The sequence below is a fragment of the Cupressus sempervirens genome, chromosome 11 (genome assembly GCF_028749045.1).
Source record: "Cupressus sempervirens isolate cs-2001-9-10 chromosome 11, ASM2874904v1, whole genome shotgun sequence".
Lineage (NCBI taxonomy): Eukaryota > Viridiplantae > Streptophyta > Pinopsida > Cupressales > Cupressaceae > Cupressus > Cupressus sempervirens.
In genome coordinates this window covers 61,519,127-61,663,305 of record NC_143128.1, presented here as the reverse complement: position 1 = coordinate 61,663,305, position 144,179 = coordinate 61,519,127, and the positions used below count along the sequence as shown (strand labels likewise).

General features: G+C 34.4%; 1 protein-coding gene across 2 annotated transcripts; it reads right to left on the bottom strand.

The window, feature by feature from the left end:
* Window positions 1-55,064: 55,064 nt before the first annotated feature.
* On the bottom strand, window positions 55,065-101,709 carry LOC149528257 (uncharacterized). 2 transcript variants are annotated; one of them, XR_016358640.1, is made up of 6 exons: window positions 101,222-101,708; window positions 87,527-87,731; window positions 56,862-56,930; window positions 56,495-56,642; window positions 55,519-56,373; window positions 55,065-55,449 (listed from the first exon to the last, which is right to left on the bottom strand). XR_016358640.1 is itself a non-coding variant. In XM_089809550.1 (5 exons), the coding sequence occupies exons 1-5, from the start codon at window positions 101,472-101,474 to the stop codon at window positions 55,621-55,623; spliced, it is 1,428 nt and encodes a 475-aa protein (XP_089665676.1). In that variant the 5' UTR covers window positions 101,475-101,709; the 3' UTR covers window positions 55,065-55,620. The 2 variants fall into 2 exon arrangements, 1 of the variants encoding a protein (XP_089665676.1); XM_089809550.1 differs by having other exon boundaries at window positions 55,065-56,373; window positions 101,222-101,709.
* Between the last annotated feature and the right edge of the window lie 42,470 nt (window positions 101,710-144,179).

Genomic DNA, 144,179 nt, shown 5'->3' with positions numbered 1-144,179 from the left:
ATGGTTCTTGAACAAAGTATAGATGATCTGGTTGATTTAACAAAACAAATTGCTATTTACCAAAAGATGGAAGATCGGTTGGAAGATGTAGATGAGAAGATCTTGCTTGAGGAAGGAAAAATCTTGGTTGAATCTGGAATCCAACCTAAGGAGGGAGATTTACATGGCTCCCTATCTAGGCAGATTCAGGTGTTTGACCCATTAAGTTATCAGGATGATTTTGATACTTCTAGAGATGATCCTCTAATCCTAGAACTTTCAAAGGAAAAGGGAGTAAACTCAAAGCTTAAAACAAATCAAAGGAAAAAGGCTAAAAAAAGAGCAATATAGTTGTGAAGGGAGTAGAGACTAGAAGCAGTAAAATAGATCAGCAAACCAAAGAAAAACCACAGACATCTACCCTAAAAAAAATCTAGAAAAAGAGTGAATCAGCAACTCAAGGTAAAACTAGATGTTGGTACCTCGAGCCATCTTGGAAGAACCACTAAGAAAACTAGAGAGTTAGAGAGTATGTAGAATATTGTCGATGGTAGGCAAGCAACTATTCTAGATTTTACCCCTAAAAGATAGAAATGAAAATTATTTCCAATAATATTAGGGGGTTGAATAGTGTCCGTAAACTAGATGTAGTTAGGAATTTTGTTAGAGAACAGAAGCCAAATTTCCTTCTTTTTCAAGAAAGAAAGATGGATAAAGAGAAAGTTGTGCAGACTAAAGCCTTTAAAAATTATTCAATTAATGCTAGTATTTCAGAGGGTGCTTTAGGGGGAACATTGATGTTATGGAAGAAGAATTTTTATTTTGGAACAATTCTGTTTGCCAGTAAATATCTAATGACATCCAATATTACTAGTGTTGACCAAAAGGAGGGTTTCTATATTGTTAATATGTATGCTCCCAACATTAAGAACCTAAGGAAAAAGGTTTGGGATGCTATCTCCAATATTAAAAGTAATGATTATTCTGGACGATGTATAATTAAGGGAGATTTTAATGTTCCTCTCTATGATCATGAAAAAATGGGAGGTAATGCTACCTAGTTGGAGGGGAGATTGGACCTTATGGAGTTTATAAACAAAGAGGGTTTGATAGATATGGATTTTCAAGGAATCCAGTTTACTTGGAGTAATAAGAGAGTGGGTAATGATTATATCTAGGTGAGGTTAGACCGTGCTCTTATTTCTTCTGACTGGACTAAAGACTTTATTTGCAAGCTAGAAGCTTGTCAAAGAATTTGTTTGGATCATTTTCCTCTCATTTTCATTGTTGCAAAGATTAATTTTAAGAAGAATTTTCCTTTTAGATTTGAAAAGATGTGGATGCTGCACCTATTGTTTGAAAGTAAGATGGAAGAATGGTGGAGTATTGATATTGAAGGTACAGCTCTCTTTAGAGTTGCCTCTAAGCTTAAAAATATCAAAAAGGAAGTTAAAATTTGGAATAAAAACTGTTTTGGGAATATTTTTTAGAATAAAACTACTATGAAGGAGGAAATCCAAAAAATTTAGGACAAAATTCAGAAAGAAGGATATACTCCTGACCTTCTTTTAGAAGAAAATGAAAAGTTGGTCCAATATCATGACATCATTGCTAAAGAAGAACTCTATTGGAGACAAAGGTCTAGATTGATATGGTTGAGCGAAGGGGATAAAAATACCAAAAAAAATCATCTTTCCACCCTTAAACATATAGCAAAAACTCACATTTCACATCTAAAAAAGGGAGACTTAAATATTACTGAGGATAAGGACATTATGATTGAAATGGTGAGTTTCATCTCTTCTCTAATTACTGCTGACCCTAATATTAATTTGGATAATCAAGATGATTTCCTAAGAGTGATTCCTCCATTGGTTATGAAGGAACAAAATAAATTGTTAAGCTCAATTCCAAAGGATGAAGAAATATTTAAAGTTGTTTGCTCTCTTGGAGGAGACAAAGCCCCTGGTCCAGATGAGTTTCCTATGTTTTTCTTATAGAAACCTTGGAAACTTGTTGGAAAAGATGTTTGTGATGCTGTGAAGGAACTCTATGGATCAAAACAAATGTGAAAGGAAATAAATTCCACCTTCCTTTGCTTGATTCCTGAGAAAACTGGTGCCGACTCTCGTAATCAATTCAGACTGATCAGCCTTTGTAACTCTTTCTATTAAATTATCTCTAAAGTGCTCACTTCCAGATTGCTCCTGGTGACTCCTTCGATCATTGTTGATCAACAAAATGGCTTCATCCTAGGTACAAAAATTCTTAATTTTGTTATCTCTACTCATGAGAATATCCATTCCTTGTCATGTTCTAATAATCAAGGCTTTATTATGAAAGTTGACATAGCCAAGGCCTCTGATTGAGTTGATTGGGCTTTCCTCTCAAAAAAATTATATGCTTTTGGCTTTGACCAAAAGGTTGTTAGTGTCATTCTTTAGTTGATTTCAACTTCCTCTATTGCCATTTTGGTTAATGGTAGCTCTTCTCAATTTTTTTAATCCCTCCCGGGGTTTGAGACAAGGAGATCCTTTATCCCCCATTCTTTTTGTTATTATGGCTGACTATTTGGGGAGATATATTGGGGATTTGGTCCAAAAAGGAGTCATTAAGGGTTTGCAACCCTCTTCCCACCCTCTTATTTGTTCGCATGGTCAGTTTGTTGATGATACTATTTTTATGGGTAAATCTGAATTTAAGGAAGCTAGAAGTCTTAAGCAAGCCATTAATTTATATTCTTCAGCCTCAGGTCAATTGATTAATTGGGATAAAAGTGTTGTTTTCTTTTTCAATACCCCTATTCCTAGACAAAATAAAATTGCTAAGATCCTTGATTTTTCTATAAGGTCTCTCCCTTCAACCTATTTGGGTCTTCCTCTAGGCTTGAAAGTCCCTGATTCCTTTTAGGTTGATCTCATTAATAAAGTTAACAAGAAATTGGCAGGTTGAAAAGTAATCTTCTAAGTCAGGTAAGTAAATTAATTCTTCTCAAAGCTTGTCTCCAAAGCATACCTACTTATGCCTTGACCCTTTTCAGAATTCCTTTAAAATTTGCAGAGGCTATTGAAAAAATTCAAAGAAATTTTTATGGTCTAGCACTGAGGAAAAAAAGAAAATGCATTTAATTGCTTGGGATCAAGTTTGTAAGCCCTTCAGTGAAGGAGGATTAGGAATTAGGAAAATTAGAAATATGAATAAAGCTCTCTTGGCTAAACAAGGATGGAGAACTTATCATGATAACAAGGAATGGAGTACCATTTGGAAACATAAGTACATTTTCAATGTTAATTCTCTAGCTAATTTCTTGGTCAAACCCCTCACCATATGCAGTTTTGATTTTATATTCCAACTTCGAGAGGCCATATCTCAATCATCTGAACTCTAAATCAGATGCAATTTTTTTATTTTGGCTAGAATTTCCTAAAAAACATAGTGCTTCTATTATTTTCTAGTTTTGGTGCACAGATTTATCAAACATTTCAATTTTTTGTGACTAGACCTGTCCAATCCTACATTTTGTAACTTCAAATCCTCTATACAGGCTCATCTGGACACATTTATAGGTTCCATTTTTTTTGAAAGTGTATAATTTTTCATCTACTTTTCATATCTACAATTAGATTATAAGCTTGTGTAGATAGAAATACCACTTTTAGAAATAGGTCCTTTGCATTATATTGCTTCAAAATATTTGTATATATGAGCTACATTACAAAGTTTTAGATTTGTACTTCAAAAGGAAATTTTAAAAAGAAAAATTAGAAGTCCACTATAGCCCTAAATTGGCAAGAGGCTATTTTCATCACACTCAATATAAAATGCCAAATCATACATTAGGGGGGCTCATTGATTATTTTCACATTTTAAGGGGTGCATACATACATTAATCTCATTAAGTTATGTTTCACATGTCAGTTTGGTATAAGACCAAGGTTGACAAAGAGAAACTATCACAAATGGAGTGCTTTAATAATTGATCATCTAAGGAGAGAGCATAAGGAAGTATTTCTTTTTCTATGTTATAAAGAACTACCCTCTAATGATTTGAAATATTAAAATAATTATGTCAATCATTTTTTCAGTGTCAATGTTGAATTCTTTAAAGTCATTGGAAAGATCACTAAACCTTATGACATTTGGATGACTCTTGGAAAGCATATGGAGATCACATAGTTCCTCCATTTCCAGAGGACATTCTACCTCTAGTCACTCCAGTTATGGTCCCTACAACTCCAGTTGAGATCACACCTCCTAATACTCCTATTTATTCTACTAATCTAGCTCTAGCCATAGATGCTTCTGATTTAGTGTAGCAGGGAACACCATGTCTTCCTATTTTACCTTCATGGGATGACTTCCTTCCAGACATTGCAATGTTGTTTGTGGAATCTTACATTGAAGATGTGGGAGACATCATTGATGAAATCCATCTTCTCTCTATTGAGGAAACCTCTTCTTCACTTTTTGTGAGGGAACACTCTAACCCTCAACCACTTGATCTTTATTTCGAGACTGACCTGATTGTGGCTTCTTTACAACAATTGGAGGACTCTTTTACTTCAAAGGAGACACATCAATCTTTGGAGATTGCATTCCATATTAGTCTTCGGATATTGTATTCTAGATTCCTCAGACATCATATCTTCTGAGGATTATTCCTACTAGTTGGGGAGCATTCTCTACTACACCTATGGCACCACTTCTTCCCACAAGGAGGAACATCCTTCAACTTTCATGGTGCAGCTTCTTTAGTCATCAAGGAGCTTATTTCATGGGTGTGCATTCATCATTAAAGAGAGGCTACATTGCTTCTCTTCCTACATCTTCCTATTAGGATGCTTCATTACCTTTGGAGGTTGATTCAGTTTCTTACATGGACATGCTACCTTGTTTGCCAACTTCTGTTGGGCATCCACTAGATTGGCTTGTGGCATCTTCATTAATCAAGGACTTATCAAGATATGAGTAGACTTTAGAGGCAACATCCACATCATATTACATATGGATCCATCTTCCATATTCTTATCCATAGTGGGAAGCATACTTGCACCTATACTTGGTGTATCTTCTTCCTAAAGGGAGAAATATTATTTGTAGGCATTGGATCATCTTTTGTCTTCAACCACTCATCATCAAGTGATCTGTCACTAAGGGGGGCATTTCATGGAGGGATTCTCTATTGTATATGCATAATGTATGTACTAATGGGGGTTCTTGATTACTCCATCCATTCATGCATCTTCTTTTATTGTATTTATCTCTCTTTTTGGGGGAGGCTTTTTCACATGAGGTTTTCCCTCTTTCTCCATTATCAGAGAAATTGAATTTGTATATGGTACCTAACATGGCCTCGTAGTTGTCATGCCCAAACTACAAGGCAAAAACACACAATTTTTTTTTTAAAATAATAATTAAATTGCTCTAAGTTCGATATGGTTGTAATCACAGTTAGAGTAGAGGTTCTCTACCTCTCATCTTAAGTTTAAAATCTAGAGAAGGAATACATCGTTAAAATTTTGATGCTTTCGTTATTAGATTGATATCGATCATTAGCCACATTATTTTATTAACTTCTCAACAAGATATGAAAGTTATTTAAATAACATTCTAAAGAAGTTCGGGTTTTTAGATTAATTTGAAAATCTCTAATCAAATAAAATCTACATTTAAACTTATTTTAAATAGCCCATTAACCTTTAAGATTAAAACTACTTAATACTCAAAATTTAAATTAACATTAATACTAAAACTAACTAAATTTACATTTACAAAGTTAAACAAAACTATATTAAAATAACAACTAACTAAAATTATTAACAAATAAAAAAACATATACTAAAACTTAAAACTTTAATAAATTAAACTAACTTTAATGAAAAACTCTATAAAATGTAAAAAGAAATAAAACATACTAAAACTTTAATTAAAAACTATTACTAAACTATAAACTAACTTAAATTTAAAACTAACAACTAAAACATTTAACAAATAACAATTAAAAACTAACATAACATTAACACTAACCTACTTACTAACCACACCCCCCATACTAACACCTAACACTACCCCCTACACTCTACTCCCCTTGCGCTTCCCAAAGTCTAGCGTGCTGACCAACCAACTGACCCTGCGTCAGTCATGTCCCCCCCCCCTCCCCCCCTACCTATCTTGTCATGGTGAGGGCAAGTTGACGCCCAAGGAGAAAGGCAATTTTAATATAAACATATCAAATTTCTTAAAGCCTTCCCTAAATGCATAAGATGATGCGCACCAAACAAGATGATGGGGATGGGGTGATGTCACCCCATCATCATTACATTTTCTTTTAAAAAGATTTTTCCAAGTTATATAGGAGCTACGCCCAACAAGGGGATTGGGGAAAGCATTTAATACATAAAGTTTTATAGGTAGATATAAGATATCTAGGATATTAGATTATAAATATTTTATATTATGATTATATTATGTATTCTTTTTTTTTTAATGGTATTAATTCTCTTATGATATTCAAAATATAAAAGAATCTTAAAAGATTCTCTGTCACCAAAAAAAAGAATAAATTGGTTCCCATACAAAAATCAGAGAGTTTTTACTCTCTTGAGACACTTTTTTTTTGAAAATTTTTCTAAGCATAGATTTACAAAGCAATGTATTTTATTTTTAACGGTGTATATTTTTCAATGGATTTAAAACATAGAGTTAATAATTGTGTCACAATAATACATGATTAATTGATCTCCTAAACAAACTGGAATTTAAATATATCAACCATATCCATTTTTCTTTCCTTCACATAATTTTCATTTTTTTTAACATATAAAGAAACTTGAAAATTTTGCTTAAACTAAACCGTCACCATTCATCCTATTTTTGATGTGCATCCATATAATTGAAAATTAAGATTAAATCTCATGATAAGCAATATTACTCAATCACCATTTTATTGGCAAATCTGATTCAAAGGCTCAGCCAAGAAAGAACCAGAAAGAAAACTCGGCATCGTTGCCATTACAACAAAGTTTTGAAATACAAATTACATAGGATTCCAATTCCAAAATTTCAACAATTTAATTTAATTTCCTTCATGACCCTCATCAAGGGTTCCATATCAATTTTTGCAACACATTTCTAAGAACCGTGGAGGGAACAGAATATGATCAGGTGACAACAAGCATGACCAAGAGACAATCAAACATGCATATTCATACAAGGTTTTCACAATAGGATTCCCAATGAATAAAAACTAGGGAAAGGTGGATTCTTCCAATAGGAGAAGTCGGGCACAAAACCAAAATAGATGCCCAATCGGGGCTATAAATCAAGAACTTCTATTCTTCCATTTTAACATGTCATACTCATACAAGGTTTGTGTTGACAGGTAGGGGCCCATAACACCCTACCCTCTCTCCCTCTTCTCATCTTGAGAAGAGACTCTACACTGGTTGGAGTCCAACTAAAAAGACCTTTCCCAAAATTGGTCACTTCTACCCTATCCAAGGGTGAGTAATACCAAAACACCCATACAAAAAAACCTCAAAATTCAAACATAAACATGAAAAGAAAACATTCAAAAAACATGGTTTTCAAATCTTCCCAACATACCCAATATACATACAAGCATTCAAACAACAACAAAGTAGCATAAGCATGAAACAGGCATGAAAATTTAAACAAGGGATATAGAGAACTCCTACCTTCACAAAGAGGTAATGGCAAAAGAAAAATTTGAGTAGAGTTTTTCCCTTTCTTCCTTCAATCGTCTAAGTCTCCTCTCTAAAAGTAGAAATTGGGTAACAACCTAAACTACTCCAAGAAGGGCCTCTAAATAAGCCTCAAACTCAACCACCAAAAAGAGCAATAACTTATCTAGAAGTTCCTAACTCAACCCATACTATGGTTAACCACTAAGTGGAGGTGAGGTGAAGCAACTCATGGTAGCCATAGTCAATTTTAGCACAAAGGCAAAAAGAAACTTTTTGAGTGATCTCAAAAGTCAATAAAAGGGGCTTAGGGGTTAGAGAAGACCCCCAACCCATACCCTTTGGGCATAAATATTTCATCTTTTAAAGCCTTAGGAATAGGTTTGGGACCAAACAAAAGCTAGGAAATAATTAGGACCATCTAACAACTCTAAGAATGCAGATTAAGCACTAATTTGGATTAAGGGTGACTAAACTTGATTAAGAACCAAATTAGCAAATAGACACTAACTTAATCTGACTTAGGTCCAAAGGTTACACGGTTAACCCTAATCAGCACACTAAAGAGCATAAATAATTCACGAGTGTCAAGTGACACTACAAGAACACAATTTACGAACATTAACATTTACTGATCACAAAAAGACACATTCACACATCTCACAATAAAATACTTGAATTATGAACAACAAGGTTTCCATAATTAGCACAAGGGGATCAGTTTTGTTCCTCCATCAGATTTCTTGGCTAAAATATCCTACACACTCATTGCACATATCAGTAGTCCCATAAAATCACATGCACATATGTATATACGTATCAAAATTTCACATAAATTGAAACATACATCAATCAGGGTTTCTTTCATCCTACTTATATCCTTAATTATAAAAATTCCATAATCAAGATGTTAATCCTGCATTTACTTAATTCATCAACATATATATATATAAAATATTAAATGACAAACATCAATATATCTAAAGGTAAACATCACACAACATGAAATAATATAATATGTTCTAAGTATTAGATAATGTCTCGACATCTTGAGTCGTGAGTATCAAAATAATAATACTGTATCACTATGCTACGATGGGTTGGGGCGAGGCCTCACAGTAGCCATGACCCATCATAGCTTTTGTGAACTCAAGTGCATTCCCCTAAGTTGCACTTAAGGTGGGGTGATAGTGTAAATAAGTAATTACTATTTACACTTTACTTAAGTTTACTTAGGTTAATGCATTATCTAGACACCTAGGATTAGGTGTACTCATATGAGTTGTCTTGTTAACAACACAGAAATTAGCAACTCATTTATGCACATGGTGTCTACAACATAGAACTTAGAAACTAATTTAAGCACATCCTTTCTACAACATCTCTACACGAGATACACCTTGCCATACTTATCCTCCCATTAATGCATGTACATTCATGCACAATGGAGGATAATCCACTTCTAGTGGATGTGTACTTAGTTTTTGAGCTTATATTTTCACTAACACCTAGTCATTCTAGAAGATTTCTAGAGGCCTTTATATACAGGCAATATGTACAAGAGATACATGAGGAAATCATCTATCATTGAATAATCTGATATCCAAATAATTAGTTATTCATTTTCATGTTATTATGATCATACATCATTTGGTCCATATTGTGCTTTGACTTGTGCTTCTTGATCTTGGCATTATTTTTGTTGGCATTAAGTTATTATTTCCATTAGTGATAACACTTATCTATATCAGTATAGCTACTGAGCTCATCACTCAATCTATAATGTATGCTGAGTATTTAGTGGTTACCTTGTGCACTCATCACTGAAGCAGTTTACACCAAGCTGAGTATAGCTACTGAGTGATGCCTACCGAGTGATGGAAGCACAGTGCCTACCGAGTGATGAAACCAAAGTGCCTATTGAGTGATGAAAGCATAGTGCCTACAGAGTGATGAAAGCACAATTCTAGCAAGTGATGAAAAGCAAAGTGCCTTCCGAGTAATGCAAGCACAGTGTTTACTAACTGAAAGCAAGGTAAACAAAGGATTCAATTCTTACCGAGTGATACTATATCTATCAAGTCTCCAATGGTTACTGTGTTCAAAACTATGTCAGGTGATTAGTATGGACTGAGCCTTCACTCCTACCGAGTGCATGATGATACCGAGTAATGCAGTGGATGCCGAGTATCAGAAGGTTACCAAGTCAGTTCAATGAACCCAAGTTATTTACTATTTGGCCGACTTAGTAATATTTTGTTCACTTGTGTTTTAGCCAACCTTGCAATTGTAATTATTAAAATGGTATATATGTAATGTATTATATCATTTGCAATGTATGTGATGTGAAGAGTATCAAGAGAGACATGTAATGTTTTGAGAAGAATGAAATCGAATCAGTAGAAGAGTAGAGTATTCAGCAAGGTCTACAAGGAGCAGTAAAGACTTATCAATCACAAAAGGTGATCAATACATCAAGGATCTAATCAGAAAATCAAATTTTTAAGTAGAACCACTATTTCATCCTAATAGGTGAATCAATTTTGTAAATCCTTTAAAAGGGTAGACTTAACAGTATGTGTATAAATCTCCTAACAGAGTGCATACTTAACTGTATGTTTGTAAATCCTCTAACAAGGTGGACCTAGCAGCCCTTTATGCTCCTAACAGGGCAGATCACAAAAAGTGGTCAATGTAAGCCTTAACTAGCCAACTTCATACTGCAGTAATGAAGTTTTGTGGGTATCATCCCCACCCCAGTTTTACTTTCTATTTGGAAGGTTTTTGGGTTACCAAATCACTGTGTACATGTGTTATGGATGTTTGATTTCTCATTTATGTAGTAGATTAGATGAATGGTTAAAGTGTTGAATTGTTTAAAGTTTTGAAGTTACTAATTCACCCCTCCCCTCTTAGTAACCTATAATATCTTGAATATTTCCAACAATTGGTATCAGAGCATTTTGGTTCTCAGGACAAAGCTTGACAGCTTGAGCAAAAATCAAGGACAATGGAGATATTCAGACTTGACAAAGCTATTGAAAATGAAAAGCTAGATCTAGAATTGGCCATGGCTCAACTCAAAGAAGCTAAGGAGAATCTTTCTCAATCCTTGAAAAGAAGAAAGGAACTTGCAAGACAAATGAATGATCATCAGTATGTTGAAGAAAAGATTGAAGACCTTTTACCATTGAGCAGCTCAAATGAAGCTAATGAGGCAATTAAGGAACTCCTAGCAAAGAATGGTTCTCTACAGGAAGAAGTAAGAAAGCTTAAAAGAGAACAAGAAATTCAATCAATCAAGTTTGTGAAGTTTTGGAACAGAGAGACAAGGAAAATGAAGACTTAGAGGTAATAAATAGTCAATCCCTCTAGCATCAAGATCTTGTAAATCAACTATCTAATGCAAATGAAGAAATTATGAATCTGAGATCTAAAAATGAAAACCTAAGGAATGACTTGATCATTGAAAGACAAATCAATGAAAGCTTAAAAAGTGACTTGAGATCTGAAAGACAAATCAATGAAAGTTTAGAAAATGACTTGATCACTGAAAATAAAATCAATGAGAGAATGATGAAATCTCAAGCAGACATGACATAATTAAATCATAAAAGTGAGCAAAATCTTCATAGACAAAAAGGTAAAGCTGGACTCGGTTACAAGGAAGAAGGTGAAACCTCCAAACAAGGTGCCCAAAGGAATCAAAGACCTACTTGCAATCACTGTGGTAAGCTAGGTCACACATCAAACAAGTGTTGGAGCAATGGAAGAGGTAAATTCAATGGTAAATGCTACAATTGTAGTCAGCATGGTCATAAAGCTAATGAATGCAAAGAAAAACCAAAATTTGAAGGCAATTGTCACAAGTGCAATAAGCATGGTCACAAGGCATCCCAATGCAGATCCAAATCATTCAATCTAGCTGAACAACTTGTCAAGGCAATCTTTGGATGCAATTATAATACCTGGTGTAGATGTCATTATTGTGGAGAATATGGACACATTGGTAAAGATTTCTCGAGGCATCACTTGAGGAAAAGAGACACAACAATAAGATGTTATACATGCACTGAACTCGGTCATATAGTTAAAAATTGCATGAATATAGGAAGAGTTGAAGATGAAAAGAAAGCTAAAGGTGAAAACATTTGGAAGCAAATGAGGCAACAGTAGATTCCAAAATCTACCGAGCAAGATAGTTCAAGTGATTGCAATGTCACTCAAGAAGTGGGTGACTCCATCATTTCTAATTAAAGTCATAAAGGATCTTGAACTGTATCATCAAGCCATATCTAGAGCAGTTCCAAATGCAAGAAAGTGGAATGATCAAATTAGTATTCTAGATACACGAAGATCAAAGAAAACATATCTTTTATCGAGTTACATCTACCGAGGGAAGTCAATTGAAGACCTTATCGAACTAGGTCGGTAACAACTAAAAGCTTTTTGTTCGATCATCGAGTTGCAAGCTTCTACCAAGAAAATAAATGACAACCTGTCAAACACTATGTCATCTCAGCTACCTTCATACCAAGCATTTATGGCAAAAAATTTCTCAAAAGGGCATAATTCGATTTCATTCTTCATCATGATTTTAGAGTTAAGAAATTTCCAGTGATTCCCAAGCGAATTCCAAGCAACTTCAAGTGATTTCAAGTGATTTTAAAGCGGAAAAACTGTTCAAAATTTTCTTACACTTACCAAATAGCAATGGCATCTGGGAGTAACAGCAACACCAAGGCGAAAAGAGGTTCAAAAATGCTGGTAAAGGGTATAGAATGGAAAGCGCCCAACTTCAAAATTGTTTTGGCCATTGCAGAATCACTCGACCCAAATGGAGCTCAATCGCAAATTCTACCTAAGGTACTTCTTATCAATGATATTTGCACTCATTTCAAATTTTCTATTCAAGAAATTGGAAACCTAGAGCTGGGCAATGCCCTAAGAGAAATGTGTATAGATGGCTCTCTGAAACCCGAATTCAAGCATCTTGAAACCAAAGGCTTGACACATATCTTGCATATGCCTAGAAGCTTCCAAACCAAATGGATTAGGTATATTTTGAGTTGGGTGCACAATGGATTAGGTATATTTTGAGTTGGGTGCACAATGGGAAACTGTGGTTAGAGCAGCCATTGTTAATCACAAAGAAGATGATTCACAAAATCACGGGTCACCCTATGCTCAGCAACGCAAAAACTACCAAAACCCTAGGTCGAGAGGAGTTACAGAAGCAAACCCTAGCCAAGTGGGATGGTAGAGGTTTAAAGGTTAACATTGTATCTGATGTTGAACTAAGATTTGACATTCATGTCATTGCCCACAAAATCTATAGCTCTAGTTGACTGAACAGTGTACCTTGTGAAGTTGTGGATTTGGCCTTCAAAATTGTGAAGAAAAACCTTTAATTTGATCTGTCAGAATTATTGTTGAGACAATTGAATAAAAATATGGATAGCATAAGGACCTCAAAGAATAATCCTTGTAAATTTGGCTCTCTATTGATCTATTTATTTTTCTATGTTCAAAAATTCTTTCCATCAAAAGGAATAGTTGTGTGGAGAAAAGGCATTCCCATTCTTTATCAGATTAATGAGTTTGTAGCAGAAATGGGTGAAAATTTTGATAGCATCATGGACAATAATTTTGAGGATTTCAAGGAGAGAATGAATAATAGGTTTTAGATTCCACCAAAATTAGTTGAAGACTACAAAGATGATGTATGTTTTATGGTTGACTTTGATAAGGTATATATTCAAGTAGTCAGACCCCGAGTTGCATGGGTAAAACCTCTTCCTTATGAGGTAAATATTGATGAGACCAGGGATATCATTGAAGCACTAGTCAATGAGCCAGTAGACCCAAGGCAACCAATATTTAGAGCATATGATGAGGCAAAGGCCAGAATTGAGCTTGAAATCAAGCTACCCCAGGCCATAAGCAAAGGCAAGAGGAAGATAGCAAAATTAAAAACTGCTACTGGTCCTCTTATGCTTACCAAGGGAAAAGGTGAAGATGAAGAAGATGATGAAGAAGAAGAAGGAGAAGAAGAAAAAGAAGAACAATAATTTGAAGAGGAACAGCCAAAGAAGAAAGTTACGGTAACTATTACCAAACCTAAGAAAAAGACCACTATAGTATTCACCAGAAAAGGCGAGCAGGAACCTATACTGGTTAGGCCTCCATCCACATTCGAGGAAAGGCTTAAAAAATTGGAAGAAGGAGTTGGCATCACAAATTTCAAAGCATTGAAATTTGAAACAAGAACTGATGCTGAGAAAATGCAGATTGAGGAACTAGTACTCAATAAGATGGGTAAATGGAAATACTCCCGAGACCAGCTTGCCTCTCAAATCTCCAAAGAGTTGTTGGAGAGATTGCAACTGAGATGGGAGTCAACCACCCAAATGGTTAAAAACATATATGAGCAATCTCTAAAAAATCTTCTACTGAGTCTCATTGAAGCTGAAATAAAGGCAGCAATGAAAAACCATGAAGGTAAAATGATGATAAGATTTCACACATGTTTGATCTTAATTAAAGACATTGAGCATGTTGTAAATGATGCAAAAAACATGTGGAAAAATATCCATCATCTGCAAAAGCCTAGTGAAGATCCAGTGGAGATCAAGGATGATGATAGTAGCGATTATGATGATTTTGAGAGCACTCCATCCATCACAGTTACTCCAGGAGAGTTGCATGCACTTATGGAAGAAAAAGGGGAAGAAGACAAGGAGGAAGAAACAAATGAGGAAGAAGAAGATCTAGTCAAAATTGTAGTAGAACTGATTGCATCCCTTCCTCACTCTCCACCAAAGACCATTGCATCCACTATGGAGACAGCTTCTGCAAGTGAGATTGTGAGCACAATAGTCACATCAATTGCTCAATCTTCACCGGCCACCTCCTAGCTCCAGGTATTTGAAATAGAGGTGCCAAGCACTTCATCTACCGAATTGTCTATCACTTCTTTAGCTACTGAGCTAGCCTCCTCAACTCCTTCATCAACAATTAGTGCACTAGTAAGTTCCACAATTTTTTTTTCATCAGTTCCAGCTAGTTGTACAGTTTTGTTTCCATTAGCATCAACTATATCCATTTCCACTCCAATTAGTTCAGATACTGATATACCGAGTGCATCATCATTTTTGGGAAGTATTCCAATTTTTGATCCGGTTAATACTTCTATTGGCATTCAATCCTCAAGTCATATCCCAATTTTTACTACTAGTCCTTCCATCTCCACTATTGTGTCTATTCCTAAAGTCAAACCAGTCATTACAGAAGTAAAACAAAAGCATCCATTAAGAGTTCTGATCACTGCAAAGGAAATTCTAGAAGATATTGACTTAGAAACAGAGATAGTAATTCCAAAGATTGACTATGAAAATGCTACCATTGAAGAGATGAGGTTTGCTAGTCAACTAATAGAGATGAAAGCTACGCAGAAGTAGTTAAGGTCTGAAAGGGATAAGGAATATAGAATAATTGAGAATGCCAAGAATATAATTACAGATGCTATAGGTGTTGAAGTAGATTCTACTCAACACATTTTGATTGAGTTAAAAGAGGTTGTACAGAAATTCAGTGAGGATTCTTTTTTCTGAGGATTCTTTCGGACAAGAAAAACTTATTGAGAAAGCAAAAAAGAAATTTGATAATAAGGTGCTAGAGCACATTACTCAAAAGATAGCAATAAAGCAAGTTGAATTGTCAACATTTTTGGGAAATTTTGAAAATTCTTTTAATAATGTAGCATCAGTTTTTGTTAAACTTTGTGATGTTTCTAGCTTCACCAAAGAAATAAAAGATAAATTAAATAAGATTGACATTGATATGCAATCAAGTGCCTCCAAGCTAAAGGTGGACTCCTCCTCCACAACCTCCCATCGCACCAAGATCAGATATTTGGCAGATGTTCAGGTAGAACTATTAAGAGAGGAAGCAAGGATCCGGTCTACACTCATAGACATCTAGAACATGATCCTTCCTATTATGGAAACAATGCAAAAACATCTTGTACATTGCAAAACATTGGTCCAAGATCATAACTTCTCAGTGGTTGATCACTTGATCCAATTATCAGTAGAAGTTCAAACTTCCCTCTCCACCTGTCAAATTTTGCAACAAACATAGGATAGTACTTTTGCAACCATTCTTAAGGCACATCAAGAATTTCTATCTCATTTTGGTGTAGCCATATAAATTGTATATATGCACTCCTTAGGCATTATTGTCAAAAAGGGGGAGAGATTCCAAGGAAAGTCATCACTATAAGTCATGGGGGGAGTTAGCACACAATAAAATTTGCATGTGTACATAAGTATATTTGTATATGCAGCAGTTTTACAAAGATCAATTTTGAAAAAAAAAAATTCATTCAGTCAGGTTGTTTACATATGTTTTGGCCTATAAGTGTTTTGTCACTAATGCCAAAGGGCGAGATTGTTGGCATTAAGTTATTATTGCCATTAGTGACAACACTTATATGTATCAGTATAGCTACTGAGCTCATCACTCAGTATACAATGTATACCGATTATTCATTGGTTACCTTGTGCACTCATCACTGAAGAAGTTTACACTAAGCTTTGCAGTTCACACTGAGCATTCAAGTGTTAACCGAGCTAAGTATAGCTACCGAGTGAATATGAAAACCAGCAGTGTCTACTGAGTGATGGAAGCCCAATGCCTACCGAGTAATGGAAGTGCAGTGCCTACCGAGTGATGAAAGCACAGTGCCTACCGAATGAAGAAAGGATAGTGTCTACCAAGTGATGAAAAGCACAGTGTCTACCGAGTAATCAAAGCACAGTGTTTACCGACTGAAAGCAAGGTAAACGAAGGATTCAGTTCTTACCAAGTGATACTATATCTACCGAGTCTCCAATGGTTACCAAGTTCAGAACTACATCAGGTGATTAGTATTGACCAAGCCTTCACTTCTACTGAGTGCATGATGATGCCGAGTAATGCAGTGGATGTCGAGTATCAGAAGGTCATCGAGTCAGTTCAGTGAACCTGAGTTATTTACTGTTTGGCCAACTCAGTAATATTTTGTTCACTTGTGTTTTAGCCAACCTTATTGTAATTATTGAAATGGTATATATGTAATGTATTATATCATTTGCAATGTATGTGATGTGAAGAGTATCAATAGAAACATGTAATGTTTTAAGAGGAATGAAAGTGAATCAGCAAAAGAGAAGAGTATTTAGCAAGGTCTACAAGGAGTAGTAAAGACTTATCAGTCACAAAAGGTGATCAATACATCAAGGATCTAATCAGCAAATCAATTTTTTAAGTAGATCCACAGTTTCATCCTAATAGGTGAATCAGTTTTGTAAATCCTTTAACAGGGTAGACTTAACAGCCTTTGCATAAAAATCCTAATAGAGTGCATACTTAAGTGTATGTTTGTAAATCCCCTAACAAGGTGGACCTAGAAATATTTTATGCTCTTAATAGGGAAGATCACCAAAGTGGTCAATGTAAGCCTTAACTGGCCAACTTCATACTGCAGTAACGAAGTTTTGTGGGTATCATCCCCACCCCAGTTTTACTTTCTATTTGGAAGGTTTCTGGGTTACCAAATCATTGTGTACATGTGTTATGGACGTTTGATTTCTCATTTATGCAGTAGATTAGATGAATGGTTAAAGTGTTGAATTGTTTAAAGTTTTGAAGTTACTGATTCACCCCTCCCCTCTCAGTAACCTATCATATCTTGAATATTTCCAACATTTTTTTCCCTAAGGAAAAGTCTTCATGGTATCATAGCTATACCAAATTCTTAAAAATCCTAATATTGAATTTTAAAAAATTGAACTATTGTGTTAACGTTGACTTTACATTATTATGGTGAGAGGAGGGTCTACATAGATTTGGTCAGATTGATAAAACTACCAAGGATGGGTATTGTGAATAATTGGTTCCAAGTATTGTATGATTACCACTTTTCTATTTTAAACCATTTTTGGAACCAAGACTTGATTTCCTTCCCGCACCTTATTTTGCATTCAATGGAGGATAATGCTTTTAAGTTTAGGAGAAAGAGGGAGGAAGGAAGAACCTTTTATATCCTACACTATGCCTTCATGTTTGAACACTATAAGTTTTAACTCACCCTCAACCCTCCTCTTCTTGTTAACCCCCTTATCACTATCACTCCATGAGTCTTCATGAACCCTAGCCTTGGTTTTGCCTTGAAGAAGGTGTACAAAAGGCCTCTGAGTGTTAGGAAAAACATCAATACTATTGACTCTAATATTGATACTTCCTAGAGTAATAAAGTTGCAAAGATGTCCAAATAAAAGGCTTAAAATGGTAAAATTTAAGACACCCCCTAAATGAAAGGTGAAATCTGAGTCCACAGAGAGTAAAAGGAGATTCAACAAGAGGAAGAGGATGGTTATTAACCCTAGCTTTAGGAGTAAGGATGTTCCAAGCCCTTCCCACATTTTAGACACCTTGGAAGCCAACTTGTCCTCAAAAAAAAAAAGCTAGGGTGAAATTATCACCTTCCCTGTGAAGGATGCTACTAAGGATGGGAGAAATAATAGGTTTCATAGCCATGGGGAGTACCAAAGTAAAGCCTAATTCAATAGGATAAATCAATACATGAGCTAGCCAACAATCAAGGTTGAAAACATTGTTGAGTTCTCTCCAAAAGTCATGCATTCACTGACCACCACATTGTACTTTCTATAGGTGAACAAGGAAAAGGATGTGAGAAAAGAGAGTGAGACCACCTTATCCCTCTACATATTCTAGGTGGACCATTAGCTTAAGACCTTTCTAGAGAAACTTGTTAAGGAGGAGGTGGAGAAACTGACTGTGGAAAATTCTGATGAAAAGGAGGGGAAGACCTAGAGGAGAAGGATAGGAACTAGCCCTCATGATTGTATTTATTTTTCTTATTATTATTTTATGTTTAATTGTGAATGATATGCCCTATGTGGCACTTTTGGTTAATGCAGATAATAATCATTGTAATAGTGGCACTTGTGATCTATGCCACTGGGTTTTTTTTTTGCAATGTATGTATGTTAGGGTAGCATGGTTGATAGATGTGAAATAGTTTTCTATAGTAAATTAAAGCCCCAATATCTATAGAGTTTATATATAAATACACACACACACACACACACACACACATATATATAATTTGTGTGTGTGTGTGTGTGTGTGTGTGTGTGTGTGTGTGTGTGTGTGTGTGTACACACACATATATAGCTAGTAGCATCCACATGGATGAGTCCCAAGAAACTAATTTATAATTTATAATTTATTATATAAGATAATTTATTTTCATGTTATGATAAGACTTGGTTTATAGTAATGGTACAAAAAATACTTTTTAATATTACCCTAGGGTTGATGGTTAGGTATTGATTATAATTTATCTTAATATTCAATTGTGAAAAGGGGTACATTTAAATTTTCATGTTCTTGTTTTGATAAGATTTGGTTTACCGTTAGGATACAATAGTATTTTTTTAATGCTATATAGATATATTATATGAACTAGCTATCTATGTACTATATGTTACATTATATATATATAGAAAGTCAAGCAATATCAATCCTTTTATTTTCAAATGTGAAACATTTAAAAATTAAAGGGACATATATATGATGAGACAATATGATAGCTACTATGGTTGGCTTATTCAATCCATGCATTCAATTCAAAGACAATGCTAACCTTAATAGGGAAAATACATAAGATAACCAAAGCTTAATCTAGACCATATCTTTGAAATAGATTAAACTCAAATAACTCTTAAGAAAAAATTCAATTACTCTTAAGTACTAAATTGGAATGTTTCTCTAGACTTAACTAATAATTAAATACAACCCAAAACTAAACTCCATTGAATGAAAACCCTAAAAAATATCACAACACTAAACAAAATTTAACTTTATACATAAACATATAAAGCTTAAATCTCAAAATAAAATATTAGCCTTAACATTAAAGCTAGACTAAATCCATCAAGACAACCTAATATTAAATAGATATGAAATTTAGCCCTAAACCCAATCCTACCTTAATTTTGAACTTAATTCAACATAGTCCTACATATATTTGACTTAAATTATAATTTTAAATGAAAATGAATTCCAATCCTTTCATAATTGAATAATTATCAAAATTGTAACCTAAACTTAATTATCAAATAGAACCCACAATAGTGGGTTACACCTTTTTTCCTAGACTGATACTGAACTATGAATTTTAAAGAAAACTTTCACTTTCAGATGCAAATTGCCTTTTAATAGTTAGGAATTTGAAGATGAAGTAAATTAGAGTCTTTTAGGATTTTTTGTGTAGAATCCAAATAATTTTTATTTATTTTTAATCTATTTGATTGAATGAATTTTTTTGTTTAAAAAATTGATATGTTATCAAAAACCTTATTTTTTTAAAGTGACATTATTTTTGACACACGTAACTTTTTTTCTACAATAGATATCAATGCAATTCTTTTGAATATAGTTTGTTAATATCCATACCAAAACCATGGAGGTAATATGATATCTTTATCCTTAGTATTTCATATTTTATCAGAGTTTAAAGTTGATCTAACATGAATTTGGACATACATGGCTTTTGACACATGTAACTTATTATATATTTACCCGATTTCAAAATTTCTTTTTGTGATTGAAAGAGGGCTCAAATATAGAGATCCTAGTTATTTTTCAAATAAAATAGTTTCTTAGCTACTATTTTCCCCTAAGTTTCCAATAAATAGGTTTTTTTTAGAAAAAAACCTCTATTCAATTCACATGCAAAAATATATACATAAAAAATTCAAAGTGTAGAAAATTTAGTCATTAGAAAGCTCATTTAGATTACTTCTATCATGCTAAATGAAATGACTTTAGTGCTCCATCTAAACCTAGTAATTGAGCCTGAAAGCCATGAAAATGATGCAGGGACATTCGAGATTCAAGGCTATTGACTCAAATGTGAGTTTTGGTTGAGATTTACTTCCAAGGGTCATAAATTTTGACTCAGATGTAGGTGGTTGTTTCAACATGTTTTTCAGAATCCTAAAATCTCATCTTGAACTCAAAATTTGGCCTTTTGTGTTTTTTCCAATTTTCTTATAAAGTTATTTTGTAATAAATCTGAAATCATATTTTAATTTTGTTGATTAGTTGGAAATTCATCTTGCCTTAGGTTGTGGCTTTTCTTGGGAAAAATCAAGATTCATAGGATGGGTTTTGAAAATTACTAAAATGAAAAAACCTATTTTTCCCAAAAATATGTCAAATATGGTAATTTTTAGAATTGTAATAAGTAGTTGTTTTCATTCATTGTAGAAGTAGAGTAGAGTTGTGAAAGGTTAATGAAAAATTATGGTATTTTGAAACTTCTATGTTGTGTCATTTTTTCATTTATTCTTTGAATGGTTTGAGTTACATCAGAAAGTAATGGAAATCTTCTACACTTGGGAAAGACCTGTAATTACCTAGTTTCAATAGAAACTAAGTTTTATTGAAACTAAAAGCATTAGTTTTGGTCGAAAAAAAATCTTGTGTGGTTAAATGGGTCGGCCTTACTTTTAATTGAAACTACATTGGGTAGTTTCAAATGAAATTGTGTATGTAGCTTTGATTGAAAGTAAGGTCAGCCTTTAGGAGAATTTTTTAAAAATAAAAATTTTCATATAAATAATTTTCTTTTCTTTTTACAATTATAATAGTCAAATCCAATCAGATAATTCACACTTCAATCTATGTCATTGAGGAATCTAGAAAGTTCAAATGTATGCTAAAGTACTTCAATTCTACAAATATTGCAATCATTCCAAAAACCAAGGAGCCTAAAACTTTTGCAAACTTTTGCCCAATCTCACTTTGCAACTTGACATACAAAATCATTACTAAAGCTATTTATTTGTGACTTCAAAAAATCCTTCCATTTATAATTTTTGTCGAACAAGGTGGTTTTGTTCCTAGTAAAGAAACAATGAAGGGTGCAATCGTAGCTCATGAAGTCCTACACTCCATCAATAGTAATCAGTCCTCCAACTTTGTTATCAAGTTACACATGCAAAAGGCATATGATAGATTCTACTGGCAATTCCTTTTTCAAGTTCTTTGAAAAATGGGTTTCGAAAGCATTTGTGTAAGTGGATTAAAGCATGCATTTTGGAGGCTTGATTCTCAATTATTATTAATGGAATAGCATCAAGCTTCTTTCCTTCCATGCAAGGCCTCCAACAAGGTGATCCTCTTTCACTAGCTTTATTTATCATCATGGCTAAAGCCCTTAGCAAGACCATCAAGCACCATCATTTATCTGACAAGTGGAAAGGAGAAAAAATTGAGGCTACATTAATCTTTGTTAGGCATTCTCTATTTGCTAATGACACATTACTGTTTGGTACTTCACTAGTTTCATAGGCTAAGTAGATAAAGAAAATTTTAATGCAATATTCTGAAGTTTTAGGGCAGAAAATAAATCCCCAAAAGTCAAAAAAATTCTTATTCAACACAAACAAAATCACTTCAGACAAGATAGTGCATATTTTGGGGTTTTCTAAGGATTTCTTACCCTCGACTTATCTTGGGATCCCTTTTTTTATGGGATCCAATAAGAAAATTTTTAGGGATGGCATCTACCAATGAATTCAGAGCAAAAATGCTTCCTCAAAAGTTAGATGGCTATCATTATCAGGCAAAATATTGCTTATCAAGTTAATTCTTTCTGCATTACAAAACTACTATATGGTTGTCATGCAAGCACCGTCTTCTATCATTTCAAAAATATAAAAACTTATTAGGGGCTTTTTGTGGTCTGGAAATTTGACAAATGAAAAAAAAAATCCACTTATTTCCCTCCAAGATATGGCACATACTCCTTCTTTAGGAAGAGCTAGAATTCATGATTTGATAACAAGGAATAAAGCATTTGGTGGTAAGCTAGCTTAGCACATGTATACTAAATCACAATCAGTATGGTGTCAAATAATGCAACAAAAGTACCTAGAAATAATGATCCACATAGAATATTCTTTATGTTGGACCCTCCTAATGGATCTATTATTTGGGATTTCATGATTGCATCTAGGGACATTGTTCTTAAGTACATTTCTTGGGAATTAAATTCTAGGGATTAAATCAACTTTTGGGGTGACTCATGGAATGGACAACCTCCCCTAATTGCAATGCCAAATATACAAAAAATTGTATCAGTTACAGAAGTAGAGTGGGGTAATCTTTTTATTCACTTTATGGATGCAATATGCATCTTTTCAAAGAAAGTAATATGGAAAGATCTAGACCAACTCCCGCTTGATCCTCAATGTAAATAGCAGCTTCAATCTATTTTCTCAGAAAGGCAGGCTTTTGTGTCAAAGGTTGAGGATCGATTACTATGGATTCTGGCTAAGAATGGAAATTATTTAATTAAGGAAGGATACGAACTTCTCCAATAAGTTGAGTCAGCAAAATCCCCTTCTTGAGCCTTTATGTTTTGTTGGAATAAGGTAGTGTTACCTAAGGCTGGATGCTTTGCATGGCTAGCAATTAAGCATAAGATTCTAGCAAGTGATCAATTGGTTAGGCTGAGTATTGCTCCTCCTTTTAAATGTGTTTTATGTGAAGAAGAATATGACTCAATTGACCATCCTTTTTTAATTTTTCATTTTACATACTAGTGTTGGGCATTTATCTTAAACAAATTAAACTATTCCACTCCACTACAAAATAACATCTGGGACATCTTTCAGTCATGGCTAGTTCTTTACCCCAATGCCCTTTTTGTAGGAGTCTAGATATGTGCACTTGCATTAGTAATTTGGGCAATATGGTGGGAAAGAAATAAGAGGATTTTTAGAAAAGAAGTATCATCTATAGAGAGAGTGTTCCAAAACATTGAAAAATTGATCTCAAAAGTTACCAATGCAAGTGTTAATAGATGTAAATCCAATCTAATTATCACTTCCTAGGATGGCAATATCATTCGGGAATGGAAATTAATATTCATGCCATTAGGATCTAGTACATCTACAAAATCACAAACACCTATAGATAGATCTACAGTTAGATGTCAACCCCATATGCCTGGATTATTCATGCTCAACTTTGATGGAGCATCTAGAGGTAACCTAGGACAATCGAGCTTGGGAACATGCATTAGAGATTGCATTGATAAAGTGTTGGCAATTACAATGGCACCCTTACCTATAGGAACTAATAATATGGCTGAGGCTCGGTCATTTCTTTTAGGATTAATTATTGCCAAAAAAAGGGAATTTTTATCCTGTGCAGATTGAAGGTGACTCTCAAGTTATAATCTCAGCTTGTATCAAGAGACAATCGTCATCTTGGAAACTCAAATGTGTGCTTCAGCAAATTTGGAATATAATTGATCAGTTTCAGGAGGCTACAGTATCACACACATTCAAAGAGGGAAATAGAATTGTTGATTATCTCTCCAACTTAGTTTGTAATGGGATTACAAATTTTACATTACAACCTTCTGCATTCATGGAGAATTACAAAGACCTATAGAAATTGACTATTATTGAGTTTGTGGACTGCCAATAGTAGTTGGTTAATTTTCACATTTGTATTAATGGTGAATGCCTAGTCTTTGTTGAGCTCCAATATTAATGCCAAGTTTTCAACAATTGTTGAGATCCAATACTTTTCGAGCTGCAGTACGTGTTGAGCTAGGTAGGGTGAAGCATTTTCCGAGCTACATGAGCATAGTGTTTACCGAGTAAGCTCAGGTGTAGTGTTGACCAAGTTGATCAAGTCTTAGCAAGTAACTCAATTCAGTGACTATTGAGCATCTACTGAGTGTTTGTCAGGATTCAAGTGATAGGGTGTTGATTGAGCTCTAGTTGGGTGTTTATTGAGTAAATTAGGGTGATACTCATGCCGAGCTACTTGGACATAGTGCTTACCGAGTGCTCTCGGGCCTACTACTGACCAAGTTGTTTGATCTTTCCGAGTGATTCGGGCCAGTAATAATTGAGTGTCTATAAGGCACCAGATGGTGGTATGGTGACCAAGATTTTGATGGTCATCATGCAAAAGCATGGTGGCATTGAGCTACATTGATGATCGAGGGGGTAAGGTTTGTCGAATGACTAGTTGTCACCGAGCTATAATCAAATTGGCAATTTTAGTTTGTGCCAGAACTAAGAACCAAGTACTGATCATTAATTAGTTCCTTTTATAACTCAAGCTTGCATGTGCGAGATTTTGGTAAATTCATGCTAAATCCTTCCTCACTGCTCAAAATCATGTTTTTTGTCATCACTTGAAGTATGATTTCACTGCATTTTGGATGTGGTTCTTTACACATGGAAAAATCAAATCAACATTTAAGCTAAAATTGATTCTTAATAAAAATATAAAATCTCAAAGTATTGATCAAGGCCGACATTAATAGATGTTAATAAAAAAATTATAACATTCTAGTACATATGACAGCAAAACATTTGCTCCTTCATCAATTTTGGGGGTGTCAGTCTTGTACTTTGCCCATCACAGTTGCAATTGGGCTCTGATTTAATGGCATTTCCTTTATTACTCACATGGGAGTAGGTACTTCATATCTTTTGAGTGTATGATGGGGGATTTACTTATATGTGAAAAATGGTTTTCTTTTCATGACTTCATCTTCCTTGCTCTCTCTACCTACCTACTCAATTGTTTCCAGGATGTCACTCCCATATGATGCCTTTGTGAAATGTGATTCCTTTCATCAGTATTATTGAAGCATGCTCCCCAAAAACTTTAGAATTAAGATTCAATTGGAATTGGATGAAGATGCACTCTCTCATCCCTTAGATGATGTGGCATTGGACATCATGTTCATTGTGCATTCCTTCTCCACTTATCACGCAATTTGAATCATCATTGTAGAGGACTTATTTTCTGAAACCTCAAAACATGTGTTATTTCCTTCAAATTTCATCTTCATATTCCTATCTAATGCTATGGACCTTCTCCATTCAACATCACAATTGGAAATTATTGCAATCAAGGTGGTTTGGCTAGAATTTTGGGCTGAAAATAAGTTGAAATGGGCAATGCAGAACTATGATCTATGGTCCAAAAATGCCTTGGTGGGTGGACTGTTTCCAAGGTCTATACTCATATAGAAACATGAGGCTATGGTGACATTTGAGGGATTATAGAAGTCCTATGAAAAGCATAATCCATGGATCCTGACCAAGACCTTGCAAGTCACAGCACGAGTTCTAGGCTATCAGCTATCTAAGGGTGTGAAGAAAATAGGATTTGTATTGCTTGACATTTTGGGTTTACCAATTTCTGAAGCACAATCAATATCAGCTCACATGATGATGCCTTTGGCTCTCCCAACTCAGTCAATTTGTGAACTAGGTGACTCGTCAGTTCTGACTCTTAGTGCTTTGGGCTCAAGACACCCTATCACACAAGAAACCAATTGGCCTCTTCACTCAATTTACAAAAAATCAATAGTTTGGGGTGTGCCTCCTTCAATTGGTATTTCAGATGTCGTTGTTGAAGACTTGAGTTTGGGATTGGTGGTTGCTCCTCAACCATGTATAGATTTTGGATGGGATTACTCTATACAACTTGTTTTGTCTTCCACTTCTGATGAGGGTGCATCATTCGAGGACATGGAAGAAAGATAGTACAAAGGATTCTCTCTATTTTTTGGGTTTAATTCTTCCAACTTTAGGCATGTTTTGTAACACGTATGACAATTTTGGTTGAATTTGAGTCCTCCATGTCTATTGTTTTGCTTTGCTCAAAAAATATAAAATTTGATAAATTTCAAATTTTTGGCAGAATTATTTTTCTTCATCGCTATAATATGATTGTAAATATCAATGCTTGTAACTTGTACATATTGTGATGATGTTGGGTTTTCTTTTCTAGTTCTTTCCCAGTTGAGCTCTTGAACTAGTTTTAAATTATATATATATATATATATATATATATATATATATATATATCTAGTGGCTCATCCACATTTTTCAAAAAAAAAAAAAAATCACACTTCAATTGGGAGGGAGGAAATATTTCTCAACTTGTCTATTTTCGAATTTTGGAAGAAAAATTTGTGACATGGGCAATAAAGGCAAAAGAGCAAGTGAATATTCACAAAGAAGAACTAACGAACAAGAAGATTGTCAAAATACTTTATCAAGATACTAGATAGGAGGCAAGGCACACATGTGAAATATTTTCTCCAATGTATATTTAGTTCATATAGTGTACAATTGTATTGTAGTCTTTTTGTATGTATATAATTAAGATTAGGGTTTATTACATTATGGTTTATAAATTATGAATATTTAGAATTAGGGTTTATTAAATTATGGTTTTTAAATGAATATTTAGAATTAGGGTACATTTTTTAAATTATGAATTTATTTAGGACGTAGTGAAACAAGACAACCTACTAAGGTTGGAGAAGGTTCATCCCAAGTTCAAACATGTATATATGCACACATCTCTCACAAGTATAATCTCTGTCTAGATTTCTACCTACCTAGAGGTAAACTTTATATCTTTGATTTTTAATTTTAGAGACAAATCCCCTTACAAAATTTCTTGATGTTATTTGTTATATCATGCATGTGCAGTAGTAGATGATGAAAATGTTGGACATGAGGAAATTGAAGATGAAGCAATGGATATAGAAGAAGGATATTCTGAAGGTTAGATAAATTTATATTTAATAGTACATTAGTTATGTATATACACATATGTGGACCCTAAAGAGAAGTTGTATCCTAAATTTTAATTTTAATTTTTCTTGTGGCTTGACATCAAACAAAAAATGAGAATGTTAATCTAGCTCAAAGTTTGAAGAGAAAAAAAATCATTAAATTGGAATTGATGTGGAAAAATTAAGAGAATATGATAGTGAACATACACATACTAGGAAGAGGAAATTTAATAAAAAAATCTAAAGAAATAATTGCACAATCTGAGAATCTTGATACAGTGGAGAAAACTCAACTATTATCAATTTCACTTCTTAAAAATGAATTAAAAGAGCCTTTGAAACTATTGGGTATAGATACAAGTGTAAAATAGAGGAAGGCTTCTAAACTATAAAAAGATGTTGTAAAAAGTGTTAAGGAAGGGTTACATTCCATTGGGGAAAAAATTAGATTTGCAAATAAATTCATTGCACAAAGAGTGATACTCACATCTATTTTAAATAAGAAATTATGGAAAAAAAGAGAGACCTCTTCACTATCATCTCATATTGGGAATATTCAAAAGATTATACTACATTATCTAAAAAGGAGAAAAAAATTTGGATGATAGTACATTACAAAGAAACTAGGTGCTAATGTGCAGGGTTCCTTGATCAGATAGGATTGTGGAAACAGTTAAGAACTTGGTCATTCAATTTTGAATTGATAATACTCGTCCTTCATGAAAGAGAAGAGATATCATCAAGTAGAGGATTGGGCCTAAGGAGTATCTTCAAAATGGAAAACATTGGTTTGATGTCACACAGCATGAATTGTATCTCTCATTTTGTAAGTTATCCTAACACAAAGATTGAACAAATAATGTTTAGAAGAATGAGCACTATTTGTGAAGATGAATAGATCTTTTGAAACATGTTGTTGTCAATATCATGTTGAATTTGATTCATATATCAAGGGTTTAGAAAGATGATAGAAGAAAGTGGTGGTTCTCAAAATTCTTTTCATAAACGATTGAGCCAATTCATAACATCAAAGTTATGTCACAAACCAAATGATCATGTAATAGGTGAAATAGGTTGCATAACATGAACTTGTGAAACATGTGGTAACCTGACCAAATTTCCTTTAAGAGATGAAGATATTGATATGACAAGGATGGTAAAATTTAAGAGATATAAGTACATAATGTCAAAAACAAAAGCTGGAAAAGAATCAAAAAATGTTGGAATATGTAGAGGATGACATACCTACTGGAGAATTTATGTCAAATTTTCATAAATTGGTTCAACGATATAAATGTCATTCTTTTTTTGCTAAGTGGCAAGAAGAATAGTTTTGAACACTAAAAGAAACTTTCCCACTTGGGACAATTTTATCTATTATTGACTTTGCAGAGAATTACTGCTTCATTTCTCAAAAACAACTTCAAGTAGAATACTACTATATAGAGTAGGTTATTATTATGGTTCAAGTGTCTTATCGACATACACAAATTGATTTGGATGGTGTGGAAAGTACAGATCAAGAATGAGTCATTAAAAAGGAGTATCACTTTTATATTAGTGATGACAAAGAACATGACACACATTTTGTGGAACATTGTTTTAAGGCATAAGCCAAAAAAAAAAACTAAAATAAATAATTTAAATTAAATAAAATAATAATAATAATATAAATATAAAGATAAACACAAAGAAATGAATATCTACAATAAATATGACGAGTCCATTACTACTATCTGTGTGTGTGTGTGTGTGTGTGTGTGTGTGTGTGTGTGTGTGTGTGTGTGTGTGTGTGTGTGTGTGTGTGTGTGTGTGTGTGTGTGTGTGCATATATATGTACATATATGTATATAGATATATATGTACATATATGTACATCTATATATATGTACATATATGTACATCTATATATATGTACATATATGTATATGTACACACACACACACACACACACATATATATATATATGAATAAAAACACTTAACAAGTGTAAATCTATACATATGAGTAAACACATATACATAAACACATACATATGAAAGTAGATTAAAATAGCTCGCAATAGTAGTAATAAGGCAGGAAAAATAAATAAATAATTTAAATTGAATTAAATTAAAATAAATAAATAAATAATAATTTAAAAAAGAAAGAATTAGTAATATAATATAAAGATAAAGATAAACACGAAGAAATGAATATTTGCAATAAAATGAAGATTGTGGTATTAAAAGAGAGAAGAAAACTTTGTATTCTCCACAACAGAATGTAGTTGCAGATTGAATAGATAGGACCTTAATGGAGAAGGTTAGGAGTATGCTTAGTGGAGTTGGACTGGAACAAAATTTTTGGGTTGAAGTTGTAGCCACTGCCTACTACCTGATATACAGGTGTCCTACATCATCTCTTGTTGATAAGACACTAATGGAAGCATGGTTAGGTCACAAGCCTTCACTTAGACATCTGAGAGTTTTTGGTTGTTAGGCATATTCTCATGTGCCAAAGAAGTAGACAAAATTGGACAACAAAGTTGTTAAATGTATCTTCATCCAATATGGTTATGGTGTGAAAGGATACAACCTTTGGGATCCCATTGCACAAAAGATATTTTACTCTAGAAGTGTTATTTTTAGGGAAACTGAGCCTTCTTCTATTACAGTGTAGCCAGAACAGATAAAAGAACAGAAAGATGTGATTTAACTTCCTGCTACATCTGAGAAAGTTGAATTGAGGCCCTTGGAAAGACAAGTTGTTGAAGAGAGTTCTACAAGTTCTAAATCATCAGAGGAAGAGGGAGAACCTGATCATGAACATGAACCTGAACTTGAATCAGATCTTGTTCAAAGGTCTAGTAGACAAAGGAAAGCACCAGAAAGGTATGGATATTCTCCTGATGATTGGAGGTGTATATTTTCTTTGAATGCTAATATTGATGAACCAAATATGTAGAAGTGGCTCTTGGTATGAATGATTCAGAGTCCTAGAAGATAGCCATGGAAGAAGAGATGGCGGCTCTTGAGAGGAATGACACATGGGACCTTGTACCATTGCCTAAAGGAAGGAAGTTTGTTGGTTGTAAATGGGTGTTCAAAAGAAAGATGGGTTCAGATGGAAGCATTGAGAACTATAAGGCAAGTTTGGTTGCAAATGGTTACTCCCAAGTTGCAGGAATTGATTATGGTGAAATTTTTTCTCCTGTAGCAAAAATGACATCCATTCAATTTTTACTTTCTATTACAATAGCTTATGATCTAGAAGTTGAGTAAATGGATGTGAAGACAGCTTTCCTTCATGGAGATTTAGAGGAAGAAATTTATATGACATAGCCAAAGCACTTTGTGGTGGAAGGTGAAAGTCATTTGGTTTGTAAATTGAAGAAATCCTTGTATGGTCTAAAATAAAGTCTTAGGATGTGGTACCAAAATTTTGATACATATGTATCGAGTTTGGGATTTGTGCAATCCAAATCTAATCATTGTATATATTACAAGTCTGATAGTGATTATTTCCTACTCATTGCCTTAGATTTTGATGACATGTTGTTTATTGGCAAAGGAAAAGGTGTGATTGAAAAATCAAAATCTCAGCTCTCAACAAACTTTGAAATGAAAGATTTGGTACAATATGGTACATTCTAGGAATGGAGATTATAAGAAGTAGACAAAACATAAATATTTGGCTAGGTTAGAGTAAGTATGTTCGTAATATTCTAAGAAGATTTAATGCATAGGATTCCAAACCATTGAGTGTTCCTATCGCTATGGGAACAAATATTTCTAGCTCACAGTGTCCTTCATCACCATTGGAGCTGGAAGAGACAAGTCGAGTACCGTGTCAGAGTGCTATTGGAAGTTTGATATATGTTATAGTCTATACAAGACCAGACATTGCCCAAGTAGTGGAAGGACTTTTCCTTTATATGTCTAATCCAAGAAGAGCACATTGGGATGTAGTAAAAAGTATTTTCAAATACTTTTGGGTTACCTCTGAGTACTCAATATATTTTTATGGAACAAAAAATGAGCATTCCCTAGATATTCGAGGCTATGTGGATTCAAACTAGGCTGATGATGTTGATAGTAGAAGATCCACCGGTGCATATGTATTTACATTATTTGGTCATGTAATCAATTGGATGAACGAGTGACATGTTGTGGTCACTCTATCCACTACAGAGGTAGAGTATTTGGTAGCTACTCATTCCTACAAGGAAGCTATTTGGATAAAGAGACTGTGTTCAGATATAGAGTTTAAACGAGGTGTAGGGACAACTTATAGTGACAATCAAAGTGCAATCTTCCTAGCGAAGAACCCAACATTTCATGCTAGGACCAAGCACATTGATGTACAATATCATTTTGTGAGAGATGTGGTCAAGGATAGCAAGGTGAAGCTAGAGAAGGTAGAGACTTTGGTGAATGTTGCTGATGCATTAACTAAGTCTGTGAGCATAGAGAAGTTTAGATGGTGTTTAGAGTCTATAGGCCTCTCAGCCCCTAGCAATGTGTCTAGTCTCTAAAACAATGTAGAAGGGCTATTTTTAGAGTGTAAACAACTCATTATATGACTTTTATGGGGGTCTAAAGTAGAGGATAAAATTATCAATGAAAATGGTATTCTTGGAGTTATAAATTACAAGTGGGTAACATGTGGCATGGTTATTTTGCCCATGGCTTTGGCCCATAGTTTTGTAAAACCACAAATGGTTTCCAAGTGGAAAATCACTATAAAAGGAGGGCTTGAGGAGGTGTTTGAATCATCGAGTTCATTTTACAAGACTGGGTGCTAGAGGGAGTATCTCTTTGAGTCTAAGTCTGACTTTGAGTTGTGGTGATGTGCTCCTATAAGAACTTGCATTGCAAGAGTATTGTAATCTTTTCGATTTGAGAATACATTGTCCAAATTTTGGAGTGTGGGGTTTTTCTCCTAGAAGGGTTTCCCCATGACAATCATTGTGTTATGAGTTCATTGTTATTTTGATTAAGTTATTATGCATTTCTTGATATCTTTGCAATAGTTAGTTGAATTTTCATAATCGTCCTCTCAAAGATTGGTGTAGGAAGCGATTTTGCACAACTTTACTTTCTTACATTATGCATATCCCTTGAGAGTGGAATGATGTGGCTGATTGCTAAGCTAAATGGGCCTCTGAACATGCATCAAATTGGAACATTATTGATCATAGGATGCTTTCCTGGACTTGTCTTATAAGTTGGCTCAACTTGTTGACCAAGATAGTGCTCTTTAGTGTTTTTGTTTCCTCTGTTGTCCTATTCTCTTTGGTATTCAATAAAAAAATTACCCCTCTTTTAGTTTTGAAAAAAAAAACATTAAGATCACATTATGAAATTTTGAAATATAAAGTTTCTACATTCAAATAAATCTTTTTGTTATGTAATTTAAATAAAAAATCATAAAGCTTTATAATGTGATTATTATTTTTATATTGCATTTAAGAAATGTTGATGTGATGTTCTCAAATTTTGGAGGTGTGAGGATAAGGATTTACACTTTAGGGATTGCATTTAATTATTTGATAACTACAAAAAAATGTTTTCTATAATTTTCTATATGAAATTTCTAGATTGAGTAGGTTCATATTTTAGGAGGTAATGAACCAAATTGATAAATTTAGTTAATAAATTCATCTTAATTTTTATAAATGAGTGAATATTAAAATGTGTCATATAAGGTTATAAAATGAACCTTGCAATATAATTTTAATTTTCTTGATTGTTTAGTACTACTTAACCTATGAAATAGCACATAATTGTGATTTAATTTGAATTTATGATTTTACCATATTATTAGATATATTATAATTGTATTTTATGGACCATATATCTCCTTTAAAATAACTAATAGGGAAGAAGCATGATTTTTATAACTCCAACATTTATCTTCATTCACTCCCTTTGAAAACCCAAAACTGAAATTTACTAATTGCATCCTCCTTGACAAAGACAAGGATATAATGCAATAGACCTTGCTTGCAGAAAATGTGTGAGAGCATGATTTGTTAAAAAATTATCAAATCATTTATCAATGTCACACTGCAATTCAGTGAACAAAGCAACTTCTTAAATAAATACTTAAGACTGTTTAGTAGTTCTATGTCACTGTCTAACATTTTCTTAATTTTATTGTCTCATATAAACATATTTAATGAAATATACCATGCTCAGTTGTTATGTCTCCACTCTTGTGAGAGGATGGTTTTCAACTCATGTTTTTACAATTATTTTGATGGAATTACATGGGCATAACTTACCCAAGGACTCTAGTGTATGTATCTAATGCATTGGTTTGTAACTAGTTCACACATATTGAACCTTCTATGACAGTACAGTTTTGCTAACATTTTTATTTTTACCAAAAGAGGGGTAAAAATTTTATTGAATATCAAAGAGAGTTGAACAACACAAGAAACAAAGAGAACTACATAGCTTTATCCTGGTCCACAAGTTGATACAGCATCTAAGATAAATCAAGGGGAAGCATCCTAGGATCAAGAATGTTCCAAGCCGACCCCTGCTCAGAGGCCCATTTAGCTAGACAATCAGCCACACCATTCCATTCATGAAGGATATGCATAAAGGACACAAAATCCAAAGAATTGCATAACTGAATGATCTATTGAATAACCAGAGCCAAATGCCAATCCACATGCACAAGGTTCCTATTATGCAATAAGTTCACAACCACCTACGAGTCAGTCTCACAGATGATTCTTTTTCAGCCACGTAGACAACACTGTTCCACTGCAACCAAAATAGCCAAGGCTTCCATGAGGTTATTAGTATGGTAACCCTTGTATATAGAAAATAGAAACTAGATATCACCAGAACTATCATGCCCAACTCCCCCAATACTAGCTGGACCAGGATTTCCCCGAGAAGAACCATCAGTGTTCATTTTAAGAGTGCCCACCTCAGGAGGAGACCAACGTCCCTAACAATTAACTCGTTGAGGGTGTTGCTTAGCTCTATTCCCAGAGAGGGTGTGGGGGATCGAGGGAGAGCAACCCTAAAGAGGAAAGGAGAGGCGAGAGTAAATACTAGCATCAATAGGATCCAAACCCCCACCAATGTCACATTTAGCAAGGAGTATTTCTTGAAGAGAATTAACAATTCTCCCCCACAAGTGCTTGATCTCAAACTGCAAATCATGAAAGATCCTTCTATTCCTCTCAAGCCAAACATGCCATAAAATAAGGGAAGGGTTGATAGTCCAAGCAACTTGAAGAAAGGAAGTCTTGGAAGGGGAATGGCCCAAACAGTCCCAGAATTCAAACAAAGAGGACGCATGCCAGCACGTGCATCCCCACACACTACACTAGCGGTGCCAAATCTGTTTGGCAAAGGGGCACTAGAAAAAAAGGTGAGATACAGTCTCTTCACTATTGTGGCAGAGAACACAGATGGAAGGCCCCTAGAAGCCTCGCTTGCAGAGATTATCCCAAGTGAGACAATGATTGTAAACCAAAATCCAGAGGAAAAAGTTACACTTAGGCCATGAAAAACTATTCCAAACTTTCTTCCACCAAGAGACCTCCACCTCACCAAAAAGTTGCTTTGTCAGCGCAAGGTACCCAGAAGAAACAAAATACTTTCCAGAAGAAGCACCTCCCCAAGCCAAAACATAAAGTTCTTGCAATGAGCTGCACTCCCTAGAAGCCAATATCTGAGATAGTTCTAGCCTATCTCCCAGTGAGCCACCCAGAGGCCAATCAAAAGAAGTCTTACATCTATAACCCACAGCAAGACCCAGGTTAAAAGCCTCCTTATAATGAGCCACCTTATTCCATCCAGTAGAAAGGAAAGAATCACAAAGAGCCTGCAAGTGAGGATGAGAGGAAAGGAGAGGAGGATGCCCATTCCAAGAATCACTCCAAAATATAGCCTCAGTGCCTCTGTTGCAGATCCAAAATAAACTTCTCTTCACCAAGCGAGCACCAATCTTGAGGGTATGCCACACCATAGAGCCTCTTCCCTCAAGAGAAAACTTGGAAACTTCTGAAGGTTCAACACTAGGTAAATACTTGTGTGACGGGATATGGGCCCAAAGCTGAGACTGACTAGTACACCAACGCCAATAGAGCTTAGCAGCAAGAGCTTGACTGCACAAGATAGTAGACCGAAGGCCAAGGCCTCCTTCCTTTTTAGGCCTACAAATAGTATCCCAATTGATGAGGCTCCATTTGGTATGTTGCAAATTTCCACTCCAAAGAAATTGGTGAGAGAGGGCATCAAATTCTTTAAGAAAATACACCGGGGAGCCTAAACCATGCTTCTGTATATGGGAAGTGTGAGGCCTTGCCCCGACCCTTCGTAGCCTTAGTTATTACTTTATCATTTTGATACTCACGACTTGAGATGTTGAGACATTATCTGATGTTTAGAACATACTTTATTATTTCATGTTGTGTGATGTTACTTTCAGATATATTTGATGATTGTCATTTAATGTTTCATATATATGTATGTTGACGAAATCAGAAATGTAGGATTAACACATTGATTTTTGGAATCTTTATGATTAAGAATTAAGTAGGATGAAGAAACCTTTATTGATGTATGTTTTAATTTATGTGAATTTTTGATACGTATACATTTATGAACATGTGATTTTACGAGACTACTAATGTGTGCAATGAGTGTGCAGATATTTAGCCGAGAAACCCTACAGAGGAACAGAATTGATCTCTATGTGCTAATTTTGGAAACCTTGTTTTTTGTAATTCATGTATTGTATTGTGAGATGTATGTATGTATCTCTTTGTGATCAGTAAATGTTAATGTTCGTAACTATGTTCGGTTAGTTTCGCTTGACACTCGTGAATTGTTTGTGCTCCTCAGCATGCTGATTAGGGTTAGCTATGTACCCTTTGGACCTAAGTCGGTTTAAGTTAGTGTCAGTTTGCTAATTGGTTCTTAATCGAGGTTAGTCATCCTTAATTTGGCTTAGTGCTTAATCTGCTTTTTAAGAGTTGTTAGTGGGTCCTAATTATTTCCTAGCCTTTGTGTGGCTCTAAACCTATTCCTAAGGCTTTAAAACATGAAATAATTATACCCAAGGGGTATGGGTATGGGTTGGGGGTCTTTTCCAACCCCTAAGCCCCTTTTGTTGACTTTGGAGATCACTCAAAAAGTCTCATTTTACCTTTGTGCGAAATTGCAAGTGGTTACCATGAGATTGCCTTACCTCACCTTCTTCTTAGTGTTTAACCATGGTATGGGTTGAGTTAGGAGTTTCTAGAATTGTAAGTGGGTGGGAGAAGTTATTGATCCTTTTGGGTGTTTAAGTTTGAGGCTTATTTAGAGGCCTTTCTTGGACTAGTAGAGGGGGTTTACCCAATCTCTACATTTGGAGAGGAGTTCTTGAAAGTTGAAGCAAGGAAAGGGAAACTCTACTCAAACTTGTTCATTGCCATTACCTTCCTTGTGAAGGTTGGAATTCTCACCTCCCTTGTTCAGATTTCATTCTTGGTTCATGCTTATGCTACCTTGTTGTTGTTTGAATGTTTGTATGTTTGTGGGTATGTTGGGAAGATTTGAGAACCATGTTATTTTGGATGTTTTCTTTTCATGTTTATGTTTGAAATTTTTTTGAGATGTTTCTTGTATGGGTGTTTTGGTATTACTCACCCTTGGAGAGGGTAGAAGTGACCAATTTTGGGAAAGGTCTATTTAGTCAGACTCCAACCAGTGTAGAGTCTCTTCTCAGGATGAGAAGAGGGAGAAAGGGTAGGGTGTTATGGGCCCCTACCTGTCAGCTCAAACCTTGTACAATTATGGTATGTTGAAATGGAAGAACGGAAGTTCTTGGTATGTAGCCCCGATTGGGCATTTGTTTGGTGTTGTGCTTGACTTCTCCTAGTTGGAAGAATCCACCTTTCCCTAGTTTTGACTCATTGTGAATCCTATTGTGTAATCCATGTATGGTTATGCTTGTTTGATTGTCTCTTGGTTATGCTTGGTTGTCACCCGATCAGATATTTGTTCCCTCCATGGTTCTGGAATGTGTTGCAGAAAACATTATAAATCCCTTGATGAGGGTCATGAAAAAAATTCAATTCAATTGTTGAAATTTGGGATTGATATCCTATTATAAATTGTATTTTAAACTTTGTTGTAAATGGCAACGAAGCCGGGTTTTCTTCCTGGTTCTTTCCCGGCTGAGCCTTTGAATCAGGTTTGCAAATAAATAAATAAAATGGAGATTAAGTATGTTTGTTTATAATGAGATTTATTCGAGAAATCTTCAATTAGATGAATGCACATCAAAAATAAGATGGGAATGTTGTTGATTCAATTAGGCAAAAACTTCACGTTTCTTTATATGTTGAAAACAAGAAAATCATATTTTGAATGAAAAAAAAATTAGTTTCGTGATTATTGAAATTAAATCAATTCTTGCATTGTGGCTCAAATGGATAATTAAATCTATTGGTTTATTAATTTGCAAGTGGTCCTATTAGATTTACTTTTTAAAAACAAAGAATAATTTTCCCCCCTTTGGTTATTAAATCTATTCAAAATATAGACAAAAAAAAATATTCATGCATTGCTTGTAATTCTATACTTAGATAAATTTTCAAAAAAATGAGTTGCAAGAGAGTAAAACTCTCTGCCTTTTGTATGGGAGAGGCAATCAAATAGTTTGGTGCAACAGAAAATATTCTCTGTGATTCTTTATTCTTGTTTTTTAAATTTGAAATTATATATTTAAAAAAAAAAGATTATGCATGACTAAATAAACACTATACAATATCCTAAAATATCTATTGCTATCTATAAAACTTTAGCAATAACTATCCTAAAATATCCTAAACTTACCTAGAATTCTTTTGTCTTAAATGCCTTCTTTCTCTCCCTGGGCATCAGTTTTAGAATGTATTTCTTTTTAATAAGTTTTTTGATTTACTTGTTGTGCAAAGTCAAAATAACATGGGGTGGGTGACATCACCCTGCCCCCATGTCCCATCTCTCCTGTTTTGGCACGCTCCTTTATTCATTTGTTTTGGGTGGACCTAGTTAAAGTTGCAACACTTATTAATTCTACCTTCATTCTATTTGCCCACCTCTGCCATGGGCCTGCGCTTGTCAGTGTGGGGCAGTGCATTGTCCCAAGGACAGCGCTTCCCAAGGAGTAGGGTTAGGGGGAGTAGGGTTAGAGTAGGGGTGTAGGGGTAGCTTAGGGTATGGGGGTAGATTAGTTGTTTATTTTCTTTGTTTAATTTTTTATTTAGTTAAGTTTAGTGTTAATTAGTAGGTAGGTTAGTATTAAGTTAGTTTAGTTATGTTTTAGTATGTTAGTTTAGTTTATTTAATTTATTTTATTTTGGTATTGATTAGTATATTAGTTTATTTTGTGAGATAGTTGAATATATGTTTTAGTTAAATTAAGTTAGTTTAATATATTAAGTGGTTAGTATGGTTTTAGTTCATTTTGTTGTTAGTTTAAAATTTCTAGAATTAGTTGATGATATTCAAATTAGTATTAGTTAGTTTATTATTTATGTTGTTGAAATTGTTATTTTGTTTAAAGGTATTTTGTTGTAAATATTAATATTTATGTATTAGTAGTAGTTCCTAATTTTGTGTTTGGTATGGTTTATTTCTTTTTAAATTTTCATAGAGTTAATTTGAAGTTAGTTTATCATGTAATTAAGTCTAGATTTATGGCTAGATTTTAGTGTAGTAGTTGTTTTGTAATAATATTAGTTTTTTTTTTTTATGTTAGGATATTCGAAAATGTTTAAAGTTAATAAATGTTAGATATTTATATTCAATTTAAACTTTAGTAAATTGAGTGTTTCTTTTAGTGACTTTTTTAGATTGAAAATTGATAAATGTCGAAGAGTTTTATAATTGATCTTGATTAGATATGTTTCAATTAATTTTAACCTGTAATCATGAACATTGTTATTTAAGTAATTTTCGCATATCTTTGTAAGTTAATGTAAGAACATAATTTTGTCAACACCAACCTAATAGCGAGAGCATCAGATTTTAACGATGTATGCCTTCTCAAAATATGTAACTTAAGAGGTAATGATGAGAATCTTTTCTTGAAATGTGATCGCAACTTATCAACGTGAGCATTATAATAAATTTATTTTTAAAAAAAAAAATTTAAAAAAAATTGTGTGTGTTTTTGCCCTCGTAGTTTGGGCATGACAGGAAGAGCTTGAATTCGAGATTGAAGGAGTGTCACCCTACCAGTAGTAGAGAGCCACCTGTGAGTCCAATTATTGACCCTTTGTCGAAGTTTGTCAAGCAAGCTTTGCCAGAAAAGCCTAGGCTGTCTACCCACCACAATAGGGACCCCCAAGTAAGTCAAAGGGAGAGACGCAATCTGAAATCTCAAGATATTAGCAATCTTCCGCTAGATCATCTCAGGAGTGTTGAAGAAAAAAATAGACTTGTGGTCATTAATTTTCTGCCCAAAGACAGCCAAATAAGAATCCAAGGTGAGCCGAAAGGTTTTAGCTTCCCAAATCCGAGCTCTCCCAACAAGGGTAGTATCATCAACAAGCTGAAGGTGAGAAAAAGTAGGCAAATCATTTCCCCATTGCCATCCTTGAATCAAATTTTAGGAAACATGAAACTTGATAAGTCAACCAAGTCCCTCGACCATAATGATAAACAAATAAGGCAAGATGGGATCTCCCTGACGAAGACCTCTAGAAGCCCCAAAAAGCTCTGTCGGTTCACCATTAAGAAGGACCGAGAAGGAAGGAGTAGTAACACAGCTAAGAACCCATCTAACCCAATCTTGACTGAAGCCAAAAGCAAGAAGAACTCTGTCATAAGCCTTAGCCATATCAAGCTTAATAAACATAGCACGTTCCCTGGAAGTACACATAGAGTGAATAGCTTCAGAAGCAATAACCACCCCATCCAAAATTTGTTTTCCTGCCACAAAACCTCCTTGTTCCTCAGAGATAACCATAGGAAGGAAAACTTTAAGCCTCTCTGCTAGGAGCTTAGTGATGATTTTATAGACCACATTACAAAGAACAATGGGCCTAAAAAAGTCCAGCTGATTAGCCTCTTCCTTTTTCAGAATAAGGACTAAGAAAGTAGCATTCAAGGCCCGAAGCATTTCTTTGTTGGAAAAGGACTCCTGAACCACATCCAAAAGGTCATGATTGATAATATCCCAAAATTCTTGAAAGAATTCAACAGGGAAACCATCCGGCCCCTGAAAATATTCTCAACATTATGTAACTAGATTGGGTTATTGTTATGCAAAATGGTCCCTTAAGTACCCTTTTAGACTTTTTTTTACAAGAGGTGCCCATACAATTGAAGGTGATGGTTGTTGGTTTTGTTTAAGGTGGATGAGATTTCCCAACACATTTAAACAACTCATTCCAAAAATTACTATAAAAATTAGGAAACAAGCAATGAAACAAGAGTTCAACAAAAGTCAATCCAACCTTAGTTCAACATCCTATGAAGCTTTATCAATGCATATGAAATCCATGGAAATAAAATGGGCATACTTTATCAATCAACCATTCACTACATGAGCTTTGGTTTTTCTTGCAATGGGGGTCTTACCACAAGAAGTTAATTCTAATCGAGGACAATTTTTGGTTGGGGATGGGCAAGGATTACAAAAAACTTGGATTTCTCACATTTAATGTTTTGTCATTTTGAAAAATTCAAATGCAACCACAACAATTTCTAAATCTTCTGCCAGTCCCTTCCAAACATATTTAGCAATAGTAGTTAAGGAATGGCATTCTCCAATGCCTTTGTTTCAACTATAGAATTGAGTACAAAATATAAGTGGTTATTATAGAGAATTATATCATTTGGAAAGGCATACCTAATGTCTTCCTCTAGTATTTCTTCTAGACATCTTAGCACAAGACCCAACTCTTTCATCACAAATAGTTCTTCCTTTTATCTCAAGCTACATGTAGCTTAGATAGCCTCAATAAGGAATCTACTACAACATTAATTAGTTTTCCCTATCATATTGAATTTCGGAGTCAAAATCTTTTAGTTTTCTTATCCACTTAAATTATTCGTTGACATTTCTTCAAAGTAATAATACATTGAACTTGGATGGCCTACTTTAATGGTTATGTGTTGGCCAAATAAATATGGTTTGTGTACTCTTCAATAGCATGCAAGAAGGAAACCATCTCCAAAATAAATTCTCCTTTGCTCAATTTCTATTTCATTTCCAAAAACAATATGACGTTAATTTTCTATAAGAATAGAGTTGTGCTTTTTGCAAGTACAAAGTTCGAATTCATTACCAGCTACCAAGAATAGGAATATTAGGCTTTATCCTACCAGCAAATGTAATCCTATGATACACAATGACCCATCCCCTGGAAAATCCCTATTATTCATGTTCCCAAGATGTTTCAAGACACAGGGAAATACATGCCCAAGGCCATCCCTATGTGAAAAAATTTGCAAATGTTTCTAGGACATAGAGAAAGGACAAGAGAATGGCAGGGGATAGATGACTACTAAATTGACCTGAATGAAGCCTAAATATGAGAAAAAAAAATTAGAAAAAGATATGGGATAAAGTGTCAGTGGTGGATGAGTGATAATCGATTATATATAAGTAGGCATACATATGCATGGTATTTCTTATATTGTTTAAGCAAATTGAATTCAAGTGGTCTATAATAGCTAGTTTAATAGACTTTTCCTTCGAGATCTAGTGGTGGCAAAGAAAATAAGATAATGTTCCTCACTCCCTAATTTGGACATAACATATGTGCACATTGAAAAAAATCATTTTTCGATTAGTTAGTGTGTCAACTCTCATGTGAATGTCTTACCTAGGAAAAAATTGAACTCTCCTATATTTTTTTTAAAAACTATATTTTTCAATTGTCATACCCATGTATCCTAGAAATGCATAATGTCATTCCCTACCCAAAAGCTTTGTGGAACATAGGTATAATCTCCATGTCACCCTGATTGACTAACCCCCAGCAACTAGTCACTACCTCCTTTGTCAAGAATGATTCTGTAACACCCTTTCTAGAGAATCTCTTCACCATTGAGATTTAGATTCAGACATCCTAATAAGTTTGGATGAGCATGTATGTCATTAGATGCACTACCTAGAATCTAAAATCAAAATATGCATGGTAATAGTATCAATTCTTCTGTTATTACTTGTAAGAAGCCTCATGCCAGCAAAAATCTCAATCTTAAATCACATGCTAGTTGCAAACCACCTTTATCTATGCAATTCCATATCCAAGTACATTGAATCACAACCTGCAAGTATCGTGAACCCCAATCCCAAATCATTTCATATCAAATATCTTGGTGTTATTTGAACTTACATCAGAGCATGCACACATGACTTTGATGGAGATACCTCAGACCTCCAATATAAACTTCCATTTAGTCTAAGAATCCGATATTTTTATTTTTTATTTTTTAAGGAAAATTGTCAATTTTAAAACTTCAAGACTCATGTTTTGGGGAACTTTGGATCTGATCAAAATTATCTAGGAACTTACTAAGATTGAAGTTCTGAGAAGATAAGGTTAACTAGATAATCTCTATAGTTTTATGGACAACAACATGTTATTTCTTATAGACAAGATTTTCAAAAATTACAAAAACAAAATTCAAGATCCCAAAAACAATACAAAAGCCATCAATCTCTTATCTAATATCTTGCTAGGTGATGGTCTATAAATATTGGAAATGAATAAAATGAAAAAATAGTTACAGTGATTTATCAATTTGTTGTTTGGGACAGTAAATGAAAATGAGATTTAGAAATGTTAGGGTTTCAAAAATTGATTTGCAACAATGGCAACATTGCAATGGATCTCTATAGGCTACTTAGCTTGCATGTTGTGGCCTAACTTCTCAAGAAGCAACTCTTTACGAACTCATCTAGAAGAGCTCAATAGAGAGTGATCTAACAAAGTATGGATGGAAGTGAAGGGACATATAAATATTATATTCCCTCAAACTGAGAGGAGATTCAATATCGATTGATTTAGATTTACGAATTGGAGACAATAAATTGCAGTTGCGAATATTCTCCTCCATCAATTGCAAGAAAAAAGAACAAGCTAAAAGCTTCATATTTTTCCCTTTCTGTATCTATGGAAAATTTTATCTCATTCATATTGAATTGAAGATCAAAATATTGATTAGATCATAAAACCATCAAATTGATTTGATATTGAAAGATAAGCAATCTAGGTTGTAGTGCAAAGGTATGCATCCAAGTTGTACTACAAACCACTTATAAATTGATTATGATTTTAGACATGGGATAGGATTAGAATGAAATCTTCACTTGTAATTAACTATCGGCTAAAAATGATAAGGAGCACAAATACATAAAGAATCAGGACTACAAGGACAAAGGGAAGAAGTCATGTTACATTGTTGAGGAAGAGCACATTGAGTCAAACATGGAAGATAAAAAGGAAGAAGTAGAATTGGTATATGTTGTTGTTAAAGAAGATCCCAATAAGGAAAGGTATGTGGAACAAAAGGCCCTTATTTATCATGTTAAGTGACACATGAATTATTTTTGGTGGATGTTCACATCACATGACTAGAGATATAAGTAAGTTTGATAAGTTAGATGAGTATGATGGTGGAACTGTTAGAATTGGAAATGATGTTCCATGTCCTGTGGAAGGTAGAGGTACATTGATGCTAAATGATAAAATCATATGTGATGATGTATATTAGGTTCAAGGACTAAAGTATAATATGTTGAGTGTTGCTCAGTTGAGTAATACTAGTCATAAGTTGGAATGTCATAACATAAAAGTAAAGCTCTATGATGACAATGGAAATCTAATCAGTATTCGAGAACAAACAAGAGCTAATATATTTTACCTTGATCCTAATATTAGTACATGTCTATTTTTAAAAGTTGAGGATGTGTGGTTGTGGCACAAGAGGCTATGTCATGTTAACTTTGAGAATACGGTTAAAGTGAGAAGAAAGAAGAAAGTGAAAGGCTTATTGAATCTGCATAAACTTGATAATACTATGTACAAGCAATGTCAACCAGTAAGATGACTAAGTCTATTTTTTCCAGCAAACAACATATAAGTAGTGATATTCTAGAGCTAGTTCATACTAATTTATGTGGACCAATGAGAGTTGAGAGCTATTATGGATATAGATATTATGTATTTTCTGTTGATTGATTATTCTACAATGATGACAATAATGTTTTTGAAGTTGAAATCTGATGTTTTTCAAATGTTCAAGTGGTATAAAGCTAGAGTTGAAATAGAAAACTGGTAAACAATTGAAATATCTAAGATCTAATAGAGATGATGTGTTTGTATGTAATGAATTCATTGACTTTTGTAGTGAGAATGGAATTAACTAATAGCTATTTGCAGTGAGGACACCACAATAGAATGGGATTGTTGAAAGAAGAAACGAATCATTCATTGATTGCACTAGAACACTATTGATAATAAAATGTGTTCCACAAATGTTCTGAAGAGAAGCCATTAGCATTGCAATATATATTCTCAATCAAGTTTAGCTGAAGAAAGGAGCAAGCAAGACACCATATGAACTCTAGTATAGTCATACACCAAATGTTAGTTATTTCAAAATATTTGGAAGCAGATATTATATCCATAACAATGCAATGAATGGAAAATTTGATTCTAAATGTGATGAAGGCATATTCCTAGGTTATTCTACTAGGAGAAAGGCTTACAAGTGTTTGAATAATGCTACTAACACTATGATTGAAAATGTGAATGTGAGAATTTGATGAGTTTGCATATCACAACAATAAAGAGAGCAGGAAGGAACATGAGGATTACAACATGTTTGTATATGTTTATGAAAATGAACATGATATAGCACCCAAGCAACAGCACAAAGCTACTAAGCATCAACCTGCATTACCCGCGTCATAGATAGAACAACCCAAGTAGAATGTTGAGCCCCAACCGAGCAATGATAATGATGGAGATCAAAGAGCTAAACCTATCCTAGCAAAGCGTGTGAGAAGGAACCATCATGACAAGAAGTGAATTGAAGGATAACACTTGTTTGATTGTTGAGTTTGAGCCAAGAACTATGGAAGTTGCACTTGATAATGAGGATAGGATCAATGCTATGAATCAAAAAATAGATCAGGTTGAGAAAAACAAAATATGGACACTGGTGTCAAGACCTACTAACAAGAATGTAATTGGAACAAAGTGGATTTTCATAAACAAACTGAATGAAAATGGAAAATTTGTAAGAAATAAGACCAAATTAGTTTGTAAAAGTTATGCTCAAGAAATAGGAATTGATTATGGTGAGACCTATGCAACTAAAGCAAGATTGGAAGGAGTCAGAGCTTTTTTGACACATACAACTTACAAGAAATTCAAAGTATATCTAATTGCTGTTTAACTCTGCATTCTTGAATAAAATACTAAATGAAGAGGTATACATTGAACAGTTAGAAAGATTTGTAGAGTCAAATTAGAAGCATCTAGTATGCAAGTTGAACAAAGCACTATATGGACTTAAGCAAGCGCCAAGAGTGTGGTATGAAAAGTTGCATTCATATTTGATTAAGATTGGAATTGTTAGAACAAGTGAGAATAGTAACTTGTACTTGAAGAGTGAAAATGAGAACAAGGTACTCGTTGTTGAAATATATGTGGATGATGTAAAATTTGGTGGTAATGATTTTTTGTGCAAATCATTTGTTGATCAAATGAGCAAGGAGTTTGAGATGTCTATGTTTGGTGAGATCAAATTTTTTATTGATTTGCAAATTAGTCAAACAGAAGGAGGCATATATATGACTCAATCTAGGTACATTAAGGGGATCTTGAAGACATTTGGTATGGATGAGTCAAGGCCATTCAGTACACCTATATGGTGACTGGATGCAAATTATCTAAGGAGGATGCTACTGTTGAAGTGAATGAGACACTATACTAATCAATGATTCGGAAGTTACAATATGTTGTGCATAATAGCCCTAATATTGCACATGCAATTGGTATTGTTGCAAGGTTTTCCTCTAATCCTAAAGAAACACACATGTTTGTTGATAAAAGGATATTTTGATATCTAAAAGGAACATAAGAATATGGATTCTAGCACAAACATGAAGGTGATTTTGAACTTAGAGTTAACACTTATGTTGATTGGGTTATGAATGTTGATGACAAAAAGAGTACTAGTGGTGGAGCTTTCTTTTTAGGAGAACGACTGATTACATGGTTGAGCAAGAAACAAAGTTGCATATCGAAGTCTATAGATGAAGTTGAGTATGTTGTTGATGCAATTAACTGATCAAATATTATTTGGATCAAGCAATTGTTGGAAGGAATGCAACAGGAAGTTATCGAGCCTGTGACATCTATTGTGATAAAGTGCAATAAACATATCTAAGAATCATGTGATGTACATATCTAACCAACCACATATCTATCAAGTGTCATTATTTGAGAGAGCGACTACAAAAGAAGCGAGGCTAAAGTATGTTATGTCAAAGGACCAAATTGTAGACATTCAAAAAGCTACTGCCTAATGATGTTTCTGAGTATCTGAGATAAATTAGTGGTCCTTCCCCTATCCAAGATTCATTAAGAAAAGATGCATGTTCCATCAATTCATGGATAAGCAAATATATATTTCTGCAATTGATGCAAGAGTTCACTCTTTAGGGATTGTTTTCTAAAGTTGTGAAAAAGAGACTGTAATGAAAATGATGCAATAAGTACATGCAAGATACAAGGTATAACTATAAGATTTTATAAGCTTCACATTGGAACTTATAGTTACCTTTGGCATTCTTGTCAAAGGAGGAGTTATAGACTGAAGGGAGAGAATTTGTAAGGAGAGAGAGAGAGAGAGAGAGAGAGAGATTATATCCTAAGGGAAGCTAATATGAAGTAATGTTGCAAAAAAAAAAAGTAAAGTACAACCAAAGGAGAAGAATTTGTCAAAGTGGACATTGAGTTGGAAATGTCGAACTTGTTATAAAGAACCTGAATAAAGTCACGGAGTTGAAGAGTTGTATTGTTATCAATTGAAGAGTTGTATTGTTATCAATACATACATTTGATTATCTTATGATATGAAATTTATGTAAAATCTTATGTTTATGTGATGTCATCAATGCTAAAGGTGAGATTGTTAGCCCCAACTAATAATGTTGATTAATGTATGTGTAAGTGTCATATCACTTGTTATGTTGTCGTTGATGTCAAGCCTTGGTTAGACATTATGCTAGTTCACTAGAGTGCCATATCATTTGATTGATGAAGAGAATTTGATTGATGAAGAGGATTTGAAGAACATATGATAATGTATGAGTTGATAAGCGTAGGGTATTCAATGAGCACTTGAATGAGTTACACTATGACATTTTAGTGTTGGTTTGATTGCTTTACACAATCTTAAGCAAGATGTATATACAAGACAGTATGATTGATGAATAAAGGAATATAGTATTAACCGAACTACTATAGTTGTCATCAAGCACCTAATAGAGAAGTGTTGAAGTTTAGTGTTAATCAAGCAATTTCAATGTTAACGAAGTAAAGTATTGACCAAGTGAGTTGTAATGTTCACCGAGCATGAACGTGAAGAATAAGTTTGTAAAAGATTAATCTAAGGCCAACATTTGGTAAAAATTAAGAATGTTCGAGAAGTCTGAAAGATAAGGACAAAGTTGTATGAGATCAACAGCTACAGTAATTCAAAGAAGATCTAATAGAGACAATTTATTGAAGCACAAAGTTCAAGAAGGAAGCCTATTTCTCAATCATCTAGATTCAGTGAATTCAAATCTGATGGAGATCTACGATTGTAATTAAGCGGTGAAGTCTAGAAGATTTTGGAATGACAAAAGTTATCTATATATAGGGATGAACAAGATGTTTATTCTGGCTAATTGTTGATAAAATTGAAGGTATTAATCAAGTTGTTAATAGAAGGTGAACCAAGCAGAACAATAGTGTGAAGATGAAGAAGAGGAAGTGCTAAGTTGAACTATGAAGTGTGTGAATCAAAAAGAAATGGATCAGAAGAAAAAGACAAAGCGAAGCAGAGATCTGAACAAGCAAGATATAGTGCCAAAATTTAACAGATCATTTCATTGTTACTTTCTTACCTTTGTAGCAAAAAAATCTCTTAACTCAGTTGACCTAACAAGTATTTGAAATCCTATATGATAACATTCTACAGTAATGTTTTTAAGTCCTTTAGAACATGCCACTCTTAAGAAATGTCAAGGAGAGATAAAGTCTAGATATTGAAAACCCTTTAACAAAGTCATACTAAAAATGTGTATGTAACCTTAAACAAGGTTGGCTCCTAATAGAGCTCACTTAAAAATAGTGAAAATATTTGGGATGTCAGTTCACGAGTGGATTTTTCCTTTATAGGGTTCCCACGCTAAATACTTGTGTCAAATGTGTGAATGTTTATTGTGTTGCATGTTTATTTCATGTTATATGTTTAATGTTGCACTTAGTATAAGCTAGATGTTTGCTCTGATACTCTATATATTAAGAAATAGTGAGAACAATTTGATGGCAGTGCTTATAAGTTTGAATTGTAATGTTTGATGTGGTTATCAAGCTTTTGATCTGAAAGTTTATGAAATTGAAGTTGGTACAAAAGTGATTTTTAAGGTTTGTAAGATAACTAGTCATAATTGATTCACACACCCTTCGCCCTCTCAATTATCTAACAAGCAGGTGCCTAGATGACAAGTAGTTTCGTAGGGCATAGTCATCATTTTGTTGTCTCTACACTAAATGAAATGATCATTGCATAAGCTCTCAAATGAGGTACCTTTTTCTTAGATTTGGTGGAAATTAGTCTTGTCATGAGGTGGCAAAGTACAAAATTTAATTTTCTCATACGCCACCCTCGTTAATGAACTAATTAGAGTTTTTCTAAGTATGCATTCATTTCTTAGTCATCTTATTCTATGACCACTGATTTGCAAGCCACACCAACTACAATTTCCCCAATGACGAGATGGGATATAATAATGAAGGATCTCAACCGGTGCTTCAGCTAGACCCTACAGAAGTTGAGATGGAGCAGTTCAATGCTATTTTCGGCATGTTTTCCACCACTTAGGATCCATGAACAACTCTTACCCTATACAAAAGTGATGTCCTTGAGCTGGAAGAAGAGAGAGACAGTGCAGAATTTAGCCTTAACCTGACTGAAGTTAAGGAAAAGAAGTTTCAGACTTTATGGAAGACCTCCTCGACCTATTGCATGTTAACGTAGACAAAGCAATGTGAAAGTGGAGCCAACTGGAGTCTGAAGTCGTCACTCTTCTTGATAACGGAAACTGAATTATTTCTAGGTCCCTTTTGTAACTGTTATCGTGGAAATGGGAATCTGTACTATATTAGAAAAATTTTGTAAACATTGAAAGGATGGGGGGGACGACAAGGCAGGGAGTAAGATGAAAAAGAAATAAATTATTGTAAAGAAAGGCAATTTTTGGATTTGATATATATGATGAAAAAGACTCTGATCTTTCTGTTTTGTATACGAACATAATAGAAATTGTGTTGTTGCTCTTTGTGATCCTGTTTCTATGCGTTGTATGGATTACTTCCAGATAGTATTTCAATTTTGTGCAATGTGTTATCTTCAAACAAGAGGTGCAAGCGTCAAAGTTCCTGCATGTAAAGATATGTGTGTTGTGATTTGTTCAACAATTTTGATGGTTGAATAATGTATAGTTTATGAAAAATATTTTTTTGGATAGAAATAGTCTTCGGAGGTTCGAAATTTGTAACTTTTTTAGCAGTGTAGATATAAAATACATGCATGATAATTTTTTGAAACTTGTATAGAAATTGTGTCATCATAATAGGACATGTTGGAATAATTGCAATAAAGAATATCTATGAAAAAGAAGTGTAGGCTAGAATTATATAAACACAAAAAATATAGAAATATAGAAATATGCAAAATACAGAACTATGATTATAACAAGAAGATGTTAATTGCATTGTGTTTACCTTTAGCTTCATACGAAACAGATCACCCTTCTCTCCAGCCAGCTCTAGTCGAGCGTAGGAAGGCATTAATCTATACGATATATCAGATAAGGTGCAAATTTAGTCCATGATAGCTTGTTCAGCACATGGACAATATTACGTGCTTCTAGTGGATAAAAGGAAACTAATATGAAGAATTGCATCCTAAACATGTTATGAGTAACTGAAATCTTAGGCTAAATCTTACAGAGAAACAGAACGTGAGGACTGTTTGGATAAAGCAAAATACGTTGTAACAGAATTAGACAAGTTCTGAGAGAAGCACCAAATTATCATTGTGACTTCAAGCTTTCTACCTTACATTTTCATTAACTTTTGAGAACATTTATAGCATTTCCAACCTATTTGATAAAATAGTCGCTTGTACTATAGAATCTCTAATTAAATTTATTGAAAATTGTTGAGGCTTTTTTTATGATGGATGCTTCTTACAAAAAAATCACTTGACACTGTATATTACTAACATAACCCATTAAACAATTCTTCATAATTGATGCTTATTTATATTTCTGTATGCTAATGATAGATAAAATTTAATCATAAAGAATAGTTCATGTTTTTTTGTCAAACTGAACTATTAAGAGGGTATTTAATGAGTCGTCGCAGGATGATAAGTTATAGATCTAAAATTTCCATGAATTGGCAAATGAAAGTAAACTGTGAATCATTTTGAATTTGTTTTAATATAATCATATTCAAAGTTGACGATTGTATTTAAATATGAAACCCTGATAAACATTAGCACAATGGCAATCCCAAATTCAGAATAAATGAACACTTTAAAAAGTCAAAAAAGGCTTTTACAGATAACGAACCCAGAATTCTTCGATCGAATCCTCGGCATGCCAGAGCAATTAAAAAATAAAACATTACACAACATTATCGATGTACGCACCCGCGGATTCAAACTCGAGAAAACATTCTCGTCCATCTTCCAAATTCAAATCATCTTTCCGAAAAAAATTAAAAAGGCCTAGGTTTTATCAAGCGCAAAAATTGAAGACCCTAGCAAACAAAGCACAATGAGTTCGTCTTAGGGAGGCATAAACCATTACTGCAATTCACCAAAAATTCAAACTACATTCTCTGAAAGCAAAAATTAAAAAAGTAAATAGATTGTAAAGAAGAAATTCTACAAAAAAATGAAGCAACCCATGATTTTATTTTATTTCAAATAGTCTGGATACAGTGGGCAACCCATTTAAGGTAACCCAAATGAACATTTTACACTGTAGGAATAAACAAATAGATAAATAGATAGATAGCAAAGGATATGAAGTCACCCCTGTTCATGAGTGTTGCATTCACAGGGTGATTACAGAGAATGCTAATGCAGAAGTGTGCAGACAGCACGCAAAACAGAATGCAAGAAAAATTAAGAGTAAACAGGATAAAATATAAATGAACTATGACTCTTTCACTGGCCTTTTACATTAAATTTGAAAGTAAAAAATCAAAGCTTGCGAAGAGTTTTGTCAACTTGCTTTAGAAGGGAATTTTACAAAATGGAAAAGCGAACATATCTCCTGTTTTAACAGTCATTCACACGATTAAAAGAAATTTAAACAAAGACAAATAGTACCTATTAGCTAGAGCAAAATTAACACAAAAAAGTTCAGGGGAAAACATTAATATTCACCCAAGACAATCGCTGCATTTAAAGATCCTCGAACAGGATCGACGAAAACCGCTTTTCTGTTTCCGCTTCTCTGTTTATGCAAAACCACTTTTGCTTTTCTTTAACGTTTCTTCCTAATTCATATTAAAATTTAACGAAATTGAATGACGATTATTTTGGAGAGAATACGAATACAGATCTCCAAAAAAAGCGAGAATATTTTTTCACACGGTGCCTTTGGATGGTGTTTCTGAAAAAATCGGTTTTCCAGATATACTCCAGAAAGCGTGAAACCCCAATTTATTTTGTCGTATGAAAACGGGGCGTGAAAACTTGCATCTAAAATTTATGATACAAACAAAAGAGAAAGGGAAAAAATAGGACTCCGTTTCATAACGACCATGGGAACAAGAAAGAAACGATGAGCGTAGAAGAGGGATGAAAAACATATACTTCTAGCAATGATATATGTTTTGTGAAGCGATTCACAACCTGCTTCCTGTGTTGCTGTCGGTTTCGTGGGTTTGAAGCAAAATTTTCGAAAATACCCACTGAACAAAAATACTGAAAGACCCAAATTCAGATGCGCTCAAACTAAACACTAATATTTCAGATAACCTGCAAATAAGCCCCTCTGTTTAACTGGAAATTGTGATGCTAATGTCGAAAAATAGAGGACAACAGGTTCATTTAATAACATTTGGGAAAGATAAAATTGCTTAGCAACTACATTCTCTGAAAGCAAAACTTAAAAAAGGCATAATCAAAAGTTGAACAACCAAGAACGGGCTTTATGCATTTTAAGGCATACCCAAGATAATTGCTCAAAAAAGCAACCTGCACACTCAAAGCACATGAAAATCAAACCAAAAAATATGCAACAAATTGGGTTGAAGAAAGTGAAACTAAGAGGCAAGAAAGCAGGAATGCGAGTGCTAGCCAACCCCTTTCCTTGTGTGGTCCGAGTGCAGATGTAAAAAGCATTCCAGCGCAAAAATAACTCGTATTCCCACTTTGTCTTCATGACAATTGCCGAAGCTCCGCAAATACACTGCAAGTTTATCCAACTTTAGGTTTAGAATGATGACCTGCCAGACAACAAAATAATCGACACAAACAGAGAGATGCGGTGGACAGAGAAAATGATTAACAAAACTAGATAATTGTCCAGATAAAGCTCTCCATTAATGTCAAGTTTAATGCTTATGGCAGTGGAAGAAAAATGATTTAAAAAATCAAAGAATTTTCTAGAAAAAGTTCTCCATTAATGCAGGATTTAATGCCAAAAGTGGAGGATTTTTGAATTTTTTTTCTAATAAATCAAATTTTATCCCTTACCTTTTCTGCCAGAGAATACTTAAAAGTGACCTTATTGAGATTTTATAAATCTATTAAAATTCATAAACTACAAAGAAAATATCTGTGCAAAAAAATTATGAAAAAAGTGACCTTATTGAGATTTTATAAATCTATTAAAATTCATAAACTATAAAGAAAACATCTATGTGCAAAAAGTTATGAAACCTGATGGGTAGAATTAAATGACAAAATGAAACTAAACGGACCCAATAGTTATCCTGCCCTAGGCAGTAACTAATAATGACTAATTGTGTTACAAGCTTACTTTCAGATGTTCATATTGTGGTTTTATTTTCTATAAGTGAACTATGTGTCATTTATATCATTCTTTTATTTTGCTAATAGTTTGTTTGTTTATTTTATATGCATAATCATATACCTTCACTTTCTAGTTAAAATACAGATTTTTCATTTCTTGTATATCTTACATGAGGGAGCTGTACCTATCAATTTAGAGAAATATTATAATTCAATAAATAATCTATCCGACTACTAGTAATATTTGTTCTTCTTTCTAGGTATTTGGAGTCAATTTAAGTGTTTGTTTAGGAAGGACACATATGTTCACTAATACATCCATAGGTTAGGATCCCCTTTCCACCCTTATCATTTTGGAGAACTTTATGTCTTGTGCTTGCACATTCTAATTTTCTTTGACTAGTAATGGTGTTGAATCTTTGTTGCATGTTCACTTGTTCCCTCCTATAAATTCAAGAGAAATCCTCACTTAATCCAACTCACGTCTTTCCTATTATACTTAATAACCAATCTCCTCATGATGAGGATTATCCTACAATTCAAGTGTTTGACAAATCATTAAAGAAGTTGAACAAAGAATTGAAAAGCGTTCAATATTTCAAGAGTACCAAAAACTTGGCTAGAGAGGTGATCCCTTTAATTGAGAATCTAACTATATCAATACAAGGTTATTCAGATGGTGTAGATAATCTAAATAACATAGATCACATAGTTGATGAACACTGTGTTTGCAGCTAGGTGCACATAATTTCTTGCATACACAACTGAAAACCAAATAGAAACCCCTAGTCTACCTCCGGAAATAACTTGTATCACTGCATACATTTCTTTATCATATCAACTACAACAATAGTGATACAACAACTAATACACAATCAAATTCGTGAATCAAGCAACTCAAAAGTTATGGATTGTAGAAATCCGATATCATTAATTAAGACAACATGAGACAAATCCAATCCCTACCAGTCCCTCTCATTCTGGTAGCCCACTTTTATATACCATGTTGAAGACTCCTATGCGAGAGATATACATTTTGAGAAATATAATGGTGACAATATTACCACTCTGCTCTTAGCGTATAAATCGTTCATTAGTCATTAGAACAGATGTCTTTTGATTAATTTTTCTCTCAAAGTAGCAATTCAATTAACTATCGTTCACAATTTTTTAATGGAATTTTACAACATTTTCAAAACAATTTTGGACCTCGAGAAACACTAATCGATTTGGTACACAGTAAACAAGGTGTGAAAGAAAAAGAGTGACTGATTTTTATTTTTATTTTTTCATTTTTTGGTTAGATATCACCTTTATATTTGCAAATTTCTTATTCCATTCCTTGTGCTAATGTACAAAAAGAGACCGATTCTAGCTAGCATGCCTTCTGTAATATATCCACAATAATATAAAATCTGATTTTCATAAGACATAAACGACAGACGTACACGTCGATATATGCAAGTCTCATTTGAGTCCCTCGCCATGCATCTAGGACTTGAAAAGACCAAATAATTTGGAGTCAAAACCGTGGAAGCTGAAAATTCTTTTTCTTTTATGCCATTTTTTGTGCAGTAGATTTTACTCAGAAATAAGGAAGTAAATGAAGATAAGGACTACAATCAAGGGTACATTTTTCACTTATTTGGATTAAGAAGAAGGAAGAAGGATTTTTTCACTCCATAACTCTTAACAAGTGGGATTCAAGTTCAACAAAACTCGCTGCTGACAGCTTGACTGAGGACTGTATAAGTCTCGCAACTATGATTTAGGGCAACTGGTAAAACCAACTTTAAATGGATGCACCACTCGTATTAAACAGTTAAAAATACAACTCTTAGATGTGGAGAAAAACATCAAAATTTTGGCTGAACTAGATTTTGGTCTACAGCTGCAAAATTCAAAATTCAGAAGCCATCCACAAATCCTGCCAATGGACCATCCATCCAGGTTATAGTATCTCAACATTCACTTCATCCATAACAGCATCCATATCCATATGCAAAGGGAAGCTTCCATCAAAATGCTGGTGCGGAACAAACTCTCCTTCCTCAATTTCTTCATCCCTGAAGGCTAGGTCATCCAGATGTACAAGATCATCAAGTTCATCAAAATTTGAAGGTCTTAAATTTTTCTCAGGAACAGGAATCAGGTTTTCTACAAATGTGTTCTCTCCTTGTTCGGTTCCTTCTTCTCTGATGGGATTACCCCCTAGATGCACGTGATCATGAAATTCATCAACATTTAAAGGATCTACAGTTTTATCAAGGACTGGATTCATATCCTTGATAAATCCAAATTCTCCTTCCATGATTTCTTCATTCCCGAGGAGAATACCCTCTAGATGCATATTAGGTTCATCAATATTTGAACCTTCAAATTCTTTTTCAGGAACTGGATACAGATCTTTGGAAGGTTCAAATTCTCTTGCTTCAATTTCTTCTTCCTTGAAGGGAGTACACTTTTTTTCTTCAATTTCTTCTTCCTTGAAGGGAGTGCACTCTTGATATGGAAGGTGATCAAATTCATCAAGTTTTGAAGGTTTTCTTTCTCGTGGAACTGGATTTACTTCTGAAAGTACAAACTCCGTCAAATTTGATTGCAAAACAACATGAATAACAGGATACTCAACAACAGTTTTCCCCGCAAGTTGAGAGCGCAATGGTTCCCTAATGTTCAGATCAAAATATAGCTTTTTGTCACCCTGCTAAAGACAGACAGAATTATACACACGAGAAGAAACGTAAATCCTGATACTATATGTTGTAAATCCCAATACTAATGCTAACATGAGCGCATAATAAATAACAACAAAATTTTATTACCTCTGTATATTCCTTCTTGAGCAAAAGCTTCAGACTTTCAATGGGGTGGTTGCAGAAATGTCTAAGTTTATGTCGTATGACTGGATTCCCAGGACCAATTGTTAGATGCTTTTCCAGTACACTTTGTAGACTTGCGTGTTCATCCACTCTGAACCAATAAACAGAATCTGATGAGTTATTCTATTTCTTATAGGCATATTCTTGCAAACTCATCATTCATGAGAATCCAACATTTGGAAGGCATTGGCAAACAATGATTCATATTTCCTAAGAGAATGATGAATACCAATATGTATTAATAACAACAGGAGAGATCTCGAGAACTTAACTTTCTCCAGGTACGATCACCAAGGTAAAAGGAACTTACTTGTGGTCAATATGTGTAACATCTGTTGAATGAAACTGCCACTCCACTGTCCAATAAATGCATTTCCGACTGCAAAGTGGTAAAAGGCATTCTTAGGACACTGAGAATCTAACCATTCACAATTTTTCAACACCCAAAAAAATTGTGTAAAAAGATAGATTCTATTTTCTATATTTTTCCAATTTCTGGCACTTGAAACTCATCATATGTAGAGATCTAACATCATCATATTCATAAACTTATCCTTCATTAATTTCTACTTTATACAAAATCATATTTTTACATGACCAACCGTCAAATAAAGGTACAAGTTTTTTTAAACACGTAAGTATATAAAAAGATGCTAATGTGTAATGTCCCTTGATTAGGTTTAGTCCAAATTAACACACATTAGGGATCTTACTATCCATGATCATTATATTCATGCTATCCTTATTATTATTTTAGTTTGAAGAGGACATTTTGGATGTAATCAGGTTGCTTAGACACCAACCCTCAATAGGCTTTCCCTCAAAGTTTACAGATCCAAGCCCTTAAGCCTTTCTTGGGGAGATGCCTGCAAGATGCTCAAGGTCGCTGATCCCCACACCCTATTTGGGGAATAGCCAATTGGCTGGAATTTACAATATCCCTGAATGCATAATTGACTCCCTTCTCGATACTAAATAATAAATAGCCTTTAGCATGTGTATCTTATGGTATATTAACTTCAGTTTTTCTTATTTATTAAACAGGAGTTTGAGGTCTGTATATGGATTTACATATTTATAAATGTATAATTATAAACACAACTAGTGCTGTCTTATACTGCAGATCCCTGATAAAGGAAAATATGTTTATTTTTATATATATTCTTTCATTTACTGAATCACTATACTGTTCTGTGTCCTCAATACTTTCTTACTAATTTCTCCATCCATGATTTATTTTAGAAGATTTGCAACTGATGTGTGTCAAATAGGTAGAGACTATCGAACAGATCAAAATAAGGAATGGAAGGTGTATGCTAGTGTGTGTGTGTGTATTTCTGATTCATTATTATGTATATTTCTGATTTCACTATATATATATATCATTCTTATATTAAACTCATAGATATGTTACAGCACAATTTGCTGTCACACACTTCTTTCAGTATTGTAGATGATTCATTTGTTGTTACCATCTCTTCCTTGAAGAGTATTCATAATAAATAAGTATTCCTGATTATTTTTCTTACTATCTAAAATCCATCCAAGCATATGAAATAAAGTAATCTATCTGATGAGTGTCCAATATATTATCTAATCAAATGTTTTCCATTTTTCCCAACCAAATGGACTTGATTTCCCTTCTATACCTTCAATGCTGAAACTTTGCACTCTTTAAAGATCTAAGGAATATGTTTCTTTCGAACTCATCTAATTCATAATAGAATGGTTTATCACTTCTTTGTCTATTATATTCGTCTTTCTAATGTATTTCCATATTAATTTCATTTATTAATTATAGTATATACTAATGTTGATGGTATTACCATCTTGATGGATAACAACCTAATAATTAAATATTAAACTTTATTATTATCAATTAATATATTTATATGTTATCATTATTATTTATTTATTACATGTCTCCTCGTTACTTGATAATAACAGTTGGTATCTTAAGGTTTCTCTCATTTTTCAGACCTATAATCTTTCACTGTGAGTCATTGTGTCACATTAATCAGTAAATTTATATCTTGAGTTCACTCTAGGTACTCCAAATTAATTGATTATAGAATCATATCCAAATGAAATTATGAAATGAATACATGCAAACACAAAGTACAGACACTAATGCACAAAGACACAAAGCATACACATTGATGCAAGAAGATACAAAGCATACAGAAAGTATACACGTAATATACAAATTGTTAGGTTCCCATCTATTGACTAAAATGATTCATTAATTTATATTTACCCTGCAGCATGGCTGCATCATAGCATTGATACCATTTCTAATGTCCCTTGATTTAGTCCAAATCAACATAGATTAGGGATCTTACTATCTATGATCATTACATTCATGCTAACCTTATTACTATTTAAATTTAAGAAGGATGTTTTGGATGTAATCAGGTTGCTTAGACACCAATCCTCAATAGGCTTTCCCTCAGAGTTTACAGATCCAAGTACTTAAGCCTCTCTCGGGACAATGCCCGCAAGGCACTTAGGCACTGATCCCCACCCTATTTTGGGAATAACCAATTGGCTGGCCGCTGGAATTTACACAAGCCTCTCCCTGAATGCATCATTGACTCCCTTCTCTGTAAATGAACTAAACTTCTATCAGACTATATATTTCTTCTAATTTTAATCACAGGTTACTAACAAGTTTGCACTTTTACTTGCAGGTATAAGAGCAGATGTACCTTATAAATGCTAAGTAATATGTTCAATCTTTAATACCTTCAGTATATGTGATTTGTCCTGTATGTAAGAGCCCAATCTGCTGTGATGTAGATCTCTGGTTCTCAATCTGCAATATGTTAATCTCTGAATCTCTATCTGCAATATATATTATCTCTGAAGACTGAGAATGCACTATAAAAAAGATATAAGTCAGATGGTATAGAAGGATTATGAGCAATATGAAAATGTCGATCTGTTGTTGGAGGTATTGAGCATTTATTAATTTCGATGTCAATACAATAATCATTGGTACACATATATATTGATCCAAATGGACGCCTTCCAAGCTAGGTCACGATCCTTCAATATCAATAGTCACAAGTTTCCAATTTGATAGTTAGTGTTAAGTATTAACTAAGTAATCTGATCTTCTACAGGATCAGATTAGTTAGTTAGCACTAACTAATTTGTGACTGAAATGTTATTCATAAAGAGATATATTGGATCGATCAAGACCATTATATTTTTGGTATCAAATGTAAATATTTATGTACAGGTTTCATCCTAGTTTGATATGAAGTGCTGATCAGATTTTAAGATATATATAATCAAACTGAGATTATATATGTATGTAAGTGTATGTAAAACATCCACACACATACATGTACAATCTAAGTCTCTGACCAACACTATTCAAAAACACTCCCTCTTAGCTAGGGAAGACAACTAAGTATGAACTTTAGATATCACCTTACTCGTGATTATCAAGGAGTATAATGAACATCAAGTCTCATGATATTCATATATCCTTGTTATGGTATGTGCATTGACATCACATCGCATGATGTCTACCACAACACATCATGGTGTCTCACCATGATCATCTCATAAGGAACATAATGATTTGAAAGGCATCACATCTCATGATATCTCATCAACATGTTTCAAGAGATCCTACTATCATGACCTACAAAAGATATCACATCACATGAAATTGATCATGATAGGAAACATTGCAAAGTCATCACTTCACAATGTTAATACAAGTACACATTATCAAAAAGATCGTCATCTTAACGTAATGTATACATGTAGAGGGCCCATAAGTCAAAGTCACACATATGACAAAAGAGTTTACGCATTAAACATCTTTGAATATATATAATTTTTTGCAGCCTCAATTACATTTCAATCATACCAAGTTCCATTCTAAAGTGCTCCACTTAACTTTGGAAAGAGGCTTGGTGAGAATGTCTGCAGTTTGATCACTAGTGTTGGTATATTCTACCTGAATGGCTTCCCTTTCTACCATATCTTGGACATAGTGAAAAGGAATTTCAATATGCTTGGATCGATCATGGAATACTGGATTTTCTAATAGCTTGATACAATTTTGATTATCACATAGAATGGTAGCAGGCAATAGAGGTTTTTCAAATAGTCCCACAATCAGCTTCCTAAGCCATATAGCTTCTCTGGTTCCCAAAGCAGCTACAATATATTCTACTTCAATAGAGCTTTGTGCAATGGAGGATTGATTTTTGCTTGTCCAAGAGATCATAGTGGATCCTAGACTAAAACAATACCCAGATGTACTCTTCCGACCTACCACACAACCAGCCCAATCAGAATCTATGAATCCATGTAAATCAAAACCAGTCTTCTTCTAAGGCTGTATCCAATAGTACCCTGCAGGTATCTCAAAATATGCTTAGCAGCAACAAGATGAATTTCACAAGGTTCACACATGAATTGACTTAAAGCATTTATTGTGTAGCATATGTGAGGCCGAGTGTTAACCAAATACATAAGTGATCCAATAATCTATCTATAGAGTGTAGAATCTGCAAATTTGGATTTTGATGTAGATTCTTTTAATTTGTGCAAGTTTGTCTCCATCAAGGTGGACATAGGTTTGCAGTTCAACATTCCAAATCTTTTAAACATATCAACAATGTATTTTCCTTGATTCAGAAAGATACCATCAGGTTTATACTTATAGTCCTAGAAAATAGTGAAGAATTCCCAAGTCTTTCATTTCAAATTCTGAAGTTAAATCTTTTTTGCATTGTGTAATAAGGTGCTCTTGTCCTGTGAGTAATAGGTCATCAACATAAAGAATTAAAATTATCACATTGACATATTTAAAGTAGAGATTTGGATCAGCAACATTTTTAGATAAGTTTAATCTCATGAGGTATTTGTCAATTCTTTCATACCAGTCTCGAGGAGCTTGTTTGAGTCCATATAGAGCCTTCTTTAGTTTGCATACATGAGATTCTGCATTATGAAATATAAATCCTTCGAGTTGCTCCAAATAGACTTCTTCTTCTATTGTTCCATTTAGAAATGCAGTCTTCACATCCATTTGGTGAACCTTCCAACCTTTGGTTCCTGCAATTGCTAGCACAACTCGAACAGAGGTATATCGAGCTACAGATGCAAAAGTTTCCTTGTAGTCAATACCTTCCTTCTATGAGAATCCTCTGGCAACAAAACGTGCTTTGTGTTTTTCTATGCTACCATCTACAACATGTTTAATTTTGAACAACCATTTGGAAGAAACAAATGATTTTCCCTTAGGTCTAGGAACTATATCCCAAACATCATTTTTTAAAATGGAGTGATAATCTTCTATCATAGCATCCTTCCAAGCTTCTTGTTTGAGGGCTTCATCAACATTTGCTGGTTCAGAATTAAGAATTTCACTCATCAATGCATTATATGTTAGTCTGTGGGGTCTTTTGCTTCTTTTGAATGTTCCATCAGGTGCTACAAAACTTTCAGCTTCCTTCAAAATTTTCTTGGCCCAAAGTGGTTGTTCCCTTTTGTTGGAATTTTGATCTTCATCAAGACACTTGTCCTAATTCTCTGATACTTGTGGAGTTTCATAAGAAGTGTCTTCAAGATGTTCTCACTGAGTTTCAAGAGTAGAACATACATCTTTGTCTATGGTAGGATTGTGATTTTCTAGCTCATCAAAATTCTTTACTCTTTTAAAAGCAATATCTTCCTCAAATATAACATCTCTACTAAGTTCTCTTTGCCTTTGTCCAGGAATGAATATTCTATATGCTTTTGATGTTTCACTATATCCCACAAAGATTCTTTTCTTTCAGAGGATTCTAGTTTAGTTCTTTTCTCTTTGGTTACATGAATGTACACTGGGCAGCGAAATATTCTTAGAGGACTTATGTCAGGTTTCTGTCCGGTAAAGGTCTCTTTAGGAGTCTTATCATCAAAATGGGAATGTGGACATCTATTTTGAATATAAACAGCTGCCCTGGATGCTTCTGCCCAAAAAGAGGAATCTAGATTTTGATCAAACATCATGGATTTTGCTGCCACTACAATAGTTATGTTTTTCCTTTTCGCTATCCCATTTTGTTGAGGATTGTAGGGTACACTGAACTCCCTCTTAATCCCTGAACTAATACAATATTAATAAATTGTTTTCTAGATTTGATTGTATGTGTTTTTTTACCATCAACGTTTCGGATCATACTACATGATCCATCATCAGTATGAGAAAGTGCAAGAGTAGAGATATGAAGACTGAGCCTTTCTCAAGAGATTTAAGAAGAGAAAGGGAGAGCACGTAAATTCATGCAAAGAACCAATATCTCTTGAGAAAGGCTCAGTCTGCATATCTCTACTCCTGCACTTTCTCATTCCAATGATGGATCATGTAGTATGATCCGAAACGTTGAAGGTAAAAAAACACACACAATCAAATCCAGAAAACAATTTATTTACAAATGGATTATGAAAATTTGATAATGTTAATTAATACAATATTCTTTGAACAATTCTGAAGTGTACTCTGTTCCATTGTCAATTCTCAAGGTCTTAATTTTCCTTTCGGAATAATTTTCAGTTAGAGATTTGAACTCTTTGAATCTATTTAGGATTTCCTCAAATTCTTTGTATTTTAAGAAATATATCCACATTTTCCTTAAGAAATCATCTACGAAGATTACATAGTATAGGGCTCCTCTCCTTTAGAAGGTGTTGACATAGGTCCACAAAGATCAGAGTGGATTAGTTCCAATATATTTTTGGTTTTACTAGTGCTAGAGTGGAATGAGCCTTTGGGGTTTTCCCTAGAGCACATCCTTTGCATGTACCACAATGTGAGGAGTTTAATTTGGGAGTCCAATCACCAATTTATCCAAAGAATTTAAGGCTCGAAAGTGTAAGTGCGCTAATCTTTTGTGCCAGATTTCATTTATGTCAGGTGATTCAAGGATGAGAGCTTGTTTAGGTTCAGTGCATAGTTTATATAAATAACCTTGCCTTATTCCTATAAGTTTGGCTTTCTTGAATGTGGTGGATTTATGCCAAGCCAAAACTTTCCCATTCATAAATGTGATTATGTATCCATTATCTTCAAGAGCTGAAATAGATATTAAATTTCTTTTGATTTCAGGTACGTAAAGTACATTCTTTAGTTGAATTTTCATGCCTGATTCTAATTTGATTGTACAGGTCCCTACACCTTTTACAGGATGTGCAGAATCATCTCCGATGGTTACTTCTTCATCAGTTTCTTCTACCATAATTTCCATATTTTCTCGAAATCCTATAATGTGTCTAGCTGATCCACTATCAATTACCCAGGTGCTTGATTTGTTTGATACTTGATTTGATAGTGTTGAATAAAAAAGAAATTTTTCACATTCTTCTTGTGAGTTTACTTTTCCAACATGGGCATAAGAAGCTTGTTTCTTTGTCCTGTCTAGACAGTTTACGGCATAGTGCCCATATTGGTCACATCTAAAACATTGAACTTGTGTAGTATCTTTTCTATATTTTCCTTTCCCATGAAAATTTTTCTTTCTTTTGAAGTTCTTCTTCTTTCCTCTCTTCTTAGTATTTGTATTAAGAACTTGAATGTCTTCATCTAAGGATTTAGTTTGATTCCTTTTGGTAATAGTCTAGCTTCCTCTTGTAGACAATCAGATCTCAATCGGTCTAGTTTAGGGAGTTTTGATTTTGCACTGGTTCCCATGAACTTGGAAGGCCACCTAGTGCTGTTAGAGATAATTACTTACTGTCATATCTCATATCCAACATTAGATAATTGATCTCTTAATTCTATAATTCTCATAAATTAAGCATTTACAGATTCACCTTTGTTCATGCTTATGTGATTCAGTTGTGTTTCTAGTGCAAGATTTATTCCAGTATTATTCATCTTGAATGTGTTTTCTAAGGATTTGAGCATGAGATATGCAGTTGTCTGTTTTGCTAAAATACGCAGAATGTGGCTTCTTACAGGATCCACTATTAATTTCATAGCCCTTTTATTTTCCTCAATCCATTGAGATTTTTCCGGTTCATTCTCAGGCTCAGTACTTTTGTTTTTAACAAATGAATCTACTTTGTTTTCATCTAATACCATCATTACTCTTAGCTTCCATGCTGTGAAATTATTTGCTCCCTCAAGGCGATCTTCGAGTCTTATTGCACTCGTCATTTTTAAAATATGAATATGATATGTTAAAGGTATGCAGTCTGAATACTCAAGTTTAATTTTGGTTTGTTATAACCATGTGCTCTGATACCATGTAAATGAAGTAATCTTCTATCAGACTGTATATTTCTTCTAATTTTAAGCACAGGTTACTAACAGATTTGCACTTTTACTTGCAGGTATAGGAGCAGATGTACCTTATAAATGAAGAGTAATATGTTCAATCTTTAATACCTTCAGTATATGTGATTTGTCCTGTATGTAAGAGCCCAATCTGCTGTGGATGTAGATCTCTAGTTCTTGATCTGCAATATGTTAATCTCTGAATCTCAATCTGCAATATATATATCTCTGAAGACTAAGAATGCACTATAAACAAGATATAAGTCAGATGGTATGGAAGGATTATGAGCAATATGATAATGTCAATCTGTTGTTAACGGTATTGAGCATTTATTAATTTTGATGTCAATACAATAATCATCGGTGCACATATATATATATATATATATATATATATATATATATATATATCGATTCCAATGGATGCCTTCCAAGATAGGTCACGATCCTTCAATATCAATAGTCACAAGTTTCCAATGATTAGTTAGTATTAACTAATTAATCTGATCTTCTACAGGATCAGATTAGTTAGTTAGTACTAACTAGTTTGTGACTGATATGTTATTCATAAAGAGACATATTGGATTGATCAAGACCATCATATTTTGGGTATCGAATGTAAATATATATGCACAGGTTTCATCTTAGTTTGATATGAAGTGCTGATCAGATTTTAAGATATATATAATCAGACTGAGATTATATATGTATGTGAGTGTATGTAAAACATACACGCACATACATGTACAATCTGTAGTCTCTGACCAACACTATTCAATAACATTCTCAGATACTAAATAATAAATAGTCTTTAGCATGTGTATCTTAAGGTATATTAATAAGCTTTTCTTATTTATTTAACAGGAGTTTAAGGTCTGTATATGGATTTATATATATTTATAAACACGTGGCTCCTGCTGTCTTATACTGCAGATGCCTGATAAAGGAAAAAGTATTTACTTTTATATATTTTATTTAGTTTACTGAATTGCTGTATTGTTCTGTGTCAAATAGGCAGATTTATATCAGAAGATTTGCAACTGATGTTTGACAAATAGGTAGAGGCTCTAGCAGAACAAAATACAGAATGGAAGGTGTTTCTTAGAACATATATATATAAGGATCTCTTATCCTATAAGATCATTCTGATATTAAAATCATAGATATATTTATATTAGAAGATTTGCAACTGATGTTTGTCAAATAGGTAGAGGCTCTATCGAGCAGATCAAAATATGGAATGGAAGGTGTTTATTAGCATGTATGTAATGTGTGTGTGTGTGTGTGAGTGAGTGTGTGTATAAGGATCTCTTATCCTATAAGATCATTCTGATATTAAACTCATAGATATGTTTAAGCACAATTTACTGTCACATACTTCTTTCAGTATTCCAGATGATTCATTTCTTTTTCTCGTCTCTTCCTTGAAGAGTATTCATAATAAATAATTATTTATAATTCCTCTTTCTTACTATCCAAAATCCATCGAAGAATCTGAAATAAAGTAATCTATTTGATGAGTATCCAGTATATTATGTAATCTAATATTTTCGATATAAACTGAAAGAATGGACTTGATTCCCCTTCTATATCTATAATGCTTACAGGATATGCCTCTTTTGAACTCATCTATTCATAATAGAATGGTTTCTTCCTTGAAGAGTATTCATAATAAATAATTATTCATAATTCCTCTTTCTTACTATCCAAAATCCATCGAAGTATCTGAAATAAAGTAATCTATTTGATGAGTATCCAATATATTATGTAATCTAATAAATTCCATATAAACTGACTGAATGGACTTGATTCCCCTTCTATATCTATGATGCTTACGGAATATGCCTCTTTTGAACTCATCTATTCATAATAGAATGGTTTATCACTTCTTTGTCTATTTTATCTGTTGTTCTAATGTATTTCCATATTAATTTCATTTATTAATTAAACCAATGTTGATCATATTAGCATCTTGATGGATAACAACCTTGTAACTAAATATTATAATTTATTATTATTTATTTATTTATTTATATTTTATCATTATTATTATTTATTTATTAAATTTTCTTTTTCATTACTGTTTCTTATCTCGGAAAGGGTATATCACATAATGAAGCAAAATGCCCTTACAAAATTCTGAATGAATAAGCAGAAAACTAAGGTAACGGAAATGTAAAGAACTCAATCTTCTATATCTTATATACCATTTAAATATTAATATTAAAATTTGATGAAAGAATGAATAATAGATATGCAATATCAAATAATATTTAAAAAATTGACATAACCAATTTAAAACACAGTTCCTGATCAAGGATAAATAGGAAAAAGCAAGTGTGTCTAAGAAAAAGTTAAGTTGGCAGTCGCTGCATGAGAGTGGGATTGGTGAAATCAAATTTTGATGGGCATCAAAAAGGTAATTTAGGTCAAGCAGGAGTTGGTTATGATTTATGTAATAATAATGGTGACTCTTAGGTCAAGCAGGAGTTGATTATGATTTACGTAATAAAAATGGTGACTCTGTGCTTGGTGATACCAGATTTTCAACAGAACAAAGCAGTCAATTGTGGAATAGGAAACATTGCTAGCCAAACCCAAAGCAACTTAAGGTCAATAAAGGTCAACACTCCAACCAAAGCAATTATTGAAGAAAATGTAATGGTAATCAAAATTTCTTTGTTTCCAGATTCCTCATTATTACAGGTCTCAAAACAACATAACAAAAAAATAATTGGCTACTATGCTTGAAGATTTTTACTGATTGGAAGGAAGAATATGAAAGATCGGGTTAATTTAGTGTCAATAATAGGAAGAATATGAAGCCCAAGATGCCTATTTATTCTTTTTCTCCACTTTCTCCAAAAACTTCTAGAACATTATTTTTATTTTATTAAATAAGTGACTTTATAAGATATTTTTCAAGTCACTTTATTGAATTAATTAAATATAAAGTTACCTTTTTAATATTTATTTATTTGATAACTTAATAGATAATTAACTTAATACCACTTATTTATTTAATTAGAATAATTAATTAGTCATCCTCATAAAATATTCATTATTTTGGACAACTTAATTAATTTAATTAATTAAATCAAATTACCGACAAAATGGGGACATTACAAAACACGCCCACACTTCATATAGTGGTGTACGATCTTATTTGCTGCAGCATAAGTTTACATATATATAAAATTAAAAATTCTCATACGAACAAACCCTAACCCAGCCCAAAAAATTTTGATCAAATTTCAAGCCCGCATCCGAACCAGAATCCAAACCGACAACTTAGGTTTTGGCGTATGTAGTATTCTCTATGTTATTCTCAACAGATATTTCATCGTATTTGTACTAGGTATGTTATTGCCATAGTTGGGTGGGGTCTCCTTTATAGCTCCCAATAATCTATTTGATAAAAGACCAATTTAAGAATATTGATTCCCCTACTATTCCACTTTATAGCTCTTGAAAACTGTTGTGATGTGGAGCCTAATCAGACTCAGAGGTTTATTCAATGCAGTTTCCCTCCAAATTATTTCTACGGGGCCAAGATGGGATCAAGAGGCAACGCCCCAAGTGCGCTCCCTATCGCAGTACAAGGTGGGGTTGAGAAGCAATGCGCCTGCGGGGATTTTCGCCAAAGCCAAAAATGACCTTATATTGTAAAAGGCGTCAGCTACCATTTTTATAATATTCTAGCCCTAATTTTGCAAGCAGCAAAAAGCTTGTATAAAAAGGCTTAGGGTTGGGGATTTTTTCATACGGTGTGATGCGAAAATTGGTTCTTGCAGCAGTATTGAGTTGTAAGGGATTACGGATTGTAATCAGGTTGTAATCACTGGATCATAATAATATTGGACTTGTTGTTGGTGGACGTAGCCCAGAGATTGGGTGAACCACGTTAAATCTTGGTGTCTTGTGTTCTCTTTTATGCGATCTATTATTTTCTGATATTGTTTATATTTGCATATAATTGTTATTTCTGTCCACGGTTAAATCCTAACAAAAGCAACACTCTTCCCAATTATTTTATTATATGAACATTTACAAAATGTCACGAAGGCAAACCAGGCCCCAATTAAAGTGAATGAGGTTTCTCGAGAGATAGCAGCAATAAAACCAGCATTTTAGAATCTCATGGTTGACAGTAGCATATGATGTTGGACCCTCGAATCATCAACCCGTTCAATTTATGTTTTGGACTTTAGTGTTAGCTCTTGTGAGCATGGAGCTGTGTTGATGTGCTATAATGCAAATTCTATTTTGTCGGCCTTTTGTTTTGCTTTCACCTGCCTGTATCAATGTATGAATATGTTTCTTGTTTTGTGAATGAAATGAAGGAGAGCATGATTGACAACAATAAAGCTTTCATAATGATTCGCAATAGTTACTAATGCAGCCTAAAATTACTCCAGACATGCTTGAGGGATCACATTGTAGTCTGTAACAATCAATCTCTTAGCATATGGAAGGCTTATATTCCCTGCCAAGAAAGCACTGACAGATGGTATACTCAACCAGTGTCGGGATAGAGAACAATAGAATATGCTGAAGGTGATCGTTGGCATTTTATATGCTACAATATCTACCATATGAAGATGAATCAGTTTCCTTTTGAAACTTCCTGCAGGAACGAAAAGCTTATTGAATATACAGAACAACCCAACAGCACAATGTAGTCAAGGAAAGAGAAAAGGTGGCAGTTTGTGTTTCTACATACCTAACTGAGTATTTGTAGTATGCCAAACTGAGTATTTGTAGTAGTCTTCCTACTCATAATAAACCATGATGACTAAGAAGATGTGCCATATTGTTAATTACAGTCATCTTCCTTGTGGATGTAAGGTGCCCACTTCAAATGCCAATATTCTTGAATCCCATACCATGTTCATAAATCTCAAACCAAGTTCATAGAAGTGTTTCGTGATTGGTATTCAGAGAGCTCCTCAAGGTAATAGCACTGCAACTAGCAGTCTTACAGTGGAATAGAATTCATGCTTCTCAAAAATTATTATCAAGGAATCAAGGGTTGCCTAGAAACAGACTTCTTTGTATTGGCCAGCATTAGATTTTGAGAACACCCAGAAAGGTTGGTGCATTGAAAACTTGTAATCCTTGTAATTTAGACCAAGACGTCATCTAGATAAAAGAAAACAAATTTTTCATTATGAGTTCAGTAAACATCACTGATGATGCCCATGATGAATGAACTAGGTGCATTGGTGAGGGAAAATGGAAGACTGACCACTCATAGAGTCCAATCTTGATCTTGAAATTTGTCTTCAAAAAATAACAAGCTCACTTCCATACTTGGTGATATCCAAAGTAAAGTCAAGCTTACCAAACCACTAGCAACATAGAGACAGTACACAAGATCAATAATCAACATAAAAGGAGTACTCGTTCTTCATAGTGATTTTGTCAAAATCATCATGGCTAGTCACCACAAATTATGATTCTTCAGTGCTATGAAAGCAAGAGATTTACAAGAAGTGTTGATTTGTCTATTTCTGGTTCCCTGAAGAGAATCTGCTTGAAATAATTGGGTTTTTTGTCTTATCCCCAAAAGTTAGCACCAGGTTTTGTCCTTTCCCAAACCACTGTCTAAAAAACTTCATGTCTCTTTTTCAATAAACTTGGACCCTTGTTTCTATCACTCTCTCACAAAAGCTTAATAATCCAATGGTTCACAAAGCATATCAACCCAACTTAAATATTCATAAAGCTTGCCTCAAGCCTCCAATGCAATCATTTGCCACCCTAAATATTTAGAAAATCAGAAAAGGTTCCAAACTTCAAACACTTGAAATGAAGGGGATTAAAGTAAGTTTCATTGTTACATCAAAACACAACGACTGATTCGATCCAAACTCTAATATTCTGTCAGTCTTTGTAAATGGTATATTCCACTTACAATAGCATATTCCGAGCTCCACTTTCAAGAAGGAATATTCCCGCAGCTATGTTACCCGGGGATACATTTCCAGCCGTAAGCCTTGAGTTTCGGAAATCGTCCCCATTTCAGGGACTTGGGGACAGCCAAAAACGTTTCCAAGCCGTCCCCACCCAAGCAAGAAAATCGGAAACCTGTCCCCGAAACTTTGGAAATGGTCAATGCGTTTCCAGATGGTGTTGACCATCCTGGGGACTCCGTAACCATTTCCCATCCGTCCTAGGGACTATTTGAAGTTTCCAATTTTAAAATAAAATTCAACTTTAAAAAAAAAAACAGTAATAAATGGTGATTTTTTGCCCATTTGCTGGCCCCACATTAAAATAATAAAATATGTTAATATAACCCATGTTGAAAGAATTTTTTTTGGAAGCCATTACAAACTTAGCATCCAACTATGACTGAAAATTAAAACTTCAACTTTTCTTCAACAAACCAGACCTGAAAATGATTGTAAATCAGACTTCTATTTGAAATTCATATTGCAGACTTGGAAATGATTGTTGTTGGGTTGAGGAATACTCAGATTGTTTCCAGCTTTGATAATATTCTGATAACAGCAATAATTGCCCAGAAATAAATTGTTGTAGCTGATTACTGCCCAAACAATATGGCTGCTACCCCTCCAAGAAGATTTGGCACAACAAATTTGGTTTTCCTCCAAAACCCACAAAAAAGGGCTCTAAAGTCTAATCTATGGCAGATTGATTCTCTCATTTGATGCCATCCTATGTTCCAATTCTTAGACAATGATTCAATTTGATGCTATGTTCTATGCTGATTTGATGAATGAAATTGATAATTTTAAACTATGTTGCTATGATGATGAATGTGACAATGTTATGTAATTCTGCAATTCATGAATATATATATATATATAGCCATCCCCTACCATCTCTTATTTCAGCCAAAAAAAACTGTCTTGAAAACCCATTTCCTTGTCCCCCCGTCCCCCCGTCCTGGAAACTCAGGGTAACATAGTCCAGCAGGCAAAGAGCATATTCCAACCTATTTCTAGGCAGCTTGACTTTTTAAGAGCCCAAAATATTCTAAGAATATTCTTTGTGACATTAGCAGTGGTCCCTAGTCCCCTCCTTTGAGCCGAATGAGTTTCTTTTTCTTTTTTCTTGTTTTGGCCATAACTTTTGCATATGGTATCAAAATTGCACAAACAAAATATCATTGGAAACTATATCTGAGCACTTTTCAGTGGTGGTGATTTCATATTCAGATTCTGCTCCAGCTTTTTGCTATACTTAACCAAAGTCGGATCTTTAATTTATGCTTTTGAGCTCATATCTTTTCAACAAAATCTTTGATTTCTGTGATTCTTGTGGCATTGAAAAAATGATTCAGAGGTCTTCAGATCTATACATGCATTTTCTCTAAAATTTGCCTTAGGTACATTTTATTCAGTTTTTTTGTGTTTTCACTTTTTGGTCAATTACTTCAGTTACCAGCTTCGTATCCACAGGCACCAAATTGGGTCCGGGTACATCTATGGGTACATGTTGGGTACTGTAGGTACATGATATGGCTTATTTGAATATTTTTCAACTATCAATTGGCATTTGGCATTGACCAATGATTCAATATCATGCAAAGAAATAATTTAGTTTTAAATTTCTGTATATTTCTCATTTTTTTGTATATATATATATGCACATGTGTACTCATACATACGCAAACCCCTAAAAAACATTCACATAACCACATACCAGGTTCTCATACCCGCACCCATCCTTGAAGCTAAACTAGTGACTTAGTCATTACTTGGACGCTTTGGCACCTATGAAAAAATTGTTTGTAGGATAGGACTTTATTTGATCTGCTTTACATGTACTAGGGATTTTGGGGTCTAATTATTTCATTTGATTGTTAAAAAGAAACATCCACATCTCACAACTTGGGCGGGGGGGGGCAGGGTAAATCAGTTATGAATAGTAAATATGAGATTCAAACTTACAAAACTGATCACCAATTAAGAACATAGCAATGTACAATAACAAGAAACCCAACACCAGAACACAATGATTTTTGTTCTCGAGGAAAAACCTCAGTGAGCGCAATACCTACTAGATCTTGTACCAATGAATAAATATCCATGTTAAAGGATCTGAGCCCCTATTAAAAGGTTCCCAATCCTGTTAGAAGTTGACGTGAACAAAAGGCTCAGTGCCCGAGTACATTGCCCAAAGGGTGAAGGTTAAATCCACCTTCAATAAGACCCACTGTCTCAGAGGTGAAGGTTAAAGTCACCTTCAGGATCTACAAATCCAATAAGCATGAACTGACTGAACAGCAACTCAATTGCCTTTACAGTTCCTTTGGAGTCCATTAGGAATGATAAAGGATTCCACTCATACCTCTCTTAAAGCATCTAACAATCTTTCAGCTCTGCTCTGATATTCCAGCATCAAGGCTTACTTACATAACATGTAAGGAAATAACATTCCTTTATACCAATTACAAACAAGCAATTAGGTTGGCCTGATAAGACTTCCTCAATGCACAATTAAATAAATAGAACCACACTTAGGCATGAATGCCTTCTTAAACAATTATACAACCATTAAATAAATTAACCCACATGCTAGGATCCATAATTAATGTTTGCAAATAAAGATCAACACACTACATCAACCTATCTACTGCTAGGATAATATATCGCACACTACATGTTAGCAACCATTCTAGCATGAACCAAATGATCCACATATCCAAACATACACACAAAACAATGTCTTCCAATCATCTTTTATGCTCGCAAACATTAAGTCCAGCTCACTACCAAGTTATATCTAAATAACTGCAACTGCCTCTGGCATGCTTCCCTATCCACTGGCCTGCAACCAGTGTTCATCAAGTTAATTGAAACTCATTCAATCCAACTCATCAAATTTTCTGATCATAGAATAAGATCTACAATCATCTTGAAACATAAATCCATGCTTGCATACATAGGTCTGTTGAACATTGTTCATACTTAACCACTTAATAGCCTGCAACATACAAAATCTGAGTTTGTCTTCACTCTTTAGAAAACTATAGAACATATGTTGACATCAATGACAAAACCTGTCATCAATACCACATGTCAACCATCTCAACAATCTTTCTTGATTTTCCTGGAGAGTGTAAATATACTAACACTTTGTAATTTTTTTTGTTTTCCAAATTACATTCTCAATGCATATGTATATGACATTTCAGAGGCATGTCTCCATAGAGACATGTCTCTTCAACTCTCATTAGTTACCAATAACATTTGTTTATTAGGAATGTGATAATAACTTGTATGTATGTATGTATAAGTTTTATCCGACAGAAGCTACAAGTTATTTACACTCCCTCTTAGCTAGGGAGGATAAATGCAACACAGATATTACACCATTGGTAATATTAGGAAATGGCAAATTTTAAGGACATTTTTGATAAGAAGATCTCCACTATTTTGATATCATGAGTATTGGTCTTCCAAAATATCAACACATGATATTCACCAAGTACCCAAATAAGGTTTGATGTGTTTTCCAAATTACATTCTCAATGCATATGTATATGACATTTGAGAGGTATGTATCCATAGAGACAAGTCTCTTAAACTCTCATCAGTTGTCAATAACATTTGTTTATTAAGAATGGGATAATAACTTATAAGTTTTATCCAATAGAAGCTACAAAATATTAATACTCCCACTTAGCTAGTGAGGAAAAACACAAGATAGATATTACACCATTGGTAATATTAGGGAATGGCAAATTTTAAAGACATTTTGATAAGATCTCCACTATTTTGATATCACGAGTATTGGTCTTCCAAAATATCAACTCATGATATTCACCAAGTACCCAGATAAGGTTTGATATCACAATTGATATCATGTGTTGGTCTCCCAGAATATTGACATTCAATATTCACCAAGTACTCAAAAGATTTTGATATCACATCTAATATCATGAGTAGTAGTCTCCCAGAATATCAATGATATTCACCAAATAATCTTTGAGTAAAGACCTTCCAGAATGTTTGAGATGTAAGATATTCACTAAGTATTGTGAGTAAATAGCCTTCTAGAACATCAAGTCGCATGATATTCACCAAGTACTCTGTGTAATAGCCCTCCAAAACATCAATTTGCATAACATTTACCATGTACTAAAAAAAATGTTTATAAGGTATGTGCACACACATTCTCATAATGCTTACCATATAAACATCCACCGTGCAAAGAATAATCTATCATAATCTATCATGATCTGTATAGACATCGTAAGATATCTATCATGATAGAAAATTAAGTTATTGTATGATCGTCACCTTTCAATAACTTCTGCAAATACATGTGATAATCATTTGGAAGTCGTCACTTCCTCATGATGTACACAAGGGATAGGCCCATTAAATCATGCAATCACACGCATGGTACCAAAAGTTTACATGAAATCAAAAAACACTCCTCCTCATTCTGATATGATCAAGATCTTCAAAAAATCAAATGAAACATCCTCTATCTTCTCCTTTAGACAGATGTGTTAGACTCCCTCTGAACATCAATCTTATAAGCTCCTTTACCTTTGAAGAAGTGTAAGACATCCTCTGGATCTAATATCAATCCTCCTTTTCCTACAAGAAAATTCTCGAAAAAGATCAAGGCAAATAATTCTTATAGTATGTATTGAAAATAATAATAATTAAGAGACTACAATGAGTAGATAAATATAATATTTAAAAAATACTTATCATTCTTGATGCAATCTTCTATACTTCTTGGTTCGTCCTCTTGATGCTAATACCAATACTCCTTCTAAAACTCAAGTTCTTGTATGCACGTACACTTCTTTATTATTTCATTGATCCATTACCTACCCTTTGAATTCTCTTCGTATGTGCTTTCAATAATTCAAGAAGTTCAAAGCAAATTTATTCTTGAACGAATACAAATTCAGCCTCACTTGTTAGTGGTCCCATATTTCGTCCAATAAGGGACCACTAACAATTGAAGCTGAATTTGTATCTGTATTATTGCTTAATCCCACATTATTATTGCACCATGCGTGTGGTGCGTCCATCTTTTATCTACGTGGCGTGGGAACAGCTCAGGAAGGTCTTTGTTACTCACTCACATTGGATGGCCTCTCTTATAAATTCAATCCTCTCCCCATTAAAATATTTTTCTCTTACTATAAGACCCCTTCTAATAAAAACATGTATGAATATGCCATCTTAAACATAGTTGCTGCATACAAGACAGAAATTTTACTTCGAGTCATAGTTGTTGTGAACAAAGATACGGCTAATTATTGGTCAAGGCATCCTACTTTCTTATTTCCTTTTCAAAAATGTCTATTGCTGTCTCAGTTGTAGAACTGTTGGTATCCGATTGTTATTAGAATATGAGTTTTAGGGTATGATAATAGGGAGTAAACATAGTTGTTGGATACAAGAGAGAAATTTTACTTCGAGCCATAGTTGGTGTGAACAAAAATACCGCTAATTATTGGTCAAGGCACCCTACTTTCTTATTTCCCTTTCAAAAATGTTTATTGTCATCTCAGTTGTAGAACTATTGGTACCCTATTATTATTAGAATATGAGTTTTTGGGCATGATAATAGGGAGCGCATTCCTCATTTGCCAGATGAAGAAATTAAAATAGGTACAATCACCTTGGATATATGATTGGCATATCTTCCATACGGCATGTTATCTTACTTCATGTGTTGGTCATTGTTAAGCACCCCATTTGTTTTTTGATGCCCGATATTTGCATTGTCATACTTATAAACAGTTGTGTTAGCTCATGTATGTATCACAGACATGTATCTACATTCTGGGCAAACTCATTTGAATTTGAAACTTTCAAGTACAATTAACTAGTTCATCATTAGAAGCTTCTATTCACTATACCGTTGAGCTCGATCTCTATACTCTGAGATAATAAAATTTTGCCAGTTGACTACCAAAACAATCTTCAAAGATTTTGTACTCGCATAAGGCAGAGAACATGGCTTTCCAACCTACACATGCATTACAAAGATCCTCGTAGTAACCACTGTACATATGTGCAGTTTCAATCTTCAACTCCTAAACTCTCAAAACATGTCAGTGATGCACAACACTCGGCCTATTAATGTCTTAGATCTACGGCTCCAACCTAATACTCTACCTTATTGGCATCTCTAATACTTTCTAACCACAGCCAGCTTTCCAATAAAAGTGGGCAGTCCCCAATCACATTACCACTTGCACGTACCGTTCTTCTTTTCATAGCACACACCAACATTCAGACAAATGCCTATAGAATCAGGCATACATCATACATCTTGCCCCATCACTCCAAATCGAAATTTGGAATCTTAGTCAACATGAAGGTAGCGCCTGTCAATTTGCTCTCTCTGAGAATGAGATTACTCGATACATGGTTCTTTTACATAGGACTCACTTACTATACCCAATCACAGTCCACTACATATCAGACCTTTCTCTATATCTACTTGCATTTCTCCTATGATGTCGCCATCTTACAAATGCACCAAACCACATTATTAACATTTGGACATACAGCATATTTTTAACATTTTAGCAAACCAAGCAGTCTTTTGTTAGTGAGATTTCCAAGCTGCCGAGTTTGGATCCAAATCTTGGGTTTCCTTCGATCAATAAAAAAATGAAACATGGACAATTCTGTCAGCAATTGCAGCCACAATATGAATGCCAATTCCTCTTTAATATACCAATAACATGCCCAGTTGCTACACTATTGGTCACTACAAAAAATAAAAAATTTGTGACAACTCACACTTGGAAGAAATGATGCATATAACCAAACATCTCACATCTCGCAGGCCCTTAGAAAGAACACTGCTCTGATACCATGTTGATTTTCCTGAGGGATGTAAATGTAGGATTTGAGCAAATAAGCCAATCAAATCCACAAAGCCTTCGAATCCCTGCATGCAAAAACCTGTCACAGAAGAAAAAGATGAGAAGAGGCAAGGGTTTTGCTAAAAAATGAAGATAGAAGAAAAGTTGCTCTCAAATAAAAAATGTATAAGAGATAATGAAATAAGTACAAGTCTCAACCTTATAAAGGTGAGATAGAAACCCTAAACTAAAAAGCTAGGTTGCACATTATTAATTAATAATTAATTAATAATGCACCTACAAGATAGCTTAAGCAAAATAGAGTAATAGGCAACTTAATTAATTAAATCAAAGTGATTTAATTAATAAGTGCAAACAAATAATTACTCTAACACCCCCCCTTAAGCGAAGCTCAGGAGGTAAGCTAACCTAGCACAGCTATGAAAGCAGGAAAATTGGGTCCCGGCAACAAGGCCTGATCAAGTACCCAATCACAACATAATCTCTATAAAGAGGAGAAATAGAGAAAACCACATGGGAAAAACCCTACTCCAAAAAGAGATAGCAAAGAATGTTCCAGAAGAAGGAACAAAGAGATCAGAAGAGAATCACTGAAGCATGAAGAACCGCAAAACTCTGTCAAAATGCTGATCTGTAGAACCTCCATGGAAATAGAAGGCACGAACCGAGCGTGTCTATATGGTAGATGATCCATCTTACCGAAATGCATAGGTAGCCAGCCATTGCAATCGCCTAGTATGTAGGATCAGGTACTAAATACATAGGTCACACCAACGAACCACAACCAAAGAAGCATAGAACAACAATATAACCTCCCCTTAAGGTAGGTGAGGTGACAGGCAGCTGAAAAGGTGGGCCAAAAAAATCTCCTACAACACAGGAACCAGACACATCGAGAGTGAGGTACAGACACCAATAAAGGCACGTGTCATCGACACTGCATGAGGCAAAAGAGAGAGAGGGCTTATAAGCGGCAAACAACTATCCCCCCCATGGCACTTTATAAAATAGTGCGAGTACAACGAATCATAATGAAGAAAAGGATCCCGAAACGCAAGAGTGGCACTTTATCTCAGTGCGTTGCATAAAAATGCTTACAATGAATATCAACAATGATCAGAAAAGACAAAGGCTGAAACAACAGAAGGTAGAGCCCAAAACGAAGCAACTGAAGCAACAAAATCGATCCCCGGACCTGAAACAAATAGGATATCCACCAGAATGCTAAAACGCAAAAGACTGAATAGGATGTGCCTGGAACAGAATCTGGAACAACAACCAGCATCACTGGAAAGAGCACAGAAAGAGCTTTCCAGCGATATAAAGAAGTCCAAAATCGGAGATCGGATGCTCAAGATACGCCTCCCGGAGTGCAAAACAGAACATTCAGCTTTGACTGCCAAAACAAGCAACCAAACTGCATCAAAACTAAAAAAAGCCTGCACTAATATCTCCGTCTCGGAACCAGCTTTCTGACGCATTTTTCGGATCGAAAAAATACGTCCGTATGCTCAAGTTACGGAGAAAAAACCACCAGGCCCTCTGAAATGCATGAAAACACCACCGCAGGCGGAGCGGCGGCCGGGCGGTGGGAGGGTGGAGGGCCGCTGCTGGGCGGAGCCGCTGCGGGCCGCTGGCGGACCGCCAACGGTAACCGTTAGCGGTGGCCATCAGCGGTGACCGCTAGCGGCTCCGCTACGGTTAATTAACTGCCGCGGCCAAAAAACGCCGCAATTGAATTTTTTTGCGATTTTTATAATTTTTCCACCTCGATCCGCGTGCAGGAGGCCGCACGGCCCTGTACGGCAAAAAAATTTGCCCCCCAGATCAACGTTGTCCAAATCGGACAAATTTTATATCAAAGCGGGGGTTTTGACGCCTTCTGAATCCATCCGTGAGGTCTATTTGGCCTCAAACTGCTCTGAAAATCAGTGACCCCCCTGTTTTCTCAGAAAAAGCCCGAAAAAACACCAAATCTGATCCGCCAAACCCTTGTTCTCCCTTTTTCTTGAAACATCGAACAAGCTACAGCAGATCTGGCTCTAATACCATGTAGGATTTGAGCAAATAAGCCAATCAAATCCACAAAGCCTTCGAATCCCTGCATGCAAAAACCTGTCACATAAGAAAAAGACGAGAAGAGGCAAGGGTTTTGCTAAAAAATGAAGATAGAAGAAAAGTTGCTCTCAAATAAAAAATGTATAAGAGATAATGAAATAAGTACAAGTCTCAACCTTATAAAGGTGAGATAGAAACCCTAAACTAAAAAGCTAGGTTGCACATTATTAATTAATAATTAATTAATAATGCACCTACAAGATAGCTTAAGCAAAATAGAGTAATAGGCAACTTAATTAATTAAATCAAAGTGATTTAATTAATAAGTGCAAACAAATAATTACTCTAACAGTAAATGTACTAACACTGTTTGTAATTTCTATGTTTTCCAAATTACATTCCCAATGCATATGTATATGACACTTGAGAGGCATGTCTCCATAGAGACATTTCTCTTCAACTCTCATTAGTTATCAATAACATTTGTTTATAAAGAATGTAATAATAAATATATATATATATATATATATATATATATATATATATATATATATATATATATTTTCTCAATGCATATGTATATGACACTTCGAGAGGCATGTCTCCATAGAGACATGTCTCTTCAACTCTCATTAGTTATCAATAACATTTGTTTATTAAGAACGTAATAATATATATATATATATATATATATATAAGTTTTATCCAACACAAGCTACAAAATATTAAAAATCTCCCCCATTACTAACATTGACGAGGTATCATGGGTTTCTATGTTTGTGCCTTTGTTATCATCCTAGCAAAGGGCAATTATGAGTCTTGGGTAAAAGGGCACCTTGGCACATCTTTGGTGGGTTGATTTTTTGCCTCATTTATATGTACTCATACAAAAACCAGCCACAAGAAGCGGTAAGTATGCTTATAGGATCATTAATGACCATGTTGTAGGAGTTATTTCATCTATTGTTAATCTTGACACTGTGTTCTTTATCGCACAATGATTGTCCCCACAAATTTTCAACTCATCTTTGGGTGATCTATGGAGACATATCTCTCCATTTCCAATAGATTCTGCAAAAAATTGTCTTATTCCCCTTTCACATTCAAATTGCATATCCTATGATCACAGTACTGTTGAAATGATTAACTATTCACAAGTTTTTCATGTGTAGATGGATCAAAGGCTTGTCTCTCAATTCTCACTCATAATGAGACACAATCTCGTCTTCGTCATCTTTTGTTGTTCCTTGTAACCTTGGCACTTGCACATGCATGGCCTCTATTGATTCAAAACACAACTCTTCCAAACTCAATTACTTTGGATTCGTATCTTGCGGAATATATCATCTTTGTTTGTGGAGTCTCATATTGCAGATTTAGAAAATTATTTAAGGACATTCGTCTCTTGATTGACAACCTCATTAATGATATCAACCCATCTTCATTGCACATGAAGCTTGTTGTACATCACTTTTTGTTGAGTCCTAGATGCCACCTTGTACATTGATTGGTGTGTACCAAATTAGTTTGTGGCATCACCATCCTTCATTAACATAGCAACATTTGAGCAATTTCTAGAGGCACTCACTATTTAAATTTGGATTCCTACATCTTCCAATTTATGAGAGTGGCTTCTCAAATCACTTGTGAATTTGTTTCTTTCTAAGGCGAGAAATATTGCTTGCAAAGAGTGGATTGAGTCTTGTCTTTAGGCACAAGAGCTACTTCTTCATTTGGGGGATTCCTGTTCATGCTTGAATTCATGCTTTCATCATTAGGTCTTTAGCTTATCCCTAAGTTAAATATTAGGAGGATGTGCAGAAGTAATTAGGATATTATCTAATTAGGCCCTTTATTACTTATTCACCTACATTAAACTTAGGTTCTTTTATCTTTCATTTGGCCTAGTGGTGGAGAACTTGTACTCTTGAAAGAGAGGTCACAAGTCTAAATCCCTCAAGGGGGTAGAGTATGTACGCCTCCAAATCCCTCAAGGGGGTAGAGTATGTACGCCTCATTTGTAGTGCAGTTAGGTACCTCCCAAAAAGGAGTATGAGGTAGTCCCATATCACTATCACCATATGTCAACCCAAAAACTATGGTTGGTGTTGTGGACCATAAAAGCCCCTTTCTTTATTTCTTTCTTTTTTTGATTTACCTTTATTTAACAAATGTTACTTTCATTTATTATGACGTGGACACTTGTCAAGCTCTCTTTTAATCTTCCTCTTGGTTTGTTTTTTATCTTTTCTATAAGGATTCATTGTATTCATTTGTATCTTTAGTTTTTCATGCATCAATACAATTATCAAGATGTTGAGCAAATCTATCTTGCTTGGTCTCCTCAAACTTGAATTTGATTGCAATAGAGTGATTTGATGAAGAATAATGACAAATCCAGCCAAACAAGCAACGTACTAAAAGTAGATGACCTCTCCAAGATTCTTGGACAGCATTGGAAATAACATCTAAAAAGTCATAACTGACGCAGTGCAAGGCAGGAGAATCCCCAAAGGAGATGTCCAAACCCCCAACAAATAACCACACAGTGGAAACACAACAACAAAGCAACAATAATGCAAGATCTGATAGCAAATCACAACGCTTTGTTCATAGATATAACTGATTACATGCAATATGCCCCACTGTAAGGCCTTCCAGGTTAGGGCCAAATACAACCAATAATTATAAAATCAGTTCTGCAAGATCCAACCAGATCCACTTACAAACTTGATTCCAACTAGTCCAGATCCACAACTAGATAAGAACACCAAGAAAATCCACACTTGTACCCTCAAGTCCACCAAGCAATCTTCTGGTTCCTAAGCCACAGCCCTAGCTCTTCAAAATTTGCATCTATACTTCATTTCCTTCTCCGAGTTAGAATCAATAACTCTACCTAAAGACTCCACAAAACCCCTTACTTATACCCAACTAAGCCACAAGTCAGCCCAGCTCATTACAAACTAAATTAAATCCCTTACATTAAATATAGGTCGAGCCACAAGTTGGCTACAACACTAAATTAAATACCCGTACATAAATTAAATGCCAAAAGTCAGCTCACAGACAACTTGGCACAAACAGAAACAAAACCAATACTGGCATTCGGCACATACAGGAACACTCGGCATCTACTAGAAAACTTGGCACCAACAGGTTCACTCAGCACATGAAGGAACACTTGGTCAACATAAGATTGCTACAGTATCTCGGCATCCACTAGGAGCTACAATAACTTGACATCCATTAGAGCTATAGTAACTCGGCATCTACTAGAGCTATAGTAACTCGACATCCACTAAGAGCTACAGTAACTCGGCATGCACTAAAGCAACAGTAACTCGGCATACACTAACCAACTCGACAGCAACAAAAATTGGAAACCATTAGCACTCGGCTCCAACATCAAACACCCCAGGTTCGAAAAGATGTTCTAGTAACTGGAAGAACATCTTCTGGGATTCAACACATAAATCCCAAACTGGTTTTTCACATACATATCCACCAAATCGTCAACTTGTATACTCTTTCCCTTGTTCTTATTCTGCTTCTTCACACCCATCTCAGATGTGCTACAGGTCTTCTTTCCATACTAATCTCCAACCTTCTCAAAATCTACCAACTCAACTCGGCTACCAATACTCAGGTTCCTTCTACTGAGCTCTTCATTCCACAAAGGAATCAAGAAAAATTTCCTGCCACCTTTCTCAATAGTAAACACATCCTCGACATAATCATGCACAATCCTGCAATCATGCTGCCAAGGTCTACCAAGTAAACACATAACAACTGTTCATGTCCACAATATCACACAACACTTGATCCTTGTACTACCCAATCTAGAAATCAACAAGGCATTGCTCCCTCACTTCCAAAGCATGTTCACCTTGCAACCAGCCCATCCTATAAGGATAAGGATGTCTTACTCTCTTCAAACCAAGTTTCTAAACCATCTCCTCAGCAACAAGGTTATCTGTGCTACCACCATCCACAATCACCTTGCAAACTTTACCACCAGACTTACGAGTCCTAAACAAACTAGTCCTATGACAAGTATCCAATTTCCTCTCACCAACCAATACTCGCCAAGCCAGCAAACTTTCTCCTTGCTCAGGCTGACTGTCTTGAACTACAACATCATTCACAATAGCAGTTGTCCTACCAATCGGACATTCAAAAAATCTATGTCCTTCTTTACCACCCTTGAAACAATTACCTCTGAACTCACCTCTATCTGTCCTCCTTTTATGATCACCAGGCTTTGGTTCACTTTCAACACTGGTTTAGCTTGTGCCAAGCTATCCTGTTTCTCCTTCCCTCTAGCATTACCTTGACTTTTCCTCTTCAACTTATCCTCTGCCTTCAGGGCATACTGATAAGCGTCCTCAACTGAAGAAATATTCAACATACCAACCTCATCTTGAATATTGAATCTCAAACCATTAATGTACTGAGCTACTTTTTTCTTTGACAATTCTCTATGACTAGACCGAATAGTCAACTTGTAGAACTCTTTGGTATAATCTTTCACTAACATATCTTTCTATTTCAGATTCTGCAATCTCTTAAACAACTCAAGTTCATAATCAGCATGAGTGGACTTAGCCTTCAACTTAGTCACCATCAATCTCCATCTAGAGATCTTCATTTCACCTTCCTCTTCTCTATCTCTTTGCAATTATTTCCACCAAAGAGCAGCATGTCCTTTCAACTTAGTTTGTGCCAACCTCACTCTAAGTGGATCCTCAATATCTTCAAGCTCAAAGTAGTCTTCCAATTCACCAATCCAATCAATCAGGTCTTTAGGAGTCAAAGTACCTGAGAAATTAGAAACCTCCATCTTATGTTTTAGCTTCAACTGAGATCCAGGTCTAGCAAACTGACCAGCCCTAGTTCCAATAGGTCTCTCCACACAATCAATTCTATCCTCATCACTTGATCTAGTAACTTCAAAGTCTTCAGCAACTTTGTCATAACTACCTTCAGTATCCACATGCCTAGGTACACCACCTAAAGCACTTACAATTTACGCGATCATGTCACTCTTCATCAAGGAAATCTCAGATCTGAACTCTGCTCTTATCTTCTCTGAGATCCTTTCTTCCACGACATCACTAAGATCATCAATTGCCCTAGGGTCCAATCTTCTTGGAGGCATCTTCCAAAATTTTAGCACACCCTAAGCAACAAATCCACCAATCCAAAAGATCAATTAACCACAAGATCAACCTTATCTGCAAGTCCTGGTGTAAACTGCCACAACTTCAACGATCTGTCCACACACTCAAGAAAACCTTGGCTCTGATACCATCTCATGCAATGCAAAGCAAGAGAATCCCCAAAGGAGATGTCCAAACCCCCAGCAAATAACCACATAGTGGAAACACAACAACAAAGCAACAATAGTGCAAGATTTGATACCAAATCATAATGCTTTATTCATAGATATAACTGATTACATGCAATATGCCCGGCTATAAAGCCTTCTAAAATAGGGCCAAATACAAACAGTAATTACAAAATCAGTTCTGCAAGATCCAACAAGATCCACTTACAAACTCGATTCCAGCTAGTCTAGATCCACAACTAAATAAGAACACCAAGAAAATCCACACTTGTACCCTCAGGTCCACCAAGCAATCTTCTGATTCCTAAGCCACAACCCTAGCTCTTCAAAATTCGCATCTATAGTTCATCCCCTTCTACAAGATGGAATCAATAACTCTACCTAAAAACTCCACAAAACCCCTTACTTGTACCCAACTAAGCCACAAGTCGGCCCAGCTCTTTACAAACTAAATTAAATCTCTTACATTAAATATAGGTCGAGCCACAAGTCGGCTACAACACTAAATTAAATACCCATACATAATTTAAATACCAAAAGTCAACTCACAGACAACTCGGCATGAACAGAAACAAAACCAATACTGGCACTTGGCACATATAGGAACACTCGGCATCCACTAGAAAACTCGGCACCAATAGGTTCACTCGGCACATGAAGGAAAACTTGGTCAACATAAGATTGCTACAATAACTCGGCATCCACTAATGCTACAGTAACTCAACATCCACCACAAGCTACGGTAACTCAGCATGCACTAAAGCTACAGTAACTCGGCATATACTAACCAGCTCGGCAGCAACAGATAATTGGAAACCACTAGCACTCGGCTCCAACATGTAGGATTGCAAAAAAGCCTAGGATGCCCCTGCATCAATAACTCCACTAAACCATCCAAGCTCATTGATAACAACAAATTGTCCCTCTTGACAACCTCATACAAACCCAAAAAGGTTGGCACCAACTTTAATTTTTAAAGCAGGAGAACCCAAAAATGAGGACATTGCATATTGAGAGGGTTTTCTTCTTCTCATTGTGATCTGCCTTGGTTACTATTAACCACCTCTCTCCAATAGTACGTCATAAGACTTCTCTAACGGAATAAATCCAAAATTTAGCAACAATTGTTTAGTCTTGATCATTACCTTCTGCACTATTACAATTCCTAATGGTTTGATTTTGTATTGGTTTGCTCCAACTAGTTAGAAGGTCGATGGACAAAGGTTTGATTTAGCAAGATATCTTTTGGCAATATATTTACTCCCAATCCTCCATTGACAATTGTAACTGTCAAGATTTTCCCCAAAAAATTGCATATGCACAATGGTCAATTGCTTCCTATATTTACTATCAGCAACATCGAGCCAGTGAATTTTCCATGCAATGGTGGTTCTATTATCATATCTGAACTTGTACATTCTTGTTTCTGAATTTGGTCATCACCCATTGTATTGGTGATTGCCTCTCTTTGCTGTGGCATACTTCGTTAGAAGTTTGTTGTTCTTATAGGCATAGAAGTCCATAACACCTATTGTACAATATTTTTTCTAGTTCCAACCATGTGTAAATACTTGTTTCATTGATACTCCACTGTTCCTTTGCCATGGCTTTCTCCACTTCTGATTTTGCTTGTTAAAACCTTTCTTTCTACATTCAAGGTTTTGGGCATGTGGCCTTTTTTGTGCTTAGTTAACAACTAGTACTGCTTCATCTTGTCCCTATACATCTATCATGTTAATGCTGCCTTTATGTTTTAACCAATTTGTGTCTTCATTACCGCCTGGTCCACACCACTTTCATAGCATTCCAACCTTGTTCTGATCACTTTCATTCATCTTAACCACCACTATAGCCCTGATTTTTTTTAAATGAATAGACATCCTGTAATTTCTTAATAGCTTATCTGTAACCCAGCTCTGCAAACAAGATGTTTTTCTTTTTATATATCTTACGTGATCCTAATGTATACCAATGAATGTTACTGACCTTGTTATAATGACTAATTAAACGAGAATGAATATTTGAGAAGAATGGATGTGAAAAGAATTAACATTAAATGATACCAGTTGAGGCAACAGTCCATACACCTCATCTTTTATTTGTATCAAATATACTTCAAATGAAATAGTTAAATCGTGCAATTTGGTAATGATTCAAACATAATAATGTCACAATAAACATACTTGCACTAGTTCAGCAAGACAATGGATGATTCTAGCAGATCCTTAGAGAAACTTGGCAAATTAAAAACATCTTAATGTAAACTATTAAACAAAATTACCAACAAGCAAACAATCACAACGCAGAAAATGCAAGATTCCAGGTTAATTTCAGGCTTTAAAGTACTCAGAACACTAGATTACCTATCATGAAAATTGAAAGAAATTCTGCACTAATGATTTATTATAATAAGATCTAAAGCAGCTCTTCACTTACAATTTATCATAATAAGACCTGTTGATCTTATTCTTAGACATGCCCTTCGGTTGATGTAAGAGGTTTATTTTGCGATTCCTGGCCTGAATGTGAAGTCTGCTCTTGCCTCCTCCAATAAACCAGGCTGCCCTGTTGTCATCTGCACCACCTCGAGTCCGCTTGGCAGCTTCTGTCATTCTCAAAATCTCCTCTAACAAATTGTAATCTAAAACAATAACAAACAACTAATTTAAAAGAAACATATGTAGAAACCAACATAACTATCATATCTATCTTTAGAAAAATATATGTACAAGATGCTAAGAAAAATCATTCTCAAGTTGCTTATTCCATTTAAATCACAAATCAGATCAAAAATAGGTCTCTCAAGAATGATGTCTCTTGTTATCTTGTACAGAGATTCTTCTAAAGATAGGTATGCTATCTAGAAGTCATCAAGAGATATCAATGTTATTTATAAGGTTTTCTAATTGAAATCTTATCACTCGAAGAATATTACAAAAAATCAAGAAAATGATGGCTATTAAACAGTGAGGACAACAAAAAATTTAATCAAGATTCATCAAGTTTCTAATTAATTAAGCAAAGATTACAAAGCAAGTCCATGTTTGCGGTATTTAATATTTGAAAGTATTAGTAGACTATCAAAATATGGACTACTCTCAAATACTTACAAACCACGATTTTTCAACAACAATTATTTAATTTACTTAAGGACTAGAATATTTAACTTGATGTCTGCTTAAAAAGTTACTTTATTAAAAAAGACAATATCATATTTTGATCTTTTTTAAGAATAATTAATAGATTATTTATGTAATTTTTGATACTATTTTATTACTACTTGAGTCTAGAATTTTAACTCACTATTTTATTTAATACCTTTATACTTATTTTTAAAACAAATGAACTAAATTATTAATATATTTATCAAATACAAAAAATTTAAATCATATAGTTGTCTTAAAAGTGCCTGATCTTTTATTTACTAAAGAATATAGCTATTTACAATTTTATTTACTAAGGTTAAATCATTAAAATTATTATACTTTTAAAACTTATTTATGTGGGACATACATTTTATTTGTTATATTTTTATTGTTTTTACGTCTCTGTTATTTTTATGTCTATTGGTCCTGGCTGCTCCTCTTTTTCCACCAAGTCTTCATCATTGTTTGGTTTGTGTTTTGACCGTTCTTCCTCATTCTCATGTGTAGTGGATTGAAACATGGTATCCTGCAATGGAACAGTGTATTCTGCTGTTGTCCCCATCACATTTACAAAAAGAGGGGAAAGTATTTTCTCTTGCATATCTTCAATATTTTCAATAAGAAAAATGTCATAACAAGAAATCACATGATCTATTACGACAGGATCTTTTTTACTCTTTCTTTGCCATGTCTTAAGTGAAATCTTTCTTGTCAGTTCATATTATGGAAAGATGAGAATTGGCTTCAACTTTTCCAACTGATGCATATATTTTTAATAGCTCTCAATAATATATGAAACCAGACATTTATAGTAAATTATAGTTGCAGTATCTTGTCCGCCCTCACCATAAAGATCCATTCCAAGATATCTTTTAAGGAACGCCATGATTCACATGCTAGCAGGATTCCAGCTGCAATGCTGCTGTAAGAACCCTACTATAATTTCACCAAAATCATGTATTCCTCGTCATACACAATTGTCAAACACTTTGAATACTTCTGAGAGGTTCTGTTGCAGATTTGTTTATTCAATTTTGCACAGATTTTATTCAATAAGAAGCATGACATATTCAGTAAAAAAGCTATAATGTTTCTTTCAACTAATGTCAGATTATTCATAACAAAAGAGCTCACATAAAAATAATCTAAAAAAACATTTTATTTGCTTAACAGCTGACAGCACTATTGATTAACAGAGCTAAAAACAGAGATAAATCTGAAATTAATTGTCTGACATTTATGAGCAGAAAGCTACCAATTCTATGTGCTTGATGTCTTACCTTATTCATTTAACATCCCTTAGGTTTCAGATCACTTCATGCACTACCCTTAAGTTTTAATACCAATATTTACAACACAGAAATCAGCCCAGAAACTACATATGATTCAGGTTTGATTTAGCTGATTAATAAAGGAGCACAAATTGGTATTGTAAGTTCAAATTTTCAGTGATCACACTCCTAGCAGACATGATTCCGATCTGACTTAGCCAATTAATGAAGGAGCACAAATTGGTATTGAAATTCAAAATTTCAGTGATCACACTCCTAGCAGTCTCCTGTGCAGAATACGTTTTCGTGCATTACCCCATTGCTAATATGGACCCCAGTTTCTCACTTTAAGGGTTAGATTTTAGTGTTTATACTTCAATCTCCAGTCTTTTGCCAGTGACAGTGTAGAATCTTAAGAGTTTAAGGTTTTGAATTTTAATTTACCCAGTTCACAGGTGTCATCAAAAATCAATAGGCAGAAAGCATGAGCAAATGTGTATTCTGATGCTACGGAAGTATTCAGAGAGGCCAAGGGATGAAGATTGCAATTGCTTGAGGTCGATTCTGACAGCTTTTTCTAGGAAAGGCTGTTTTTTCTGCTTTTTGATTTTTCAAAAAATTCATTTTTGGAACTTACAGGTTGGGGTCTTCTTTTTTCTTGCCTGCCTGCTTGTTGCTTTTAGAAAGCCAAGAATTGCATCTAAACTGAAAAAAGTGGGAAATCGCCCAAGCCTAAAATTATTGTTTTCATCATCAAATTTACCTGGGATTTTATGGAAAAGGCATGGAAAGCTGTGAAAATCCTGAATGTCAAAAGTGTAAAAATCTTCAGTTCTGTGAGAGAAATCCACCCTCCCCATGCTTGGAAATTCCTCAAACGTTATCAAAGTCCGCAATGGAGTGAAATTCAAACAGCAGAGAAAAATTGGTTAAATCAAGGAAATTCCTTGGTCAATGATGAAGTCCGCCCAGTCTAGGATGAAGAAATTCCACAAATCAACATGAAGTCCACCCTATCTATGGAAGAAATTCCTTAATTAATGCAAAGTCCGCTCTAGAAGAGGAAGTTTGAGAGGTATCAAAAGTGGCTAAGTCGTGGTAAAATCCTTAAGTCAGCACCAAGTCCACTTAACCAAGGTAAAATCCTTAACTCATGCCAAAGTCCACCCAGGTCTAGGGGCTATGAAAATCGCAGAAGTGTGGATAAAATCCACAAACACAATTGGAGTCCACCCAATTTGATGTTTTAAAAATCTCGCCTAAGTCATGGAAAATTCTCAAGGCCAAGTAATGTCTGCCCAGTCTAGGACTTTAGAGAGATTTGAAAGTTCGCTATGTGTTAATAAAATCCTCAGTCCTACAAGAAATCCACCTATTTATAGAAAATTCTAGATGAAAGCAAAAGGAGATTGACAGGTTAGGAGTATTCTAGACGAAAGCATAGAGGACCAAGTAGGAAGTTCTAAAAGAGAGCAAAGCCAAGAAGGAAAGAGAAAAATCAAAAGGAAAGAAAAAAGCAACAATTTTTGTCCAAGGAGAAAAATTGACCAAGATTAAATCTCAAGAAAGTGAAAAAGCTAATAATACTTATCCAACATGAAGTCAACCAGCTATTCAAATCGACCAGGTTTTAAAACTCAAAGAAAGGGAAAAATCAAACAAATAAAGAAAATAAAGAGTGTAGGCCGATCTCTTCATTGATGTCCACAATTCCTATAAATGCATAAACTTGGCATTGCTTTATTCACAAATTGAAAATCAAACCTCTGGAGTTCAATTTCTTGGCAATTTCTTTATTCTGATTTCTAAAGAAAGTGAAGGCATTGGATGATTTTCAGAATAAATCTTGGCACAAATCCAAGGTTTCACCAGGATTTTCATGTCTACTGGAAGTTGAAGACAGATTTCAATTCTAAATTCTAAATTCTTGCAAATTTTCAGGCAGTTTTCTTGAGAACTTTCTTAAGATTGACAGGTTCAGAATGATTTTATTCAGACTTGTAAGAAATTTCCAATCCAAATTCGGGGTCTCAGTCTGAAAATTCTCAAAATTGGTGCAGATTCGATGTTTTTTGTTAGTTTATAACAGAATTTTAGCAAGTGTTGAGCACGTTCATTCTTAGCAATATCAGATTTCCACAATCCATATCAATGAATTGTTTCTTCTGGGTATGATTCTATAATAGTTTCCATATTTTCGGTCCTAATTCTTGATGGAAAATTCAAATTTCAAAGGATTGAACATGAATTTCGGATGTAGAAATGCGAAGTCAAATCAGAAATAGATTTAGTTAGACTTAAAATTCCATATTTTGTATTCATTAATATAAGTAAAAAATCATAATTGTTGACCATGATGACCTTTTTGAAATATGGCAAAATGCGTAAATAAAAGATGGCCAAATAAATATGTTGTTTGACAATAAGAATAGGTGATAAGTAAGCCGTAATATATCACATGATATATTTATCACATGGCAATATTTCATCTGCAGTGTTGGCATAGAATAAAGTATCATCGTAGCACTTGCACAGTAATTAAGGTCTGGATGTAAGCAGATATTTACGGTGCACGTCACAGTTTTTGTGACCTTTGTCAGATTTGTATGGCGGACTTCAAAAATGTTTGCAAAAACCTTAAGGTGGTGGGCAGTTTGAAAATTATAGTAACTTCTCTATTCTTCCGTCAGTTTGTATTTTCACAGACGCAGAGGATGCTTTGTCAAGTTTAAAACAAGGTTCAGTTGACTTGCTTCTGGGTTTTTACTATGTGGTTATACATTCACTAAGGTTTATATTGATACCAGTTTTGTCATTTTCTGACCTCTCTTCTGTTGATCTTTTGATGAATTTTGTCGCTGCGAGCTATGTTGCTGTATACAGAGCTTGGCCATTGTACAGATGCCTGAGAAATAAGCAAAGAACAAGAAGGCACGTTATGAAACAATATGCAAGATCAGGCAGAAACATAAAAGGAATATCACAGGTATTTTCATGAGCATGTCAGGTATGTTGTTTCTCAGACATAATCATTTTCTTGAAGAACAGTTGAATTCTTCATTTGAAAAGAATGCACAAAGTTCTTCATTTGAAACTCCAGCAGTAAGGGTTTTTGAAAGAAATTCTTTGACTCAGTTTGATGCACAAATATTTGTCCTAAAACAAATACATAGTCAGTTCAGGTTTAAAATGAAATGGCAATTATTTTAAGGAACGGTTTTTATTTTTTTTATAAAAAGATAGAAAAGTTTCATGAAATATTGAATGAAGTTTTCTCCAAAGTTTGTAACAGCAATGAAGGAATTTGGTCTGAGATAATGGAAACTATTTTCGAGTATCTAAAAAATAAAAATGAAACACTATTGATCAGTTTGGAAGTTTATAATGATTACCAGATTTGAGACAAGAACAAATCCGAAAAGTAAAACTGTTTTGTTAGTCTCTCAAACAGCATTTTTAAAAGGAAGTTTGTGTAACAACCCAAACTGGTTCAGTTGGGCTGATGTAACTGCTTACATTCGAATTTTATCTCTATAAATATAGAGATCATTTGTAATTTAAATGGGATGAGTTAAAAAAAAAAAAAAAAAAAGAAAGAAGACTTATATTTCAGAACAGTTTGTAAAGACTAAAAGTCTTATTATAGACTTGTATGCATGTATAAATGTCTTACATACACATTTATATGTGTGTATAAGCTTGTAATTACAGCACTGATAAAAGGGTTAAATACCCTGAGCAGTAGAAGCTGCTGATTGTAAATGAATTGGAACTCAATAAAGAATACAGGTTCATGGAGTGGTTTTTCTCCCTATGACGAAACCGTGAGGATTTTCGAGGGTTTCCCACTCGGCCCAAAATTGGTGTCTCTTCTTTCTGTGAGTTGATATTATTCAGTATGTTTACATTTCAGTACAGTTTGATTTCTCCACTGCTGTAAATTATGAATTAAAATTACTGAACTCAGATTTTGGGAGAATTTAATAGTGTTCTGATTCACCCCCCCCCTCAGAACCCTGATACTTCCAACAAGTGGTATCAGAGCATAGGATTCCTTTAGGAATTGTTCCAGGAATATTAATTGGATGTCATGGCACAATCTGAAGGAGCTTCTCTTAATAGGGCTCCACTGTTTGATGGAAACGATTATGTTTTCTGGAAAGTTATGATGGAAGCCTTCATACATTCCTTAGATGTAAGGATGTGGGATGTTGTAATAACAAAATATACTGTCCCAACAACAATCGCTACCGATGCAGATGAAAAACTAAAATTTGAGTTGGATAAGAAGGCAAGATATGCCCTTCTTTGTGGTCTCTCCAAAGATGTTTTTGCTAAAGTTGTTTATTGCAAGTCAGCTAATGATATATGGGTCAAACTTGAAACAATATATCAAGGAGATGAAAAAGTAAAAGAGTATAAACTGATAACTCTTAAAACACAGTTTGACAATCTGAAAATGAATGAAGATGAAACCATTGCTGCATACTTCCTAAGAGTTGATGAAGTAGTGAATGCTAGAAAAGGTCTAGGTGAAGAGATAGAAGAATATGATGTAGTTTCAAAAGTTATTAGGTCAGTATTACCTAAATTTGAAACTAAAATATCTACATTAGAAGAAAAGAAAAGCTTCTCAAAAATGACCCTACATCAACTTCAAGGAACACTAACTGCATACGAAATGAGGATTGGCAATCAAGCTAGTTCCTCATCAAAAGAATCAGCCTTTAAGATTGAAAAACATGATGAGAGTGATTCAGATCTAACAGATGCTTTAGAAGCATTACTTGTCAGGAAAATGAGAAAGAAATATAAAGGCAAACCTAAATGCTTCAGCTGTGGTCAATTAGGACACTTTCCTGCAAAATGCCCAAATGTCGAACTTGAAGATTGTGATGAGAAAACTGAGAAGTTTTCAAAAAAGAAGCCTTGGAATCAGAATAAAAGATTCAAGGATTACAAGAAGAAAAGTCTTCTTTCAAAAGAAGATTCAAATGAAGAATCTAGCGATATTGATGAAGAAGGGGAAAGACTATTCATGGCTGAAATAGTCCATACCCCTAAACCTGAACTCAGTGAATCTGAATTGTCATCTGATTCAGATGTAGAAGTAGATCTAGAAGAAGAACTTCTAAAATCTTTGCAAGAACTTAAAAGATTAAAGAAGTTGATTTCTAATCAAGAAGTTGAAAATCAAAAACTTCAAGAAAAGTTAAATGGAGCAAATTTGATTATAGAAAATCAAAAACTCTTGCTTGAGGAAAAGGATAAAAAGTTAAATGTCTTGCAAAGATCATCTGTAGAATCTACTAGTCAGAAAACAAAGTTCTTTTTCAATGGTTATTGTTTTAATTGCAATATGTTTGGGCACAAGGCTATCTTTTGTGAAAATAACACTAATCAAAGAAAAAGGAAAGTTGTTAGGTGCTTTAAATGCTTTCATTATGGTCATTATGCAAATCAATGTAAATTGAATATGAGACCAAAACAAATCTGGAAGCAAGTAAGGGTAACAGAAAAGTCCTTAATTGTTGAAACAGCTCTATTCGCTCAAAAACCTGCAACGTGGGTATTGGATAGCGGTTGTTCACACCATATGACTGGGTGTAAAAGCAAATTTAAAACCTTAGAAAATTTTGATGGAGGTTTTGTTCGATTTGGGGATAACTCAGGAGCCTACATTACTGGAAAAGGTTCAATAATTCTGAATAAAGACACACCAATTCATGATGTGTACTTTGTTGAAGGTTTAAAACATAACCTGCTATAAGTCAGATATGTGACAGTGGATATTCTATTTTCTTTAATGCAAAAGGATGTTATATTAAAAATGGAAAGGATAGAATCATTGCCAGTGGGTTAAGAACAAGCGGTAATCTTTACAACCTAATAGATTCAACTGTCCTAGAAACTTCATTAGTTAATACTTGTCTAATGAGTCAAGTAGAAGAAAATTGGCTATGGCACAAAAGACTGGGACATTTAAACTTCGATAATCTTGCTAGAATCAGCAAGAATAAAAAGGTTAGAGGACTGCCACAGATTACAAAACCAGCAAATATTTGTGAAGAGTGTGTTAAGGGCAAACAAACGAAAGTTTCTTTCAAAACGAAAGAATATTTGTAAATAGACCACTTGAATTAGTGCATACTGATTTGTGTGGTCCTACTAAAACTGCTTCACTAAATGGTGAAAAGTATTTCATGTTGTTCATAGATGACTACTCAAGGATGGTTTGGGTAACATTTCTGAAACATAAATCAGAGGCCTTTGAACGCTTCAAAATTTTCAGAAAGATGGTAGAAAGAGAAACTAAATTAAAACTGAAATGTTTAAGATCAGATAGGGGAGGAGAATTCACCTCTCAAGAATTTATTGAGTATTGTGAGAGACATGGAATAAAAAGACAATACTCTACTGCTAGAACACCACAACAAAATGGTGTTGTAGAAAGAAAGGAAAGAACTGTAAAAGAAATGGCTAGAACCATGTTGAATGAAGCAAAACTAAATGATAAATTTTGGAAAGAAGCTGTTCATACAGTTGTTTATATTCTTAACAAAGCACAAATCAGAGTTAGAACTGCTTACACTCCATATGAATTGTGGAATGGAAAAACAGCAAATGTCAAGAATTTTAAGGTTTTTGGTTGCAAATGTTTTATCAAAAAGAACGATGATTCTCTAGAAAACTTTAATTCAAGATCTGATGAAGGGATCTTTCTTGGGTACTCCACGCACAGCATGGCCTATAAATGCTATAATAAAAGGCTGAACAAAGTTGTAGAAGCTATAAATGTCATATTTGATGAAAATTCTGTGTGTTGTAATGATAAAAAAGATCACGAAGATTCATCTTTTCAAAAATCAGAAACTGCACATGATGAGCATCCTGAAAATGATGAAAATGAACTTGCTGATGAAACTGAATCAGAAAACTGCTCAAGCCCCAAAATAACTAGTGTTGGTTCGAAAATAAAAACTTCTAGAATAATAGCTAAGAGACATCCTGAGTCTCAAGTTATTGGAGATATAGAGAAAGGAATTTTAACTAGAAGAAAAGCCAAAATAGGTGAACAAGCAAACATTGCTGAACATTTTTGCTTAATATCAGATTTTGAACCAAAGAGTCTTGCTGAAGCTTTATCAGATTCCTGTTGGCAAAATGCAATGCAGGAAGAGATAAATCAAATAGAGAAAAATAAGACTTGGGAACTTGTTCCCAGACCTAGTGACAAAAATGTCATAGGTGGAAAGTGGATATTTCGTAATAAACTGAATGAAGAAGGTAAAGTGGTCAGAAATAAAGTTAGATTTGTTTGTAAAGGCTATGCTCAACAAGAAGGAATTGATTTCGGTGAAACCTTTGCACCAGTTGCAAGGATGGAATCAATCAGAATCTTTCTTGCATATGCTAGCCATAAAAAATTCACTGTTTACCAAATGGATGTTAAAACTGCTTTCTTAAATGGGTTTCTTGAAGAGGAAGTTTATATGGAACAACCAGAAGGTTTTGAATTTTCAAACAAACCTGATTATGTTTATCAACTGAAAAAGGCTTTGTATGGCTTAAAACAAGCTCCTAGGGCTTGGTACTCCAGGTTGGATAAACATTTAACTTCAAACGGATTTTCTCGAGGAAAGGCAGATAGCACCTTGTTTATCAAAATGATAAATGATGACATTTTGGCAGTTGAAATTTATGTGGATGATATCATTTTTGGGTCTACTAATGATGATTTAGCAGAACATTTTTCAAAAATCATGGAATCTGAGTTTGAAATGTCAATGTTAGGTGTACTCACATTTTTTTTTGGTTTGCAAGTCTCACAGCTTGAACATGGATTATTTCTTTCTCAAACTAAATATGCCAAAGAAATGTTGAGAAAATTCAATATGTCTGAATGCAAACCTGTTAGCACTCCTATGGAAACTGGCTGTAAATTAATAAAGAATGATGATTCACCTTCTATTAATCAGACTCTTTACAGATCTATGATTGGAAGTTTGCTATATTTAACTGCATCTAGACCTGATATAATGCAAGCTGTATGTATGGTGTCAAGATTTCAATCTGATCCAAAGCAATCGCATCTTAATGCGGTGCATAGAATACTGAAATACATTCAAGGCACTCTTGATTATGGTTTATGGTATCCTCACAGCACTGATTTTACTCTTACTGGTTATACTGATGCAGATTGGGGAGGATCTGACGATAAAAAGAGCACTAGTGGTGCAGCTTTCTTTCTTGGTGAGTGTTTGGTTGCTTGGCATAGTAAGAAACAGGATTGTGTAACTTTATCCACTTGTGAATTTGAATATGTTGCAGCTACAGCATGCTGTACTCAATTAATTTGGATGGATTATCAGATATCTGATTTGGGCATTCAGGTTTCAAAACCTATTTCAATAATGTGTGATAATATGAGTGCAATTCAATTAAGCAAAAACCCAATTATGCACTGACGTACAAAACACATAGCCATCAAACTTCATTTCTTGAGAGATAAAGTTCAAAATAATGAATTCAAATTGGTTTATGTGCCTACTCAAGGACAGGTGGCTGATATTTTTACAAAGGCACTACCAAGAGAACTATTTGAACAATTAAGAACACGATTGGGAGTTTTCTCTCAATCACTACTGGCATAACACTCTTTCTAATAACTTTTCTGTGATAGGTTTCTGCTCCTTTCACAGAAAGAATTGATGAAAAGCAGATGGTCAAATTTTTTTTGACGCAAAAATTTTGGGGGAGTAATCAGCATTTCACACAGGATTTGGTTCACAGGTTGATTTCACAGATTTAATCAGCATTTCACACAAGATTTGGTTCACAGGTTGATTTCACAGATTTAATCAGCATTTCACAGAGGATTTGGTTCACAGGTTGATTTCACAACTTGGTTTATCAATTTTTTTGATTGATTCAGGTCAGTTGGTTCAGGTTTTGTCTGATGTTTTCGGATCAGCATTGCATGGTAAATCAGCATTTTTGTTTCTATGAGATGGTGAAAATTTTTGCATCAAAAATGGGGGAGATTGTTGACCATGATGACCTTTTTGAAATATGGCAAAATGCGTAAATAAAAGATGGCCAAATAAATATGTTGTTTGACAAAAAGAATAGGTGATAAGTAAGCCGTAATATATCACATGATATATTTATCACATGGCAATATTTCATCTGCAGTGTTGGCATAGAATAAAGTATCATCGTAGCACTTGCACAGTAATTAAGGTCTGGATGTACGCAGATATTTACGATGCACGTCACAGTTTTTGTGACATTTGTCAGATTTGTATGGCGGACTTCAAAAATGTTTGCAAAAACCTTAAGGTGGTGGGCAGTTTGAAAATTATAGTAACTTCTCTATTCTTCCGTCAGTTTGTATTTTCATAGACGCAGAGGATGCTTTGTCAAGTTTAAAACAAGGTTCAGTTGACTTGCTTCTGGGTTTTTACTATGTGGTTATACATTCACTAAGGTTTATATTGATACCAGTTTTGTCATTTTCTGACCTCTCTTCTGTTGATCTTTTGATGAATTTTGTCGCTGCGAGCTATGTTGCTGTATACAGAGCTTGGCCATTATACAGATGCCTGAGAAATAAGCAAAGAACAAGAAGGCAAGTTATAAAACAATATGCAAGATCAGGCAGAAACATAAAAGGAATATCACAGGTATTTTCATGAGCATGTCAGGTATGTTGTTTCCCAGACATAATCATTTTCTTGAAGAACAGTTGAATTCTTCATTTGAAAAGAATGCACAAAGTTCTTCATTTGAAACTCCAGCAGTAAGGGTTTTTGAAAGAAATTCTTTGATTCAGTTTGATGCACAAATATTTGTCCTAAAACAAATACATAGTCAGTTCAGGTTTAAAATGAAATGGCAATTTTTTTAAGGAACGGTTTTTATTTTTTGTATAAAAAGATAGAAAAGTTTCATGAAATATTGAATGAAGTTTTCTCCAAAGTTTGTAACAGCAATGAAGGAATTTGGTCTGAGATAATGGAAACTATTTTCGAGTATCTAAAAAATAAAAATGAAACACTATTGATCAGTTTGGAAGTTTATAATGATTACCAGATTTGAGACAGGAACAAATCCAAAAACTAAAACTGTTTTGTTAGTCTCTCAAACAGCAGTTTTAAAAGGAAGTTTGTGTAACAACCCAAACTGGTTCAGTTGGGCTGATGTAACTGATTACATTCGAATTTTATCTCTATAAATATAGAGATCATTTGTAATTTAAATGGGATGAGTTTAAAAAAAAAAAAAGAAAAAGAAAGAAGACTTATATTTCAGAACAGTTTGTAAAGACTAAAAGTCTTATTATAGAATTGTATGCATGTATAAATGTCTTACATACACATTTATGTGTGTGTATAAGCTTGTAATTACAGCACTGATAAAAAGGTTAAATACCCTGAGCAGTAGAAGCTGCTGATTGTAAAAGAATTGGAACTCAATAAAGAATACAGGTTCATGGAGTGGTTTTTCTCCCTATGACGAAACCGTGAGGATTTTCGAGGGTTTCCCACTCGGCACAAAATTGGTGTCTCTTCTTTCTGTGAGTTGATATTATTCAGTATGTTTACATTTCAGTACAGTTTGATTTCTCCACTGCTGTAAATTATGAATTAAAATTACTGAACTCAGATTTTGGGAGAATTTAATAGTGTTCTGATTCACCCCCCCCTCTCAGAACCCTGATACTTCCAACAACCCTCTCCTAACTTAGAATTTTTCATCTTCTCAGGAGGTAAATGTCAACCCCAGGAGGAATTTGTAAGAAAGTACAGATGAAGTTTCTGAACAAAGGAGCGCAATTTGAGTCCAAGATCTCATTGAAATGGAGAAAAGTTGGAGATACCAACCTTGCCCATGTGGACCTTGAAGATTTCGGGAAGAGAATATATGGCTTGATGTATGTCTTCCTTCACATTTAGCTCAAAGAATGACAAGGAATAGAATTGTCCAAGCAGTTGGATTTCCGCTAGCCATATAGTACAATTAGTTAAGTGTAGAATGTGCTAGATACTAGCGCAGGTGAACTGGATATCATCCCCTAGGGAATGTTTTTCAGGCATTGCCATGTGCAAAAGATAGAAACTACAACCACGCATTACATTTTAGCTATCATTTTTTTCAGAAAAAAGATTGCTCTCATAAGAACGAATGCTCATGCTCTTATGAATGATACATTTAAATTTGAAATCGACCCCAAGATAGATAACAAACTAACCGAAAATTCGTATCAAGACCCCTATTTGTGGATGGATGTTTAATTCTTTTGTAGACAAAACTACAACCTGATCTTTTATTTTTTGGTCATTCAAATTATCAGTCCTTATTAGGAAACGCTACAAAGTTATACTCTATTTATGATCCTTCAATTCCCTATCTGCCTAACTTTGATCACCAGATAAACAAGAAAATGATCAATTTCAACAGGATCTGTCATATATTATCAGGGGTACTCATCGAGGCATGCATTGTCACAACCCCACCGAAAATTATAAGCTCGGCCACCGGTCGCAGGGAAAGTAGAGTATTTCAATGGTTTATCAAGCCCAAGTACTCCAAGTAAGGATAACTTATCAAAATAATGTTTCTTTTTTAAATGATCAAATTTGTAATCAGTTTGTAGAAAATGGCAAGAGGGAAGACAATAGACGCTGTAATAGGAAGGAATGAGAGAATACCTGATATAAGCCAGTTTTCATCGAATTGAGAAAGAGGCACAAACTGCGCTCGGTTTCGCTTGCCTGTGCAACGTGTACGTAATTTGTGAGCTTTAACGCAGGGCAAGCTGCACGAGCGCAGTCCACAGCCGGGGCATTTGTATTTGAAAGGATTTTCTCTGCATTCTTCACAAATTGCACGCTTTAGATCTTTCACATCTTCCACTTTATCGTCCGTCTCTCTTTGCTGAGCATTTGCAGTTTCATTCATCATTGAGATTAAACAATTTTATCAGTGCGAAAAGAGATTTTTGAGTGCCTGCAGACTCTTAAAACCTTGAAATCTACATAACCTTCAAACCTTAAACCCTAAATATTGTTGGCATAATTTTAGGAAGCTTGTTTAATTGACGGTGGTACACGCCCCTTAAAAGTTTGTGAAATGGCTTGGTCAGCCTTCAAATTACAATACTATTCAAGACAATGGTTCATTGCTATGGAGTGGAATGGAGTGAATGAGGAAGTGAAAGCTTTAAATAAGTCAACGAGGTTAAATAGTTAATGGAATCAATGCATGGTATTGGAGTCCATTGGAATCTCTATGATGCTAGTGACAACCATTCTAGACGAACGAGAACTAAGGAAAGTGATTTTGACTTTTTTTAAATAATTTGAATTGATTTACAAGAGATTATTTGTAAGAAATAATAATAAGAGTAAATACAATGTTAGCACTAAGACAAGTGATACGAGAGGTTAAAGTTACATAATGGAGGTAGGGGCTAATGGAGAGGTAGGCTTGGTTTTTTTCTATAGAATAGAGTATGGTTATTGCATAAAAAATTTAACACTTTTTTATAACATTTGGTAATATCTATAGTTCAAATTGAAGGAAAAAATCATTAAAAAGTATTTTCTAAAACAATAGATATGTGAACCATGGTATCTTGTTGCACATAAAGAAAAAGGGGGAAAATGTAATGCAAGGGATTTCCCACCTTTCCTTAGAGCACAATTAGAAGGAGATGAACCAATAAGTTGAAGTAGGACTTTAGCACTAAGTAAGTGCAATGATCCTTCTATGATTATGATTATATGAAATTGATTGGATAGGAAATGATATATTGATGCAAAATATGAGGCCAAATAAGTGAACAGAACTAGTTTTCGGAAATATGGACTACCTAGTAACAAACAAACGGTTGCAATATCTTGAAACCAAATCCAAAAAGTTCTACTAACATGCAATCTAAAAAATTTGAAGTGATTTTGCAAGGTACGAATCAAACTAGCATTTTGTTCTCGAGAATAGTATACAGATATTCGATGTGATTCTTATGGTTTTGCATGAAATTTTTGCAATTAGTTTGATAGGCCTCAAACTTATTAGATTTATTCTAACAATTGTGCTACTTGTTCCTATACATATAAAATGGGGAAAAGGTTGTAGAAAGGGGTATGCATTGGTAGACCCCTTGTTTAGGAATCAACCTTGAAAATGAAATGAAATTGTGTGAACAAAAGTATGTGTGTGTGTGTGTGTGTGTGTGTGTGTGTGTGTGTGTGTGTGTGTGTGTGTGTGTGTGTTAGATCTACCTTCATGAATAGATATTGAGATTGCACATATTCATGAAGATACGTGGATGTTGCTTGAATTGTAGTTGTTGAACTTTCAAATGTAGAAAGGAATCAAGGATCCCTCACAAATTCATGGAGCTATGAATGTTACTCCTATATCTTTAATGTTGTTTTGTTTGAAAAACACTTGTTGTGAATGAAGAATGCAAGTGGATGGATAAAGGGTTTTCTTACTTGATTGAGAACTCATTTTTAGTCATAATGGGAGAGAAGCTCTTTGCAATTGAGAAGATTGCCTTCAAAATGCCTTGGATACTTGGAGAAATGTTAGATCTTAGATCCTTGTCTTCTGATGCAGGAGCATCATGGCTTGCCTTGTCATCCTACTCATCTTTGTTCACTTTGCCAATAAGTGTCGAGTTGCAGTCATTGTCTAGCTCTAGTGGTTGTTGAGTTACAATTGCTACCCATTGTTGGTTGAGCATTCTTTTGTGCATCAAGTAAGCCTGATTGAGTTGTTGATGCTTAGTTCCTTCTTTGACCGAGTTTGTCTCTGATTGGTTCTTAGTTTGAGATGACTTATGTATTTAATTTGGATCATGAATTTAATGTATGTATCTTGTCTTGGCATGTGTGCCAATCATTTTGAGGTTGGCCTTTTCTTATGTAAAGATCTAGAATCTTATGTAAGCTATTTTGGCAAGTATAATTAGGGGTGTTTAGGTTTAGGTTAGGTATGCTTAAGGGAATGTGACGTCAAGGGAGCTAGAAGAGTTAGAATGAAGGATTTGTGGAAAGTCTAAGTTTAAAATTCTATAACTCTTGTTGGTCATAACCTAGAAGGTCTCAGCGCTAGTCATGTATGTGAGTAAATTGATGAATTAATAAAGTATTTATTATTCCTTCTCTTCCTAGTGTTGTTCTCTATGTTGTTTGCTTCTATTGTGTTTAATCAATGAAGTGGTTGGATTTTTAGGTGTGCCTTTGGCCCTAGCATTTCAAAATCCTTTTTGTGTCAAGTGGTATCAAAGCTTGAAGATCATCCTTGAGAAATTGGATCATATAGAAACCTAAGATGGATTTGGTTGTAGGGTGGTAGATCTACGGATTTGACCTATAACTTGCAGAGGGTTACGATCTTGCAAGAACTTGTTTGTCAAGATGGTTTGAGGTAGAGGAAATGTTGACACTACTATATTGGACATGATGAGACAAATTGCAACCAGATTAGATGTTGTAGAGATTGCTTAGAGGAGAGGAGTGCAACTTGATTATGTGAGTGATGATGAAGCAATGACACCAAACCCTAATCCAAAACTTGAGGAAGATTGGGATGAAGAAAAGTTGTTGAGAGTGTTGTCTAAGACACATTAAAAGCCTATTGTGGAATTTATTCCTTATGATGGAAATTTGGATACCAATATTGTGTTCAATTGGATCTCTAATATGGAGAAGTTCTTTGAGTTTGAAAGCACTTCTGATAATAAAAAGGTGAAGATTACAGTCACTAGGCTAAAAAGTCACGCCTCATTGTGGTGGGAGCATTTGCAAACTAATAGATAGAGAATAGGAAAAGAAAAGATCAAAACCTAATTAAAAATGGTGCAAAAAGTGAAGAAGGAGTTCCTTTGTACTGATTACTAAGTTAGTTGGGTGAGGAAGATGCAAACTTGAGACAAAAAGACATGACTATGAAGGAGTACATTGAGGAATTCTATAGATTGAACATTAGATCTAGACATGTGGATAATGAGGTTGAGAAAGTTGCAAGGTACCTAAATGGATTTAGATCTGGAATTCAATATGAAATTTTGTGAAATTGGATAGTGTGGAAGAAGCATATTAATATACCATGAAAGCTTAGGAGATCTTGACAAAGAAGCATGAACAAAGACAAAGAGGTAGAGGTGGTAGATTCCAAAGAGGAAGAGGTAGATGCTATGGAGATAGTGCTAGTTCTGACAATTATGTGAAAGATAAGGGAAAATCTGAGTGGAAGAGTGAGGAGAAAGACAAAACTGAGTGGAAAGGTGGTAATTCCTACTGAGGAGGTACTAGTTCATATCGAGGAAGAGGTAATTCTTATCCTAGAGATGGTTTTCATGGTAAATGTTTCAGATGTGGTGAAGAAGGACATGGATCCTTTGAATGTAAGTACTTTGGTAAAGGTGAAAGTGGTAGCAGAAATGTTGTAATACAAGGAGAATCTTTGCACCCTCAGAATAATCCTAAGGCTAGAGAAAATTTAATGGTGAGAACTTTGTGTAGTGAAAGAATTGAGGATAAATAACTTGTTCATAGAATTATTTTCAAAACTAGATATAAGATGGTTGGAAAATGTTGTAAAGTGATCATTGATAGTAGAAGCTCAACATATTTGGCATCAGAGGAGTTGGTTACAAAGTTGCAACTCTAGAGGCTGAAGCATCCTAAACCCTATCATGTTTCATGGATCAGGGATGAGCATCAGATATTGGTAAGTGAGCAATGTGTTGTGAAATTCAAGATTGGATATTCCTTTAATGAAGTTTTGTGTGATATTATGCCAATAGATTGTTGTCATATTCTATTAGGTGGACCTTGGCAGTATGATAGACATGTTGTGTATGATGGAAGATTAAATCAATATAATATTTGGACAAATGGAGTTAAGGATACATTGATGCCTTTGATTGAGTCTCCTAATGAAATAAATTGTACTACCGTGAGAATTCGCATGGTTAGTGGAAAGCAATTTGAGAAGGAGATGAAAAAGAACCAAATTGGTTTCACTATAATTTCGCAAGGGATAATTTGTGGTGGTAATGGTCAAGTGACAAAAGATAGTATAAGTCAAGCACCAAAATATGGTAGAGACCAAATACAGAAGCTAATAGTGTTAGCGGAGTGCCATAAAAAATTGAAAGGTTGTTGAATGAGTACAAGGAGATTGTTGTTGAAGATATACCTAATGGTTTACCACCAGTGAGAAGTATAAGTCATTGTATGGGCCTAATTCTTTGGCTATTTTGTCAAATAAAGAACCACATAGATTGGCACCTATTGAGAATGAAGAACTTAATAAACAAGTGCAGGAGTTGTTGCAGAAAGGTTTGATCAGAGAATGCTTGAGTCCATGTGTTGTACCTATTGTATTGGCACCTAAGAAAAATGGAGATGCGAGAATGTGCACTGATTTCAGAGCCATTAACAAGATAATAGTAAAAATATAGGTTTCCTATGCTGAGGATGGATGATATAATGGATTATTTGAATAGAGCAAAGTATTTTACCAAGATTGATTTGAACAATGGCTATTATCAAATCAAGATCAGAGAATGGAAGACTGCTTTCAAGACAAAATATTACTTGTATGAATGGTTGGTAATGCCTTTTGGTTTGACTAATGCACCAAGTACTTTCATGAGGTTGATGAATGCAAATCTCAAAATATTTTTTGGTAAGTTTGTGATTGTTTATTTGGATGATATTCTTATATTTAGTAAGACTAAGGAATAACATATTGAGCATATTAGGCAAATAATGCAAAGATTGAAAGAGGAGAAGCTACTAATTAATTTGAAAAAGTATTCCTTTATGTAAGAAGAGATTATATATTTTGGATTTGTGATTTTAGTTGATGTTTTGAGAATGGATCCTGAGAAGGTTAAAGCAATTATGGAGCGGCAACACTTGAGAATGTGGGTGAGGTGGGATCATTTTATAGTTTGGCTAGTTTCTATAGGAAGTTTATAAAGAAATTCAGTTATGTTTGTAATGCTATGATTGAGACTATGAGAGGAGATAAAAGGGATTTCAACTGGACACATGGAGCTAACAAGAGTTTTGAGACTTTGAAACAAAAGGTTGTTGAGTTATCTGTATTGGCTTTGCCTAATTTTAATAAAATATTTTAAGTTGAGTGCGATGCAAGTGGTAGTGCAATAAGAGTTGTGTTTAAGTCAAGAAGGTAAACATGTTGCTTTCTTCAGTGAGAAGTTGAATGATGCTAAAATGAAGTATTTTATGTATGATCAAGATTCTTATGCTATTGTTCAAGCCTTAAAGATGTGGAGACATTATTTGTTGCCTAAGGGGTTTATATTATATATTGATCATAAAGCTTTACAGTATTTGGGAAGTCAACATAAGTTGAATCAAATATATATGCAATGGGTTGAATATTTGTAGAGTTTCACATTTGTGATAAAGCATAAAAGTGGAGTTACTAATTGTATTGTTGATGCATTGAGCATAAGATGATCTTTGTTGTCTAAGATGAAAGTTGAAGTTCTTGGTTTTGATGAAATGAAGGAGTTTTTGTTGGAATGTTCAAAATGAGAAGAGTACTTTTGAGAGCGGGGGTGAGTCAGAAGTATCTCACTTTTAACCTTTTCTAATCCTTTAAATCAAATAACTGAAAATAAGATGCATGCATGTAAACATATTAAGTAAACATAAAGAAAACACATGCACATAACACACATAACACTAGATTTGGTAACCCAAAAACCCTCCAAGAATAAGAAGGTAGAATTGGGGTGAGGATGATACCCACAAAAATCACTGCAACAATAATTGTTTGACCACTTTTGATGGTCTGCCCTATAAAAGGCATGCCCTGTTAAAGGCTTTAGGCTGTGTCAATAGTGACTTAGTTAGAGGATTTACAAACACTTTATATGAAGTGTCACCCTGTTAAAGGATTTACAATAGGTTGTTAAACCTACCTATTTCAATAGGATTTTCAATCACCTTCTCCAAAGGTTCTCCCACCTAGCTATTAAGTTAACCTATCAATATAGGATTTTCAACATCTAATACAATGGCAAGAAAGTATTAGAATAATTAAACTGACAGTATACTATCTTTAATTGTTGGATTCAAGCACTTGATTTGCTCTCTCTGATGTGACCCTTGCTTGATCTGATCTCTATTCTTATCCCTTGTCCTGTTCTGATCAACTAGATATGTAATTGATGCTTTGTTCCTCTAAGTCTTTCTTACTTCACATTGAATTTCACTATAGTTTTCCCATACACTATTCTCTTCGACGCATGCAATGGGGTTTTTGACCTCCTTTTAAAGATTGTGAAGACTTAGGGTTAGGTATGGATCTACGATCCATATTGAATCGTAAGTTCCCTCTTATTCCTTGCATTTTTCTCATTGCTTGCATGCCTTCTCCATTTTTCTAATTGGTTGCATGCTAATCGCATAAGAAATGTAAAAGATTCATTCTTATCCTTTTTCTCCTTTGAAATATTTCTACGTCGGCTCCAAAAATGGTTTACATCTAAGTTTGTGAGGGCACAAACTCATATGTTGATTCTGTGTTACTCGGCACATACTGGACTACTAGTGCTCCACACATACACTATCCTGATTTGCTTGGCACCTATTATATTCTGTCTTGCTCGGTACATGTATAGTTCTGTCTCAATCAACACATGAAGCATTTTGACTTGCTTGACATATGAAGCATTCTAACTTGCTCGGCATAAGCTGTGACTTGGCAGTTATATAATGTTCGACACCTAAAGTCACTCGACACCTATTGGAAATCTGACTTGGCACACATTGTGGCTTGGCATACATAGTGTACTCATCTTTAATGTAGAAAGTGGTTAAGTGTGTTGACACTCAAATGTCAAAACCATCTAAGACCAACAATCTCCCCCTTTGACATGACTATCAAAAACACTTAACTTAAACATTACTAATTTGTCCTTATGAGTACCTTATCCACAAATTTTCAAAAAAATTGTTCAAAATACCTTATAACTCCCCTTGAGCTGATTGTGCCTTGACATTTTTGCAATCAAAATTCTGTGTTGAATGTGCCTGATACTCTTTTGCCTTTTCCTTGAATTTGTAATTTGTAACTATGTGTTGTTTTATTCATATCTCTCCCAAAACATTATTTCTCCCCATGAAAGAATGTAATCAAAATTTAGTATTTATCTCCCTTAGATATATTTTCCTTACTGTTATTTCTCTCCCTATCTTCCTTATTATCTCCCCCTTTTTGATAGTTATGTCAAAGGGTTCTAAGGAATAATACCATACTGAGCCAAAAAATTATTATTTACCTCCATTATTATTTTCAAAGCTACATCCCAATTCTCCAAAGCAATGTCTAGTGACTTGTACTGGATGGTAGTCTTTGCAACAAGGTATACAAGTCCATCCAATGTAGAAAGATTAGGATCTTTCTTTAGAATTGTTTCTGCATATGCTTGCTTCTTGTGGAGGACTTCTAAATGTGGGCTAATAGAGGATTGAATTTGCATCAATTTAGCCTTTATATTGGCTTCCTCTACTATGAGTATAGCTAACTCCCTTTGAGTGTGAAGTGATTGTGCAAAATGCTTCTCACTTTGAGCTGGATCCTTTAGCAGTTGCATGCTCAAAATTTTCAAATTTCTTTCCAAGCTCATTATTCTCTAACTTGTTTCATGTGAGAAGTTGGAAAAATCATACAACTTTCTGTACAAAGAGAAAATATTGTCAAGTATAGCTTTGACCTTTTCTATTTTCTTGGCCAACTCAACCTATTCAAGTGCTATACCACTTGATATCTTTTCATTTACTTTCCCTTGAAATTTTCTTTCTGACCATTCCATGAGTTTAGCATTAGTATCCTAGTCTTCATTGGTCACCTGATCAACTATATCTTATAGTTTCTCTATTATGGGCTTTGCTTCATGTGGTAACTGCAAGCTGAAGACATCCATAAAGATGTCCTTAATCTCATGTAATGCTTGCTTGTGTTTGTACTCTTTTCTAAGTATTTCCTGCCTCTTCCTATCTAATGCATCTTGCATTTCATTGATTTGTGCCATTGTGATGATCTTGGAGTCATAGGAAGGTATTACAATATCTTCATCTAATTCAGGGTCTCCATAGTGAAGTACCCTGGTCACTTTGGTTGAGCTTGAGCCTAGAGTTGAAATTTTGCAAAGGAATGGCTTCAGTGCTCAGCTTCTAAAGGGTCTTTGTAGGAGTGTCATTTTTTGGTAGTTCTACCAATGTTTGAGTGGTGGCCTACTCCTTTTCTTTTGATGTGTCCTCCTTCTCATCTAATTTCCCTTCTTTTGTGCTTAGCTTTTGTATGGTGTCATTTGCTGCTATAGATGGTGGAAGCATCAAAATTTTAGTATAAGCAGTTGTATAAGTGAAAAGTGGTTCTTGTGATTTCACCTTTTCTCTTTGTGGTTTTGCTACTTCCTTTTGTAATTCACCTACACTCACCAATACAGGGCTTGTGCATAACTGTGCCTATAGAGTGGATTGGTGAAGGATCTTGGAGAGATCCTTTGTAGTTAGGGGATTGATGTTCTGAGCTGAATTGTTAGGAACATCCTTAATAATTATTGTGTCTGCAGGTGTGATGTTTGTATGAGGAGGACTAAGAGGTGGCATTTGTGTGTCTTGCACACTCTGTTCCTCTCCTTGCTATTTTTTAGTTGTTGCCATGTCATGCAGGAGCATCTTGCATCCAAAATAAAGGGGAGACATGTTGAATGTAATTTTTTTTAAATAAATAAATAAATAATATATATATATATATATTGTGGAGGAGAGAGAAAGTGACGAAAATTAGAGGAGAAATAATTAAAAAATTAAAAAGGGGAAAAAGGAGAAAAGAAAGGAAAATAGGATTTCTATTTTCGAGGTGCATAGGTGGCATAATAGAAAAAAAAATTTAAAAATAAATAAATGGTTGTCATTCCATTTATCGAGGTGTGTGGGTAGAATTCTAGAAAGTTATGAATATTGTAGAAAGTTATGGAAGTTGTAGAAAGTTGTGGAGGAATTCTAGAAGGTTGTGGATAAGTCATGTATTGGGTGGTAAGTGCCTATTTAAGCAAGGCATATGAGCATTTCTAATCAAGTTGGAGAAGTAGAAGCTAGAAGGCGTGAAGACTTCAAGGTTTGAAAGCTCTAAAGGTGTAGCTCTTAAAGTAGAATTCTTGGTGAAGCTCTTGGTGTGAAGACTCTTATTTGGGATTTCTCTTATGTTGAAGAATTTGTAAACTTCTTTTTGAAGAAGTCATATCTATGATATCATCTTGTGGGTGTTGTAAGGATTTTCAAGTATAATAAAATTGCTTGTGAAGATTTATTTTTATTTTTGGTCTCCATATTGTGGCATTCTTGATTGTGATTCCATTTATCGAGGTGTGTGGGTAGAATTCTAGAAAGTTATGAATATTGTAGAAAGTTATGGAAGTTGTAGAAAGTTGTGGAGGAATTCTAGAAGGTTGTGGATAAGTCATGTATTGGGTGGTAAGTGCCTATTTAAGCAAGGCATATGAGCATTTCTAATCAAGTTGGAGAAGTAGAAGCTAGAAGGCGTGAAGACTTCAAGGTTTGAAAGCTCTAAAGGTGTAGCTCTTAAAGTAGAATTCTTGGTGAAGCTCTTGGTGTGAAGACTCTTATTTGGGATTTCTCTTATGTTGAAGAATTTGTAAACTTCTTTTTGAAGAAGTCATATCTATGATATCATCTTGTGGGTGTTGTAAGGATTTTCAAGTATAATAAAATTGCTTGTGAAGATTTATTTTTATTTTTGGTCTCCATATTGTGGCATTCTTGATTGTGAGTGGGTAAGGGTGGTGTGGCCCTCTATCACCATGTCTTCTCCCTTAGCTGATTCCTCCTCTTCTTTCTCTTTATTCTCTTCCTCTCCTTTCTTCTCCTCTATTTTCTTTTCCTCTACCTTTTCCTTGGCACTAGTCTTTGCCTTATTTGTTTCCTCTTCTTTGTTATCAATTATCTTATAAATTGTTTTCCACAATTGGGTGGATTTATTCACTATATCCTCAATCTTGTTTTGAAGGATGTTGAAGGCTCTATACTTAGGTGCAAATTTGCCACCATGTTTCTTATTAGCCTTTGTTATCTGACCTTTTATCATGTCAAGTTTTACTTGAGCTAAGGTTGATTCTCTAATCTCCTTCTCCATTTTCAAACAATAATGCCATTTATTTTCAACTATCTCATACAGTTCCTTGGGCATGGTATTGTCAAGTTCTAGAGGTGTGTTTTTGAATTTTGCCATCATGGCATACACATATTCCTCTACTTTATTTTTCTCTTCTCAACTGAGCTTATTAAAATCAAGAGTCAGTTTTACTTGAGCTAAGGTTGATTCTCTAATCTCCTTCTCCATTTTCAGACAATAATGCCATTTATTTTCAACTATCTCATACAGTTCCTTGGGCATGGTATTGTCAAGTTCTAGAGTTGTGTTTTTGAATTGTGCCATCATGGCATACATAGATTCCTCTACTTTATTTTTCTCTTCTCGACTGAGCTTATTAAAATCAAGAGTCTTTAAATCATTTAAATCTGCATTCCTTATCTTTTCACAAATTTTGTCAATTGCAGACTTAGGAGGATGACTTACCACTCTGAATTGGTTGATATCCTCTGATTTTTTTTTCTTCATCATCTATATCTGGTTGTGCCACATACTTTCTTCTCTTCTTTGGCTCTTCAAAAGGCTATTCACTGGCCTTCTTCTTGTCTTTTGATTATTCCTTGGCCTTTTGTGTGGATGCCCTTGTAGTAGCCCTTATTGCTGGAGCTGGCTTAGTGACCTTCTTGGGTTTGGGTTGAGCTGGAGGCTAAGTTTTAGCCTTTCTCTTGTTTTTCTCGGCAGGTGTAGGTGCTTCCTTGGCTTCTTCTTCCTCGGCACCTTCCTCCTTATCTTCTCCTAAACCCTAGGTCAACTCCATTGGGCCTTGCCCTTGCTCTTCTTCTTCTTCTTCACTTTCTCCTTCTACTTCTTCTTCTTCTTCTTCTTCACCACTTGTTTCTCCTTCAATAATTGCTCCAAATTTATTTTTTATCTTCTTTGCTAGTTTATCTTTCTTCTTGATAATAGTGGCTATCTTTAATTCAATTTCAACCTTTGATTTGACAACATCATATGTTCCAAAGTGAGGAGCTATCTTATCATTTTCTTCTACAAGCAATACTATGATTGCTACTGAGGCTTCATCTATATCAAGTTCATATCCAAATGGTCATAGCCATCTTACTCTTGGTATTGCTGCCTAGATGTAGGTGTTGTCAATGTCAACCGAGAAGCATATGTCATTTATGTGCTTTTCCACTAAGTAAACTGGTATTCTAACCCTTTTCTTCATGGATTTCTTAAAATCTTCAAAGTAACTTGTCATTTGTGCCTCAAAATTGTAACCCATTTGATCAATGAACTCATTGATTTGTGTAATTGTAGTTTTGTTAGGGTTCCAATTCACCTTTCCCATAGAAGTAAACTCTTCCATAACATAAAAGAATATACACATAAGAATTGAACCAAATTTGCATTTAGCACCTTTTGATATCCTTATTGCTCCAAGGTTTTCATTAATTTGCTGCAACATAAGTTTTGACAGATCATATGTGTGATCTTTCTTCACTAGTTTGTAGGCTACATCAATTGCTATACATGGCACACTGTTCAATCTATTAGATTGATAGAATTTGTGGGATATTATTCTCACAGCAAAATCTAGAAGAGGATCAGTGACAATATCAATAGTCATACCCCTCTTATTACATTTGGCTCTAGTATTCCTTTCAATGATTTCTTTGGAATCATTGCACAGGGTCTTAGGCCAATCTAGGGTTGGGAAACCTATAACCCTATGCACTATCCTTTTTGTGATCTTTACTGGTCCTGTTTCTAGCCATAAACATCCATTGTGAATTCTACTCAAAACAATCTATATCTATTCAGTTTTGAATCCTATAGGGTAAACTAGGGCATTGGTCAAACCCTTTTTCTCAACTATTTGAAATTCGTCCTTCAGAATCTTGTTCTTGCATAGTTTTTCATAAGCTTGGAATATTTCTAGATCACCTGCTGCACCTATCTTGCAATTATAGCATTTTCTCACATCTTGCACCATGACAACCCTAGGTGGAATGATAGACAATGCGTTGGCTGGGTCATTTTGTAGGCAACTTCAGGGATAGGTTTGAACTCAGGTTGTTTGACCTTGTTGTTGACTAATTGAACCTCATGACTCTCTTTTCCTTTGGAGTTTCTTGAACTAGAAGCCATTCTACCAAACTAGGGTTTAAATGTATTAAAAACTTTAACTTTGTGTAGCTCGACACTTGATAAATACCTTAGATCATTGAAATATATGCTAAATCCTTGTCGAGATCGATGCAAATGGCTTCAAGGTTGTTGTATGATTTCTCTTGCACTCCTTTTGTATTTGCTCTTTGTTTGAATGGCATGAAAATGAACAAAATTCAACCTTAACCTATAAAGACCTAGCATTAAATGCTTAGTGCATACAGCTATAAACTCGGCACTTGAAGGTTTCATCATGACTTGGCTCCAATTGTATTTCATTTACTTGGCTTCCACTAGATTTCTATTTCACTTGGCTTGAACTATCAGCTTAGTCATTATTAGAAACTTGGCATCCATTGGAGCTTTACTCGACATCTGAGGACAGTTTGATAGTTTTTGCAAAAACTTCAAATTTTGACTTGGCATCTTTGCTCATGCATATTTTTTCCTTGCAATACTTCTTTGTCTTGGAATTGATATATGATATGACTTTGTATATCGGTCCCATACATTCATTTTTGCTTAGTTGGATGAAATGTGATCACTTGACCTCTTGGGTGAAGTGATCTCTCCATTTGATGTGCTGCACTCATCTTTCTTTTTCCAAGTCTTGTTCATTTGTCCTCTTATTTGGTCAACATCAACCTTCTCTTTTCTTTTTTTGACTTCTATCTTGGGTGCTTTTGACTTTGTTGGGCAGTTCCTACTGATATGACTAGTTTTCAAGCACTGAAACATGTAGTTTGACTTAACCATCTGCTATAATTTCCTCTAAAATGTGTCCTTATGCAATTTTCTGGAATGTGTCCATACTCCTAACAATAATGATAGCTATACCTGGTGTTGTAATTCTAGTTGTAGTGATGACCATGGTTGTTTCCTCTTGCAAGCTGATTAGGTGTCCACATAGGTTTTGATCTACATTCAAATGCTCTATGTCCATACTTTTTGCAGTTGTAGCAATGATCTTCAAATCTTGGTGTCCTCATGGTCTTGGTTCTACATTCATGTGTTTGATGTCCTTGTTTTTTGCACTTGTGACAAAAGCTTGCATTTGTAGGCTTATCATGCTAATGACTATTCTTGCTCCTACATACATTAGAGGTATGTCCCTTTTAACCACATAAATGACAAGTAGGTTTAGTGTTCTTACCTTTTTTACTCATTTCTTCTGCAGTCTTGGATGATTCTCCTTGTTCAGTGCTAGTGTAACCAAGTCCTAAAAAATCATTACTAGCCCCTGGTGATTTCAGTAGTGTTTAAAGTACTTGATAGCCTCATTGAGTTTGTTGAAGCTTTCTGCTATATCCTTCTCTCTTTTCAATTCATTATGCAATTTCTCATTTTGCATTCTCAAGGTGGAAATCTCAATGTCCTTCATGTTTAGCTCATGATGACCATTCATCATCTGGCTTAAGGTGTCTAGCTGCATGTTTGAGATCCTTTCAAACTCAATTGTCTTCTCTTCCAGTCTATTGGTGAGATTTCTCTTGTCATCTTCTATTATGACCTTGTCTTCAATGGCTCTCTTCTTTTGTTCAATCACTTCACAAAGCATTATGTCTTGTGACTCTTGTTCAAGCTTGAGCAATCTGATTTCTTCAACTTGTGCTCTATTTTTCTCTATTAGTTCTACTATTGTTGCATCAAATTCCTTGGAATCTCCATTGGAAAATACTTGTGTGGTATCAATCTCCTTGCAGTGTATGTCATTTTTAGCTATGGCTATATCCTTCCTTCTTTTTAAGGACTTTCTCAATTCTTCTCTAGCTTCTTCCACTTTGTGTAGAGCAAGGTGTACATCAATCACCTGATTTTCTATGATCTTCCCAAGTTTGAAGACTTCCATCTTTTGACCTTTTCTCTAAGCTATTAGGCTTCTCCTTATGAGAACCTAAGCTCTAATACCAATTGTTGGAATGTTCAAAATGGGAAGAGTACTTCTGAGAGGGGGAGTGAATAAGAAGTATCTCACTTTTAACCTTTTCTAATCTTTTTAAATCAAATAACTGAAAATAAGATGCATGCATGTAAACATATTAAGTAAACATAAAGAAAACACATGCACATAACACCAGATTTGGTAACCCAGAAACCCTCTAGGAATAAGAAGGTAAAATTGGGGTGGGGATGATACCCACAAAAATTATTGTAGCAATAATTGTTTGACCACTTCTGATGGTCTGCCCTGTTAAAGACTTTACACTATGTCAATATTGACCTAGTTAGAGGATTTACAAACACTTTACATGAAATGTCACCCTATTAAAGGATTTACAATAGGCTATTAAACCCACCTAATTCAATAGGATTTTCAATTACCTTCTCTAAAGGTTCTCCCACCTAGTTGTTAAGCTAACCTATCAATATAGGATTTCCAACATCTAATACAATGGAAAGAAAGTATTAGAACAATTAACTTGATCGTATACAATCTTTAATTGTTGGACTCAGGCACTTGATCAGCTTTCTCTGATGTAACCCTTGCTTGATTTGATCTCTATTCTTATCCCTTGTTCTATTCTGATTAACTGGATATGTAATTGCTACTCCATTCCTCTAAGTCTTTCTTACTTCACACTAAATTTCACTATAGTTTTCCCATACAATGTTCTCTTCGACGCATGCAATGGGGTTTTCAACCTCCTTTTAAAGATTGTCAAGACTTAGGGTTAGGTATGGATCTACGGTCCATATTGAATCTTAAGTTCCTGCTTATTCCTTGCATTTTTCTCATTGGTTGCATGCCCTCTCCATTTTTCTGATTGGTTGCATGCTGATCGCATAGGAAATGTAAAAGATTCATTCTTATCATTTTTCTCCTTCAAAATCCTTCTATGTCAGCTCCAAAAATGGTTTACATCTGAGTTTGTGAGGGCACAAACTCATATGTTGATTCTGTGTTACTCGACACATATTGAACTATTGGTGCTCGACACATACACTATCCTAGTTTGCTCGACACCTATTACATTCTGTCTTGCTCGACACATGTATAGTTTTGACTCACTCAGCATATGAAGCATTCTGACTTGCTTGACATATGAAGCATTCTAACTTTCTTGACATCAACTATGACTCGTTACTTATATAATGCTCAGCACCTATTGGAAATCTGACTCAACACACACTATGGCTCAACATACATAGTGTACTCAGCTTCAATGTAGAAAGCGGTTAAGTGTGTTGACACTCAAATGTCAAAACTATCTAAGACCAACAATTGTATGATACTAACCTTGATTTTTCTAAGGCATGAAGAGAGTGCAGAGCATCAAATCTATCAGATCAACCAAGTAGGTATGATGAGTATTTCATTCAGGAAGGTATGTTGTTCAAAGGAATTCATTTTTGTATACCAAGAAGTTCTATGAGAGTTAATATGATTAAGGAAAAGCATTGTAGTAGGTTGGTTGGAAATTTTAGAATTGATATGACATGGATTTGGATTAAGGATAAGTATTATTGGCCACATATGTATAAGGATGTTCATAAGTTTGTTAGGAGTTCTAGAATTTGTCAAATTGCGAAAGGAGTAAGTAAGAATACTAGATTATATACACCTATTTATGTTCCTGAGAAACCTTGGAGTGACATAAGTCTGGATTTTGTTCTTGGATTACCTAAGATAGCAAGAGGGTATGATTCCATATTTGTTGTTGTGGATAGATTTTCTAAGATGGCACATTTCATACCATGCAAGAAGATATCAAATGTTATGCATGTTTCTGAGATATTATTCAAATAGATTGTTAGATTGCATGGATTACCAAGAACTATCATTTTTGATAGAGATAACAAGTTTGTTGGTTATTTTCAGAGGACTCTATGGAAGAACATGGATACTGAGTTGAATTTTAGTTCTACATTCCATCCATAGACAAATGGACATACGCAAGTTGTGAATAGAAGTTTGGGTAATTTGTTGAGATTTTTAGTTGGAGATAAGCTGAGTAATTGGGATATGGTATTGGCAGAAGCTAAGTTTGCATAGAATGATTTTGTGAATAGGAGTACTAGAAAAAAACCTTTTGAGATTGTTATTGGAATGTGGCCTAGAGATATATAATATTTGAGGGATGTTGTTGGCGAGGAAATAAGAAGTGCTATAGGAGAAATATTTACTAATTTTATGAAGTATTTGCATGAGGAAGTGAAGTTGAATTTGGAACAAAGTAATAAAAAATATAAGGAGAATATTGATAAGTATAAGAGATATCATTTTCTAAAGTTGGTGATGAGGTGATGGTTCATTTGAAGAAGGGTAGATTTCCTATGAGGACATACATGAAGCTGAAAATGAAGAAGTTTGGTCCTTGTAGAATCTTCAGGAGGTTTGATAGTGGTAATGCTTATGAAGTTGAGTTGTTTGATGACATGAATATATCTCCCATATTTAATGTTGTTTATTTGTATAAGTATCACGAGTCAGATGATGAAGTTGTTGTACCAGATGAGTATCCTAAGAAATAGATAGAAGAGATTGAATAGATACTAAATAAGAGAATTGGTAAGAGCATAAGAGGAAAAGATTACTATGAATATTTGGTGAAGTGAGGAAACGTACCAGTGGAAGATGCTACATGAATTTCTCAATCTAAGTTGGACTCATCTCTAGTTGTGACATCTCAATGATTCAGGAGAATCATTTCTTTCAAACCCGGTTGTCTGATGTAGGAGCATCCTGGGTCACCTTGCCATCCTGGTCATCTTTGTTCATTCTACCAATAAGTGTCAAGTTGGAGTCATTATCAAGCTCTAGTGCTTGTCAAGCTACAATTTCTACCCAATGTTTGATGAGCATTCCTTTATGTGCCAAAGTTGTCCAGTGTTGGTCGAGCATTCTTTTGTGTGTTGAGTCAGCCTAATTGAGTTGTTGATGCTTGGTTCCTTATTTGATCGAGTTTGTCTATGATTGGTTCTTAGTTTGAGCCACCTTATGTATTTAATTTGGGTCATGAATTTAATGTAAGGATCTTGTCTTGGGATGTGTGCAACTTAGTTTGAGGTCAACCTTTTCTTATGTAAAGATTTAGAATCTTCTGTAATCCATTTTGGCAAGCATAAATAGGGGTGTTTAGGTTTAGGTTAGGTATTCTTAAGGGAGTGCAGAGTCAAGGGAGCTAGAAGAGTTAGAATGAATGATCTATGGAAAGTACATGTCTAGAATTTTGTAAATCTTGTTGGCCATAACTCAAAATGCCTCACAGTTGGGCATGTATGCAGAAAATTTGATGAATTAATAAAGTATTTGTTGTTCCTTCTCTTCTTGGCATTTTTCTCTATGTTCTTTGCTTTTGTTGTGTTTACTCAGCGACATGATTGGATTTTTAGGTGTGCCTCTAGCCCTAGCTTTTCAAATTCCTCCTTGTGTCATCTTCAAATATTGACTTTTCTTAATTGCTTGACTATTTTTTTTATTGTCATTGTTACTAAAATGAGGAGAGATACAATGTGTATATATATCACACACATTTTAGGATTCAAAAATAATCTAGGTTGACAACATGATCTAATTTTCCACTAAAACATTCCAACAAAGGCATAAATCAATTTTGAGGCCAAAACCTAGAGGAATGCAATGTCTTCGATGGTTTATTGCTAAGAACATAATGTCTAGTGTGTTATGTACCTAGGAGAAAGAACCAAAATTGTGTTAGAAATCTAATAGGGAAAGTGTGATACTAAGAGGGGGGGGGGGGGAATCAGGATCTATAAAACTTCTTTCACTTCAAACATGAAACATATTTAATATCACGACATAAAATCTAAATTAAATATTAATCCCATATCAATGTAACAATTCACATCAACATAATACCACATCTACCATATAACTTCATGAATGTAGACTCATAAACACATAACACATTAACACATAGATTTGGTAATGCAGAAACCCTTCGAGGTGAAGGTAAAACTCTGGTGGGGATGACATCCAAAAAATATTCACTACTATAGCAATAAAATTGTGCATGTTAAGGCTATAATGATTTGATCACTTTTGGTGATCTACCATGTCGTTAAAGGCTAAATGAACTAATAGGTTCTACCTTAGTTAAAGGATTTTTACATCATAACTAAGTGAATGCTCTATTAAGAGATTTACATAACCCTATTAAAGCTACTTTATTAATACATTTAAATCTTGAAACACTTGTTAGAATGTTCAATACATGATCCTTTAGTTAGCACTTCAATGATTGATAATATATCTCTTCTATGCAATAGAATATCACTCTCTCTCTGCTCAAAACTCTTCTCTGCACTACTTAGTCTGTCTACTCTAATTCACCTCCAAAACTTTGCATGCAATCATAATCTTCTCACACACATACCCATACACTCATGCATTTGAATTAGGTCATAGAACCTCCTTAAATACATGTTTGAGTGAACCTTCTAGATCCAATTCAATGATCTAGAACCAATCCTTTTATTTCTTAGTCCTTGTATTTTTTTGACTAGTGGATTCCCTTACCTAGGGATTAATGGTATTCCTTTGAATGCATAATCACCTCCTTGATTACCTCCTTGATCTTTAAAACATGCTTCCATCTTGATAAAAATGGTTAACATAAGATTTTATGTCATTCCAAAAAAATATGTTAAACTCTATTACTTAGCACTTACATCACACTAATGCTCAACATAAATTATTTCTTCATGTTGTCCCTTAGCCTTAACTTTGTTCGCCATGAAATGAATAACTTGACCTTTGTATCACTCAATGCCTGCTAATATCCTTGACAAAATTGGCATCCGTTTGAGTACTTGGTGACCATTAGTTCACTGGCAATAACTATTGCTCATCTTAGGACTTGGAATACTTATAAGTCTCCACTCCTTAGTTTGGCCTTTATAGGATGACTCGGTCACAATGATGATCGAATAATCCTACCTTGTGAATGACTAAGTGTTTAACACTAATAGACAACATGACTTAGGGATTAAAAATCTCCCCCTTTGACATTAATGGCAAAAATACTTCATCATGATAAGAAAATGGTTCATTACAAAAATGCAACATAAGTACTCCCCCTTAGAATATATTCCGTACCTTAACATGGTATACATTGTATATGTTTTGACTCTTAACTTAGTAGATACATGTTCAAAACTTCAAAATTTCAAACTCCAAGTCTATCCCCCTTGTTTTCTTCTCATTTCCTCCTTGTTTTTGTCACTTATGATTTTTGGGGTGGGGATGCCAAACCAAACTTATCCGAAAATGATTTGTGAATTTGCAAAATGATCTCAATTAGTCCTTATGGATTCAATAGCTCAGATATCTAATGTAGAGGGACACATTTGGAACATCTCTTTTGGGATTAAAACTCAAGAGGCTCAATAATGGACATTTTCAACCAAATTAATAAGTTTGAACAACATCAAACTACCTTACATATATACTCATATACTTTGGAAATGAATATATATTGAGAATTTCTTTTGTGATATTTAATATGAGTGAAACATGTTTTCCCCAATTTATAGCTCAATCTAATTAGTAGAATAAAAGGTGTTAAACTTTTCTCAAATTTGTTTACATAAAATCAGATTCTGACCAGTCTACACTAAAATCACCATAACTTTCTCAAATCATGATAAAATTTGATCAAACAAAAACCAAAATAAATCTAACTCAAATATCTTTCCTCAAATATAAGATATGGATCTATATTCATATTTTATAGTACCAATACAAACAAAAGTCAAATTTTTGGAGAAATAACTCAGAAATTTATCATAAAATTCACAAAAATAAACTTCTCTTTATTTCACTTCTTCTTTCAGCTTCTCCAGCCATTACATTCTAAAAACAATGACCAATATATGAAATTTTCATGCCTTTTTAATTCCTTTAATCTATTGTCAACCTCCTATAACTCTTGACCTTCACCGTTGCATCAACGTTTTCATATTGTCGCATTTTATGACAATATCTTATTACATATTTGACAACTTTTGTACTTTTCTAAAAATGACCTCTAAAATTTATAAAATCCTTACTAACATAACAAAGTAGAGTAAAAATTATATTTTATGACATTTTACCCTTCCATGGGTTTATTTACATAACTTGACCATTCTAGACAACTTTAACAATCTACTACAAATGACTTTATTTAGCCTTACATATTGACTCAAATGGATTGAAAATATATTTAAAATATTCAAAAATTCATCTTTATGGATCCTTTTATTTTTCCTTTTTGATAGATGCTCCTATATCAATATCTACCTCCATTTTTACTGCAAGATCCACTAAATTGTCAATAAATGACAAATTTGGATCAACATGGACTAACTCCTTTGCATTCTTCATGTTGGCTCTTGATTTAACAGTTTTGAAATTAACCAAGAAATCTTACCAATACATCTAAGTCCATCAAATTCCTATGACAAATGCATTTGACTGCAATCTTGGGCCAACTATAAGGCATAGCTCCTTCTTCACTTTAGGCTCTGCAAAACCTAGGTGGGTTAACCACGAGGCTCTAATATATGGTACCAGTGCAATTAAACGTATAATCTAAACCTATTAAAAGCATACGAAACCCTTTTATCTTCTAATACTTATGCAATAACATAGGAATGAGATAGCTACAAATCATAACCTATGAATCCACAAGCTAAGTGAGACTACAAAACGTGAAATACTGAATTTATTTGATCAAAATGATTTGTGCAAATAACCTTCACCTCAGCTTGCATCTGATTTAATGATTAGTGCCTTATCCATTGAAACATAGAGTCACTACTAGTAGGATGATCTAACTTGATTGCCTTACAATTAAGTTTATCAATTTAAATCCCCAAATTCCATTCTTACTAGCATCCCCTTCATACACCCAGAAACCCTATCAGATTATTAAAGAATTTACTTAACTCCTTGAATCAAAAGCAACAACAGATTTGATACACAACTCATCCAAGATGTCTTAAATCAAATGAGCCTTATTCATTCAATTACAAAGTTAATAGCATACGAAGAATTAGGAGACAGAATAAGAGAACGTAGATAATTCATTGTAAATCCGCTTTGTATTCATCCTTGGAATGACTGAATACATCAATTGGTTAAACTAAATGAAACTCAAGATATATTACTTGATCTGTCATCAATTTCCATTTATCTCAAAAAAACAAGACATAAAATGAAAATGAAAATTGCACAAGAGTGGATGTGTGGCCTTCACTACTAGAGCTTTGCTCAATTAGTGAGGAAGTAAAACCAACAATACCCTGGTCTCACAGTAGAACACTGGAACCTTGCTGATATCACAGAGAAAACTGCCAACAACAACAATGGAGAAAGAAAGAGAATGATATAGGAGGAATGAATTCCCAGATCTGTTCTGCATCTGACATGTGTCCACTTGGAAAACCTCCTCAAGAAGTTAAAAGCATCTCTCTAATCTCTCTCTATAACTGCATATCAAATCCTCCATCATTTTGCCTTCCAAAAGCATAAAATATCTCAGATATCTGAGGGAAAGACATAACTGATTTTGATGCCAAATTTGAACTCAAAGTAAAAATAGAAAAAAATTAGTTAAATGACCTCAATAGGCAAGATGAACATTTTTAGAATCAATTTGGCTTCAAAAAACTTCAAATATCTATCCCCAAACCAAATTTGATGCTCAATGATGGATTCTGCCCATTTTGCTAAGAATGCCCTAGAAATTACAAATTTACTTATAGACTGAACCACTGAACATTTGTTCAAATTTTGACTTTATATTTGGAAAATTCATCTCCTCTTGGTTCCAAAAGTATATTGGAGTCCATATTTGGCCTATCAGAAACTCCCTGAATACCATTTTGAAAAATGTACCCCTAGCATTGCTTCTATAGTTTAAAACTCATTTTTCAAAAAATTTAAAATATCCTAAAGTTTACACTTTAGAGTATATCCACTTTTCAATTTAAAAAATGATGTATGTGCCATTTGGAAAAAATCATTTTAAAAAATCATTTTTTATCATTTATTTTCCCTCACCCTTGAAATTCGAGTCAACCTTTGACCAAGTTGCCATGTGGTAGCACTTGATTGGCCCACCTATTTGCCTAGTTAGCACCTTACTTATGTCTGTGATGTCACCATGCTAACTGGACCCATTTCCACATGTCAACTTGGCACTTGCCCACTTCGGCTAAACCTCATGCATCTTCGCAAAGCGAGGAAGTGCCATGGCACCACGTGTCCACTATGACATGTGGGTTGATGTCATCACTTATCTAGCACATGTTTAGCATTCAAAATCTACTTTGCCTTTGTGCCAGCTAGCCATCCATGGTGGGCCCCACCACATGAGCTTAGCTGCTTCCCAAAAGGGTGGCGTCTCAAGACATTTAGTGGTAGTGAGTGGTTTAGGTTTTAAGAATTTAAAAGAACCACATCCCAATGAATGTGGGATAATTTTTTTAAACCATTTTCCCTTGTCTATGGCGATGCCTATTGTTTGTGGGCAAGGCAAAGAGTTCTGTGTTCAACACGAGGGACACAGATTAAGCAAGCTATTACTAAGTCATCAGGAAGGCCAAGTATCAATGCAAATGGGACTTTGTCTTTGAAATATCTCCCTTCTGTGCTTGCCTTTGGTGAAACTCCCTCCTACATGGGGTATGTTTTATGGTTGAATCTTCTAAAATTACCGCCTAGAATAGCTAATGCCTCCTCTTCCTGATTCATCCTCCAATCTCTCCTTTGTGACTGTGGATGCCCTTTGCTTGTTTGTAACAATTTCTTTTAGCGTTCTTTCCCATTGAAGCACATTAAATACAACAACCTCTACCTCTTTTCATGACACCTCCAAATCTGTTGCCGCCTCCTCTTAATCTCCAACTCCCACAGCTTCTTAGTCCTCATGATTGGTTGCTCTATTTTGTCTTGCAGATTTCCTTTGGTTCTAGCCCCTGTAAGTCTTCTCTACATGGATGCTCCTCAAGACGGCTCCCCTATCACAACACTTTGTGTATCATTATTTTAAGAAAAAACCAATGGCTTCCTTACTAAGCTTAACACCTCCCAAACTATGACTACTATATACTTCACTGGTGGATTTTGGAAGGTTGACTTAGCTAAGAGGGTGCTACCTCTTCAAAACTATGGCTTCTGCTTCTGGAATGCCACTTCATGCTTATGAAGCTCTCCCCTACTAAGGGTACTTCATTTCCAAGTTGTGATGGCTTCCTCCTTGGTTTGAAGCTTTCTCGCTTAGCCATTGCCTGCTCTTCTCATAAGCTGCACCTTGAGCCTTTAATGTGGAGATCTCCTCTTTGCCATTGCCACAAATGTTGGAAGCTTATACAGAGAAAAAAAATCTCTCTACTTGGGATACATGTCACAAGTGTGCCTATTTAACAAACTAATTGGATGAAGAGATGAAAGAATGGTGGATGACAGGTATGAGGAGAGATTTATTTCCCCGTATAACTCGGTAGCATGCTTGACTGATCCAACCATTTTGCAATATCAAGAGACTACTTGTTACATTGTATCAGAGAACTCAAATCTTAATTAGAGATAAATTAATAACAAGGCGATGTTCTAAGAGTCGATCCAATATGACATGAGTTTAATTCTCTCAAGAGTTGCATCCTCTTTGCTCCTATACTTTAGAATTCAACTTGATGTTAGTCTAGGAAAATAAAAGATCAGGTACATTATAGTTTGTTCACAGCTGGGTCAATGAATTATTTGTCTTTCTCTCTCCCACATGTTGCTGCTCAAGATATGTGGATGCCTCTTCTTAATCCTATGGATCCTTCTTATATTGTATAACTTTTCTTTTTTATAACCTTTGGTTTTAAAACTACAGAGACTTTACTTTGTAGTTCATAAGAAGAACTTTTAACAATGGAATATGAGACCTAACCAAAGCTACTCCGTTGCACCTGGCATAAGAGTTAGCACCAACCCTACCCTATCCAATATCTTTTAAAGATCATATTTTAGATGAACTATCTTCATTTCCACTCTTCCCAAGAATGAGAATATCTGATAAACTATGAAAAGTAGAAGCAAAATTCCTCTTATCACCTATATTTTAAAACATCGGGTTGAGAAACTTGGAACAAAGTGACTTAGTAAGAAAAACTTCTTAACATTAGCCTTGAAATGATTAACGACAAGTCTGCAATAACCATATGTGTCACACTTCAAATACTTTCTCTTAATGCCAATTGTGCACATGATTTAAAAAATCACAACTCTTTCCTTTCAAAAACATCCACTATTCCCCAAATCCATACCTCATCAATCAAAAGCTATCAGTCAGGCCCAAAAGTGGGTTTGGCTAAAAAAAAATCATTTTCAAACAACCAAACTTTTAAACTAATCCATTAGTCATCTGGTGCTAGTTTGATCAAAATTCAATCACTATCACACCTTTTAAAAATGGTATTTATCCTTTCTTGCAAACTGCCAGTTTCATGCCAAGAAGTCCTTTAACTAGGTTTAAAATTTGATCCAAACACTTGACTGAGCTTTGAAACCATAAAAACTAATTCTTTGTTCCACAATCTCTTACCTTGTCAAATCTTGTCTCACGAAAAATTCACAGTCAAAATATATTAACTATCAAAGTTGCCCTCTCAGAACTACCTGCAAGAAAATATGTTAGAAAACAACAAACCATGTTTTGTTTTGGCTTCATAAACTAGGTAAACAGACACTTAGGAAAACAAAAACTGGGGCATTGGTTCATTTTCACGAGGAGAGTATGAATCTATGATTTGAGCTCATGAAAAATAATAGGGTAAACATGGCGAGCGGTTAAAGTGAGTTGCTCAAAATTTGTATCTTGGAAACAATGGCAGAAAAACATTTTTTGCAAACAGAATGAACTTGGGAAAGTGTGTAGACGGATTCATCAAGACTTGAAAATTAGCATACTTGAAGTAATTTTAAAGGAGAACATAGTGGTACACTCCATTTGATCTCACCTATCATAGATCTCAATTTATAACATCCCAAATAGGGGTTCCAATAACTCTACTTTTTTTGACACTAGTAAAAGTTATAAATTGCATTTGGAATCGTGTTTGAGAACTAATCAAATGGATTTGTCATAAGCTCAAAATTGAAACATAGAAAGTATATGACCTCTAAAATACAATTCAAAAGAAAATTTTATCATTTCAATCAACTGGGTCAAAGGTATAACAAGTCAAACAGGGCTTCTTAGAATTCTAAACAATTCACATTAGCATGACAATAATAAATGACCAACTTTGAGGGATTCAAAACCTAGTTAAAAAGATTCAAAATGACTTGAAATATGAAACATAGGTTCTCTGATATGGACACTAAACACTTCCAAAGTGGTGCATCATGAAACATTATTGGATGCAAGATATTCAATTGCAAACACAACCTCCTGTCACTATTTGACACTTAGGCAAAAATGCAGAATTGGACATTACTCAAAATGAGACTTCACAAAATGACTCAGAATGGTAATTTATCATCATGGGACGAGTGGATATACTAAATGAAAAGTTTTAGAAACATTAAAAACCTCTTAGGCCTCAAAAGTATAGCCGGGTACACTTGCATCAAAAAGCATTTATAAGACTTGATTTTTCAATGGTACTCAAAATAAGGGCTTTCAATTTTGACTCCCAACACTTCAAATGAAATTGCATCTCCTCAAGGTGAGGTTTCATCATGTATTGAATTGAAATCAATTTTTCTTTAATCACTTTATAATCAACAGTCAACTCTGTAAGCCTTTCCTATTGAAAATTTACCTTGGATAAGTGCACAACACTAGAACTGGCATATGTGGTTAGTGCATTTGCATTGCACTACAAATCCATTTCTAGCTGGTCCATCCTTTCTCTAATATCCTTTGTGTAAGTTGAGCTATCACACAATTTTCTAAACATTATATTTACATTATTTGAAACTTGTTTCAAATTGGTTACAAGTTTAGATAACTCAACCTATCTTAAATCAATTTTTGGTTCTACCTTTTCCATCACTTTCTTTTCAAATTTTTTTTATTGACCATTGCATCAATTTTTCATTTGCATCAACATCAAGGTCATTTATTTTCTCTACAAGTTTAATCAACTACTCAACAATAGAAAAATTCTCATCCAAATTATCAATAATAAAAGAACTAAGAAATATATCTTTCATATCATATAACACCTATTTTGTGCTTGTTTCTACTGGTGCCAATCTGGTATAACTATATCCTCTTCAAGTATAATAGGATTATCATGAAATGAAATAGGGGACTAGACTTTGTTCCTCTTAGTCATTTTACTTGGAGTGTTAGAGCTCAGCATGGATACTTGCAAGCTTTGTGTTTGTAGCTCTAGACTCAGTCTTTGAATAATTTCTTGTGTACCCTCAACACCTTTTGTCTCATCTCCTAATCTCTTCTCCTTGGTTGATGTGAATTCAATATTTGAACTTGGCTAAACTATTTGCTTTGCTCCCTCAATCTGAGGTCCTCAAATATTTGGCCTCTCACTGCCAATAGTAGATTGCTTTACATTTGAATTTTGGCTCTCTTTCTCCTTATTTTCTTCTTGAATTCCCTTTCTGGTAGAATCTATCTGATCTTTTCCTTCATTTTATGGCCCACTCTATTGCTCGACAACAACAATATAACCTCTTGCTTCTTATGATATTTACACATTAGTATCAACAACAACTATAGATTTATCAATTAGACTAACTATTATCTATTGAGATTGTTGTTGTTGACTAATCTTTGGATATTCCTAGATCTACATAATCATTAGATTGATGTCCATCGATGCACCTTTAATTGATTAGGAGCTTGCTCCTTTTCTTACTCAATAAACACAATCCTTTTTTACTCTTGATCACTAGTAGTCACATTTGGCATTGAATTCTTTGGATTTTCAACTTCAACGGTGACTACTGTTGTCTACTTCTCACTCTCTATAGTCACATTTGGCACTAAAATCTCTATATTTTCATCTTCAATAGTGACTACTTTTGTCTACTTCTCACTCTCCTTATCCATCTTATGAATTATTTCAACCAATTGCTTGACATCATAATAGATGTCTTCCTTATTGTCTAACTCAAATTCTCTTGCATCCCTTTCTTCCTTATCTTATTTCTCCTCATCTACATGTATAAGACCAAAAACTTTCTTCCATACAATATTACTCTCCTATACAACTTCTTAAATTTTATTTCCCAAAATCTTGTATTCCCTTCTTTTTGGCGCAAACATCTTAGCATAATCCTTCATGGCTATTAACATGTGTTGTTTTCCTAAATAAGGAATAAACTAGGATATTGTAGCCTCTCTCATCTATTTTTCAGTAGTTAAAGCTCATTTCCATGTTGCATCTATCTTATTATACAATTCTTCTGGTAATCCTTGGCCTAGCTTAATTGGTGTATACTTGACATTCACCATTATGTCAATAACAACTTGTTCTACTTTCTCTTTATCTACCCTTTCTCAAGTTTCATATTTAATATACTTAAATCATGTTAATCCTATTGAACTTCTCAAGTTTACCTTATCAATATCTTGAGGCTCTTTCCTTGGCACAAGTTGGAGTTGACTCAACTCATCAAACTTGTTAGTGTAAATAATTATTATTTACACTTTACTTAAGTTTACTTAGGATATATGCATTATTTTATTATTTATTAGGTTAGACACCTAGGAGTATGCATACTCATATGAGTTGTCTTGTTGACAACATAAGAGTTAGCAACTCTATTTTAGCACATGGTGTCTACAGTACTGGAGTTTGCATAATCAACTGAGTTGTCATGTAGACAACACAATTGTTCGCACTCTTAATTAAGCACATGGTGTCTACAACATAATTTTACATAACACACCTATGTAGGCTTATCCTCTCATCATCACACTAACTCCTATGCTTAATGGAGGATAATCCACTCTTGTTGGACATGTGCTTAGTTGTGAGCCTTATCATATTGCTAACTCCTAGACATTCTAGAAGAATTCTAGAGGCCTTTATATACAAGCACTCCTAGTGTACTTGTACATCAATACATCAATTCAATTATCAATTATTGAATAATCTGATATCTAAAGATAATCAGTTATTCATTCTAATATTTTTATGATCATACATTATTTGGTCCATATTGTGTTGGTCTTGTGCTTCTTGATCTTGGCGTTATTTTGCCCTAAGGTAAATTCTTCATGGTATCATAGCTATACCAAATTCTTATATGGTATTAGAGAGATAGGAGCATCATTTTATAGCCATTAGAGACCATTTTTGCTTCACCTCTTGGAGGAACATGATTTAGATTCGAAATATCTGCAGCTATTGGGAACATCTAGAGCTAAAGCGGACCTCATCATTACATTTGGAGCATTGATCCAGTGAATTTTGACTATAAATTTGCCTACCCTAGGCCATAGTCAAAATTTAGGCAAATTTTTTTTGTAAACTAGAACCCGAAGGCCTAATTTGCAAAATTGGTATGATCTCTTCAAATTTGTGCAATTGATTTTTAGATCTGCAATCAGATATTGGCATCATATTTAGCAGGTCAAAAAACCCCCAAATTGACTTTTGTTTCATCAAAATTGGACATCTGAGGTGATATCTAGAGTCAATTCAGGAAAAATAATTATAGAGGTGATTTTCAAACAACAATATCTCCCTCATATAGACTCCTTTTTCTGAGCATTTTTTGTTTGTTTTGGGGTAGAATTTCATGATCACACATTGGTGCAGGATGTTTGAGATCTCTATTCCTAAATTTTTCTGCAGCTCACAAATCCCAATTTTTTCAACTTTAAAGGCTTAGTTCAGGCTCATCTAGACAAATATTCAGGTGTTATTTTCTTTGAGAGTGCATGATTTTTTGTCTACACTCTAGATCTGGTATTAGTTTGGAGTAGTTCCAAGTAGACATAGTACTTTTAGGATTTGGTCTCATTTTAGCCTATTGACACTCGTAATTAATTAGATCCCTGAGAGGTCTTGTGTCTTTTCTTGTTGAGTCTAATATAGCTTCATATTTGTTGTTGTAACCAGCAAAATCAAAAGTCCACTTTTGTCCATTTTGACAAGTGGCCTATTATAATTGCATTAAGTATACGGTTCTTTCAACCTCATCTTACTCATCATCATCAGGCTTGACTACCAACTTTCTTCTTGGTTTCTTCTTTTGTTGGTTTTGCTCGACCCCTATTGCATCTAATGTCCTCTTTCTAGGACTTTTACCCTTAATTTTCTTTGTGATCTTTACAATTCCTTTCTTCAATGGCTCAACAATTGTAAGATCTATTGCCTTGGATCTCTGCCTAGTGATACTTTGATGTTTGGTTTGTTGATCTTAGATTGGTTTTGACAATTGAGTGTCAACACACTTAAGATACTTACTAAGTTCATGCTAAGCTAGTAATACATGTCGAGTATAATATGTATAGATGTTGAGTTGGAATGAGTGTCGAGTCACTTATGTGCCGAGTCACTCAAGTACCGAGTAGATAGACCATGCTGAGTGATTCAAGTGCTGAGCAAGTAGTTGATGTTGAGCAATTCAGGTGCCGAGCCTAAAATAGAAATACAATATGTGTCGAGCATCAGTATTATCAAGTGCCAAGAAGCATAGATTAAATCTAGTTGTTTGTGATGGCACAAATAACTATGTAAACCATTTTTATGCTGACTTATGGATAAATATCGAAGCTTTGAAGATAAGGACAAATCTATTTGGATTCCCTATGCAATCAACATGCAACCAATTAGAAAATTGGAAGGGATTAAGTGACAAAATGAATGAATCTCAGTCATAGATTTATACTTAACCCTAAGCCACCAAAAAATATTTATAAGGAAGAAGAAGCCTCATAATTCAGTATGTATGTATGAAGGTATGCACATGAGTGAAGAGTAGAAGGAAGAAAAGAAAAGGGGTGAATTGATCACAAAGCATTCAAGGTGACTTAGTAGAGTGAAAGAATTGTAGAATTAGTTTATAGAACAGAGGATCAAAGACTCAACATTGGAAAATTAGATCAGAAAGGATTAAGAAGGATAGAATGGTGATCTGAAATAAACAAGTTAAAGTTGTAAGTCATTAGATCAAACATTCTACTATTACTTTCTAACAACTATAATAGTAGAGTGAAATCCTTTAGAGTAAGGTTGACTTAATAGTAATTGTAAAATACTTTAACAGGGTGACATTCCAAATGAATGTTCTAAAGTCCTTGGCACACTTCTAACATGGTGTTAAAATCCTTTAACAGGGTGAGATTTAATAGTCTCTTGTAAGCCTTTAATAGGACATGCCTTTTACAGGGTATACCATGTTTTATGGTCAACTTATTGTAGCCCTAATAGGGGACACTTTATTGCTACAATAGTGAAGAATTGTGGGTGTCATCCCCACCCAAGTTTTACCTTGTCATTTGGAGGGTTTTTGGGTAATCATATAAGGTGTCAAGTGTGTGTATGTTTATATGTTTTGATGCATTTGCTTCACATTTAATTTCAGTTTATTACATGCATCTAATGAATGGTATAAGAATTTTAAGTGCTAAAGTTTGAACTTCTAATTCACCACCCCCCCTTCTTAGAAGTGTATGTTTCCCATTTGTAATTCCAACAATTGGTATCAGAACTGAGTTCTTATGAGGATAAGCTTTAAAACTTGGAGAAAATATCTTGAAATGGAAGTCCACAAGTTGGAAAAGACCACTAAAAACTAGAAGATTGAGATACATCTCATAGTAAAACAACTAAATGAAGCAAGAGATGCTTTGAAGAGTTCCCTAAAGAGAAGGAAAGAGATTACTATAGTAGAAAATGACACACAATACAAAGATATTGACACCACAAATTTATTTGCAGATGGTAATTCTAGTGAATTCGATGCAACGATTGCACATTTGATGGAGAAGAACATAGCACAAGCTGAAGAGATTAGAAATCTCAAGTTAGAACAAGAATTACAAGCCATACTACTATGTGAGGTGACTGAACAAACGAAGAAAACAATAGAAGACAAGGTCATGATGGAAGAAGACAAAAGAATTTTGGCAAATAGATTGGAGGAAAAGTTAGCAGAGCTATCCAGGATCTCAAATATGCAATTGGAAACCTTAAGCCAAAATGCTCATCATCAGTTGAATGTCAAGGACATTGAAATTACCACTTTGAAGTTGCAAAATGAACAATTGCAGAATGACCTGAAAAGAGAAAAGATTTTTTTTTAAAGTTTCAACAAGCCAAATGAAGCCATCAAGTACTTTGAGAAACTATTGAAATCCCCTAGATCTAGTAAAGATACATTAGGATTGGGCTACATAAGCATTAAAGAAGGAGAATCATCTAAAGCTACTGAGAAAAGGAACAATAAAGGTAAGAACTCTAAACTTACTTGTCATCATTGTGGTAAGAAATGAACATAAAACTAATATTTGTAGGAGTAAGAATGCAAGTCAGAATGCTAAGCCAAAGAATATGACTCATTGTCACAAGTGCAACAAACAAGGTCATCAAGCACATGAATGCAGAACCAAAACCATGAATGCACCAAAATTCGAAGGACATTGCTACAATTGTTAGAAAAATGGACATAGAGCCTTTGAATGCAAATCCAAGTCCACATGGTCATTAGGCAAGCCAACAAAGGTGAGAAGCTATGAAAACTCCTACAACTAGGACTACAATACAAGATATAGCTATCACTATTGTTAGGATTATGGGCATATCCCTGAGAATTGCATTAGAACACAATTCAGTGGTAACTACAAGAGATGGTTGAGTCAAACCACATGTTTTAGCTATTACAAGACTTGTCACCTCAGCAAGCATTGTCCAACTAGGTTTAAGACACCAAGTTTTGAATTTGATAAAGATAAAGGCAAGATAGATATTGAGCACATTAGGAACAAAATGAACAAGACATAGAAAAAGAAAGATGTTGGGAGTACATCAAATGGAGAAGGGGTCACTTCACCTAATGGGTCATGTGGTCACACTTCATTGAACTAAGCAAAGAAGGTATGTGGGACTAATATTTAAAATGTTTCATCATACATTAGTTCTAAGAAATAGTAGTATTGAAAAAGATAGATCAACATGAATAAAGATGCAAGATAATGAGGAAAGTCCAAGGCCAAATCTTCAAGTTCTCACATTTTTGCCAAGTATAAAAGGTCCACTTTAGATGTTGAGTAAATATTAGTGTGTGTTGAGTTGATAGTCAAAGTTAGTTGGAGCCGAGTCAACAGTACCTACCTAGTGGAGATAAAATCAACAGATGCTAAGTAAAATAGAAATCACATTGAAGCTAAGTTCTACAATTGCACACAACTAAGCATTTATTACAGAGTTTTGAAGGGTATATGGTTGATTTTCACCTATTTTTCATCATTACAAACCCAAAGCAAGAGTGAGAAAAGTGAAGAAGTGATCTACAAACCAATTTGAAGTGTTTGCATGAATTATAGCAAAGATCAAGCACTAGTTCATCAATTTTAGAGGTATTCTTCATTTTTTGAGCTACTCAATTTTATACTCGTTAAACCCTAGTTTTTCAAAATAGTGTCTAGTTCAAAAATTGTGAAGGAGAAGGAAACTTTTGAAGTTCAATTAGTCAGCAATGAGGTTAAACAATCAGATTTTAAGGCTAACCAAAAGTTGCCTACAAGAATGACCCAGTAGGACCATTATCCATGATCCCACCTAAGGTTATAATGGTTCAAGATGTGAGGAAGTGCTATAAAAGAAAGGTAGGAGCCATAGGAGACATGGAAATAAGACAAGCATATGAAAAACTATGTGAAAATGGAGTCTTGAAGGAGGAATTCAAGATTGTGGAGAGAAAGGGTTTAACTTGTGCCCTAGATTTTCCTACAATTTTTAAAACAGAGTGGATCAAAATAGTTTGAGCAGAATACATGATGGAATTTTTTTGTTAGAGGCTGGACCCATTAAAATTTCAAAGAGAGTTGTCCATAGAGTTACTAGTTATCCAACCCTAGATTGGCCCAAGAGATAGAGAAGTGACTCCAAAGAGGCCATAGAGAAAAAAATAGGTGCAAAGTGGAACAAGCGTAGTATGACAATTGACACCATTACAAACCCTTTGCTTGATTTTGATGTTAGAGTTCTATCTCACAAATTGTATCAATCAAGTAGGTCAAACAATGTGCCCTGCATAGTAGTGGATGTTGTATATAAGATTCTGAAGAAAGATCACAACTATGATTTTGCAGAACTTCAACTCCAACTAATAAATGAAAATCTTGGAGCTATTAGAAGGTTAAGGAGTACTCAATGCAAGTTTGGATCAATACTTGCATGTATGTTCTTCTATCTACAAAATGAGTTTCAATATTTTGGCAAAATAGGATAGAAGACAAATAGGTCAGCTGCTATTCAAATTAATGAATATGTTGAGAAAATGGGAGACAATTTTAAGTCAATTATGACATGCTATTTTGAAGATTTTAAGAAATCTATGAAGTAGAGGTTAAGGATTCCTATTTCCCTAGTTGAGAAATATTACAATAACATTTGTTTCTTTGTTGATATTGATTACACATATATTCAGGCTGCAATACCTAGGGTTAGATGGCTAAGGCCCCTAGGCTATGAAATAAATGTTGATGAAGCCTCAACTGCCATCACTACACTTCTTGTTGAAGAAATTGACAAAAGTGCTAAAATATTTGGCAATTATGATGTTGTGAAGTCAAAGGTTGAGATGGAACTAAAGACAACATCTACCTTGAAAATGAAGGATAAAATGATAATGAAAATGAAGGTAAATCTTGGAGAAGGCGTAGGTGATGATGAACAAGAAGATGATGAATAAGATGAAGAGGAAGAAGAGGTGCAAGTTCAAGAACCTTTAGCTTTAACCCAAGGCATGGTTGAAGACCAAGAAGAAGAAGGTGCAGAGGAAGAAGAAGCTAAGGAAGCACCAGTAAAGCCAGAACCTAAGAAGAGAAAGGTTAAGGCACAACCTGTAGCCAAACCAAAGGCAAAGAAGGCTACGAAGCCAAGCACAACAAAGCCAACTGCTCCAACAACAAGGGCTAGTACAAGGGCCACTGCTCAGAAGGCCAAAGAGTAGGCAAAAGAGAAAACACAAGCAACTGAATAGAATAGCGAAGTGTAGAAGAAACAAAGGATAAAGTATGTTGCACAACCAAAAATAGATGATGAAAAGACGTAATCTGAAGATACAAGTTAGTTTAGGGTGGTAAGTCATGCACCTAAATCTGATCTTGAGAATATTTGTGAAAATATCAAAGATAATGTAACTATAACAGGATTAAAGAACATTGATTTTGGTAAACTTTCTAGAGAAGAGAAAAATAAGGTAGAAGAGTTAGTATATGCCATGATGTCTAAGTTCAAGAATACTCCACTTGAATTAGACAACACAATGCCCAAGGAGTTATACACCCTTGTAGAAAATAAGTGGCATTATTGCTTAAACCTTGAAAAGAAAATAAGGGAATCAACCCTAACCCAAGTGATGCTTGACCAAATAAAGGGGAAAATTATCAAAGAAAATAAGAAATATGGTAGTAGATTTGCACCCAAATATAGGACATTCTACATACTTTAGAACAACATTGAAGATGTTGTAAAGAAATCCGCTCAAATGTGGAGATTGATATATGGGTTGACATTTGTCAAAGTAGGAGAAGAGGATCCCTTTGAGGGAAGAAATAATGGAGAAGGAGAGGAAGAAAAGGAAGAGGAGCCAAAAAAAGAAAAAGAGACCAATGTGGAGGAGACACAAAAGGATGAAATGGAAATAGTTGAAAAGTAGCAAGAAGAAAAAAATGTGGAAGACACACAAATGCCAGCCATGAGCCCTCCACATGATATAAGCACACCTACAGAAACCATAATAGTAAAGGATGTTGCTCACAAATCACCTCAGAACATCAACCATTTAACTATAGAAGATCTAAAGAAAATCTTTGACCAATCCACACTATAAGCCAGGTTGTGTGAGAATCTTGTATTGGTTAGTTTTGAAGAGCTTCAAAAGGCAATAGTCGATATAACAAGGGATAAGGTGAATCCACAAGAACCACCTTCTATCATCCCTCTAGCTCATAGTGCTCAACCTCTAGTGCAAATATCAGATGATATATTTGCAAAGGTTAACACTACTAAAAAATTTGACATGGTTGAACATCAAACTCATATTGTTGAGGAAGAGAAGGCTTTAGAAGCACAAACAAGATAGGCAAAGGTATCTGTACCTAAAACAAAAATACAAGGAGCAGGTCAGATATTAATGATTGATGAAGACAAGAGTGAAGAAAAGGACATACCAAAGGAGAAGGAGCAAGAAGCCATACAAACATTTGTAAATTTACCAAAATCTGGCACTCCAACAAAAGTCCTTTAGAGATCTAGCATTGATGCAATACTTCAGATTTCAACACCAGGCTCTAGCTCATCTAAGGTTGCCAAGGTATTTCACTATGGAGATGAAATTTTAGATGAAGAAATAGTGATACCAAAATATGACTATAAAATCATGACACTAGAGCAAACATGCATAATGCAAGAAGCCTTAGAAAAGAAGAAACAATAGGAAATACTTAGAAAAGAGTACAAACAAAGGCAAGCATTACAAGATATTAAAGATATCTTTTTAGATGCTTTTAGCTTGCAAACACTTGATGAATCTAAGCCAATATTAGAACAATTTCAAAAAATTGTGGAACAAGTGAATAATGAAGATCAAGAAGCCAATGTAAAGTTAATGGAAAGGTATGAAAAGAAATTCCAAGGGAAAGTCAATGAGAAAAAAATAGGTGATATAGCACTATCACAAGTTAAATTGGCCACAAAAATTGAGGAGGCAAAGAAGGTACTTGAGAACATATTCTCACTATACACAAAATTGTGTGATACTGCACTCTTCACATAGGAAACATGCCATAAGATTTTGAGTTTGGAGAACAATTTGAAACTATCAGGTATGTAATTACCAAAGAATCTAGCTCAAAGTGAGAAGCATTTCCATTCATTGCTTCAAACACAAAGTCAACTAGTTGTGTTAACAACATAAGAGGCTAATATAAGAGCCAAGTTGACTAACATTCAAGCCTCCCTTACCCATCATATTGATATACTCCACAAGGAACTCAACTATGTAGAGACATTGATGAAGAAAGATCCAAATCTTTCAACATTAGACATACTAGTTCACCTTGTAGTAGAGATAGCCATCCAAATAAAATCATTAGATGTTGCATTAGACAACTGGGATGCTACTCTAAAGATTATAATGGAACTCCACAAGAACTTTTTAGACAAATACACAATTAGTGTATAGACCCTTTGACATAAGTGTCAAAAAGGGGGAGATAAAGAATAGAGGGGGAGATACATATGCAAGGGGGAGATAAAAAAAACTAGGAGATATCCAAAGGGGGAGAGCACACAAAAAGGGGGAGCAAATAACAAAAGAGTAGAAATAAAGTTTATATCAGATAAAGAGTATCAGTTAGTATTTTTGAAGCCAACAAGTATTAGCAAAAGATAAATCTATGGAGAACTAATTTTGGATAAAGAATAGGCACATTAACTCAGGAGGAGTTACAAAATTTTGAGGTATATAAGTCTATTACAAAATTTTGATTTTTTTTGAAGTTTTGTGTATATGTCGAGTTGTGAATGTATTATACTCAAGGAGATTAGATCTGTTATATACAGTTAAGTGTTTTTGACACTCATGTCAAAGGGGGAGATTGTTGATCTCAGACTGGTTTTGACAATTGAGTGTCAACCCACTTAAGATACTTACTAAGTTCATGCCGAGCTAGTAATACATGCCATGTATAATATGTATAGATGTCGAGTTGAAATGAGTACCAATTTACTTATGTGTCAAGTCACTCAAGTGCTAAGCAGATAGACCATGCCGAGTGATTCAAGTGTTGAGTAAGTAGTTGATGCCAAGAACTTTAGGTGCCAAGCCAGAAACAAAACTATAGCATGTGTTGAGCATCAGTATTATCAAGTGTCGAGAAACTCAAATTAGATCTAGTTGTTTGTGATAGCACAAAAAACTATGTAAACCATTTTTATGTCAACTTATGGATAAATCTCGAAGCTTTGAAGATAATAATAAATCTATTAGGATTCCTTATGCAATCAAAATGCAACCAATCAAAAAATTAGAAGGGATTAAATGACAAAATGAATGAATCTTAGCCATAGATTCATACCTAACCCTAAGCCACCAAAAAGTCTTTATAAGGAAGACGAAGCCCCATAATTCAATATGTATGTATGAAGGTATGCATGTGAGCGAAGAATAGAAGGAAGAAAAGGGGTGAATTGATCACAAAGCATTCAAGGTGACTTAGTAGAGTGAAAGAATTGTATAATTAGTTTATAGAATAGAGGATCGAAGACTCAACATTGGAAAATTAGATCAGAAAGGATTAAGAAGGAAAAAATGGTGATTTGAAATCAACAAGTTAAAGTTGTAAGTCATCAAATCAAAAATTCTACTATTACTTTCTAACAACTATATCAACAGAGTGAAATCCTTTAGACTAAGGTTGACTTAATAGTCATTATAAAATCCTTTAATAGGGTGACATTCCAAGTGAATTTTCTAAAGTCCTTTAACCAGGCACACTTCTAACACGGTGTTAAAATCCTTTAACAGGGTGAGATTTAATAGTCTCTTGTAAGCCTTTAATAGGGTAGGCCTTTCAGAGGGTAGATCATGTTTTATGGTCAACTTACTATAACCCTAATAGGTGACACTTTATTGCTACAGTAGTGAAGAATTGTGGGTGTCATCCCCACCCCAATTTTACCTTCTCATTTGGAGGGTTTCTGGGTAATCATATAAGGTGTCAATTGTGTGTATGCTTATATGTTTTGATGCATTTTCTTTACATTTAATTTCAGTTTATTACATGCATCTAATGAATGGTATAAGAATTTTAAGTGTTGAAGTTTGAACTTCTAATTCACCCCCCCCCCCCCCCCCCCCCCCCCCCCCCCCCCCCCCAAAGTTTATGTTTCCCATTTGTAATTCCAACATGGTTGTGGGATTTATCGCCACTTTCTTCAATTGTTTCTTCACTTTAGGCTCAACCACAACAATTTATTTTCCTTTGGTTGACTTAAGCTTGGAAACAAATAGTTCTTTTCCTTTTCCTTCATGTTCTTCTTCTTCACCACCTTCATCACTACTGAGGTCTTCACCTTTTCCTTTAATTATCTACAGTGGTACCTCTCCTAGTTTATCTTCTAAGTCTTGAATAATTTTCTTCCTTTTTATATCCATCTTGAGTACCCTTTTTTGCCTCATCATTTTGATCTTAGTTGTCTCATATTGTCAAATGGTTCAAAATTCTTCTCAATTTCTTCAATTAACAATGTTGTGATGGTGTATGAAACTTCATCAACATTTACCTCATAATATAGAGGTATTAGCCATGTCACTCTAGGTATTACAACTTGAACATATGTGTGATCAGTATCAACAAAAAAACATATGTGATCATTGTATTGGTCAACTACAAACTTAGGGATTCTGAATATGTTATTTATTTTCTACTTGAAATCCTCAAAATAACCATCCATTATGGTTTCAAAGTTTTCACCTATCTGATTGATGAGCTCATTTATTGCTCAGTGACTGTCCTATTTCTTTCCCATACTACCTCTTAAATGAATTTGATACAAAAGCATCTATCAAAAAGAAAAAATAAAAGGATCCATGATGATGAATTTTTTTATCTTTTAAATATAATTTGAATCTATTTGATTCAATATGTAAGGCTAAATCAATCCATTAGTAGTCGATAGTCAAAGTTGTCTAGAATGGTCAAGTTATGTAAATAAACCCATGGAATGGTAAAATGTCATAAAATATCATTTTTACTCTAATTTCTTATGTTAGTAAGGATTTTATAAAGTTTAGAGGTCATTTGTAGAAAAGTACAAAAGTTGTCAAATATGTAATAAAATATTGTCATAAAATGTGACAATAGGTTAAAGGAATTGGAAATGCATTAAAATGTCATGTATTGGTCACTATTTTCAGAATGTAATGGTTGGAGAAGTTGAAAGAAGAAGTGAAATAAAGAGAAGTTTATTTTTGTAAGTTTTATGATAAATTTATGAGTTAATTTTCCAAAAATTTGACTGTTGTTTGCGTTGGTACAGAAAACATGAATAGATATAGATCTATAACATATATTTTTGGAAAGGTATTTGAGTTAGATTTATTTTGGTTTTGGTTTGATCAAATTTTACTATGAGTTGAGAAAGTTATGGTGATTTTAGTGGATTGGTCAATGTAAATAGTGTTAGATTGTGGTGATTGATCAAGAAAGTACTGTACATACTTGATATTATAACCCTAAAATGACATAAAACACTTGTATAAAAGGGTTTAGGGTTAGGTATTTTATTATTATGTTGTGATGAAAAATTGCTTCTTGCAATAGTATTGAGCTGTAAGGGATTACAGATTTTAATCAGGTTGTAGTCACTGGATTGTAATAATATTGGACTTGTAGTTTGGTGGATGTAGCCTAGGGATTGGGTGAACCACATTAAATCTTGGTGCCTTTTTTGTTATTGGTTATATTTGCATGTAGTTTTTATTTTTGTTTGTGGTTTTATCCTAACAAGTGGTATCAAAGTGAGGTTGTCTTTCAGTTATCCTCTGCAGGAAAGTCTCACGGTTGAGTGTGAGCAATGGAAGATGAGGGTAAGCTAAGGGTTGATAGGTTTAATGGGTAGAACTTCCAGTTATGGAAGATGCAAATGGAAAACTATCTTTATCAAAAGGATTTATCGAAGCTGTTGGAAGGCAAAGCCAAGAATCAGGGATCTATGTCAAATGATGAATGGGATCTTTTGGACAGAAAGGCACTTGGAAGCATTCGATTATGCCTGGCACCATCAGTGGCATTTAATATTACAAAAGCGAAGATGATAGACGAGTTGATGAAAACCCTAGCAACACTATATGAAAAGCCCTCCACTTCAAACAAGGTATTTCTCATGAAGCATTTATTTAATATGAAAATGGTGGCAAAAGGTGGATTTGTTGCAGATCATTTAAATGAGTTTAATACTATTACTCAGTTATCTTTTGTGGGTATCAATTTTGATGACAAAATTAGGGCTCTCTTGATTTTGTGTTCTTTGTCTGAAAGCTAGAGTGGCTTGGTAATGGCGGTGAGTAATTTTGTTTGTAACCTAACAATTTGTTTTGTAACCTTTGATAGGGTTGGCTCCTAATAGGGCTCACTTTAGAAGAGTGAAAAATAGTAACTAGTTGTAATTGGTGGTTTTTCCAAATTGGGTTTCCACGTTAAATCTTGGTGTCCCTTGTGTTCATGTTACTTGCTTTATGTTTTTGAAACTAAGTTAAATAAGTTTAATTACATTATACATATTGAGAATTAATTATTTCAATGTTAACCGAGTGTTTACCAAGTAACAATAGTTCTTAGAGTAAACTGAGCTATATTGTGTTATCTGAGTGATCCTATGCTAACCAACTTACAAATTTATATTCAATTAGTAGAGTTTTGGTTTTGTATTGTATTGACATCTTAAGGGACTTGGATTTTTTTTTGTAGTAACTAATTCACCCCTCCCCTCTCAATCACTCCTCTTATATTTCCAACAATTGGTATCAGAGAATTTGATGCTTCTAGATAAGGTTTCAAGGACCTAAGCTAAAGATCAAGATGTCTTACAGAAGGGAAATTCCTAAGTTGAACAGAGATAACTTCAAAGCATGGTAGGAACTCATGAAACTGCATTTGGCAACCATTAGAGACCTAGGCCTGAAATACCTAGAGAATAAGTACGTGGCACATACCAGAACTTTGACTATGGGACAACTTACATAAAAGAAGAATACTAACATAATGATGATTGACATTGCCTCTACTCTCAATTATGTTGGATTTGATGAAGTCAAAGATTGTCCTACTACTGATGAAATGTGGATCAAGCTAAAAGATTTCTATGGAGGAGATGACAATGTGAGAAGAGCTAAGGTAGAAAGTCTAAGAGGTTAGTTTGATAAAATAAAGATGAGAGAAGATGAAAACATTGCAAAATACAATGAAAGAACAAAGAAAGTTAAGTGCAATCAGAGCCTCAAGAGGGAAAATTGATGATGTAATAGTGGTAAGCAAGGTACTCATAAATTTTCTTCCTATTTATTCAATTAGAGTTTTAGCTATTCAAGAAATGAGACATGATCCCAAAAATGACATAACTTTGGATGCACTAGTGGGAAGGTTGACAGCCTTTGAGTTAGATAACTTTGATAACTACATTCCTAACTTTGGCAACATTGAGTCTGCATTTCAAGCTAAACTATTACTCAAAAAGATAGGTCGAAAGTCTAAAAACAAACAGTCTAACAAAAAAGATGAAGAAGATTTTGATGATGATCTTGAAACAATTGAAGCTCTACTTGCAAGAAGATTCCCTAAAGGCAAAGGAAAGTACAAAGGTAAAATACCCCTAATCTATTTTTCTTGTGAAGTTGGTCACATTGCTACAACGTGTCCAAACAAAGAAGGCAAAAAAGAGAAGTACAACAAGTACAAAGGCAAGAAAGATTTCAAAAGCTACAAAGATAACAAGGATAAAGGTAAGAAATCTTGTTATATTGCTAAAGAATCTAATAGTAGTGATGATGATGAAATGGTCTACATTTCTATTAAAGATGAATCAGATGATGAAAATGATAAGATGGCCCTCATCTCTCATATAAGCAAGAATGCTACATGGATCATAAATAATGGTTGTTCTAACACATGATTGGAGATAAAACTAAGTTTGAGCATTTGGTACACTATGATGGTGGAAGTGTTAGAGTTGGAAATGATGAACTATGTTATGTAAAAGGAAAAGGTTGCATTGCATTGACCAATGAACTCAGATGTGAAAATTCCTACTGGATCGAAGGACTAAACATAATCTACTTAGTGTGGCACAGTTGAACAAAATTAGATTCAAGGTAGAATTCATGAATGGAAAAGCCAAGTTGTTGGATGGGAAAGGAAATTTGGTTGGGACTGGCAATCAAACAAAAGGTAATCTATTATATCTTGATCTAACTGAAAGTTCATGTTTCCTAGCTCAAGTAGAGGAAAGTTGGTTATGGCATAAAAGATTGTGTCATGTGAATTTTGATAACTTGGTCAACATAAGAAAGAATAGAAGAGTGAGAGGCATTCCAAGCCTAAAGAAACCTAACATGGGCATGTGCAAGAATTGTCAAATTGAGAAGATGGGAAAGACAAGCTTCACAAG

What these genes read in the sequence shown, in the direction of transcription:
- LOC149528257 (XM_089809550.1), bottom strand. Translation starts at nt 101,474, where the DNA reads ATGATGAATGAAACTGCAAATGCTCAGCAAAGAGAGACGGACGATAAA. An exon ending in GTTACACATATTGACCACAA is followed by an intron (nt 56,643 to 56,861) that starts GTAAGTTCCTTT and finishes TTATTGGTTCAG; the next exon opens with AGTGGATGAACACGCAAGTC. An exon ending in TCAAGAAGGAATATACAGAG is followed by an intron (nt 56,374 to 56,494) that starts GTAATAAAATTT and finishes TGTCTTTAGCAG; the next exon opens with GGTGACAAAAAGCTATATTT.